The following is a 144,179-nucleotide window of genomic DNA, read 5'->3' as shown; positions in this document are numbered from 1 at the left end:
CTCCTGTGTATTCACCAGTTTCTGGGCATCTGAGATGTTTCCATTGGTGATTGTAACATTGATGTGAGCATCAAAATATGCATTGGTGTGTGTGTGAGTGTGTGTGTGTATGTGTGGTTTTATTTTGTGTGTATTTGTGTATGAGTGACTGTGTGTGTATGTGTGGTTTTGTGTGTATTTGTGACTGTGTGTGTGTATATATATATGTGTGGTTTTGTTTGTGTGTGAGTGTTTGTATGAGTGACTGTGTGTGTGTATGTGTGTGTGTATGTGTGTGTGTGTGTGTGTGTCTCGCACTGGCAGGCCGAGAGGCCAGATGAAGGCATGGGATTCCCTGGCATCAGAGTTACAGACAACTGTGAGCGCTGGAATTCAGGAGAGCACAAAGCACACTTTCCGGCTAACACTGTCTCTCTGGCCCCCGTGAATACATTTTTGTGTGAGCATATGTTTTCAATTCTTTGGGGCTTGTACCTAGGAGTGGGATTGCTCATGATTGTTTGTGTAAAGTAGTAGAAATGGAAATCCTTTAAAAATTATCTCTTAATTATTCCACACACATACACAAAATACTGTTTATTTAGTTAGCTGGTCTCCTGGATCTTTTTATCAGAAACAAGACAGGCAGAAAACTTCAACCTGAGTCCTGGACAGATGGCCTTTAATTCTGAATGAATGGTCCCAGTTGCCTGCCGCTATGAGGACACCATGCAGAAGGCGTGACTGAGCATCGTATTGCTAGTCACATTAGTGAAGTTAAGGAGGGTCCATGTCATTGAAAGGGTGTAGATGCCATCAGGAGGTTGTCAGGGTGCATCTTTACCCAAGGGAGAGCAGCTTCCCCCGGTGGCGATGGGATCTGAGCGAAGTCCCAAAGGCTGGACAGCTTTTCATCAGGTGTGGCAGGACATGATCAATTCGTGCTCAGCCAAGTTCAGAGGGTGTGAACAAAGCCGGGGACTTGGGGACAGTGGGAAATCAAAGGCCTTTTGAATCACATAGCAAGAAGTTTGAACTTTGAACCAGAGATAGTGGGGAGCCATTTAAGCCATTTGAATAGGAGAGACCAATGCGATGTGAGCCTTTGAAGAAGCACTCCCCAGCTGGCTTGTGGACTGACTTCAAGGAAGAAAGGTTGGGGATGAGAATTTGGACTTGGGTTCTGGAACGGGGACAGCCTCACTGGAAAAGAAGAAAAGTAGCCTGGGAGAGAGTGAGAATAAGGGAGTCCAGAGAGTCGCTCAGCACACACTCCTGTGTGGAAGGAGGGGCGGGCAGCCTCCTCACAGACAACACGGGGGGCGGGGGGGGGGGCGGGAGGAAGCAACCAGAGCCTGAGAGAAGGACCTGCCCAGAGGGTTCCAGAAGATGAACCTGAGGAGACTCCTCCTAGTAGGGGAGGGAGTAACTGTCAGAGATGCATTAGCCTGAGGTTGGCCAAGCAGAAGGGTGGACAGACAGTGGTGGAAGACAACGAGAGGGTTGGACCAATCGATGAGCAGGTCACAGGGTAAGGAATTCACAGGCCATTTGTGGTCCTGGCTGAGAGGTGGCTAACCTGAAGAAAGGAGATGAGGTTGGGGAAGGAATGAACTGGGGAGCTGAGGGAGCTCATGGCCTGTGGTCTCTAGAGGTGTGAACTACATTAGGAGTAGTGAGGATGAGCAAAACATCCTGGGGCACTTGAGGCCTGTGGAGAGACTGAACTGACCCCATCCTCTGAAGTGGTGCCCTCGTAGGTAGGAAGGACACAGAAGCCTCCATCCCTTATTCTTTCAAATGTGTTTTCTTCCCCAAAGCACAGCCATGTGGTACTGCTGTACACACAGTCAGTTAGGCGATCACACACAGCGTTTCTTGTCACTGTCCAGGTTTTGAATGCTTGTAGTAGTGGGAAGTCAATCGTAGTTACCCTCTTTAAAAATGTAGTTCCTAAATGCTCAGCTTCACATGTTCATACCCACGTTTTGCTTCCCCTAAAGGTGTCCTGGAACGATAATGCTTCCTGTCCTCTGTAGGCTGTGTGAGTGGAATGAAAGAGAGGTGCTCTTTACGTCTGAGTGAAGGATCCTGGGTGACTGGCACCCCACAGGCGTGCGTGGAGGAAAACAGGCATCAACAGAATGACTTTTATTTTGGGGACAGGGACTTGACAGTGATAACACTCGAATCCAGAGACATGGTGACCAGATATCACTTGGAACTGTAAAGTCTCTGTGTTTCAGATGTTATAAAAGCAGTTCCTTATCAGCCTTGTCTTGGGGGTTCCCGCCAAGAAACCTTGGTGAATGAGCAGACATGGAAGCCGAACCTCCCTTTCCTCTTTCCAGCAAAATGGTGGCAGTCTCTGACCCAAAGGAGTTCTCATACACTGTTTTTTAAAGTCAGGGTCTCACTGTGTAGTTAGCCCTGGCTAACACAGAACTGGTAATGTGGACCAGGCTGCTCTTGAACTCAGAAATCCATCTGTCTCTGCCTCCCCTGGACTGCTGATGGCCAGGCTTTGTAAGCAATACATCCTGTATGCGTTGGTCACTAGGGTATGTTTGTAAGTAATTACAAGGTACAGATTACATCCTATCCCAGAGGTACTTTGGTACTTTTCGTATAACACTTAGAGTCTCTAAAGTAGGAACTAGGGTGGCCGGTGTCCTGTAGCATTTTTACCTTAGTATATATCAACAGACACTCCTCTTTTTGTCCTAAAGCATACATCTTCCATCTCATGCCCAAGCCTGCAGTGTTGTGCAGAAAATCAAATTTGTTTTTTTAAGTCTTTTTTTAAAATTATTTATTTGTTTTACGTAAGACACTGTACACTGTCTTCAGACACCCCAAGAGCTTGATTTCCAGAAAGATGGGCTCTTTGTCTTTCCTTCAAGACAGGCTAGGAGAGCAGCAGCATTATACTGAGTCCTGAGAGGGACCCACTCGCTTCCTGGCTGTCCGGTCCCCTGGTGTGTCCTCCACCCACCAGAAACCAAAGCCAGGTCTGACGGTTCCGTCAAGCTTCTAGGATTCGAAGGGGTGTGTCCCTATCTCCACAGACACATGGCTTTTTTCTCGGCCCTCATCTGGCCCAGACAAGCTCCCACCACATTTCTTCCCAAAGCCGATCGCCACCCTTCCTTCCTCATACCCCTTGCCTAGTCTATTTTTACTTGAGTTTTACATTCAGAGCTCTTTGCTGTATGTAACCTCTCTACGAGGTTGACTAGGAAAGGAGCACTGTCCAAAGGAGCCAGTTCCTAATTAGCGACTCTCTCTTTCCTATATGGCTATACTTCAGCATATAATATACTGAAAAATATATAATAGAATATGTACACATGTATATAATTTATGCACATAATCATATATAATTCTATATTTGCATATGCATATTATATATGCACATATATGTATAACTATATATATATATATATGTGTGTGTGTGTGTATGTGTGTGTTGCCTGCATATGTGTTTATACCCTCGCGATGTGCCTAGTGTCAAGAGGAGGTCAGAAAGGGTCTCAGATCCCTCCTAACTGGAGTTCTGGATGGTTGTGATGTACTCTGTGGGTGCTGGCACCCGAACCTAGGTCCTCATAGCCACAGGGCCGTCCCTCCCACCCAATAGTCCTCAACCCGCGCGTCACCACGTCAGATGTTTGCACAGTCCACAACAGTAGCAGTTAGTCACGAAGTAGCAATGAAATAACTTTCTGGTTGGGGTCACCACAGCATGAGGGACTGTACTGAAGGTCGCAGCGTCAGGAAGGGTGAGAACCCTGCCCTCCAGCCCCTTGTTCTCCTCTTACAGAAGCTGCTGGTCCCTAAGAGGCAGGGGAGGGTGGCTGTCAGGTTAGAATGCGGGACTCGGGTCACTTCTGTGCTCTCCCACAAGAGTATGACTGTCATCATATGACGAATCGGGACTGTCATCGCTGCACAGGAATCTGCTGGGTCACATTTGCCTTATGCCCATTTCCACCCCATGCCAGACAACCAAGAGCTTTGCATTTTCGGGTTGTAGTAAGTCAAGTGGAGATTTTGGGCAGGACACAGGGCAGTGAGTGCAGGGAACGTCGGGAGAGGATGAGGGACGTCACTACATGATAAAGATGAACTGGGGCCAGGTCATGTGTTTGGTTCGATTTTCAAATCAAACTAATTGCACAGGGGCTTCACGAGGTGACGCCCTCATACATTAATCTGTCATGTACACATGGCCTCCTGCATGTACCAAATAGCCAATATTGTAATGGTGATTCTTTTCAAACATCTAAGTATTTATTTACGGGGGACTGAAAGGGTGCAAGTGTTCTGGAGGTCAGAGGTCAGCTCTGGGGATTCAGTTCCTGTGAGCTCCAGGGACTTGACTCCATTCCTCTGGCTTGGCAGTGGGCATCTTTACCCTGTCAGCCATCTAGCCAGCCCCTCAGCCAGTGCTGGAATAGGACCCTGCGCATCCTCAGAAGACCACAGCCAGTACTCTGAGCTGCCGAGCCGCCTCTCCGGCTACTCTTCTTAGCACTTTGATGGCTTCTCTTGACACAAAATCTACTGTTTAAACATATTTTTAAGATCCTGAACATTCAAAAATATGCACACTTTTAATGCCATCAAGTGGTTTTATGCATGTGATCCCAGTACTTAGAAGCTAGAGGCAAGAAGGTCACAGATGGGTTCAAGGCCAGCCTGGTCTACATGATGAGTTCCAGACCGGCCAGGGCTACATGGCGAACCTGGCCCCCACTCCCCCATAAACAGCAGAATAGATGTGCAGTGATGTAACCAGTCCTCCTGAAGTCACCCCTCCCACTCTGGCAAAGTGTATGACAAGTCTGACCATGTTACTTCCTCTAGGCATGCTCCATGGTAGATGCTCCACCCTCGACCTGCTCCAAGGGCCCGTCTCATTTACTCTAGAGCGGTGGTTCTCACCTTTGGGTCTCGACCCCTTTGAAGATTTGCATATCAGAGATCTATATTCCGATCCATAACAGTAGCAAGATTACAGTTAGGAAGTAGCAACAAAAAACAGTCTTGTGGCTGAGGTCAGCAGGAGGGACTGTATCTGAGGGCCACAGCGTTAGGAAGGTGAGGGCCACTCTAGGTTCTACTGCTGCCCCGTCAGGCCATGCTGCATCCTTTACTTCTCCCTAAGGCTGGGGTACATTCCTGTGTGTGTGTGTGTGTGTGTGTGTGTGTGTGTGTGTGTGTGTGTGTGTGTGTGTTTACTTCAGTGTGTTTACCCACTAGCCTGTTGGAGGGTTAGGCCTTTTTACACCTTAGATGTAGTGACAAGTGTTGCCATGGTCATGGGAGCACCAGTGTTCTCTGGTGTGGTAGTGATGATGGTGATGACGGTGGTGATGATGGTGGTGATGATGATGGTGGATGTGGTGGTGATGACGATGATGGTGGTGGTGATGATGATGATGGTAATGGTAGTGGTGATGATGTGATGGTGGTGATGGTGATGATGATTAAGAGGAAGAGGTTGTCACCAACCATCCTGGACATTGTGGTGTCACATTAGCAGCCATTGATCCTGCTTAAATCCACGTTACCAGGCATTTACCCTTTATCCACAGATCTGTCTGCCTTTGTGGACAGCAATTTCAAGGGCAGTCTGATTTTTTTGAGTCTTCTTTTCATTGTTGTTTGGTTGGCCTCATCCTTCTGGCTGAAGTCCGACCCTGTGTTTCAGCCCCTCTGGATCCCTTGCTGGTGCCATCGACAGACGGTGGTCCTCTGGTCCTCTCGGCAGTCCATCCTCACCAGGCAGAAGGTGGAAAATGCTGATTCTGAGCACAAAGAGCATCTCGTCTCCACCTCTTATAATGCTTCTGAGAACAGGACACACCTGCAGAAGGGACAAGGTGGACCTCTGAGCCTCTAGGAGATGCCAGGCCTCTGTCTTGCTGAGTAGATACGCAGAGGTCACCAGTGTGAGGTGGTTCTGTGTGACTCGTTTGGAGGATAGGAGTCAATAGTGACCAGCATCCCAAGGGTCGATGGAAAGATACAGGCGGTGATGTGATATGGGACAGGAGTGAGTCAGCTGACCCAGGTTCCATTGTTGCCACTTTCTCCATGGGGACATGAGTCACCTGCCATTGTCTTTCTGCCTCTCTCGACCTTGACCTAGACAGCAAACTTTGTTCTCTGTTGCTGGTTGGTGGTTCAGGGATGTGGGTCTCTCTCATCCCCAGACCGGCACATAACAGAATCCTAGATGCTCCTCACTGTGTCTCTCTGATCCTGAGGTCCCCAGCCAGCCTATTTCTGCCATTGAGATCCCTCCAATAATTATCTGCAGATTTCCTTCTGAGTGGCGAGTTGGGTATACAGGTTAGAACCTACATGGCCTGTTTTAACGCACCCCTCCCCACATTAACACATTTATCTCTTGTGAGTGTATCCCACGGTGCAAATGTGGATGTCGGGACAACCTGTGGGAGTCGGTTTGCTTGTCATGTGGGTCCCAGGAATCAAACCCAAGTCATCATATTCTATTCGGTGGCAAGTGCCTTTTCCCACAGAGCCACCTCCTGGGCCCACCATGTGACTGACACTTTTAAAAAGAGCAACCGTGGTTAGCATTAAACAGTGCTGAGGGTGGGTCAGTCATCAGGAATGTCTGCTAAACTAGGGAACTTTCTTAACATAAACAAGTGCAGAAGGAAACTTAAACTGTGTGGTTTGGTTTTTGGTTTTGTTTAAAAAACAAACAAACAAACAGAAAACAACAGCAGTAGAGAAAATGGTGAGCGTTGTTATAGGAATGATTTAATCCCAGCTCAGCATGTCTACCCCCACCGTTCACCATTTAGTTCCTGGATGAAAGGCACACACAACCTTCTGTTTGTAATACACCTCGCTGCTTACCCTCTATGCTATTAAATCTATATCCTGCCGATAACCCCGAGTTATGACTTTCTATGTTTCATCCGGGCTGCTCTTAACTACAATTGGGCAGCCCTTGGGGCCACGCTCTCATGAACTCACCTAGCCCTCCTTCTCTCCTTCGTGGGTCTCCTCTAACCCCAAATTTAGGAAACCTCAACCTCACCTATGTCTCTTCTGCCCAGCTTATTGGCTGTTGGCATCTTTATCAACCAGAAGTAACTTGGGGCAGGGTCTACTTAGCATCTACCTGCAGACTCTGTCTCGGGGGCAACGCATCTTGAGGACCCAGTGTTAGCATTAGAATCCAAGCAGCATCAGGCCAACCCCTGCAGGCCTCTGAACCCCTTTCCCTTTCTTTATCTGCTAGCAGGCAGTTGCAGGTGCTGGGTGAACGCTCTGCCTGAGCTATGTCTCAAGTCCTTTTTGACTTCTTACAATTTGAGACCAGTTCAGTAAGTAACTCAGAGCAGCCTCAAACCAGCCTCAAACGAGTGACTCCTTCACCTTGGTATCTCTCTTAGCTGGGATTACAGGCCTGCCCCAGCAGGCCTCAGTTCTGTTCAAGTTGAGCAGGAGTGAGCTGGCTAGACTGAGGGGCTCTCGTGGAAGCCCTTCCGGACAGGCAACCCCCACAAGGATCTTTTTTATAGAGACAGTGGTGGGGGCTTTGGTTGAATTAATCATTGTGTGATATAATCTGAAGTCCGTTAGGCAAGTTCATTAGTTTTCCAAAGGCAGAGTGAAAGACTTTTTGTTTAGGATGGGGTCTCCTGTGTAGCTCTACTTGGCCTGGAGCTTGCTATGTGGACCAGGCTCACATCCACAGAGATCTGTTTGCCTGTCTCCCTCCCTCCTGCAGGAATCAAAGAAGTGTGCTGCAACCCACACATGGTTGGATTTTTTATTTTATTTTATTTTATTTTATTTTATTTTAGTCTTCTTTTGTGATTTATGGATTTGCTCAAATGAGAGTCTTGAGCAGTTTCAAATAGTTAAGTAAATACAGGAACTGCCTTAAACTTGTCCCCTGCTCAGACCCTCCCACCTGTCCACACTGTTGTGTAAGGTTCTGGTTTTGGAATATTATATCATCCAGCAGCCAAAGATAGCTGCTAGCTGAGCCATGGCAGCCAGCGAGGCAGTTCCTCTCTGTGTCCCGAGGAAGGAGAAAAAGAGTCTTCCAGGATGAGTGTGTGAGCAGAGATGGTGGAGGCATGGGGACACAGAAGGCTGCTCCTGGGTGTCAGTGGGCAGCAGGCACAGTGAAGCAAGGCTGTGGTTTTAAAGGAGTAAACAGCCAGCATGGGGGCTGGAGAGACTGCTCAGCAGTTGGCAGTGCTGGCTGCTCTTGCAGAGGACCCTGGTGCAATTCCCAGCGCACACATGGCGGCTCACAACGGTCTGTGTCTCCAGTCGGGAACTGGCGCCCTCTTTTGGCCTCCACGGCCATGTACACACGGTGCACAGCCAGTCATGCAGGCAAAAATCTGATTCACATAAAAGGATACTTTTAATTAAAGAGTACAAACACAGGCTCCTCTATTTTTTCAATATGGCAGCCAGACTTACTTTCACCGGTTCAGATCATACTGGTATTATATTTTATAGTGATTTGTTTTACTTTATTTTCTTATTCTAAGGCTCAAACCCAGGTCTTATACTTACTAAGCAAGTGCTTCATCCCTGAGCCGAGCCCCCCACCAGCCCCCACCCTTGAACAGGGTGTGCTGGATTCTGCCTTTAGCCTCAACATTCTGGAAGTGGAGATAGGTGGAGTCGGAGTCTGAGACCAGCTGGGGTTACAGTGTGACACCTTGTCTCAAAAAGTGAGGGTGCTTATAGAGTACTCTAAAGTCAGGTCGCAGCATCCCCATTTTATAGGAAACGGGAAGCTAACATCATAGGGCGAAGCCCGTGTTATAGGCAGAGTAGAGCTGCCCGGCCCTCAGGTTCACTGGCTCTCTGCTTTAACGCTGCCTGCCACGCTCCATTTCACGGGGAAGGGAAGGCAGCTCCAGCTTACCTGTCTGCTCTGTAGTTACTACTAAAAAGACCCAGCCCCTGTAACGCACTCTGGGTCAGACTCTTCCCTGCTCTAATACAGAGGGAGGGCTAGACTTCTGTGACTGTACTCACTCAGGGGCAGGGCGGGCCACCGGCTCCATCTTGTTCTTTCCCAAGGAAATGTCTCCCATTTCACAAGGTTTGTGTGATACTTAGGAAGATGAACGATGCTGTCAATCAAGGGTGTTGCCTTCTGACTTCCCCACCCCCTTGTGCACCCCCACTCCTCTTTCTTCTCCCTTCCCTCCCTCTCTCCCTCCTTCTCTTTATCCCACACCCTTCTTTCTACTGACCTCTTATTTTACTTGGAGTGTTGGATCTAGGCCTCTATTTCCTTCACCCCCCCACCCCCACCATAAATCAACTGTCTGAAGTTGAACGAGCAACTGCCAGATGGCACACTTCCTCTTTGTGATGATTTCCGTTCTGCCCTGCTATCAGCTGGGCGCAGATAGAGCAGATGCCCACAGCACATCTTAACCATCAGCCTGCAGCCTGGCTCTGACAGTACAGCTCAGGTCCGCAAGAAAGCACAAAGCTGCTCTGCCAAGTGTTATTTCTTTAACTAACACCTAAGACACAGAGCTACTTGGAAATCAGGTGATGTGTAAGAAGGCATGTCAGAGGCGTCCTTTGGAAGTGGACCTTTCTCTACCATGAGTGAATACGATTCTGTGGAATGTCTGAAAATGCATCAAATGTTCTTTGTAGAAAAAGAGAGACAGATAATGCCTGCCCAGGCCTCACTAGCACGGTAAACAAGATTCTCTGGAGTCTTGAACACAGTCCTTTCCCCTGCTTCTCACCAGTGACTTGAACTCTTAATGAGTGAAGTTTTGATTTTATGCTGTCTCTCCTGCAGACGCCCCTGCACAGAAATAAACTGTAGGGAGGGAAGGGGGTGGGGACTGGAAATGAAAAGCAGGTTTTCCTTTAGGACCTCTGGCAGTGTTGTATAGGAAGTTCCTACTCTGAAATATTGATACATCTGTGTCAAAAGATGTAAGAAATCACCAAACACCTGTCCATATTGTCGACCCAGAATTGTAACCTAGTGGCAGTCACTGATAACACAATGTCTTGTGCCTTTATTTAGGAGAGTTAATAGGTAAATAACCTAAATTGCTATGCCTTGTGTTTCAAATCAGAGGCATGGACAGGAAAGGCTGAGTGAGTGTTTATGCAAATCTCCACGGTGTTCCCCTCTCCCTGGCCCCAGCATCACCTGGGGTGGGGAAACTCAGCAGGACTCATAAAGGAGAGACTACAGAAAGTTAATGCTTGTTAACTAACTCTGAGCCCCTTGGTCTTTGCTGTCCTGGAGTAGTAGCTAATGGAAGGTTACTTTCCATGTTAACTAGAGAGAGAAAGTGACCCTGCTAGGGCAGGCTGAAGTCCCAGTGAGCATCAGATCAACACCTCCGTCCCCTCCCCCACCCTAAGTGCAGCATACAGAAAGTGACCTGTGGTATGGGATCTACTCCTGATCAGTTCATGATCGTTCTGGGGAAAGTTTAGCATCAGCTCTAATCGCTGGTTTGAGGGCTTACCTGGCATGCACATGGTCCTGGGTCCCATTCCCTAGCCCATACCCTCTATCTCCCACAAAAGCATGGGTTAATTTCCTCAGTTCTTCATTTCTTAATTATACCCTGAAGTAGTTGATTTTAATGTTTTGCTGCATCTTACGTTTAGGTGATGTGATTGCCTGCACGTATGTATGTGTACCATGTGCACACATGTATACCATGTGACATATGTATCTAGGATGCATGACTAGTGCCCTGGAAGGCCAGAAGAGGTTGTCCAATCCCCTGGAGCTGAAGTTAAACGTGGTTGTGAGCCCCCTGATGTGGGTGCTGCAAACCAAATACGAGCTCTCAGTGAGAGCAAGGTGCTGGTTAGTTTTTTGGTTTTGGTTTTATTTTACTCAACTTGACATAAGCTGGGTCATCTGGAAAGAAGGACTCTCAGTGAGGACACCCCTATCAAACTGGCTGCAGACAAGTCTACAGGGACATTTCTTTGATTAATGATTGATGTATGAGAGCCCAGCCCACTATGAGTGAACTTGGGTTCTATAAAAAAGCAGACTGAGCAAGCCAATGGGAGCAAGCCAGTAAGCAGCACCCCTCCATGGCCTCTGCATCAGCTCCTGACTCCAGGTTCCTGCATTAAGTTCCTGCCCTGACTTCTCTTCATGACAGAAGCCGTGATAGTAAAGAACGCCCTTCCTCTCCATGTTCCTTTTGCTTGTGGTATTTATCACCACAGTAAAAGCCCTAACTGAGATCAGCAGTACTGCTCCTAGCTCCAGGAACCCCCCCTTTTTTGTGTTGCAGATATTCGAGGATTGACCTGAATTCCCTCACAATGCAGGTCTTTAGACCCAGAATCTTGGTCTTTTCCACTTTAGTTCCTGAGGCAAAAACCCAAATTCCAGTCAGCAGAGCACCATCCCAGTGGAGGTGGCCACCATAGCTCCTTCAGGAAACATCACATATGGCTTAAAGCAAGTTGCAAGCCCCAGACACAGGCATGCCTTTGCCAGACCGTCAGTGTGCTTCTGAGCCATGAACTCTGTCACCAGGCCTTCCATGAGTGTCACACCACCCTCAAGTACTCGTCTCACATCCTTAAATGATTGACTTAAATCCTCTTCACCCAAATACCATCCTCTGTCTCCCTGTATCCCAGGATGGCTCTCCCTTGATATGCAGGCAAGGCCTTAGCATGGCCTTGGTGGACTTTCTGCTGCTCAGGATGAAGCCTGGCACCTCATAGATATTTGCAAAAGAAATGGTAACATTAGGGGGAAGGAAGTTAGTCACGTTCCCATTTCTTTCAGACTTAAAAAACCAGTATAAATGTTGTGGGCTATCATACTCGAAGGTCACCTGGTTGACACCACGCCGAGTGGCAGGTTCTAAGTATTTCTATTTTAAATTTAGAATGGGGAGAAGAGGTGCTTTAGCAAGAAACTAACGTTTGAGAACAAAACCACCGCTGTTCATCAGTGAGCACTTCTGGGGTATCTGAGGGTGTTTTAAATCTGTGTTCTTGTTGTTTGTTCTCTTTGAGATAGGGCCTTGCTAAGTAGCCCAGGCTGACCTCGAACTTATAATACTCCTTCCTAAGCCTCCTAAGTGGGTGTCATGTAGAACTATTTTAATCATTATTATCATGAGGGACGTATTACCACAGCACACACGCCGAGGTCAGAGGACCACTTTGAGGAATTAGTTCCTTCCTTCTGCCATGTTAAGGAATTTTTGCCTCTCTGTACTCCAAGCTAAGTTCACAAACCTCTGGGCAGTTCTCCTGCCTCCACTCCTGTCTCATCATAGTAAAATTAGCATCACAGGTGTGCACCAACACTCTTAAATCTGGGGGGGGGGGGGTTTAGGCTGAACTTCAAGTCACCAGGCTTGTGCACCAAGCATTTTAGCTATTGAGCCATCTTGTTGGCCCTAACAACTGTTTCTTGTGTTTGTTCATTTGCTTGCTTGTGTATATTTAATTTAATGCGTTTGGGTATTTTACCTGTACGTATATCTGTGCATGCATTACTCAGGGAATCCAGAAGAGGGCGTCAGTCAGATCCCTTAGAACTGGGGTTACAGACTGTTATGAGCTGCTGTGTGAGTGCTGGGAACTGGACCCATGTCCTCTGGCTGCTCTCCAGCAGCTCTCCAGCCCTCCTGTGCGCTAGGTTTTGATAGTAAACTACTCTAGTTGTAGGGCTTTAAGCTCTAGAAAAGAGGGAGGCCCTGCGCTATCCCTCGAAGTAACTGACTGTGGGTGGGGGGCGGCCTCTGAGCACGAAGTCTGGGTATTTTTGGAACTCTGTCCTTGCATTGAGTCAGTATTATGGTAAGGACCTTCTTCAGCCTATGCACTAAGTGTGGAGGAATGCATGCACACAGCCAAGTAGTACATGGGAGTTTCTCTGCACACAGACCCTTTCTGAAAGTGAGCAGAAAGCTCCCATTGAATTAGGAAAATCACAGCCTGCGCTGGGGTCAGTTTTGTGTGTCATTCCTTCATTCTGAATGGGACAAGAATGAAGCCATCCAAAACAAAGAGACGTGTGAGCTGCTGAAGAGGAGGAGGGGCCAGTGGTTTGCGGACTCAGTGACTCAGTGACATGCAGTGTGGACACCAGGTTCCAGTGAGCCAGGGCTTGTTTGTAAGCGTCACGTGTTTAGGATTTTTATAGATGTCCCTCCCCTCCCACGAAAGGAATTCCAGTTTTGAGACCCAGTCTCCGAGGACATGATACTGAATGAACTTAACTCTCTGGCATGGATGGAGTTCAGATTTTTTGGCAAACAATCAAAACAGCCTACACAGAGCATTTCCATAAATGTTTGAAGGAACGCTTTGCCTCTGTGTTACTTCCCAACATGCATACGTGTCCCTCCCAGGCGACCCGTGCTTGCATATGCTCAACAAGTGGTTCAAACTCCAGCCTTCAGCTTCCGTGTCATGGTCAGAAAGTGGAGTCACAGACCTTCTCCGTAACTGGTTCAGAGCCTCCTCAGACCCACAGCCCGCCCTTCCGTCTCTTTGATGGTAGTGTCGGGTCTTGGGGCCCCGTGGGAATTAATTGGCCCATGTGCATAAAAGCTCAACGATGAACTGTAATGGGGTGACAGAGGGGGGTCAGCAAAGGCGTTCGTGATTAAAGCCAGACACAGGACCACTGGACTGATTTGCTTGCTCAGTTGCCTTTAGTCACTGTGATCCCAAATTAGCCCAAAAGCATCTCCTATGTAAGAAATACCAATCCATTTTATGATTTGACTTTTCGTGCTGGGGATCGAACCAACTGCATGTTAGACAAGTACTCTACCACTGAGCCATAGCCTAGGCCCTTCCAGAAGAAATCTGCCTGAGTAATCACACAGCTATTGATTTAGACTGAGTTTTGATGGTTTTAGCCAAAAGGTCACTGATCAATATAATTTGTGAGTCTAAAAGCCAAGTTATGGTTGAGAAATATATATATATATATATATATATACACACACACATATATATATATATTAAGATTTATTTCTAATTTTTATCTATGCATGTAAACGTGCCTGCAAATGTATACAGCTGACATCAGAGGCCAGAAGACAGTGTTGGGTCCATCAGAGCTGAAGTGATAGATGGTGTGTCCCATCTCATGTAGGAGCTGGGAACTGAATGCAGGCTGTGGTTGCTTATGCCTTTAATCCCAGCACTAGCGAATCTCTGCAGATGAAAGGCCAGCCTGGTCTACATAGTACACTTCAGGACAATCAGACCTACATAGTGAAAGCCTTTCACGGAGGGAGGGGCGGGGATGAAGAGGAAGTGGGCAAGTGGAAATGAGGAGGCCAAATGGAAAGAAATGTCTGCGTGTTGTTATGGGATGAGAATATGATGCATTTGCCTCCAGGATAAACCGAGAGACCACCGGACTGTCAGCGGCATTTGGAATAGTGTTGATCACAAGTAAAACCAGTACACTGCTTGCCATGCCGGTAAAACCTAAGGATGAAGGAGGGTTTTAATCTTTTTCTGGTATAGTAGAGCTCTATCCCTGAACACTGAGGCGGATGGCACAGAAAGGTTGTTGTTAGTGTGAGGTAACTAACAGAAACATGGCTTTGGTTCTGAGTTTGGGGTACCCCCAGCCACAGGTCCTGCATCTGTGGGTGCAGGCTGCACAGGGTACAGCCATCTTGCTCACACACAGCAGGTGCCGTTCTGTCACTCGGCTTTGCACCTCACAATAAAGGCTCACTGCGTTGCCCAGGCTGGCCTTGAGCTTGTGACCTCACCGCCACCACTGTCACCAGCCTCCAGCGTCCTGATTGTCATACCCTGCTCTATTTCATAACTGACCAAAAATGCCCGCAAGTGAGGCCTGCCTTTATGCCCACAGCCACACCACTCGTGGGTCTTCATTTCCTGACCTCGTGCTATGGCTGAAAGCCTCGTGGCCTTTTCCAGCTCTCTGGGTTCTGCTCTGCGTCCATCCTTCCTTTGCCCTCTTGGACAGCTTTCTGTACTTTGAGGCTCAAATACTTCAGCTTTGGATGCTGCTTAGCCTTGTAGTAATCAGGCAAACACTGACCACTTGTGCTCTTCTTTAAATTCTTCCTGCCAAACTGACATTAACTTTTTGATACTATTTTACCAAAATTCTTCATTTCTCTGTATCAACTACAGGAAAGCTACAGTTTCCTCCCAGAACTCTGATGCCAAGGGGCTATGTCCTGCCTCCAGTCTGCACCACTCCCCAGCTCTTACTTCCAGGTGGCAGCTACTTCCCTGTTTGTGCTAAATAGCATATTGATACTATGATCTAAATCTTTCAATCAGATTTCAAATCAGATGACAAAAGAATATAGCCTTTCTATATACACTCATATACGCACACACTCACATATACACTCACTCACACTCATGTACACAAACTCACACACGTACACACACACATTCATATACACACACAGGAACATGCGTTTACACACATATTCATACACATACACTCACAGACACTCACATACACACACACTCATGCACATGCATGCACTCTGTCTGTCTGTCTCTGTCTCTCTCTCTTTCCTCTTCCCTTCCTGGTTGCACCATCATTTCTGGTTATGGGCTCCTGTGATGATGGTCTGGGTGGGTCACAGCTGTGGCTTTCCATACATTGATTACATTTGCTTTATCCAAGTGACATTTCATGTCCCCCAGAATAAGTAACTGCTTCATTTCTTCTTTTAACTGCTATAATCCATCCTCATATTCTCTCCCAGAACCATGGGCGCAGACCTGTGGTCTAGCCTTCCACCTCATGTCTGCAGTACCTACCAGCCACAGTGAGGTTCCACTTCACATGCCAGCCCACATGGCCTGTCAGCCTCCAGCAGGAGCAGGCCTTCCACGTGCCGAATGCTCCATACACAGCTTCAGAACCCAACAGACTTACGATCAGTACATGTATCGCTCTCTTTTGAAATGGGTTCTCTCTGTCTTACTAAAGCTCATAGCAGCCTCACACCATCCTCCTGCCTCAGCCTCCCGAGGAGCTGGGACCACACACACACAGAAGGGTCTAGATAACAGTCTGTTTTGGCCACACTGCTGTCCTGTGAGCCTCTTTTGTAGCTGTCCTTCTGATTATTTTGTTCCTGACACCACGCTAGAAGTTTACATAGTATACAACAAGATTAGTGAGTGTATGGCTTTCTAGATTCTATATCTCACTGTGAAACTCGCTGTGTAGACCAGGTTGGCCTCAGAAAACCCACACTGAGGCTTCTGCCTCCAGAGTTCTGGGACTAAAGGTTTGCTCCACCATGTCTACCCTTTTCTTCCCTTATAAACCTTCCCATTTTTCTGAATGTGCACACAAGAGTGTGCACACAGGTGTGTGCACACAGGAGTGTGCACAGCCTCCTGTTGGGTATGTAGCTGATAGGTGTCTGTTTTCCTTTTGTGTCATGTGGGTTCCAAGCAGCATGGAACTCAGGTTGTTTGGTGAGTGGCAAGTGCTTTTACCTGTGGGCCATCTCACTGGGCCTACAATTTCTGTCAAAACCAGAGAGCATAAATTCTTGCATTTTTCCTGAATATCCCTTACTGTGTGCAACCCTGACGTTTGTTCTTCCAGCCTGAGTTGGAAAACTGTAGTCCACAAGCCAGATCTGTCTGCCCTGCCGCTCACTTTTATGCAACCTAAAGCTAAACTTAATTTTTATATTTTGACTGCGGGGGTAAGTCAGAATAATCATACTTTTTTTTCTCTTGAGACTCGAGTCTCACTATGTAATCCTGCATGGTTCGAAACTCACTCTATAGACCAGGCTGGCTTTGAAGTCACAGAGATCCATCTGCCTCCACCTCTAAGTGCTGGGATCAAAGGCATGTACCACCACATTCTTTATATAATCTTTTTCTTTGTAATTTTTTAAATCAGAAGTTGATTATAAACCACAGTGGATACCTGATGAGAGGTCTCTCTGTTAGCACCTCAGTCGGGTGAATGGAGTGACAATGGGAACTGGGGTCTTAGTCAAACCACAGGAGCACGAGAGAGGTGCTTTCCTGGGACTTAGAGTGTCATTTCAAATTATCTTGTTGGCTATAATTTTAATTATGGGTTAAAATCCCTCATTTTCTCTTTAACATTATTGTTTTTTAATTAAAACAATACAGTAATGCACAATATAGGAAGCAGACAGCCGCAGTCAAATAAAAGCCACCAGTCTGGCTGGGCATAGTGGACAGACCTTTAGTCCTTCAACCTGCGGGATATCTGAGTTCAAGACTAGCCTGGTCTACATAGATAATTCCCAGCTAACTAGGACCCCATCTCAAGAAAAAAAGAAAGCAAAAGAAGTTACTAATCCAAAGGTTCCCCCACACGTAATTCTGTTATCATCATTCCCGCTCTGTGGAGTTTGTACAGGCTTTTCTAGTTTCTTCTTATACTACGTCCAACGTTCATGTCATTATTGGTTGGTTTGTTGGTGACCCAAGCTGGCTTAACCACCTGATCCTGTCTGTCTTTGAAACTGATTGACTCGGATGAGTTTAGGTGTAAGCTGAAGTTTGGCTGTAGGTCAGACGATCACACGACTGTCCTCCTCTATGGAGGGCCATCTCCCGTGTCTTTCGTGTTTAGCATTACAACACAACCTCAGTCCACACACCAGCACCTGAGCCATGCTACATGCATGCCCTCAATGTCACCAGCTCCTGCCGGCAGCCTATACTCACAGAGTGCTGTCGGGAAGTCCTTGAACCTATTTCTGAGGAAAATTCCAGCCTCAGTAATGTCTGGCAATCCCTGAGATGGAAAGCCGAGCTAGGATTTTCAGCTCCAGAATGAACGATTGGATAACGTGGGTTTTACACTCCTCCTGCCTTAACCACCTCCTCCAAACACGGTCAGGTTGGCCAGCATTGCCTGATGTCCTGTGGTCTTACTGCAGGTGATATGTGTGGAGAAGAAGAACTGTACCTCTCTCTATCTGTGTATCTATTATCTATCTATCTATCTATCTATCTATCTATCTATCTATCTATATCATCTATCTATCTGTGTATCTATTGTCTATCTATCTATCTATCTGTGTATGTATCATGTATCTATCTATCTACTATCTATCATCTATTATCTATCTATCTACCTATCATCTATCTATCCATCTACCTATCTATCTATCTATCTATCTATCTATCTATCTATCTATCTATCTACCATCTATCTATCTATCTATTGACAGGGTCTCATTATGCAGTCTTGGCTGGTCTGACATTCACTCTGTAGACCAGGCTGGCTTTGAACTCAGCAATCAATCCACACCTGCCTCCAGACCACTGGGATTAAAAAGGCATTGGGTTAGCACAGTAGCTTGGATTAGCATGGTAGGTTGGGCCATGCTTTTGTGGTTGTTGTTTTGTTTTGTTTTTGTGGTTTTGGGTTTTTGTTTGGTTCTTTTCAAGACAGGGTTCCTCTGTGTAGCCCTGGCTGTCCTGGAACTCACTCTGTAGACCAGGCTGGCCTCAAACTCAGAGATCCGCCTGCCTCTGCCTCCTGAATGCTGGGATTAAAGGTGTGTGCCACCGCTGCTCTGCAGAACCACACTTTTAAAATTGAAAATGTAACACTAATGTCACTGAAATCCCAGATAATATGGTAGTTCTGTGCCAATTATGTTTGTCTCACATTGTTTCTGTGTGTGTGTGTGTGTGTGTGTGTGTGTGTGTGTATGTGTGTGTGTGTTTTGAGTTGTTTCTTCATTGGCTGTGTTCTAACTGCAGTTAGATGTCTACACAGTACTTTGCAAAGATTGGGTTTTTTTTGGGGTTTTTTTTTTTTTTTTTTGGTTTGTTTGTTTTGTTTTCAGTGCTGGGGACCAAATCCAGGTTCTCATGTAGCTAGGCATCCTCATTTACTATCTGTTACTGTGATCAGCACCATGGCCAAAAGCAGTCCAGGGGAGTAAAGCACTGCCTTCCTCCCAGGTCACGCCTGTCTATTGTCCAAGCAAGGCAAGGAGGGATCTCAAGGCAGGGAGCTGGGAAGGGCTGCCTGCTGGCTTATTCAGGTAGCTTTCTGTTCTAGCTCAGGCCCATCATGCAGGGGTTGCTCTGCCTATAAAGGCCTGTGTCTTCCTACATCAATTAGCAAACAATAACATGCCATGCAGACATGCCCCTAGACCAATCTGATGGAGGCAGTTCTATACTATACAGACATGCCCATAGACCAGTCTGATGGAGGCAGTTCTATACTATACAGACATGCCCATAGACCAGTCTGATGGAGGCAGTTCTATACTATACAGACATGCTCATAGACCAGTCTGATGGAGGCTGTTCTGTACCATACAGACATGCCCATAGACCAGTCTGATGGAGGCAGTTCTGTACCTAAGGTTTCCTCATTCCAGGTGACTCTAGGTTTATGTCAAGTTGACAGCAGAAGCTAACTATGACAGGAGGCAAGGGCTGTACCAGTGGCCTGCAGGCTTAAAGGATTTCTTTAAATGAAAAAAAGGGTGGGGGGACTGAATTTGCATTTGAGTTGATAAGCCCTGTGGGCAATAACCTAGATTTCATATATATGACTTGGACTTGTGAATGAAACATGTTCAGAGTGACAGATACAAAATGTGTGTGTGTGTGTGTGTGTGTGTGTGTGTGTGTGTGTAGATGCTAGAAATTCAAATGTTACAGCTGGGAGATTTGCACATTTTAGCCTTGGAAGAGCCTAGAACTTCCTTCTGGTCGTGGTTCTGGGTCCACCCCTGGCTGATTCATATGAAGAGAAGACATGGCAGTAGGAAGGTTTGGACAGATGCTCTGTGAAAGGGAGGGCAGCCGTGGTAAATACCCCAGGGGCTGAGTCACCGAGACAGAGCCTCCTTCCTCCACAGTGTGGTCTGTCCACTTTCATCTAGAGTTTTGGTTTGCGTTTCCCTAACTCCCAGCCCGGGATGACTGGGCTGCAGAGTCTCCCTGTCCTGTAAACTCAGCTGTGGGAGGCTTTCCTTCAGCCCAGCAAACAGTCGCTGTGGACCCAAGTCTGGAAGTGAAACCCCATGGGGCAGCCTCCCTCCCCTTTGCATCTGCCATGGTGCCTCACCCTCCCTGCTAACTCACAGTCAGGAAGGAGGCTGCAGGCTGTAAGAACACCAGCTAGTGTGCCAAGGGCCCAGGTCAGATTCCCACACCTCCTCCGCGCTTCACCACCAGCCGGAAATCCAGCCATGGAAGATCTCTTCTGGTCTCTGTGGGCACCAGACATGCACACAGGACACAGCCAGGGAAAACACCCATACACATAAAATAACTAAGTCTAAAAATAAGTTTAAAATAAGTGCGAGTTGTACTTGGTAGCTTATTTGGTTTTGCTATGTACGTATGTATGTATGTATGTATGTATGTATATATGTATGTATATGTATTTAGTGTAAGGTGGGTGAGTGCCATGGCACAGCTGTGGCCATCAGAGGACACCTTGCAGGAAGCAGTTTTCTCCTTCCAGCATGTCTTGAGGATCAAACCCAGGTATCGGGTTTGCTAACAAGTGCCTTTACTGTCTCTCTAGCCCTGTATGTGAGTTTCAAAGCCCTACTCTCTCTCCTGACTGACAGAGTCTCCTACAGCCTTGCCAGCCTTGAACTCACGACGTCCCCAAGGATAACCTTGATCTCTACACCTCCCAGCTGCTGGGATTACAGGTGCGTGCAGACACTTCCCGTTTGTGTGGTGCTGATGAGCAAACCCTTTCGTGCGTGTTAGAGCAATCATTCTCCTGACTTAGCAACATCACCAACCACTGCAGAGTGGGTCACTTTTATAAGCTCTCATTTTCTTTGCTCTCTTCCTGTTTTCAGCATCCTTCTCCCTCTTTAGGGACAGCCTCCCTCCCTCCCCACCTGAAGCATCCGGGTTCAATTTCCCCGCCAATTTAATACAGGGCTAGCGGGGTGGAGCCTCAGAAGGTCACACCTCGGGCTTGTTGTGTGAGGTGGTGATACTATGGCCCCTGTGGAGACAGGTGTTACTCCACAGCCCAAAATAATGTCGACAGTGCAAGCTTGTGACACAAGCCGTGAGAGACAAGGGAAAAAAACAAAAAACCTCTCAGGAGTGAGACTCTCCTGCCTGCTGGCTCAGTGGTGTCTGGGACAATTAGCCTCTGAAGCTTCTGTTTCATTTCTGCATTTGCAAGTCACACCCAAATGAGAAACTGAATAATTGGATTAGAAAACGTGTAGGTTACAGCACCTGTTGAGTTGGGTTCCTTGACTATCACTGTTAATTGTCGACTTAACAGAACCCCGAGACAGGTCTCTGGACATATATGAGGGTTATCTTGATGGAGTTCACCTCAGTTGGGAAGACATGTGAATTGTGAGTGTGAGACGCATGCACTGTGGGCAGAAGAACATGCACTGTGTGTGGGAGACACGGGCACTGTGTATCACTGTCCTCTGTCTGCAGACGTCTATGGCCAACTGCCTCAAGCTCCCACTGCCTCGACCTCCCCACAAGACCAACTGTAAACTGGAACTACGAGCCAACACAAATCCTTTCTGCACGAAGCAGCTTCTGCCAAAGTATTCATTATTATAGCAACAGAGAAAAAAAGAAAGAAAACTAAGACCGTTATCAAACCATAAACCGTAGTGTTTTTCTCAAGAGTCAAGGCCTCAACCCTCTGAGGCTGGCTTTGAACTCCTGATCCTTCTGCTTCTGCCTCCCAAGTGCTGGAACTCCAGGCGTGAAGCACTGTGCCTAGCTAACCATAAAGTTTTGAGAGGCCGTTCCCTCTACCATCTGTTCCGCCAACCCAAAAACAATGCCTTACTTTGTTGGAGCTTCGTGAGGCAAGGCTGGTAGTAGATTACAGAAACAATTTATGTGACCTTTGCACTCCAAAATCATGGCACAGCTGTGTCGTTTCTTCCAGCCCCTTTTCCTTCTTTCTCTGCCTCCTGTTTTGAAGTATTGGACCCTGAATAGGGAGCCCATCTGTACAGAGCACATACCATCCTGAGCTACCGCCCACAGTGCTGAGTCTAGAAAGCCATGTTGTTACGGAATTGTAACATTGTTATAGAAACTGCAGGTCCTCACAGGCTTCTCTGGAGAGTGTTGCTGGTGAGAGTGGCTCTAGAGCTTCTGGCCTGCTAGGCTGTACCCTGAGCTGCATCCCCAGACCACTTCCACCGGCTTCCATCCTCTAGGTGAGTTAAAGTACCACATTTTTTAAAAGGTATTTTAAATATATATATTTTAGTAATATAAAAATAGAGGCCAGAGAGGGCGTCAGATCCCTGGAACTGGACTTACGGATGGTTGTGAGCCCACATGTGGGTGCTGGGAATCAAGGCCAGGTCCTATGGAAGCTCAACCAGTGTTCTTAACCACTGAGCCATCTCTCCAGCTCCCTTTTCTCACTTTTAAATACTTCATAATACTAGGCCTTCCTTGGGTCTCTTTTATCTCATCTGCTTTGGTTTTTCCTTAGCAATAGTTTTGATCCAAATCACCTTGACCAAGTGGTAAAATAATAACTTGTGAAAACATATGTTGATGATAAATAATTAGACTCAAGTACTAATGAAAAATATTGGCTTTGGGTTTGTCTTCTGGATGTAAATATTCCAAACTTGCCTTTGAGTCTTTTTGTCTTGGTGCTGCAGAGTATATTTTTAAGCTGTATAACTCGGTGATTTAGGATCTGTCTCAGTATTGAATTCTATGATAATTTCACCTAGGATACTGTGATCCTTTCAAACTAGAGCTTCAACTTTTTTCTTGTCTCTAGAATTGTTTTAATTTCATATTTTTAATATATTTTCACTATCTTGTTCAAGAATTCAAAAGTTTGCCTGTTGTCTCCTGTCTCTTGTTTGTGTAAAGGCTTGATAGTGTACTTAAACCACTGTGCCTTTATCAGGGTTACCTCCTCTTGGTTCAACTTCCCATGCAGAGTCCTTTTATCAGCAGTAGTAAATCCTTCTCTTGGAAGGCAGCTCTCTTGACTTCCAGGTCATTCCATGTTGTGGCTCCCAATCACCCATCGACTTCTAGCCTTGCTGTGAGATCTTGTCTCGTGTCCTTAATTACAATAAAAAAATCAGTTGGCGGCACCGCTGATACAGTTGTTCTCTGTCCCATGGCACCTTTGTTTCAGAGTCTTTCCTACCCACCATTTTTACCTGTTTGTGTTTTGTTGGATTTTTAAGATACCCCCTCTGCAAAGAGACACGCTGCAACCACCCATGCCCTCGTGCAGTCGGTTCTCCCCATCTCTCTCGGTCCCTGAGGGGAAGGGTTCAAAGCCACACTTAAGCTAGGAGTTAAGGCTATGGAGGGGGTTCCCCATGTGGGCAAACATGAGAAACAACTTACTTGTGAGCTCTTCTAGCCTTTACATAAGTAGAGATCTCCTATTCTGCAGTTTTATTCTATTAATATTGCAGGGAAAAAAAACCTTTTTTAGCAGAGTTTATCAGTTATAGTGTGGGGTGCCTGTGTGAGATCTGTGAGGCACGTGTATGAGAAGCTGGCTCTGAGGAGCCTTGGGGGCTACAAAGATTTATAGCCAGAGCCACCAGCTGTTCTATGGATGGCTGGGGACACAATAGAAGTGTGTCTCGTAAACTACCTTGTGCACAGGATGAGATTCCCGTGTGGCGAGGCTTCCTGTCTGTGCTCTGCCTTGTTGGAAACTTTCTTTCCTATACTTTAGGTCTTTCCTCCGCCCTCTCCTGCATTAGAGGAGGGAAGGACTGCAAGCACCCAGTCAGACTGCAAGCACCCAGACAGACACACTGCTCCTGCACATAGGAAGGCTGATGGCAAAGCCTCCGGAGACCCTATAGGAAGGAAGGCATTACAAAAAGATAATGCATGGGAGGAAAACTGTGTGCATGTAAAGGTGTGTGCATGAGTGTTTGTGTATATGTGTGTTTCATATGTGTGCCCATCTGCATATGAGTATATGTGCATGCATGTACATATGTATGTGTGTTTCATGTGTGTGCCCATGTGCATATGAGTGTGTGTGCATGTGTGTTTAAGTACTGTGTATTGCATATGTGTGTGTATGTGTACATATATGTGTGTTGTTAGTAGTTGGCCACAGGACCTTAGCATGTGCTAGACAAGCATTCTACCCCCTAACCTAAGCCTCCAGCCCCAGATAATTCTTACATTGCTTTTTACTTTATTCTGTTTTTCCTAAATTCTCATTAAAATGGGATAGTGATTGAGAATAGGTTGGACGCTGCCATTTTAGCCAGTCGGGGATACTCTCCAAGTTTCGCAGCTTTGCTAGGGCACACTTTTAAGGAAAGATCTATTTATTTTGTGTATATGAGAGTCTGCATCTGTTCCGGTGCACAGCAAGCGTGCAACGCCCCCCCCCCCCACAGAGGGCAGAAGAGGGGGATGCATCCCCTGGAACTGGAGTTACAGTAGATCAGGAGTCACTGCGTGAATGCTGAGAACCAAACCCACATTGTCCTCAGGGATAGCCTGCGTCCTTAACCACTGAGCCATCCCTCCAGCATGCTTAGACACAGATTTCTGTCAAGCCCTCTGAAGCTTCACAGCACGTGAGGAATTCGCATGCTTCTGTGTTTGGAGAGGCTCCACACTTCAGAAGGATCCGTGCACGGCTCACCGAGTGTGAACAGCACGTAAAGAACACTGTTAGAAACAAGCGCTTATAGTAGAGAAGGAAGCAGCCAGTGGGAGGAGTGGATGACAAGGAGCAGAACAGGAGACAGCTGGTGTGGACAGGTGGTGGCCGCACTGGGCCAGGAGGAAGAGGAAAGCCACCTTTGCAGTCAAGAGGGAGGGTGGCTGGAAAGAATGGTCCTAAGAAATAAATGGAGGTGTCTGGTGAGCCCATTGAGCTGTGAGTTGTATACGTGCCTGGGAGCCAGGCGCAGCCACATCTGTTCTGTGCCCTCTCCCCTGCTGCACAGTTGAGATGGTCAGCGCTCCGTTGTCAGGCCACCTGGGAAGAAAGTCTCAATGAGGGGTTGTCCGGACAGGGTTGGCCTGTGGACAGGTCTGGGGGGGTAGTTCTTAACTGAGTTAACTGAGGTGGAAAAGACCCACTCCAAATGTGGGAGACCCTGGGCTGGGAGGAGAGAGATTGTGCCTCTCTGCTCTAGACTATGACCAGCAGCTTCAAAGTCCTGCCCCCTGGGTTTCCCAGCCATGCGAGGCTCCAAATGGGAGGGGTGAGTTAGCGTACACTCTTTCTCCCCCGGTTGCTTTGGTTGGAGTATTGTACCACATTGATGGAGATGAAACGAAGAACAGTGAGATTTAAAACAGTGTCATATAGAAGGAAGGGAAGAGCTGCAAGAGTCAAACCAGAGAAACCTTTACGGACCAGGCATCCCGATGGCATGCACCGTTAGCCTTCACTGGGGTCTTCTGTCCTGCAGAGCTGTGTCTCGGCGATGCTCTGGCTGTAGGGGCTGTGATCGGAGTGGATCCTGCCTCCTATAAGGAGATCAAAGCAGTTGAAAGTGGTTAGACTCCCCAAAACACTACTGCAAACAAATGGGTCGCGCTGTCTTTAAGAACAGAGGGATAAGAACCAGAACTGCAAGGTGCAGCCAGGACAAAAGGTCTTCAAAGTTCTCATTGGAGCAGCTAAAGGGATCTCAGTTTTTGAGTGACATGCATTTCCTGGGATGAATACTTCCAAGTCATCTTGGTGACATTGCAAGTTCAAGGCCAGCAGGGAGTCCAGGAGACCCCATCAGGGGAAAAATCAATTAAAAATTAAACAAAACATTAACAGGGTCGCTCAACTAGCTAGTACCTGCTAGAGCCACCTGTATACCTAACAATTGTTCTAGAATACCCAGGCTCTCACAAGGTCAGCCCTTCTCCTAACCATCTAGCAATCTTGAGAGTTGTACATGACAAACACTGAACTATGTGTCCTGCCAGCCTTGGGTTAGAGAGATGGCTCAGCTAAGAGACTCAGGTCCCATTCCCAGCACCCACAAGGCAGCTTAGTTTCCAGGTCCTGGAGATGCAGCATCCTCGCTGCATCTTCTTGGGCACCGTATGCATGTGGCACACATGCCCACGCAGACAACATACAGACAAAGCATCAAAAGTAAATAAAATTGGGCAAGCTGCAGCACAGTGTCACATGCCTACAGTCCTTAGGAGACTGGCAGAGATTTACTTGACCCCCAGGGTTTCCAGGCTGCCCCCCCCTCAGGAAACATAGCAGACCCTGTCGCCATGATCTTACATTCTCAAGAAATGGCTCACAGGGCTAATTTATAATTTTGCCTACAAATGAGTTAGGGGAGTTTGTTTGATGGGTGTTGTGGATTTGTTTGTTTCTGAGACAGGATCTCACATAGTCTAGGCTGACACCAAATGCACTGCACAGGGAAAGATGACCTTAAATCCCGCCCATAACCCCAGAAGAGTGCTAGGGATCCTGGCACGGGCCTCCTGCCAGGTTTTATTCTTGTGAACCTGAGGATGGAGTCTAGGGGATCCTGCATACAGGGCAAGCTTTCTACCCATTAACCTGCACTCCCAGCCTTGTAGGGGTACACACTGAGACCCTGTCTCAAAACAAACAAGCAAGCAAACAAACAAACAAACAAAATCCAAAGTCATAGAAAAACCAAACCAACCATGCCCAGAAAGCACTGGGTCCCGTGCCTATCCCTAGATCCATCTCCACGATGGCAGTTAATGGGTTGCCATGACTATCAAGCCTCACCCTGCCTGGTGGGACAGGAAATGTCTGTCACTGGAATGCAGGGAGGAACTGGTGTCAGGTAAGCAGCCAGCAAGCAGGGTCTGCCAGGGCATTCCTTCTGCACTGACTTGCCCCAAGCATTCAGACCATGGCAAGCCATCTTCCTGCAAATAAAGACCATCTTCTTAGAGCACAGGCTGCAGCCTGAAGGTTACGTGCTGGGAGGGATAAGTGGAAGTCTTAGAAAAGTTTACTTTGAACAGTGTATAATGGCACATGCTTGCAATCCCAGTCCCAGGAAGTCTGAAGGGAACAGGATAGGTGTGGGCTCAAGGCTAGCCTGGGCTACATAACAGACCACCAAAAAAAAAAAAAAAAAAAAAAAAAAAAAAAAAAAAAAAAAAGTGAGGAGGGGGGATTGAAGTTGGGGGGGAGGAGGAGAAAAGGGAACAAAGAAAATAAGGAAAGAAGGAACAAGGAAATAAAATGTTCTTGTTTGGTTTTTGGTTGTTTGGTTTGGTTTTTCTATGACTTGGAATGTTTTTGATTTGTTTTTGTGTTGGTTTGTTTTGAGACAGGGTCTCACTGTGTAACCCCGGCTATCCTGGAACTCGCTATGTAGACCAGGCTGGCCTTGAACTCATAGAGATCCTCCTGCCTCTTCCCCTTGAGTGCTGGGAGTGAAGGAGAGCTCAAGCACCATCCGCCTAGATGTTGTGGCTGTTGTTTGTTTTCTAGGTATAGGCCATTTATAAGGACGTCATTGAACAGCAGACAGCAGTTTATTATCGATAATCCAGTAGCTGAGACTTGTGGGGGCGGGAGGGTGTAATTTGACACGTGACGGTCTTCTGCTTGAACTATTGCTCACGACAACCTCAAGGGTATCCCAGTAGCACTGGTGAGAAAACGGGGCGGGAGAGGTTAAAACCTTCACTGCATGCCGGAAACAGAAGCCGAAGTCAAGCCCAGGTAGGCTTGTGCCCAAGCCAGCGTCCTCCCCGGCATGCTCGGCTACCGCCAAGAGTCAGCCAGAGTCCATGCCAAAATCTTCTGGGCCACTCTGTCATTCATCCCGACCTGGGGCTCTTGACCTGATTCTTCCTCTCGCCAACACCTTCTCCGCGCCTCCTGATGCTTCCTGAGAGAGCAGCCGCAGCCGCATTGGGCGAGGCTAGCGCCACCCGATCTCCTTCCCTGAGCAGAGCACCTAGGCGTATTCGGTTCACCCAGTTAGGAGAGGACGGGGCAGAGGATGGTAACAAACACCTGTTAGAAAAATAAAGCATATGAAAATATCTTTAGAAGAATCTCATGCTCACAAATGTCCGTAACTCCACTTCTGGGGGATCCAACGCCCTCTTTTTGCCTCTGTGGCACCGGAGAGGCACATGACACATACAGATGTGTAGGCAAAAAAGGCATAGAACATTCCAAAGCTTGTTTACAAATAATGCCGTTTATTAAAAGTTAAAGGAGACAAGACAAGCATCTTTGTCTTGCTTCCAACTCTGAGAATTCTGACCACTGTTTTTCGCTTGAAAAAAAGAAAACCCACATTTATTTCTTTTCTGTGTATCCAAGGGCATGAGCTTCGAGCTCGTGGGGGTTAGGGTCAAAGGAGAACTTTGGGGAGATGGTTCTGTCATTCCACATACAGGCCCCAAGAATGCCACCCAGGTCATCAGGCTTGGAGCAAGCACCTTTAGTATGGTCCTGTCTGGTTCCTTCTAGTTTAATAACCTCAAATTTACATAAAAAGACATACTTTGTGCAATCCCCATTCATGAGCTCTCTCTTTGAGAGTTTTAGGCTTTGGGAAGGGGGTTGGCTTCTTCAGCAAAAGGCCCTTACCACTTTGACAGACTCCCGAGTAAACCTTCATTATTACATCTTCTCGGTTTACATTTCCCATGTGCTTGTTTGGTTCAAGCTGTCACTGAGTGTTTTTGCTTTGACATCTCCACCTCCTTGCAGCTTCAGTGTCATCCATGGGGACGATGACGTTGGTGGCCGCCTGTGGTGTTGTGTACTCATCTCAGATTTTTAGAGCTTCATGGTAGCTCAGGCGGGCTCCTGTACTTAACTTCACCTGATGCCTCGTGTGCCCTCTGAGCCACCGACACAAGGGACCACTGAAAGACCGAGTACAACAGCAGAATCCTGAGAGAGGGAAGCTTGAAAAATACCCTCCAGTACATTAAAGGCTGCCCGTGTGCATGTACGAGTGCAGGCATTCCTATGGCACACTATAGGCTATTCACAACGCATGTTTGCAGACAGTGCCCCTGTAGGTGGCTTTTTTTCCCCAATGCAAAAGCAAGAGGTGTATTAGTCCAGTGCACTGGGCCTTGGTATTCTTTGATGAAGTTTTCCTGGCTGACTTTCTAGATCAAGCACAAAAGCAATTCATACCCTGTTCAGAGACGCTCTGGCCCAGTAAGCAAGCCCTGCCCATACACAGGAGGCTTTAATTGTAGGTTAGGAGACAGATTGGGAAGAACTGCAGAGCCATCCACTGCCTCCCACTGCTCTGAAAAACAAGCTTGACCCTCTTCCCAAGGCATGCTGGGGCACTCCATCAGTCCCAAGGCATGCTGGGACACTCCATCAGTCCCCAAGGCAAGTTGAGACACTCCATTAGTCCCAAGGCTTGCTGGGATACTCCATCAGAACCCTTACCCCTCATCTCCTATGGAGATAACACTTAATAAGTTCAGTTTCAGTTGAACCAAATAGAACTCTGTCAATAACTGAGAAAACTTTGAGAAACCTTAGGTACCTCAGACTTAGAAAAGGTGTTTCCAAGCTGATTTTGTGCCCTCTTTGGCCGACTGCATAAAACTTTCTTGTTGCTTTTTAAAGATGGCCACTGCATTTCAGTGTCAAGATAGCGCTTATGAAGGAGGAGGGCTGTGGGACAAGCCCTGTGTTAAACTGAGAGAAGTTTATATAATGTGCTGGCCCTTTACAAGCCTTGGAAGATGATAGCATTTTGCATACTAAAAGGATCCTTTTTTTAAAAAAATGAATCATTATTGTTTTATGTGTATGGGTGTTTTGCCTGCATTTACCACATGCATATGGAAGTCGGAAGACACTAGACACCCTGGAACTGGAGTTATGGATTGTCGCACACCACCCTGTGGTGCTGGGGACCAAACCCGAACTGAGGAAGAGCAGCCAGAGCTCTGAACTGCAGCCCCAGGGTCCTACTCTCTCACTGAACCTTTTTGGTGTAGCTGTTCTTTCCCCTTAATCTTTTTTTTTAAATCTTGTGTTTATTGTTCTTTTTGCACGTCTACATATTTGCACATCTACATATGTGCTGGAGGCGTGTGCATGTGTGCTTGAGAATGTGGAGATTAGGGGGTTGACGACAGCAATTGTCACCAGTCATTCTTCCATTTTATGCCATGAGGCAGGGTCTCTCAATCAAATTCAGAGCTCACTGATGTGGTCCGTTTCCTTAGCCAGCGTGCTCCGGGGATCGTCTGTCTCTGCCTTCCTAGGCTGGAATTACAGATAAACAGACATAGCCATGCAGCATTTCTAGGAGTTCTGGGGACCCGAACTCCAGTTCTCACACTGCTATAGCGAGCACTTTGACCACCACATAGCCCTAGGATGGGCCAACCTTTTTCCCTCCACCCACCTGCCGCTCTTGTCTGTCTCTGTCTGCCTCTTCCACTTTCTTTCCCTCTCCACTTTGAGACAGTTTCTCACTGTGCAGTTGTGGCTGACCTGGAACTCACAGGAATCCCTCTGCCTCAGTCTCCAAAATGCTGTCATTAGAAGGGTGCCCGATCCTCGGCTCGCTTCCGAGGCTCCGGTCACTGTCACTGGTTGCTTCACAGAAGGGTTAGCTCTAGGAGAGAGAGCCTCAGGCAGGGCTTGCACAAACCTGACTGTTGACGACCAGGGCACGCTGTGGTCAGCTACCACTCCCAGGCTGTCAGTTTGGGTAGCACCCATAGTGCTACACTCGGCAGGCTGCTGTGATAACACAGCAAGTGCCTGTGCCTGTCAACACAGCAACAAACAGTTGTCTCCTCCACCAGCATCCCCACGGACACGCACTGCACTGTGGGTAATGCAGCAGCATCACTAGGCTATAGGAAGCTGTTAGCACAGTTATATCTGTGTGCGTGTGCATGTGTGTGTGTGTTTGTAGAGACATGTCTGTGCGTGTACATGGTGAAGCCAGGGGTCGATTTTAGGTGCCCTGATCTCTCTCCCTGGCTTTTTGAGACAGGGTCTCTCATTTATCGTGGAGCTCACCTATTAGGCGTGGCTGGCTGGCCAGCAGGGGCTGGGGATCAAACAGCCGCCTCCCCAGCCCATTACCATTAGAATCTCAGGGAACTGCCGCTCGATTGACCAAGTCACAGCTTATGTAACGTCTGACCATGGGGTATACATTTATATGGGTAAAATGAGGTCTCCCCACCTCTGTTATCCATACCTTGGCTTAGGCCTCCAGCATGTCCTAGCAGCCCCCTAGTGGGCTCTGGGCTCCCATCTGCTGTCAACACAGAGTGGCCCTAGAAGGAAGTATGACAGAGGTCTCCAGGCTCTGTGGTGGCCTCCTTCCCACAGTGGAGTCCTGGCAGGAGGATCCCACAGGGCCTCTGCGCTCTGCTCCTTGATCCCCTCTTTCTAACCCTGTCTTGCCTACTTCTGCTCAGCAACCTGTGCAGGGCCTTTGCACTGGCTGTTCCCCCAGCTTCCAACAGGAGAAAAGGCCTCCCCCACACACGGGCTCCTGCTTCCAAATTTGAGAAGGGTCAGATTTCAGTTCCTGCGGAGCTGCAGCCCACAGCCCTGATGAGGTACAGCCCATTCCACCCCAGGGTTTCTCATCTCATCTTACACACTTCTGTTTCTCTTCTTCGTTACCCTCTCTAATCCTTTATGTGTTCGTTTGCCTGTGTGCATATGTGGGCACATGCATGTGGAGTTCAGAAGGCGACTTGCTGGAATTGGTTCTCTTCTGCCACTGAGTCCTGGGGACTGAACTGAGGCCCTCGGGCTTGGCCACATCACATACCCCTCGTTGTTCTTTTAATATACTCATTCTTTGTCATACTTGCTATTAATTGTCCATTTATTTCTCTCCACTAGAATTTAAGCTTTTTCCAGGACAGAGAGCTTTGATGTGCTTCTCTGAGTGTTCAGAACAGTGCCCATCGGAGTCACACATAAACAGTTGGAAGGGAATTATGGGTAAATGGAAACTGCAGGTCAGGTTATCCTGTCTAGCCTGCCTTCTTGTTTTGTCTCTCTGTGTAACTCTGGCTGTCTGGAGCCCTCTGTAGATCAGGCTGGACTCTGGAGCCCTCTGTAGACCAGGCTGGACTCTGGAGCCCTCTGTAGACCAGGCTGGACTCTGGAGCCCTCTGTAGACCAGGCTGGACTCTGGAGCACTCTGTAGACCAGGCTGGACTCTGGAGCACTCTGTAAACCAGGCTGGACTCTGGAGCCCTCTGTAGACCAGGCTGGACTCTGGAGCCCTCTGTAGACCAGGCTGGACTCTGGAGCACTCTGTAGACCAGGCTGAACTCTGGAGCACTCTGTAGACCAGGCTGGACTCTGGAGCCCTCTGTAGACCAGGCTGGACTCTGGAGCCCTCTGTAGACCAGGCTGGACTCTGGAGCCCTCTGTAGACCAGGCTGGACTCTGGAGCCCTCTGTAGACCAGGCTGAACTCTGGAGCATTCTGTAGACCAGGCTGGACTCTGGAGCACTCTGTGGACCAGGCTGGACTCACAAAGATCCACCTGCCTCTGACTCCCAAGTACTGCTCATTAAAGGCGTGCTCCGCTGCACTGCTCTTCAAACTTAGATTGCTTTAAAAAAAAAATTACACCCTTTGCTTTAAGAGCAGCAGAGGAAAAGGATCCCCCCCCTTTTTTTTATTTTTTTGCTGTTGTTGGCGTTGGTGGCACTGGGACCAGATCCAGAGCCTTGGGCAGGCAGGCCCCTGGACAAGTCACTGGAAAAAGTCTGTTTTCTAGCTGGGGGACCATCATGTCCACAGTAAACTACTAATGTCACACCAGGAAAGGTGAGCTAGGTTAGTTAGCGCTGATGCCCAGACTCACACTGGGAGCCGAGTGAGATAGCGAGGGCGCCGGAGTTCAGTGGGTCTCTTTATTGTATTGTTTGACAGCCTTTTACATTTACTAGCATTTCAGCCAGCAGCGCTCTCCTCCATCCTTCTCTGAGACCCTTCCCAACAAGTCCCCTTTCTCTTTCAGTGTGTGTGTCTGCATGTGAGTGTGTGTATGTGTGTATAGTGTGTATATTTGTGTATGTGTGAGAGTGTGTATATATATGTGTATGTATGAGTGAGTGTGTGTATGTGTATATAGTGTGTATATTTGTGTACATGTGAGAATGTATATATATATATATATGTGTGTGTGTGTATGTGTGTATGTGTATATAGTGTGTATATTTGTGTGGGTGTGAGAGTGTATATATGTGTGTGTGTGTGTCTGTGAGTGTGAGTATGTGTATGTGTGTCTGTGAGTGTGAGTGTGTGTATGTGTATATAGTGGGTATATTTGTGTGATTGCGAAAATGTATATATGTGTATGTGTGTGAATGTGAGTGTGTGTATGTGTGTATGTGTATGTAGTGTATATATTTGTGTGCATGTGAGAGTATATATGTGTGTGTGTGTCTGTATGTATCTGTGTGAGTGTGTGTTTGTGTGGGTTTTCCCTGGCCTGTAGCAAGGGAGGTTCATGCCTCTTGTACAATATGTACTACACATAGCAGTCACTGGATGGACCAGGCAGGTTGTGCGTGGTTGCTGTCTAGCCAGGCAAAGCCCATTCCTTATTTATACAGTGGACTTCCTGGTGTCCCAGAGAGATGGGTGAGGATAGCTATGGTGTCTGGTGGGGCCCTGGGGTCACTGAGGACAAGATTCCAGTATTATCCAGGAACTATGTCACAGACCACCTGCAAAGACCAATGACGTCATGTCCTGTGAAGATGGGAATTAGTGGGTGTGGACCCGGGGAGAGGTTCAGGCGCTGTGCCTTTCAGGATGATAGTACTGGCTGAGGTGTGTGGAGTAGGTGCCATTCATTAGCAGCTGCAGAGAACACTTCAGTCTGTGGATCCCAGCACTCAAGGGTGGAGGAAGGAGGACCAGAATTTCAAGGTCATCCTTACTACATAGTGAATTCAAGTCCCGTGTGACTACATGAGACCAAAGAAAGAAAAAAAAAAATAGTATATGGAGAGTCGACCGTGTGGTTCTGATGCTGTCGTTTGGGGTTTGGTCATGGTTTGGTTTGATTTTTCAGGGCTTAGGGTAGGGCCTGACACATGCTAGACACACACTCTATCAGTCTATCCCAGGCTAAGTTCACACCGTTAACAACTTTCAAGGAAACCAGCCCAGATAAAGAAACCGCTTTACGTAGCCCGGGAGTGAAGCAGCGGTCCCCACGGCTGGCTGGAGGGACTCGCTCATTCCCTCACGCTCATTCAGAACTGCTGACACTCAAATACACTTAAATAGCACTTGCAGACACATTTAGGTCAAGGCTTTGTAGTTAATCCTCAGGTGTACTCTAATCTTATTTGTGGGTCATTTCTCCCTCCAGTTACTGCGCAAGGACAAGTATATTATAAACATTCCCCTCTACTTCAAAGAGTATTTGTTCCTGATTCTTTGAATATCGTGATATATTTTAAGAGATTTAAAAAACTGTTTATGTGTGTCTGTGTCTGTGAGCGCAGTGCCCCTTGAGTCCAGAAGAGGGCGCCAGATCCCTGTGGTGCTGGAGTTATAGGCAATTGTGAACCACATGACATGGTTCATGGGTTGTTGGGAACTGAACTCGGGACCCATGCAAGAGCAGGAAGAGCTTTTAACCGCTGCACCGTGATATAGTTCAATAGGATCAGTGTTCTCTATTCTTCTGTGCTGGATACCGAGGCTGGTGGGGTGAACCAGCTCTTGTTCACAGTGATCTGTAATGATGCCTCTGTGTCCGGCTATGCCGGTGGTGGTCAGCTGGGTCACATGGTGGTTCCACTCTTAACATTTCCACGGTGGCTGTATCAGTGAACACTCCCCCTGCAGTGAGTTAGAGGCCCTGCTTCCCACAGCCTCACCAGCCGGCCCCTCCTGTTGTCTCCTTGCCTGATGCCTGCCACTCTGACAGGTGGGATGGATTCTTAATGTGTATTTGGCCACAGAGATAAATGAAATGATGTTATTTGCTAGAAATCAGAGCAACCAGAGATCAGGATGTTAAGGAAAGCTAAATGCAGAAAGACAAATATCTTTTGTCTATGTATCCTGGAATTGTGTATCAATGCATAAAATGCATATTTAAAATATGGACTTATATGTATATAAACATGCATCTGTTTACATGCTTATATAATATACACGTATATGCACACCATATATGTTTACATATGTACTGATGTATGCATATATCAATACAACATTCACACATAATATGTAAAAATACACCTATATATAAAAATACAGTACATATATCTACATATGTGTATATCTGTGTGTGTACACGTGTATATTTAGTGAAGGCTGCAAGTTCAAGCCCAGTGTGCTGCAGACCCTGTTCCTGCTGTGATCTTTCTTCTTGGGTCTGTCTGTGCTCGAGGGTCTGTCCTTGCTGTTTTCTCTCCTGTCTCTTGCTCCTGAGGATCCCAGTCCCACCTGGTTAGGGCTCTGTTCTTAAGACATCAGTTGGCCTCCATTCTCTCGTGAGGTGGAGGGTGAGGGCAGTCAGCATAGTCTCGTTCGCAGCAGAAGCCAGATAGACATGTCCCACATAGTCTGTACTTTTTAAAAAGATTTATTTATTTGTTATATATAAGTACACTGTCGCTGTCTTCAGACACACCAGAAGAGGGCGTCAGATCTCATTACAGATGGTTGGGAGCCACCATGTGCTTGCTGGGATTTGAACTGAGGACCTCTGAAAGAGCAGCCAGTGCTCTTAACCGCTGAGCCATCCCTCCAGCCCAGTAAGTCTGTACTTTAACCAGACCTCACTGCCTCATGCTTTATAATCCCACCCCTGGGAAGGCAGAGGCAGGAGGATCTTTAGGAGTTCAGGCCAACCGGGGCTACATGCGGAGCTCCAGCCCAATCCAAATACAGCGTGAGATGCTGTCTCAAAATGTGCGTGTGATTTGGTTTTGACTTTCTAACTGCTCATAATTCAATACTGATTTCCCAGACACAAAATGGAGGGAGAGAATTATTCCCAAGCCAACAGAAAGTGCCTGCTAATGCCTGGGACATTTTAGAAGAACCTCATGCTGGAGTATCTTGCGATGAGGGGTTTCTTTGTGAGGCTCCTACTTCTCAGCCTGTTGTTCCTGGTGGCTGCCTTCCTGACGCTCAGCACAGTGGGCACAGGTACCATACATGGGCATCTGGCTCAGACCCTCATTCTGAGCTCTCAGGTCCCAAGTACCAGCTGACTCCACTCCAGAGCACTAGGGGACACCTCAGTGTCCCCAAGCCCCACTTAGACCCCCTCCCAACCAGAAATGCTATTTATACATTGAGTCTTAAAGCACACACTTAGATGTGCTTCAGTTTGTCCAACGTGGCATCAAGCTCTCCACACTTCAGAAAAAGGAAGAGGAGCGAGTGGGGGTCTGGGACGGAGAAAAATTTCCTAAAATGGAAAAGGGACAAAGGCTTGGTTTGTGTGTGGCTGTTCTTATTTTTATTTGGGGCTTTTGTTTGTGTGTTTGTTTTTTCTGTCTCTACAATGAAGCAAGTGCGCAGTGAGCTTTTAAAAACTTAAGGAGCCAGGCATAGCAGCACACACATAGTGGCACACTCATAGTAGCACACACATAGTAGCACACTCATAGTAGCACACACATAGTAGCACACTCATAGTAGCACACACATAGTAGCACACTCATAGTAGCACACTCATAGTAGCACATACATAGTAGCACACTCATAGTAGCACACACATAGTGGCACACTCATAGTAGCACACACATAGTAGCACACTCATAGTAGCACACACAGTAGCACACTCATAGTAGCACACACAGTAGCACACTCATAGTAGCACACACAGTAGCACACTCATAGTAGCACACTCATAGTAGCATACTACCAGCCCCTGGGAGGTAGAGGTAGGTGGATTTCAGTGAGTTTAAGACCAGCCTGGTCTATGTAGTTAGTACCAGGCCAGCCAGGGCTACATAGTAAGACCCTGTGTCCCCAAACAAACAAACAAACATACATACATACATACATACATACATACATACACACACACACACACACACACACACATATATATATATATAGAGCAACATTCCCCAAATTCTAGACTTGTACATATATATGGACCTGGGGCTAGAGAGGTGTTCAACAGTTGAGACATGTTGCAGAGGACCCATGTTCGATTCCCAGGGCCCACGTGGAGCATTGCAGCATCTGTAATCTTCAGTCCTAGGGGATCCAACGCCCTCTTTCGTTCTCTTCAAGCATCTAGTACACATGTGATGCACATCCCTACCTATAGGCAAAACACTCGTGCACATAAAATAATAAATACGAATAATATCAAAGTGAATAAAAAAGAATAAAAGCCTCAGTGCTGGACACAAGGCGACATTCAGTATGCTTGCTGAGTGAATGAATGAATGAATGAATGTGTAATAAATTAAGCAAATAACCAAAACCAAGCTTTAAGAAGAAGTGGGATTCTGTAAGACTCGTTGATAACATATATAGATGACTGTTAGTCAAGTTTGAGGAACACTGTGTGTATTACTGTATTTTGTAATCATTTAAAGCATTTATATTGTGCATTTGGCTCATATCATGTATTTGATAGCTAAATAGTTGAGTGTCTTTAAGTCACACAGTTGGGTCAACATTATTAGACTAATTTGAAATTTTTAAGGCCAGACGGGCACCATCTTTGTACTGGTCTTCAGTGTTAGCAGTTTTGTGTGTGTCTGTCTGTGATCCCATGAGTGCAATGCCCAGAAGAGGCCAGAAGAGGGCATCAGATCCCAGAGAACTGGAGTTAGACGTTGTAAGCCACTTGATATGGGTACTGAAAACCAAACCCAGGTCCTTTGCAAGAACGGCATGTGTTCTTAACCTCTGACCCCTCGCCCCAGCCCTTGGGTCTTGATTTAAGACCTATGTAGAGTAGCGTTTATTTTTTGAGTTAGACTGTAGTGTTGATCTCAAGTTTCTGGTGTCCCGTCAAAATAGCAGACAGTACACAGTCTTGATATCTAAGGTACGGAATCCAGGATGAAGGGGTTGCTCAGTGGTTAGAGCACCTGCTGCTCTTCCAAAAGACCCAGGCTTCATTCCCAGCATCTTTGAATTAGCAGTTCACAACTGTCTGTGACTTCAGTTTCAGGGAATCTGACCTTCTTCTGACCTCCACAGACAGTAGCCACACACACAATACACAGACATACACACAAAACAAAAACATGTAAAGTCAAGAGCTGGAAGGAGCCTGGCTTCTCCCCTCTCTACCAGTGCAATCACTCGAAACAACCAATAGTTTTGTTTTTTTCTGCTCTTAAGATGTGAGTGCTGAGAACCAAACCCAGGCCCTCTGCGGGAGCAGTATCTGCTCTTAACCACTGAACCACCTCTCTGGTCCTGTATTCTTTCCTTAAAAGGTGTCCCCCAATTTCTCCACTGTGTGGGCTGATGTACTGGATACAGGTATATACCAAGTGTTAGGAGCTCCTCAGGAGACCATGGGACATAGGAACCCAACCCACGGGACACTAAAATGTTCTGGATTGCTCTACAAAACAGCCATTTGGATTGCATGAAAGTTTGACCTGGGAGTGTGGTTCAGGGAAAGCTCTCTGGGCTAGGAAATGAGGAATTCACTTCTCTGCAGGTTTAAGGTAACAACTAATTTCCTGACATTCAGGGGAGAGCAGGAGAGGGAGGGAGAAGAAGAGAAGGAGAAGGGAGGGGAGGGGAGGAAGGAGGGAGGGAGGAAGGTGGGTGCTTTTCCATCTCAAAGCTTCCTGACTCTTCCTTGATGCTGAAGTCCTATGGGGCTTTGGCTTTGCTGGCTCCTAGTTTATGGAGAAAGTGGTGTGGTTAAAACATGATGAAACAGTAGAGAGACCCTGTGCATCTAGTGTCCATTTCTGGGGTCACAGAGACTGTGTGTCTTGTCTCCATTTCTGGGGTCACAGAGACTGTGTGTCTTGTCTCCATTTCTGGGGTCACAAAGAATGTGTGTCTTGTCTCCATTTCTCTGCCTCTTTTCCACGAGGTCCATGGCTCCCCTCATTGCTGGAAGGCTTCCATCTCTAGAGGAACGAGAGTAAACAGTGTCATTCCAGCTGCTGTCGCTGATGGGAGCCACCCTAAGCTAGCTGGATGGTTTGGTTGATCTAAGGGCCCAAGACCTGAAAAGCAACATTCTTGGCACGATCCTCAGCCATTGCTGTCCATGTGACATTTACGGTCACAGAGGCTGAGATGGAAAGACAATTTTATGTGTGCCATTTTGAAACATGCTCAGAATAAAATCCTCCCAGGGCAAAATATCCCAAGTCGTATTTGAGAGAAGGGTGGGTCTGGATTCTTGGGCTTGGTTCTGAGCTGGAACAGGGTTTTATGGATTGTTGGCTGTTTACCGAGGCTGGAGAGCCCAGCTAGTCTAGCCCCGGATATATAGTCCAGAGAAACAAAAGCAGACGTCCACTCAGAAATGTGGGCACAGATGACTGTCATGCCATTCTTCACAGCAGCTAACAGGTGGATGTGCTCCCACATGTCGCTCAGCTGAGCTGCTGATAGACAAGCCGTGCTATGCTCTCATAACGGAGTGTTACCTGGCATCATCTCAGACATGAGATGCCGATTCATGCTACGTGCTGGCCTAAACCACATGAAAGGAACCAGCCCCAAAAGAACGCATGTAGTATGACACATGTTCTAATATGCTGTTCTCACAAACTATCAGTTACCAGGAAGTGGAAGGAGACACACGCTAATTAGTGTGTTTGCCCAGTGTGGAGGGCGAGAGGGTGAGTGAAGGCTGTGGGTCTCTCCTTGTGAGAGTGACCTGAGAGCAGTCCTGCAGTGGTCGCACATCACCTGGGAAGACACCGAAACCCACTGAGCCTCCCAGTTTATGTGAGCAGATTACATATGGCAGTTATTTTTCAATAAAGCAGTTTTTAAAAATGAGAACCTGAGGGCGCAGAGTTCAACTAAGAAGTGGACTCAAACGTGTGCCTCACTCTGAGGACATGCTGGACACTCCACACCGTGTTCATCTGTTTATTCAGAGCTGAAGCAAAGAGTGAAATTACAGGCTGGGTCTAGGGAGGTGGCTCTGTTAGTAAAGGGCTTATGTGTATCTACAGAAAAGGCCGGGTGTGGTAGTGTGTGCCTGTGACCCCACTGTACTGGGGAGGAAGACGGGGATCCATGAAGCTCACTGGCCAGCCATGTCCCATCTGTGAGCCCCAGGGTCAGTGAGAAACCCTGTCTCGACAGATAGGTAGGTAGGTAGATACATACATACATACATACACACACATACATACATACATACATACATACACATACATACATACACATACATACACACATACATACATACACACATACATACACACATACACACATACATACATATATACACACACATACATACACATACATACATACATACACACACATACATACATACATACACACACATACATACATACATACACACATACATACACACATACATACATATATACACACACATACATACATACACACACACATACATACATACATGGGTAAATACATTCATACATAAATTGAGACACCTGACAGTGAGTTCTGCCCTCTGCATGCATGTGCACACGCATGTGCACACCCATTAGTTTATTCACTAGCTCTCACACAATGTTGTTGAGAATATCTTAGTTCCTGGGGACTGTCGTCAGACTAGATTAGCAGGAGGGCAGCGTAGCCATGGAGTTACTGATGGTTTAGTGATTAAATAAAATCTGGTGCTGAACACTAATCTAAAACAAGCCACAGGAAGAATCAGAGAGACTAGCTGGGCAGTGGTGGTCCATGCCTTTAATCCCAGCGCCTCTCAGGAGGCAGAGAGGCAGGAGGATTTCTAAGTTTGAGGCCAGCCTGTTCTACCGAGTTCCAGGTCACCGAAGTCTACACAGAGAAACCCTGTCTCAAAACAAAACAAACAAACAAACAAACAAACCCAGAATCAGGGGGAATAACCAGAATCGTGAAACTGTGGTTCATGAATGGAGGCACAAGAGGAGCCTTGGGATGTCCCTGGAGAGGGGACACAGATGGAAGGAGACGTCGCTTCCAGTTGTTCATTTTCATTCTTGCAAGGCCCTGGGCCAGCCACGGTGGGTCCCAACTTTACTCTCAGCACTCGGATGCAAAGACAGGAAGATCTCTGCTAGAGTTGAAGGCTAGCCTGATCTACATGGGGGGTTCCAGGCCAGCTAGGGCAGTGAGAACCCTCCCCCACCCATGTCAACAAATCAAAAACGTACCCTAAGGCTGGGGAGACAGCTCAGTGGGTTTGTTTGTTTGTTTGTTTTGTTAGTCGTGTATTGCTTTAATAATGTAAAACCAATAGTCAGCATGGAAATGTGGGAGCCTGGAAGGGGGGGTCACTGAGGTCACTGAGGTCACCGTGTGCCATCTGGTTAGTGTCACATGTGGTGCGCAGGGTTTCTTGTTCTTCTCTTCTACAGTTTACTTGTGGTCATGGGTTTTTCTTTCTTTCTTTGAGATTTATTTTTATTTTATGTGTTTGCATGTCTGTGGACTGTGTGTGTGCAGCACACAGAGAGACCAGAAGAGGGGGTCGGATGCCCCCTGGAGCTGGAGTAAGACAGTTTTGAGCCACCATGTGGGTGCTGGGAACCATCCTGAGCCCGCTGGAAGGGCCTGCCACTTGCAACTGCTGAGCCATGTCTTGTAGCAGCTCGTGGGTAGCTTCAGTTCCGTGGAATGCCCGCAGATCCTTGGCCTCCTCCATGTCGGTTTCAAGTCTACCAACATGTCCTGCTCACAGGAATCCCAGAAGCCTCTGATGCATATTGGATCGTTTACATTTATCATCGGCGCATGACAATAAGTGCTTTATATTATTTCTGTGAATATTTAAGACGACTACAGCATTAGTTGTTGCTTTGGCTTTAGCAGGAGATGAAAGTCTCGATAGGTTGCACAGACAGGCCTCAACCTCCTCGCTCCAGCCATTCCCAGCCCCGCCCCCAGTCACTTGGGCCACAACTGTTGGCTACCACATTCTTGTCCGTTTTCACCCTTTCTGCTCTCCTGTAGTTATAAATCGTACCCTTCTGTCCACAGGCGCCTCCTAGTGTAGAAGACCAGGCTTGTGAAGAGAGACAGCTGCTACAATGCCTCTGAGCTGTACCGTGGGGTGTGTGCCATACATCAGAAGGTACTGTGCGAGGCTCCCTGATGCAGCTTTCTCCTGTAATACAGGAATAGGTTGTGCTTTCTGGGCTTTCTATGGTGAGATTTTACTACCTTTGCAAGAATGTAACAGGTATATAAACGCATAAATAAGAGAGTGATGCATAGTGTGGCTGGAGAGATGGCTGGGAGGTTAAGAACATGCACGATTCCTGCAGAAGACCTGAGTTCTGTTCCCAGCACCCACATAGGACAGCTCCCAACCACCTGTAACTCCAGCTCCAGGAGGCTTGGTGCCCTCTTCTGGCCTCCACTGGAACTGCACCCACACAAACCCATACACAGCACATACACAATTTACAAAATGAAATAAATGTTTTTAAAATATTATATAAAGTGTGATTTTACTTTTAGACCTGAGGAGATGGCTCAGTTGGCATACCGTTTGCATTACAAACATGAAGTCCTCACTGTGATTACCCCAGAACCCACATAAAAAGCCAGTCGTGGTGGCATGTGATCCAGCACTGTGGAGGCAGACAGGAGGCTCCCTGGGCTCACTAGGTGGCCTCGCTGAACTGATGAGCTCTAGATTCAGGATGAGACCATGTCTCACAAGTAAGATGGAGAAGCAGTTGAGGAAAAGACCTTTGCTTCACCTCCCGCTTCTACGTGTGCATATGTGGCTGAGCACATGCCTACCCACATGAACATACATACACATACATACACACATACACACACACATACACACACACACACACACACAAAATTTCTTTAGATTCTCCATATCCCCTGTCAGAGATCACCATAGAGAATCACTTGGTGACAAGAAATAGCTTGTTGATGTCCCTTTTCCAGGAAAACACACATGTATAGACACACACACATACATACACACACATGTATAGACACACACACATACATACACACAAACATGTATAGACACACACATACATACACACACATATGTATAGACACACACACATATATACACACACATATGTATAGACACACACACATACATACACACGCATTTATATATACAGAGAGACCGCACCATTTTTTAAAAAAGATTTATTTATTACATATAAGTACACTTTAACTTTCTTCAGACACACCAGAAGAGGGCATCAGATCCCATAACAGACGGTTGTGAGCCACCATGTGGTTGCTGGGATTTGAACTCAGGACCTCTGGAAGAGCCAGTGCTCCTAACCACTGAGCCATCTCTCCAGCCTCCCAGCCCCAGCACCATTTTTACTGTAGTTAGATTTTAGGATATGAATTTTGTAGCTGGTTTCCATATTAAAGTTCTACGTCTGTAATAAAATATCTAAAATAGTAAACTCATATGGAGAAAAGGCCTGCTTGGGGGTCTCAATCCAAGACCCATTGGCTCTTTTGATGAGGCAGAAGTGTGTGTGACCAAGCCAAACTGTTCCCTTCGTCCCCAAAGAGCAAGATAAAAATTGAGAGAGAGAGCTGAAGCTGCGCAATACCCTTTGGAACATGAACCCTTGACCCAGAGGCCTCCTGCGGGGGCTCTGCCTCTCCCAGGCTCCACTGTTTCCGGTCGCAGCAGCCCATGAGTCTTTGCCACGGGGCAGATATATAAAGAGAAAGACATTAAACATTACCTGACATCCTGGTTCCTACTTCAGATACAACACAAGCAGCAAAGAAAGCCCTGCCTGACAGTTGAGGAGTCATTACTTCCGGCTCCATTACACAGTCTGTGTGTGCTCCACCTGTGTGTGCTCCACCTGTGTGCTCCACCTGTGTGCTTCACCTGTGTGCTCCACCTGTGTGTGCTCCGCCTGTGTGTGCTCCGCCTGTGTGTGCTCTGCCTGCTGGTTCCACACATTTTTGCTAAAACCAAGAGAGACTGAGGTGCAATGTGTGAGGCAGAGACAGGCCAACTCCTAAAGGTGGGTCGGTAAATAACAGAGACCTGTGCTCAAATGAGGTAGAAGGCAAGGAACTGTACCCAAGGTGGTCCTCTGACTTCTTCGGTGCTCTGTGGTTGTGCACGAACACATGCACACACCAGTGCATACTCATTATTCACACACATACACACACACACACACACACACACACACACACACACATGGGGGCAGATCTGGCACTCTCTTTTGGTCTCTGCGGGCACTAGACATATAGTATACAGATGTACATGCAGGAAAAGCACCCATACACACAAAATAAAAATAAATTTAATTTTTTTAAAGAAAGGCTTTGTAGAGGACTTTGCCAGAAGCCCATATTTTATAGTAAAATAAATATTTTTTTTATTATTCAGCCAGTGTGGTAAATGAAGTAAGGTGTCTTGTCTTTTTAATTTCTAATTCTCTGGTTATTTGTGAAGTTTATAACCATGGTGTCTCTCTTCTAAATTCCTTGTTTATCTCCTCTGAGTTTGTAGGTTGTCCTAGCATGTGCCTGTCTGTGTTGCCCCTCTCTGACACCCAGAATAACTTTGGTTCATCTACACATGTATGAAACTGTCATCCAGATGATGATAGCTCCTCTCCTGCCCAGAGCTCCTTGTGCCCCTTCAACTCTTCCTTCCTGGCCCTTGTCACACACCCTGGCTCCATCGGTACATGTATGTGCGTAGGTTTTTGCACATGTGTGCAGTCCCCTCAAAGTCCAGAAGAGGGCGTCAGATCCTCTGAAACTGGAGTTATCTGACGCGGTGCTGAAAACCGAACTCTGGTCTTCTGCAAGAGCAGCAAGCAGTCTGAATCAGTCATCTTTCCAGCCATAGTTAATACTTTTCTGGGATATTATATAAATGAAATCATAATTCTTTCCTTCCCTTTGCTCCGCATCCTTATTCTAAGATTCATCCATGTCGTAAAGTATGTGCACAGTGTGTTTTATTACTGTGTTGCGTTCCTTTGCCTCCACACAGCACAGTCCGTCCATGCAGCCGTCGGTGACGGACATGTAGATTGCTATAGAAACAAGGCTGCTGAGAGCACAGGGTACAGGGCTCTGCGTGGATGAAAGCTTCTGATTCTCCTGAGTAGTGGTCTGTAGCAGAATGTCCATACCCTATGGGAGGTTTGTGTTTATGCTTTTAAGAAACTACCAAAATAAGCATTTTTCTAAAGTATATACCATTTTATTACACACACACACACACATGCACACACACACACATACACTTTATCTAGGATGCAGCTGCCTCCGTTGCTCCATCCTCATCATGCCTGATCTGATGAGGTTTTCCACGTTAGCCATTTCAGTGACTGTGAGGCAGCATGATTAGGTTTGTGTGTCTCTGAGGAGTTACTGCTGAGCATCTCTCATTGACCGCTTAGACATCTTTGTTGGTTAAGAGGTTCACTCAATTCTTTCATCCATTTTTTTTTAAATGAATTGCAGGGGCCAGAGAGATGCTTCAGAAGTCAAGAGCACTGGCTGCTCTCGCAGAAGCCCTGGGTTCTGTTCCCAGCAGCCACACGCTGGCTCACAACCACCTGTATCTCTGGCTCCCTCAATCCCATGCCCTCTCCCGGCCTCTTCAGGCATCAGGCGTGAACATGGCATATAAAAAACAAAGTAAAAAATAAAATTAAACTGCTAGTGGGTTTTGAGAGGTCTTTATAACTTTGTTTCACAAGTGAGATCTGTTTTGGCGCAGGTTTTTATGTGGCCTTGCCTGTCCCTTCCTGCTGTAACGAGTCTTTAGAACAGCAGACGTGTCTAACGAAGATGCTACTTTCTGTGGACCGAGCCTTTGTTTCTTACCTGAGGGCAGTGCAGCCTTCACTTCTGTTCTGAATGACAACCCTGTTACTCTTTGCTGGGGCAGTCACATAGACTGGATTTGTTTCTTCCTCCGATATGGGCTGGAGTTGCTGGTGAAGCCCAGCTGTTTATTTGTGAGGAAAATCTTATATTTTTAAATTTTGTTTTGATATTTATTTATTCTATGTGCGTTTCTGCACCGGCACGTGTGGAGGTCAGAGGGCACCGGCATGCCTCCGAGCATGTGTGGAGGTCAGGTTTAGGGACAAGCACTTTTATACACTGAGCCATCATACCAGCCCAATTCTCAGCCACTTCTCTGTTATGCTGGGATCAGTTTTCCTGACCGGGCAATGATGATTCGTGTCTTCTGCAGTAGCTGACCATTTCCTCCAGGTCCTTTCCTTGTACCGAGTTGTTCCTAGTCAGCCCGGTGCCTGCAGATCTGTGGGATTGTCTCCTCTCCCATTCCTGATCACTCATTTGTTTCTTCTGCCTTTTTATTTTCTAATTAGAAAATCAGTTTGATGTGAGATTAATAAATTCCGTTCTTTTTCTAAAGAAAACCTTCACTTTGGTTGGTTTTTTTTTCATTTTTCTATCCTTTTTATTTCAGTGATGTTTCTTTTTGAATCTTCATTATTTCCTCTGCTCACTTACAAAAAAAAAAAAAAAAAAAAAAAGTGAGTTTTTAAAGAAATGAGCACACAGTGCAAGTTGAGGTCACTGGCTTAAACTCTGTCCATATTTCCCCTGCCTTGTATTCTCTGTAAGGTCAGCAGCATGGCACAGGTTTGGATACATTGCACCTGCCTTTCCTCTCCCCTTTGCATTGATGGCTTTTCATCACTGTAGCCCAGGCTAGTGTCAAACTCACAATGGTACCTGCCCTGCCCCAGTTTCAGAAGCTCAGGCTCTCCCCCAGCCCCTCCCCGCCCTGCCCCACCCACCCCGCCCAAGTGCACTATAATTTTCAATCCACCCAAAGTGGGTTTTTACATCTCTCTTCATTTGCTCTTCAACCCAGCGATTATTTTTTTCAAGATTTTTTTTAATGTGTATGGGTGTTTTGCCTGCACGTATACCCGGGTGCTGTGTGTGCCTGGTACCCACAGAGGTCGGGGAGGGCATCAGGTCCCCGGGAACTGGAGTTAGAAATGGGTGTAAGTTGTCATGTGGGTGCTGGAAACTGAACAGAGGTCCTCTGGAAGAGCAGTCAGTGCTCTGAATCGCCGGGTCATCTCTCCAGCCCCATAACTGTCTTTTAAAAATTACTTGAATAGAATATATTTATTCTTTGACAGTTTCAAACAGGTTAACAAGGCATCTCAACCTATGCACTCCCGATAAGTTAGCATTTAACTACATAGTTTAAGGCCCTGTGCAGCGGGACATAAACACTTGGTATCATCACGTTCTCTAATGGATCCTTACCATAGCATTAGCAACATCATCAGGGCCCTTCACTGGCCATAGTAACCTGCTTTGAAATCTGCTCATGGTAACAGTGATTCCCTTCATTCTAGAACAGGCTTATGTCCTTCTGTGTCCCTTGACTTTCAGCAGATCTGTCTTCCTATTTGAAGCACATATGTATGTGCATGTGTGTTTGGCATGTGTATGATGTGGCATACCCTCTCAGCCCAGTGTGGCATCTTTGTAACCATACACTCCAGTTTCTCTTCCTCCAGACTGACCAGTCACCCCACACTGTGTTTCGAGGGTGATCGACTGTCCATTAAACACATCTACACAGCGGGAACCTCAGGCGTCTCCCCACCCAGCTCCCACTTTCGTTCCCTTCAATCCTTTGCACAGGCCCACACCTCTCTAGTGTGGCTCCCCTCCCATCTGAAGGACTCCCTTCCACATCCCCACAGGGTGAGCAGGGAGGCCACACATTCCTTCAGCGTTGAGTTTGTCCTGATGCCTTTGCTCTTCAAAGGTATTTTCATTGGTTATAGAATTTTGAGTTTGGCCTTTTTTTTTATTTCTTTCTTTTGGCATTTTTAAGAAAGGTGTTCTATCATCTTCTCGATTATAATATTTATGGCCAGGAGTCTGCTGAGTCTGCTGTCTCCCTTCTCCTGCATGCCTCCATTATCCCTGGACCGTCTGTTGTTGTGATAAAATACCCTGACAAAAGGCAGCTCCAGGGAGACTAACACATTCTGGCTCAAGGCTGCAGTGTATAGTGGGCAGTGCAGAACCAGGGATGGGTGATCACTCATGCTTAGCTCACTTCCAGCCCAGGATCGAAGCCCAGGGCATGGTTCTGCCCACAGTGGGCAGGTCCTCACACCTCGATTAGTCTAATCAAGATAATCCCTATAGGGATGCCTCAAGGCCCCATCTTCCAGACAACTCTGGAACCTATCACACTGACAATTGAGATTAGCAATCACTCTTACTTTTATGAACTTATAATAATTTGTTTTTAATATTTATTTTTACATGTATGGGGAGGGTTGCCTGCAAGTATGTCTGTCTATATATTATATGAGTGCCTGGTGCCCAAGTTTTCCATGGAGGCCAAAAGAGGTTGTTGGATTCCCTAGAATTGGAGTTACTCATGGTTGTGAGCTGCCCAGTGAATGCTAGGAGTTGAACCCTGGGCCTCTGGAAGTACTACCAGTGCTCTTAACCCATGTCATTTCTCCAGCCTCTCACCACACGTTTCAGACACTCTTTTGGTAATATGCTTGCTGTAATCTCCTTCATGTGTCTTGTTCCTAACTTTTCATAGTCACCTACAGATCCCAGAGTTTCTAATTCTGAGCAGATTTGCAAATGTTCCCCACATTATGTCTTCAAAGAAATATTTATTTATTTTATTTTATTTTCCTATTACTCTAAATTTTATGTGTATGAGTTGTTTTGCCTACCTGCATGTCTATGTATGCACTGTGTGTGTGCCTGGTGCCTACAGAATTGTCCAGTAGAGGGCGTCAGACCCCCTGGAACTGGAGTTAGAGACAGTTGTGAACAGGCACGTAGATGCTGGGGATCAAACCCAGACCCTCTGAAGGGCACCCGGTGCTCTTAACCACTGAGCACTTCTCTGGATCTTAGCGCACCCTTCCTCTCCTTTACAAACGCCTGCTAGCCATGTCTGGGATGCTTGAAGGTGTCCCCGGCTGAGTGATTCTCAGCTGTGTCTGCTTCCTTCCTCCTTTCCATTCATCTCTCTTCTATTTTTTTTGTTTGAGTTTTATATATTCATTTAAAAACACTAATTTTTCCCCACATCCCATCTCATACGTGTTTTTATCCCAGACACTGTGTTGCTCTTTCCCAATGCATGCTGAGTTTGAGTCTCTCACAGCCTGTCCATCTCCGCTTTACCTGCTCCTTACTCTGACTTTAAACGCACAGGCTCCAGTCACGTGTTTACTGTCCTTGTACTGTCCCAAGTTTAAGACCAGTTTGGGCTACAGAGTAAGTCAATTTGGGTGGCGCTGTCCTGGGCTGACATGGCTTCCTCACTGCCATGACACAGTACAGACTCTAGGGGGCGCTGCTGTGGACCATCACACCCTCTGGGCTGCTCCTTTCCATTCCAGCTGTACCCCACAAACTTACCACGGTTCTCTCTCCCTACCACAGGGTCCACCAGCCTCTACCTGCACCACCCCGAATTAATCTTTGAGGGGACCCTGGGGCTCCTGGGGCTTACCTCTGCTTCTTGTGTGCTAGGGATCTTTGCCCTTTGCCTGCCAGCCACTGTCTTCAGTGCCATCCTACGGGTGTGTCGTCTGATGCTTTGATTGTTTCAGATGACAGAAAATAAATAGATCAAGTGCCCGTTTCTCCATCTTGGCTAGAGCCAGAAATCTCCTAGTTCTATTTTTGAACTTATTAATTATGGGTAGTCAAGCTTATTGATTTAGCGTACGGTGTCTGCTCTGCTGTGGTGCTTAGTAATTAAATGTTCACTCGTCATTTATTCTGGGAGGTTTTTTTTTTTTTTTTTTTTAGGATCTTTCTGTCTCTCTTTTTTAACATTTAAACATCTATTTCCTTTTTTACAAAAAAAAACATTTAAACATCTATTTCTTTAAATAATCATTTTGGTCTATAATATGACAGACTAATCTCTGTTTTCTCAAAAATGATTGTTAGTAACTTAGCTTAATCCTAACTGAAGCCAAAGTATTCAGAAATTCAAAATGCACTTTGGCAATTGAACCTCAGTTACTAGATCCTCATTTTTCAGAAGGGGAATCTCCTAAACTTCCTGTCATCTGTGGTCTCCGGCAGAGCCTCCCTGGTGTTCTCAGAACAGGGAAGGAGACCCACAGCGAGCTGCCCTCTGTGCCCCAGCTTCCTTACTGACGGGTGTCTCCATTTAAGACACTTTCCCAACAGTATCCACCTATCAGCTTTACATTTGATTGTCAGTGTCAGAAGATCAGCGGGACGGTTGCCCAGGACAGCAGGTGCGGTGTGGGCAAGGCAGACCCCTCTTCCCTCGCAGAGCCTTTGGTGGCATAAAGGCCAGATTTCTTAATGTTGGTAAAGGCTCTCTGTGGTTTTCCTTGGCTTACAACCAGCTTTGTCATCTGTACTCCCGCCTCTCCCACACATCCACATTAAACGAACTACCCTATTCCTCCTAAGAAGGCTCAGCTTTTGATTTATACTTTAAAAACAAAAAAAAAAAAAAAAAAACAAAAAAGGCCAGATCAGTCTTCTTTATCCTTGTGTTGAGAGACATTTCCCTTTCGTTTGTAACTACAGTCTGAACCCTTGTCTTCTGGTGCCTGTTGCTCCATTTGACAGGAAGTCCTTATAAAGATAGAGGAAGACACAGGATCTGACCCTCACACCAAGCCCAACACAATGCTGTGACAGTCCCAAGCATACAGTCCGGACTTACTAAGTGAAGGAATGAAGCTAGCCAGTGGCCGATGACTAGGTTGGTCACCCCATATGCTAACATCTCAAGGAAATTGGATGTGTGAAGCCACAAGCACCGCCACCCAACACCGTCACATCACATCTACCAAATTTGTCACCTTTGTTTCTGTAGCTGGTGACCTTTTAACATCCTAGAATATCACATTTTGAAGGAAAACTTATTTATTGACTAATTGCTAAATGCGTGACCTGGTTAGCCAGGGGGTCAAGGAAGAAACACAGTCTATACCATAATTAGTTCAAACAGAAATAAGAGCTTGTGGTGTGCACAGAGGCTATTTAGAATTTTTTTTAAAAAGAGGAAAAACAACATCCCAATATTTTTCAGAAATTAAGGGAAAGAATAGAATCAACACGGAGTGAATTCATGGATCAACTGCTAGATCAATGCACAGCCGAGTCAAAGGGCATCCTGCTGACTCATGGGAGCTTGGAGATGTTCAGAGTGGGTGTGGCACGGTCTCTGGTTAATTGTCATGAGCTCCTGGATGCAAGAAAACATCACATGCCAGCCAATCAGAGCACAGGCCTTTCTCACAACCGACACAGGCATACACACCCTCAGTCAATGTCGGAGTGTTTTCAGCATCCAGATGTGGCCGCTGCCTTCTTGACTTGTCCCTGACCACATCCTCCTGGGAATCCTGCATACATGAAATCATCCCTAGTGCTGGCTTTGTGCACTTAACGTAATGCTTTCTAGATCCACTCACACTGGAGCGTAGATCCTCACAAGATCCACTCACACTGGAGTGTAGACAATTACTTTATTCCTTTTATTTTTTTCTTTATGAGACAGTTTTGTGAAGCCCCCACTGCCCGAAAACTCACTGTATAACCAAGGGTGACTGAACCCGCCATGCACCAGCTTCCACGCAGCACATGCTGAGACTACAGCACACACCACCACGCCCGGCCCCCTTTCCCCTCTATGGCTATTGTATTCCGTGGGTAGACCACATTTTCTTTACTCACTAGTTCCCGGGCATGGATTATATCTGCTGTCTGGCAATTGGGGATGATGTTTACAGAAACCTGTGTGAGTTTTAGTGCGGATGTCTTTTCCTTTCTCTTGGGTATGTACTTGACAGTATTATTCTTTTCTTTTAGTTGTGTGTGTGTGTGTGTGTGTGTGTGTGTGTGTGTGTCTTGAAAAAGCCAGATTTAGGATCCCCTGGAGCTGGAGTGGTTGTGAGCCCTGTGACAGGGGTGCTGGGAAGAGAACTCGGGCCCTTTGGAAGAACATGTGTTCTTAACCACTGAACCCTCCCTCCAGTGCCATGGTGTGAATTCCTGAGGCGATGCTGACTTCAGGTTCTGGGGTTTGGTGGGTGTTTTTTGTTGATGGCCGTAGGTTGGCTTGTCTGTCTGTTTGTTAATGGAGTCTCGTTCCCAAGCCGTCTATGCCATTCCACATTTCACAGGTTCAGTGAGCCCTCTCTCTCCTTTCCCCACCTTCCAGTGCGGGTCTGTCTTCATACCTAGTGAACATGGAGTGGTTTTGATTTTTGTTTCTGATGATGAAGAAGTCAAACTTCAAAACATATTTTACAGTCATTTCTATGTCTTCATAAAGATAATAATTCTTCAACATTTCTTTCATAAAGAAAGGTTTAAGTCCTGTGCCAATTCTAAAATTTGGGGTTCATGTCCTTTTACTGTGTTGAGTTGTAAGATAAGAATTTTCGGGCTGGAGAGATGGCTCAGTGGTTAGGAGCACCGACTGCTCTTCCAGAGGTCCTGAGTTCAATTCCCAGCAACCACATGGTGGCTCACAACCATCTGTAATGGGATCTGACGCCCTCTTCTGGTGTGTCTGAAGACAGTGACAGTGTACTCACATACATGAATAAATAAGTAAATTTAAAAAAGAATTTTCTTTAATCTACTACATTTTATCTGTTTGGTTCATGTGGGTTTATGTGTGCCAGTGTACCTGTGGGGGTCAGAGGGCTTGCAGGTTGGTTATCTCCTGACTTTGTGGGTTCTGTTGATGGAAACTCGGGTCATCAGCCTCAGTAGCAAGCCTCTTTTACCGTCAAGTCATCTTGTTGACCCAGATAAATACTTTTGAATAATTGTTTTGAGTTTGTGTTATCGTCAGAACCATGTGTTAGAAAGAACTGAACGGCACATCTCGTTTTTCTACAGGGACTGAAGGTTTCTAAGAATAAAAACTGTAGTCAATGAGACAGACAGAAGGACCGGGCCATCGAAAAGCAGCGTGCTTGCCACACTGGTCACCATGCGTAAAGGGGTACTGAGGGACCCGGAGATTGCCGATCTGTTCTTCAAGGATGACCCTGAAGAGCTTTTCATTGATTTGCATGAAATTGGACATGGGAGCTTCGGAGCCGTGTACTTTGTAAGTAATCAGTCGCCCGCCTAGAGTCGGTTCAGAAGGCGTGAGTTCCGCAGTCTGCTGGAGAACGTGCTTGTATTCCGTAGAGAGGTGAGGTCATCGCACAAGTCAGTTCCGGAACGCTAGGCTCTGTTCCTGGGTGGTAAGGCAGAGCGATACGTCCATCTCATCCATCGCCGTGTTCCTAGGAACTAACACACTGATGGCCAATGGTGGGAATGAAATAGTGTAGGAGAATGGATGGGTGGGTGGATGACACACAGACACACATACATACACACATATACACATACACACACATACACTCACATACACACATACACACATATACATAGACACACACACATACACACACATATACACATACACACAGACACATACACATACACCCACACACATATACACACACATACACACACAGTCATACACACACACACACACACCTTTAGTGCATGCAGCCTCTCTTCTGTTCTTCGTCTAAGCTAGAATCTTGCTGTAGCCACCATTGAGGTGCATCCAAGCTCTGTCCTGTCCTTTCAGTCTCTCTGTCACCTGTCACAGGACCATATGCAAGCTTTCTGCTGGAATGTTTGCCACTGCCCTCCTCTGCTGGCCCTGTTTACCTTTGGGACTAATTCCTTCCAGAAAGACTTCCCCTCCTAAGTCATATACCCCCGTGGGCCTGGTAGGAGGAGGCCCCAGCACCCTTGCTTTAGAGTGCCTGGCACAGCTGCACTTTCACACCCATCTGTGCCTCTGGTGTTCTGGCTTTGGTTGGTTGGTTGGTTGGTTGGTTGGTTGGTTGGTTGGTTTTTTGCAGTGCTGAGTGTGGAACAGGGCCTGTGCCCTCTAGGCAAGGGGCTGCCAAATACCCATCCTATTTGACAAGAGATATACTGGGCATATTTTCCCAAAATTCTATTCCTACCATTTAGCACGGTAACTGACAAAGTGTGAAGCCTGCGTCCTGGACCTCGTAAGATGGCCCAGTGGGCAAAGGCAACTGCCACCAAACCTGACAACCTAAGTTCAAACAACCAGAACCCACAGAGTAGGAGGATCTAACCAGCTAGTGCAAGTGGTCCTCTGACTGCCACACTCACACAAAGGCACCACACCATAAATACATAAGTATAAAGAAAGTATTTGCTAGTTAGCTAGTTAGAATGATAGAGACATGGCTCTTGGCATGGCTGATTAGTATTTTTCATAAATCAGAGTTTTGTGATTTATTATTGATTCATAAATTAAAACTCTAGCCAGGGAGGCTGGAGAGATGGCTCAGCGGTTAGGAGCACTGACTGCTCTCACAGAGGTCCTGAGTTCAAATCCCAGCAAACACATGGTGGCTCACAACCATCTGTAATGGGATCTGATGCCCTCCTCTGGTGTGTCTGAAGACAGCTACAGTGTACTCATATATAATAAATAAATAAATCTTTAAAAAAAAAAAAACAAAAACAAAAAACCCTATAGCCAGTCTTAAAGACCAGAGTCTGTTCTACAGACATACCGCCCTGAGCAGGCCTCATCTCCTCTGATCTGAGACGGTAAGCAGAGTCAGGCCTGATTAGTACTTAGGTGGGAGACCACGATCTGCAACCAAGGGTTCCATTGCAGCTCCTTTTGACTCTGGAGTCTGTGACTTTACATAGAGAGATGCCAGGAAAGGGTGTGGCTCATAAGCCGTCATTGCCCTGGTGGAACCAATCAGCTGAGAGTGTGTGTTCCTTCAGAACCTAAGAAGTATTAGCTGGATCCACACCGCCATGGTTTGCCGTCACACACGTAGGTGGCAGCACCAGTGAACAGGATTCTGGGAAGTTGTATGTTGAACGGGAGAAACAGGTGGAGCTGGTTTGTTTCCGGCCACTGTGAAGTCTGCACTTTTCTGATGCTCCCTCGCAGATCCGCACAGGCCACCTTGTCAGCGTCTCCACAGAATTGCTTTTGGCTTTCATCAGCAAAATAAAAAGTTGCCTCTAGTTTCACACTTTTCTTGGGGGCTGGAGAAGCGACTCGGGTTAAGAGCACTGGCTGTTCTTGCAGAGGACCTGGGCTCACTTCCCAGCACTCACATCAGGTCGCTCAAAGCCGCTGTAACTCCAGCCCCAAGGTATCCAGTGACCTCTTCTGGTCTCCACAGGCACTGCATTCATGCGTGCAAACTCACACCCAGACACATTATATACTTAGATAAGAATAAAATCTTAAAAACAAACTCAAAAGTAAGCAAATAGTATCTTTTTAAGCGAGCAGAGATCTGAAGAAACGGCTTAAGGTACAATAACGATCAGACGCCGCGCTCTCAGAAAGTGCATCTGCCGTCTGTGATCCTGTCCAGAGCCCCCAAGACCATTCGTTCTATTGGAAATACAGAGCGTAGTTCAGAATTCCCAGGACAGCCATAATTATGCAGAACACAGCAGGGGCACTGTGAGACGGGATCATGCAGAGCTTCCTCTTCTGTTGCACAGTGCTTAACACTATTATTATTATTATTATTATCATTATCGTTATTGTTATTATTAGAGTGGGATGTGCCACACAACCTCACACACATGTGACCCCAGTATCAGGCACAGAGGCAGGAGGATGACTGGGGCTCACGGGCCACCAGCCTTGCTCCAGGTCCGGTGAGTGACTCTGTCTCAAGGGGATAAGGAGAGAGATGGAAAGCAGGTCTCTACACACACCAGCACAGCCACAGTGGACACACTTTCACATACGCAGCACCTGCACACGCCCATAGGAAAATCAACATGGACGTTGCTTCCAAGTTTCCAGTCCTGACACCAGCCGATAGGTTACGAGTGCAGAGCGAGGTCCAGTTAGCGATGGCGCTGCAGACGTCAGGGAGCAGCACCCGACAGCCCGACCATAAATGTCCTTCACGAGCGATTACATACGGCACTATCTAATGCCACGTGGCCGTCTCTCCTCTCTCCTGCTCCCCGACCTTGCGATAATGTGATAATGGAACCCAGGCCTCACAAACTCAGGGCTAGGCAAGTGCTCTCCCCCAAGCTGGATCTCTAGCCGGCTTCCTTTCTAGAAAGAATTTGATGTCTGCGAAGGACTTGATTTCTGTTTTTGTTTCCTTGTTTCAGGTTAGAATGTTGCTCAGTGACGCAGCAGGCACTGTGCATGGTTGGTTTTTCTGTTGGTGGTTCTGGGCTGGAACCCAGGGCCTCAGTTCTGCTAAGCAAGCACTCTGTCAGCGACTGACTTCCAGCCCAATGGAAGTCTCTCTGCACCTTCTAAATCAGTAATTACTGTCTGTATGGCTTTCCGAAGGCCTTCAGAAAACAGTCAACCAGTAATTACTTTTTTATATAATAGATCCTGTCACCATAGTGAGCATGGAAATGATTTTAACGTGCATCCATTTTAGCATCAGGAATCCGGGTTTGATCCTGTATCCTGGCTACTTAGTGGATAGTACAGGAAAACACACAGGGGCCATTTATCTGTGGATTGCCTGGTTCTTTTTTTTTTTTTTTTTTTTTTAAGATTTGTTGGTTTTGTTGTTGTGTAGTGTGTCATGTGTGCAATGCCCACAGAGGCCAAAAGAGGGTGCCAGATCCCCTGGGACTGGAGTTGTGGCTGCTTAGGAACCTGCATGTGGGTGCTAGGAGCCAACCCCAGGTCTCCGTAAGAGCAGCCAGAGCTCTCTCTTAAGCACTGGGCCTCTCTCCACCTCATGTCTGGTTGTTTAATGTCATGGTTGATCTGTGCTTACCCGGTTCTCTGTTGGGAATCCAGCAAGGTGAAGCTAAAATTTAGTAAGTTTTCATTTAACTGTGTGTTTTCTGGAAGTCTGGCCCCTTTTTATACCATAACTCTCACATGCCATACAGCAAGGAATAAAGAGAAGCCACTCCCATGAAGGCAGGCTGAAGGGGGGTGTCTTCCAGCTTCGAGCTGCCAGGACAAACACCTCAAGGCTCCAGTCCAGAGTGTAAGTTAAGGCAACTGGATATCCTAACTTCTCCGTCTTCCTCTCTTTATCACAGGCAACAAATGCTCACACCAACGAGGTGGTTGCTATTAAGAAAATGTCCTACAGTGGGAAGCAGACCCATGAGGTGAGTTAACGCCTGAGCAGAAAAGTGTCAAGTGAGGATGCGGTTAGCCAGCCCTCAGTTCTGGGTTCCTGTGCAGAGGAGGGCAGCTAGTTCCCATGGTCGCCAACGTGCTAGATACTCTCTTAGAAATGATGGTGTGAAGGCACACAGAACAAAGCTTTCCAAAGATGTAACCCATACAAGTTACCTAAGCATTTAGCACAATTTATTTTCTTTTAAACTCAAGGACAATTTTATTAGAGTTTAAAAGAAACCCATCCTAAGACAGGCATTCTGTGAACCTCAGTGAGAGGGGGATCGTGGAGAGGAGAAGGGAAAACATGTCCTTTAAGCTAGGGTGGAGGTCAGGCAAGTGGCAGACAGAGAGGAAAAGTAGAGGAACAAGGAAAACAAACAGAAAAGTAGCAGGACGGGTGGCAATGATGGCAGAGCATGCTTTTAATCCCAGCAGAGGCAGGTGGGTCTCTGAGTTCAAGGCCAGCCTGGTCTACAGAATAAGTTTAGGATAGACAGGGCTACGCAGAGAAATCCTGTCTCAAACAAAACAAAACAAAACCAGCAACAAGAATAAGAGAGAGAGGGAAGGAGGAAGGGGGACAGGGGGGAGACACAGAAAGAAGAAAAGAGAAATTATGCTTTTCTGAGTTACTCTGTGAAACGGGCCAGGTGAGGAAGCTGCTTAGCTGGAGCCACATTCTGTCACTTGTGGGACCTCAGGTGAAGGTTTCTGATCTCACAAATAGCTTCGCAGTGTAGAACATGGATGTGAGTAGTGGCTTTGTTTTGATACATTTGATTAGAGATTTGGACTTGAAACAGTTGCACAGCTAACGGGCTGGTTCGTTTATTAAACATTTAGCTTTGGTCCATCAGACACAGAAAAGGGTATGTATGTGTCCACCTATCTAATCTATGTATCTGTACATATGTGTACACACTTGATAAATACCGTTTTCAACTTGAAAACTAAGCATGCTTCTCTCGTTCCCGTAGAAATGGCAAGATATTCTTAAGGAAGTTAAATTTCTACAGCAGCTGAAGCATCCGAACACCATCGAGTACAAAGGCTGTTATTTAAAGGAGCACACGGCCTGGGTGAGTCACACGCCATCCTCTCTTCTCTGGTAATTTTTTTAAAACTTACTTATTTGAACCATAAAACTAGGAGCCCGTCTCCGTCCTCTTTGACCTTTGTAAAGATTGCTTAGCACTTGTCTCCGCTTGCCGGTGTGTCATATGGTATGGATTCCATAGGGTCCGTGCCAGCCCAGCCTGTTAGAGGCACCATTCTGAGAACAGAGCAAGGAGCTGGCACAGAGTCAGTGTCGACACGTAACGCCAGCATTTAAACCCTCAGTCTCCTAGAAGTTTTAAACACTGTTATACTTAGTATGTGTATGTTTGCTGTGGCACACATGGAAGTCAGAGGACTTGTGGAAGTTGTCTCCTTCCTTCCACAGAATGTGTCCCCGGGACTGGATTCAAGTTACGAACAGCAAAGGCCTTTGCCCACCAGCCCACCTCCCAGAATGTCTTTCTAAGACTTACTTATTTTTGTTTTATATGTTTGGGTGCTTTGCCTGCATGCATGCATGCCGCACATGCACAGTGCCCACAGAGGTCAGAAGAGGGCTTCGGATCCCCTGGAACTGGAGTTATAGATGGTCGTGAGCTGCCCTGCGGGTGCTGGGAACAGAACCCGGGTCCTCTGCAAGAGCAGACAGTGCCCTTCACTGCTGAGTTGTCTCTCCGGCCCTCACTCTGGACCCTTTTATCTTTCCTGCTTCCACCCCCATTCCATTTGACTGAAACCGGCAGGTTCCCTGACACTGTCACTGTACAACTTTTACAAAAGGACACCACCACCATGCACCTGGAGTGGGGAGCTCTCCCACACTTTTTAGTATTTTATTTAGGTGACATCACTGTTTGACGCGGGCACGTCACACACCATTTAGAATATGAAGGTGTGAAACTTCATAGTTAATCACATGGAACATTTTAGCTTAAAGTCTAATATACCTATCCGTGCTTGGCTGCTTGTGATACCAAGGCCTTTCAGGATCCCATGGCCAACAGAAAATGGACATTCTGTTCCTAGACACTTCTGCTCAAGCAGTTTATTTTGGGGTGTGTATGTGTGTGTGCACGTGCATGTGTGCATTTCCTTATATGAGTATGTGTGTATATGAATTTCTGTGTGGCATGTGCATGTGTCTGTGTACATTTTTTGTGTGTGCACATTTCTGTGTGTACACATGAATTTCTCTGTGTGTGCATTTCTGTGTGTGTGTTTGTATGTGTGCATTTCTATGTGTGTACGTGTGCACATGCATTTCTCAGTGTGTATATGTGTGAATGCCACAAGCTGGAAGTCAGGTGTCTTCCCCAGTTGTTTACCTGATTTGTTGAGCCAGTGTCTCTTACTAAGCCTGGAACTTGCTGATTTGATTGGACTGGCTAGCCAGTGAGCCCCAAGGAACTCCCCTCATGTATGTCCCCTGCACTGGGATCATGGGCGCACACCCGTATGCCCCACCTTTACCTAGAAACTGAGCTCCAATGCTCATGCTTGCAGGGTAAGAGCTTTACCCACCAAACCATCCCTCCAGCCTCCTATAGTTTTTCAGCTGCCTAGAGCCACTGCTTCTTGTCTGAACAGATGTCAATCAAACAAACATCTTACCTGGAAATCAGTTCCTCTGGGCAACCTCAGCATCCTTGGAGGAGTCTGGGAAGACCTAAGTTAGACAGGATAAACACTGCACATTCCAAGTAACCAGAGTCTTGGCCAAGCCTTGGGGGCTCTTCCTCCAGGCCTGTTTGCTCTTCAGTTACGTGGAGGTCTAGCCAGCTTGGTTACCTGGTTTCCATCCACAACTAGTTTGACTACTAGTAGAAAGTTCTCCTGCGCACTGAGCAGCGAGAGGCAGGGAGACAAATAGCGTAAGAGTGACCTGGCCATGTAGAAGAAGGAAAGGGAACTGAGAGCTACTCAGACCGTAGCAGGGCTCCGAGGGGGGAAACTGGGGAAAGCAGCCTCAGCGATGCCGAGGGGTTTTAACACGTGCTTTTGAAAGAATAGGAACACAGCACAACTCACTACTGTCCAGCATTCAAGTTGTGTTAATTGTGTTAGAACATGGTAGCTCACTACACAACCAATGCACACAGTGGGAAGCGCCTTCCGAGCCTGGAGTTTGATCCTTCTCTGGACTGGCATGTGCACTATAATCTTCCCTGGAAATGGCAGGCTGTGCTTATTCAAGCTCTAGACAGTGTGGACACAGAACTGCTGACTGGGGCTTTCACTTTTCGGAGGTGGGGAGAGAATTCGAGACCGGTCTCAGCCCTGGCTGTCCTGAGCCAGGCTGGCCGCAAACTCACAGATACACCCGTATATGCCTCCCAAGTGCCAGGGTTAAAGGCGTGTGCCACTACAGTCTGGCAGCTGGGGGTTTCCTGTTTACATTTGGTGCTACAGATTGAACCCCAGATAAATCAAGTGCAAAATCTTGAGTTCTGGTTTGTGTATTCCTTGGCATGTTCTAGGTCACAAACATTATCTTGTGGCAGACAATGAGTAATAAAATCTATACACTTAAAACCTATTAGGAAGGAAGGCAGCGTGGGAAGAAGGCACCAGGCCAGAACCGGCAGTCTCATTGACAATCTACAGGGACTATGTGTCTCATGGGCTGAGGCCAAGTCCACGGCAAAGGTGGCAAGAACTGAAATGGGGAAGATTATGAAAATCCATTTGTTTGGTGGCCTGACAAGGCATGTTTAGGGCAGGCCAAATATCTTCCTTTCTGATGCTCTTAGTGCCTCGGTTGGTTGGTTAGTCAGTTAGCCAACTGGGTACTTGGGTAGGTATATGGTTGGTTGGTTTTGTGGTTGGTTGATTGGTTAATTAGTTGGGTATTTTGTTGGTTTGGTTGGTCGGTCGGTTGTGTGGTTAACTTGAGGAACTTCTTATTAACTTTTCTTGTTCTGACCTTTCAATCTGTTGCAGTTGGTGATGGAATACTGCTTAGGTTCAGCCTCTGACTTGTTAGAAGGTAAGCATGACATCACTGCTTCTTCCGTTTTTCCCTCCAGCGTGTTCTCTGTGGGCTGGAGAGACGGCTCCGCAGCAAGAACACTCTCCTCTTTCAAGGTCCCGACTGTGGCTCCCAGGCAGATCCCTGCAACTCCAGCTTTGGAGACCAGGCATCCCCTTCTGGCCTCCACAGGGACCTGCACTCATGTGCACATACATACACATGCACACGCATGCCCACACATGCACACACAGGCCCCTGGTTGAAAAGCAGTTTGAGGGTCACTGGGTGCACTGTATAGACAACCTCCTCGGTATAGCTGACATGTCTGGGTGATTTCAGCAGTGCACACGTATGTGAGAGGGGAGGTGCTGTCAACTCATGTTAATATCTGCCCATGGGTCACAACAGACATAAGCACCCTTACCTGGGCTTCTGTGTGTGACCAGCAGAGGTGTTTAAAATCCTATTTAAAACTGTCTGAAGCCACCCATGACCCCTTCATAGCAACTGCTTCATAGCCTCTTAGGTCAAGGGTAATTATGACGACTTGGGGCAGAGGCAAGAAACATGGCGTGGGTGCTGTGGGGAGGGACTGATAAACCTGGGCCAGCCGGGTTAGAACCCACATCGCTTCGACTCGCCATTGACCAGTAAATGAATGCCGCAGGCCTGTGGGCTTTGTTTTGCCAGCTGCATCTCTGTGCCCTTGTTTTCATCATCTACTGATACGCTGTGCGTGGTACAGCGTCCGTGCCCTCGGGTGAATCAGCCCTCCAGTTGTCCTGTGCTAACATGTATGTAACTCTGTGGTGTGGAAGGCTGGTCATCCATCGTGACCCTCTCTCCTTCTCCCTCAGTTCATAAGAAACCACTTCAGGAAGTGGAGATTGCTGCTATCACCCATGGTGCCTTGCAGGGGCTGGCCTACCTCCACTATCACTCCCTGATCCACAGGCAAGTCCAGACCCCAGATCCCTAGCCCAGGGACGAGGAGAATCAGCATGGGTTCCAGTGTTGGAGCAGGGGCTGGGGGGTTGGGGGTGTAAGGGATCACAGGAGGCAGAGGGAAACCTCCCAGCCTTTCCCATAGCTCTGTGAAGACAGCATCCTATTATGTTTCAGGGGGCTGTTGATTTGTCATTTGTGGGTGGTGTTTAGTTTTAGATTTTTTTTCTCTCCTTCTTTTGAGACAGGGTCTTACAATGTAGCTCAGGCTAGCCCTGAACTCACACTGTAGCCCAGGTGGATCTTGAACTCCATTTGTCCTGCCTCAGCCTTCAGAGGGCTGGCGTTTTTGGCATGTACCACCATGCTTTGTTTCATGTGTAGGTAGCTGGCCTCCTGACAGCGCAAGGAAATCAGAAGAACAGAGCCAGTTGACTTCCATGCACAGAACCGCAGTGTGCTGAGCTACTGCCTTTTCTGTCTCAGGGAACAGGCGCCTCACATCCCAGAGCCTTCTCACTTCCCATCCAAGTCTCTGCCAGTCCCCACTTAGAAAGGTTCTCAGCATCTATGTGGTGGCTTACAGCTGCATGTAACACCAGTTCCAGGAGGTCTGACGCCCTATTCTGACCTCTTTGGAGACTGTATGCACTCAGTACATATATGTGCTCATACACAAATAAATATTTGGTTTTTTTTTTAAATACTAGACTGGAGTGTATGTGGCTCAGTAGCAGATCATTTGCATGGTACACACAGACTACCACATATCCTCAGCTCTATAAAAAATGTCAAATAGACAAGGCACCAATCACAACTGGTAAATATTGGTTAAACCCATTTGCCATTTTACCAATGGACTTAGGGAACTGTTTAGTTACGTCTCCTTGGAAGCAAGGCATCGTTGCTGCATTCGGACCTGCGGGGTCTTTGCTGGGTCTCATCCAGAGCCATAGTTTAGTTCTGTGTCTGTATTCCTTCCTATAATCCAGCACATGGTTTATGAAAGAAATTGGAAAGACAAAAAGGGTTTTTTTCTCCCTTTTTACATTTTGTTAAATTCAAAACTGAAAGCCAGGTATGGTGGCTCATGTCTTTAATCCCGGCACTCTGGAGACAGAGGCAGGAGAAACTCTGGGTTTAAGGCCAGAATTCTACAGAATGCTCTCTAAGACAGCTGGGACAACGCAGAGAGAACCTGTCTCCAAAAGCATTCTCTCTCTTTAAAGAGCATCATAGGCAGGCACAGCAGCATGTGCATCCGTGTGCTCGCGGCACTTGGGAGGTAAAGGCAGAGGAATAGAAACTCAAGGCCAACCTGTGCTGCACAGAGTTCAAGACCAGCCTGGACTATATAGGCCCAGTCTTCAAACAAAACCTGAACGCTGTCCATCCCATCTTCTCACTGCCTTGAGGGACGTTTCATCTCTGAGAGAATATACAGTATGTTGGCTTTCAGTCCTTCTGCCTGGTGTCACCTCAAGGTGGAAGCTGTCATCTCGGGGGAAGGCTCAGAAACGCTTAAGCCCACCGCTTTCTCTCCATTTTTTCAGCCATGTCTTCCCACGGCCCATCATCAACTTACAGCTCATGGTTCCATACCTCAGTAGACTTCATCCCCATCTTAAGCACAAGTATCTGCACCATCTTTCATTCTGAGTTTTCAAACAGCTTTTCTCCTAACACCTCACTGCGTCAAACATCCAACATTTCTAGTGGCAAACCAGCCGCGACCCGCCCCAGCAGCGCTGACTGTAAACTCCTAACCCTTAACCCTGTCTGTTTTGATCTTTCAGGGTCTTCTCTCCTCTGTACAGTGTTATTCCTTAAGTAACACCTTTTCTGTAACCCGTACCCTCCCATGCCTTAGAGTGGCAGTTACAGTTAAAGGCAGAACGGGGCACGGGCGAGACAGGACAGGTATGTGCCCAGCTGAGGCTGAGAGACCCTGGTCAGGGCAGCAGCATCAGGCATGTCAGATTTGGAGGTGGGGAAGAAAGGACAGTTACAAATGGCGCCAGATCTCCCAGCACGAGGACTGGCGGCAGCGGCCGGATAAAGCATTGAAGAACACGCTTTGCAAGGGTTGCGGTCTCCTAGCACTCCTTGGCTGGCATGGCTGCCTCTTTCCCTCCCTCGCTCTACCCCTCCCTCTGAAGACAGCTCCTCCTGGAAGTTCTTCCAGTGACCATCCAGGAATGCAGTGCAGGCTTCCTTACAACATGCAGTCACCGCTGAGAAAAGTATGCTTGTGTGTTCCTTTTGTTTGATAAACCTTTTTATCTTGCTAATTGCATGTTCTGGCTTCTTTACATAGTAAGGATTAAGATGTTAACTCTCAAATCCTCTTCTTTTTCTCCTGTAGGGACATTAAAGCAGGAAATATCCTCCTAACAGAGCCAGGCCAGGTGAAGCTGGCCGACTTTGGATCGGCTTCCATGGCTTCCCCTGCCAACTCCTTCGTGGGGACTCCTTATTGGTATGTACACGTAGAAGATTCAATATAGGCTTCAAATACACAAAGGTGAGCAGGAGGGACACTTGGTGTCCCTGTTCTTGTTTTTGCAGTGGTAGAGATTGAACCTCGGGCCTGGAGGATGCTGGGAAGTGCTCAAGCCCTGAGCTATCTCCCCACCTTCTTCATTTGGAAACAGTCTCACAAATTTGTCCAAGTTGGCCTCAGATAGAGTCATTCTCTACCCCAGGCTGACCTTGAATGTGCAATCCTCCTGCCTCAGGTCACCATGGAACTGAGCCCCCCAAGCCTGTATGGCACCTGGCCCCCCGGCCTGGTTTCATCTCAACGGTATGTTTCCAGTCAGGCATCGTGGTGCACCTTAAACCTCAGCAGAGGCAGATGGGCCTCTGAGCTTGACGCCAGTGTTGCATAGAACAACTCTGTTTCAAAGACAACAACAACAGCAGCAGCAAAACAAAAAACTGTTTGCAAAATGCGCACCAATCAGATTTCATTTGAGAAGGTTAGAAATCTCACTAGCCAAGAAGCATGACCTTAAATGGTTCAAACAAGGCAGCTAGCTGGCTTTGGATCTACTTTGCATGTTATCAGCTTGCTGGGCTAGCTCCATCTAAGGTTTCACTTGAGGTCTCTTTCAAACTGCTCCCAGGAGGCAGTGTGTTCAGATGAGGACAAGGGATCTTCTTTACAGCTCTCTGGCTGGCCACCAAGACAAATGAAAAAAATCCAATCTCCTGACTCAGTCGAGTTCTTTGATATTTCATCTGCTCTGACGACATTCTAACCCCAAGGTGGCCCCTACATTTTGTTCCAGATTTCCTTTCTGAACGTTCACAGATAGACCATCATGTTACCGCAGCTTTGAAAGAGACATTCTAGAAAACCCTACTAAAAACAGCCAAATTTTGACTTTTCTCCTCGTCTTAAGATTGTATTTACCAGGCTGGAGAGGTGGCTCAGTGGTTAAGAGCACTGACTACTCTTCCAGAGGTCCTGAGTTCAATTCCCAGCAACTACATGGTGGCTCACAACCATCTGTAATGAGATCCAATGCCTTCTTCTGGTGTGTCTGAAGACAGCTGCAGTGTACTCATATACATGAAATAAATAAATCTTAAAAAAAAAAAAAAAAAGGATTGTATTTACCAAGCCATTTCCAAACACGGCAGGGCATAGCACTGTCCAACCAAAGAGAAGGCAGAAGGCCCCACCCTTCTCAGGGTCGAGTACGCTACCCACCTTTACCAGAACCCAAATTGTTCTGTAAGTTGCAGTGTCTTTGGGACAGCAGACCATGTTCCTTTATGCTGTCCCTCCAGATATTTTTTGTGTCTTTTAGAGTGAGTTGTTTGTCTGCCCTCGTGACATTCTAACACTTAACAGATCTCCATGAGGTCCCTGTGACAAGTTTTTAGATGAGGAGACAGATAGACCGTAGTCGAGTGATGATCCGAGAGCAAATCGAGAGTGAAGAACGGAGCCGGGATGTATTTAAATCATCTGTGTTCCCTAGAAATCACCAAGGATGGTTGTGTGCTCAACAGCGTTCTTCAGGGTAGTTTGTGTAAGGAAATACCTGTCAGGGAAAATGTTTGAACATTTTGAATTAGTTTCTAACTGGTATACAAAACAGTACAAAACAGGTGTCATGATGTTTTCTCCCATCAAAGCCGTGTGTGCCCTTTGCTCAAATTCATCCCCATGTCCTCCTCCATCTTGCTACCCTGCTGGCTTCCTACCTCCAAACTCCCTCTGCTTGCATCTCTTTCTCCTCCCTCCCTCCCTCTCTCTGTGCCTCCCTCACTTCCTCCCTCCTTCCCTCTACCCCTCTGTCATCCCTCCCTCCTCCCCTCTGTTCTCCCTCCCTCTCCCCCTCTGTCCTCCTTCCCTCTCCCCTTCTGTCCTCCTTCCTCCTCTCTCTCTCCTTTCCTCTCCCCCTCCCTCCTTCCCTCTCTCTCCCCCTCTATCCTCCCTCCCTCCTTCCCTCTGTCCTCCCTCCCTCTCCCCCTCCGTCCTCCCTCCTCCTTCCCTCCTTCCCTCTCCCCCTCTGTCCTCCCTGCCTCTCCCCCTCTATCCTCCCTCCCTCTCCCCCTCCATCCTCCCTCCCTCCTTCCCTCTCTCTCCCCCTCTGTCCTCCCTCCTTCTTCCCCTCTGTCCTCCCTCCCTCCTTCCTCCCTCCTTCCCTCTCCCCCTCCATCCTCCCTCTCTCTCCCCCTCCGTCCTCCCTCCCTCTCCCCCTCTGTCCTCCCTCCCTCTCCCCCTCTGTCCTCCTTCCCTCTCTCTCTTTGTCCTCCCTCCCTCCTGCCTCCCTCCCTCTCCCCCTCCATCCTCCCTCCCTCTCCCCCTCTGTCCTCCCTACCTCCTATATTTATCTTTCTGAGTCCGGCTTGTTTCACAAACTATGATGACCTCCGATTCTCTCCATTCCTCACGTCTCAGTTCCTTTTCAATCGTTGTGATAAAATACCATGGCCATGTCAGTTTGTCTTCAAAAAGCTAGGGTTGGGGCTGGAGAATGATTTCTATGGTTCAGAGCACTGTCTGCACTTCTAGAGGATCCAGGTTCAATTCCCAACACCCATGTGGCAGCTTGTAACCATTTATCACTCGAGTTCCAACTAATCTGACACTGTCACACAGACATACATGCAGGTAAACCATCAGTGCACATAAAATACAAATAAATTATTTTTAAGTGTTTAATTTGGGGCTTAAATTTTCAGAGGATTGGTCTATGACTCTCAAGGCAGGGAACATGGCAGGGGGCAGGCAGGTTTGGTCACAGGAACAGTTGAGCACCCATATCTTAAGGCTTATGTGACAGAGAAAGAAACACTAGGAATGGTGGGAGTCTTTTGAAACCTCAATGCATGCCCCTAGTGGCATATTGCCTAGAATAAAGTCATGCCTTCTAGTCCTTCCCAAACTCCTCTTCCAATAGCTGGAGAGCACATATTCAAATCCATTTGCCTACAGGGACCATTCGCCTTGAAACCACCATGTCGCTGATGCCTCCATTGTGTACAGGAACTACATTTGCCTTATCCCCACATCTGTTGATCTTGTAGGCTGCCTTCATTATTCGGCTTCTATGAATAACACCACAACAAACATTGAGGACCTTAAATGGGGCCGAGAAAGGGCTCAGCAGTTAAAGTTCCTTGCTAGTCTTGCAGAGGGCTGAGGTTTAGTTCCCAGAAAATGAAGAGGGGAAAGAACTTTTAAAGACCTTTAAAAATACTTTGAATACCTTTAAGTCTGCTGTACTGAGGAATTTCATAAAATGGCATTTCTGTTTGTACTCACAACCTGAGCTCTGCACGTTGCATTTGGCAGGATGGCCCCAGAGGTGATCTTAGCCATGGATGAAGGGCAGTACGACGGGAAAGTTGACATCTGGTCACTCGGCATCACCTGCATAGAGCTGGGTGAGTAAGGAGCGGCTTTCGCTGGATCTCTGCAGACTGGTCCTCATCATGTGCATCAGCTACCTCGGCCCACCCTACTCAGTGATTGACAGCTAGCTGTAGGTTGACCGGGCAACATGAATCTGTTGGAGACACTTCCCACACTCTGGTATGCCACAGAAAAGTGTTCCTCCTCCGCTGCGTTTCCATGCTGTTCACTTAGCTAAGGGAGTTTGAGCAGATGTGCAGTTAGGAGACGCTGAGAGACAAGCCGGTAAGTGCTAATATTTAAGAGACATTCTTGACTCTGAGGCATTGCATGCCCTGTCTCTACAGTAACCCCATTGCTTCACTTGATATCCATCCGTGCTGGGGAAATATGAGGAGACTTCCCAAGTATATAACATGAACATTTTATTTTTTACCTAATGGTAGAGCCTTGAAGAGAACTTTATAGTAAAAGATACACCGGCCTGACAGCTGTCCCCATGGACTGTCTCTCCTCTGTGCTTGAAACCTTTGTCCACGTGGCTCCTGCTAGGAACAGCTCACACACCGCCTCCCAGTTTCTAGCAGTTTCTTCTTGGTGTACGGAAACTGTTGGTGGCAGCATGGTGACTGACACTCAGGGGTGATCCCAGATACTAGGGAAACCATCCGGCCAGGACTGTGTCAGAGACTCTGGAAAGAGGGTGTGGGGCAGGGGAGGGAGAGAAGAAATCTTTTCAGGACCCTAAAGGACCATCCCAGAGGCAGCTACAGACATGGTTCAGCAAACACTCCCAGAGGACTAGAATCAAAGTGCGTTATGAGACCATGATGGAGTAAACCCATTTCAAATGCCTAAGAAATCACTCCAAATCATCACTTAAAAAAAAAAAAAAAAAAAAAAAAAAAAAGAAGTTTTCTCTATTTTTTTTTTGGAGACAATATCGTGCTATGGGTCCCTGGCTATGCTGGAACTCATTGTTTATAACAGATACACCTGCCTCCTGGCTAAGTAAGACCTTGTCTCAAACAAAGGGATGAATGAATGAATGAATGAATGAATGAATGAATGAATGAACAGAACATCCATTCTACTACTCCACTACTCCACAATAATGTCTTCTTTCATTTTTCTTTCTTTCCTTTAACTTTTCTTTCTTCCTTCCTTTCTTTCGTTCCTCCTTCCTTCCTTAGTCTTCAGGACAGGGCTTCTCTGTGTAGCCTGGCTGTCCTAGAATTCACTCTGTAGACCAGGCAACCTGGCCTTGAGCTCACAGAGATCCACCTTCCTGTGCCTCCTCGGCGTTGGGATTCACTTCATGCGCCACCACACCCAACCTTTATTTTCTTTTAAAGAGATTTGTTTATTTTATGTACATAAATGGTTTCCCAAGAATTGTTTTTACTACACCGTGCAGATGCCATGCGCAAAAAAAGGGCATCAGGTCCCCCGAAGCTGGAGTTAATGGGTGGCTGGGAGCCATCATGTAGGGGCTGAAAACTGAACCTGGGTCCTCTGCAAGAGCAGCCATTCCTCTCCAGCCCCTCCATTCCATAAAATATATTTTTGTTCTGTTTTCTTTGCTTTCTGATTTTCTTTAATGAATATGTATTTTTAATTAAAACACACACACAGATATTCACACCTTGTCACTGGAAAGCAGCCCAACACCAATCTTTGCAGCACCTATGAAAAATAAGGACATTTTCTCCCATTACTTTGAGGCGGGTTCCATTGGGAGCCTTCTGGTGGACGAGTGACCACCAGCCAGACAGTGGTCCTTGGAGCTGACCTAAGCGTACAGTGAGCTGATGGTGACTTGTGATTGGTCCTGATCTTACTACCTGAGCTCTGTCAAGCCTTACCGTGTTTCCCTCCTCCTCCAGCGGAGCGGAAGCCCCCCCTCTTCAACATGAACGCCATGAGCGCCCTCTACCACATCGCCCAGAATGACTCCCCCACGCTACAGTCCAGAGAATGGTAAGACATGGCCAACAGACTCAGGGTGGGTGTCCGACATCTCAAAGGTCTGCCCTAAAACTCCATCACTTTCTTCCGTCATGGCAGTACTAATAATAAGTGCCCCACAAGCAGTGTGCCTTTTGTGTACACACGCGCACATGTGCATACACATATACACAGTTTAACTAAAGCCTCACTGGGAGCATGCACCCTGTTATGTCCCTCCCACACCTCACCCTCCGTTCCTGGTCATATTATCTCTAGGGTTTTGGTGGTGGTGGTGGTGGTCTGCTATTATTTGGGGGGGTGAGTTTATTTGTTTGTTTGTTTGTTTGTTTGTTTAAACAGGGTCTCACTAGGTAGCTCTGGCCGTCCTGGAACTCACTATGCAGACCAGGCTGTTCTTGAACTCACAGAGACCCACCTGCCTCTGCCTCCTGAGCCATGGGAGGCATCACACATGCCTGGCTTTATTTCTGGTTCCCAGCAGCTGTGAGGTGCCCTGGCTGATGTCATTGTTTGTCACTGTGTCCTTCAGAATGGGCTGGGACAGAACATTTACTCTCTATTCAAAAGACGTGTTGTGCTTGGTCGAAAACCATGGCATGTTTGTAGCGATTTGGGCCATGAGAGTTACAGACAGTGGGCTGTCTAATGAGAGCGGACAGAAGCGAATTTCCCAAGAGAGGAAGTAGTTTCAGTCAGAACGTGTATTTCCAGGTTCTCTGCCTTGTGTGCTTTTATTTCACGCCCTGTTCCATACAGGCCGTGGGTATTGGTAGAGACAACCAAGTGTTAATGAAGACTGCAGACAGGCCATTAGGGAAGTTATCATCTCTGAGGGAAGAAGGAACCCCTGCCTGGGGAGATGGTCCAGTGGGTGGCATGCTTGCTGAGCATGCACAGGGCTGGGAGTTCAGTCCCCAGAACCAACGCAAACCCGGTAATCCCAGTGTGGGGAGACAAGGGATCTCTAGAGCCCACTGGCCAGCCAGTCCAGCCAAATTGAGAGACCCTGCCTCATGCCTGTAATCCCAGCCCTCAGGAGGCAGATCTCACTAGGGATGTGGATCTCTATGGGTTCGAGGCCAGCCTGGTCCACAAATTGAGTCCAGGACTGCCAGGGATGTTATACAGAGAAACCCTGTCTCAAAACAAAACAAAAAGGTGGAGGGTGATTGTGAGAGACACTTGATGTTGATCTCTAGCCTCTATCCCACAGGCACACTCATGTGAGCACATGCACATACACACAGCATACACGGCCACATGGCATACACACCCACATGCACACATGCACATACACATGCACACACACATCCACATGTACACATGCACATACACATGTGCGCACACATGTGCATGCACACATACATATATACAAACATGTACATACACAAAACCTCTCACATTGCAAGCTTTCTCTCCCATGCACCTTGCTTTTGTACCCTACAGGTCACACAGCCCCTCACTGCTCTCCTTGCTGTGTTTGCTCTCACAGGACAGACCCCTTCAGGAGATTCGTTGATTACTGCTTGCACAAAATACCTCAGGAAAGACCAGCCGCGGTGGAGCTGTTGCAGGTAATTTTTTTTTCCAGTTTCCCTCTGAGGAGGGGTCTTGAGGTCTGACCATGGGGACAGACAGTTACTTCATAGCTGAGCCCGGTGACACACTGGCTCATGCCAAGATGGAAGGTTGTCAGGACCCACGTCCAACCTCTTCTCCCCTGTCCCACCCATGGGTAGGTTTTTCCTCCCCACCATCCTGTTCCAATCTCTCCTCCCTGCCCCACTTGCCATCCCAGGGATTTTCTGCCTGAACTTGAGTGAGCCCCCAGGATAACTGGCCAATGGCACTGATGCCGACTCTGCAAATCTGTTAGGCTGGTGTCAGATCCAAGCAGAGAAGAATAGGGTGACACTCTAAAACATACACATGAGCTAACAAAGTGTCACATCTCTATACGTAAGGGTATGGCGGCTTGCCGGTGGTCTCACTGTGTGCCCAGGCTGATCTTGAACAGATGATCATCCTGCCTCCACTCTCCCAGTGCTGGTGTTAGAGGAGTGTACCAGCCTCACACCTAGCTCTGCATCAGTGGTTCAAGGTCAGCCTTGGCTACATGAGAACCCACCTGAAGCAACAGCAGAAGGTTTCAATTCTGTATTGTCTTTTAATGGATACACATTGGTCTGACTTGAGCCCCACAGTGCTGAGCCTCTCTCTTCCCTCTTGGCTGTGTGTTGATGTTGAGCGATGACCCTGTGGTGTATCAACAATTCTAGTGGTGGATGGGAATCCTCCATGGTGGAGACACTGCCGGCTCTCTGTCCTCTACTGTGTGTGAATATGTATTCAGTCTGGGTGTTCATTTCATTCTCAGAATGGATCCTTTCACGAGCAGTTTTGTTGGTTGGTTTGTTTATAAGAAAGACTCAGAAGGACCGTATTCCTCACAAGGCCTAACACAGTGGCAGCTGTGGGTCTGAGAGACGGCTCAGCAGCTCAGAGCACCAGCTTTTCTTGCACAGGACCTGATTCCATTCTCAACACCCACTGGACATCTCACAACTGTCTAACTCCAGTTCCAGGGGATCCGGTGCCCTCTTCTGGCCTCTGCAGGCGTTGCACACACATGTGGTACACAGACTTACATACATGCAGGCAAACACCTACACACAAGAAACAAGTTGTAACTGTTTATACATATAAAACAAAGACACAGCTCAGCAGGCTGCAGAGAGTCCTCCGTAGGTTCCTCCGCTGCTCTGAAAGTGACCCTCAGCAGCCCTTACCGTTTATCTGTACTCGGGAGGGAAAGTCTAGTGAATCTGGCCAGTTTCAGGATTTCCTGAAACCTTTGAGTTGTTTGCTTCCTTGTAGGACTGGGCGTTTCACCTGTGCTTAGAGCATGCTGTTGTTCTACCTTTCAAACACCCCACATCTTAACAAGCTCGGAAGGCATTAATCTAGGAGGAAACCGCTACACACTGAGGCCTGAACCCAGGAACTGCTAGGGAAGTGGCCAGCCATGCACTTACTCCTTACAGCCTGCCCCGCAGCGATTGTCAGTGTCTAAGGGACAGCAGTCATGAAAGGGAACATGGGTCTCAGCTTGGAGCACATACCACCAGGTTGCTCTTCAGTTTGCAGCCCCACTGGCCAAGTGAGAGCAGTCGGAATCACGAGGCTCCAGCTGGTGAACAATGTTTCTAGTTGTGGTTTTGGTGGGTTTTGTCTTATATACATTTTTTTTTTCAGTTTTGGGTTGTCTTCATTTAGTTTGGAGACCTTGGGTAGTCCTGGAGGTCAAAGCTAGGGTCTCATCCATGTAAAGCCAGCACTGTACCCATGGATCTGTACACACACATACACACACACACACACAAAGAGAGAGAGTACCCAATCCCTCTAGCTGTAGTGTTTGAGTTTCATTCTCCATCACTTAGATGAGTCTCTTCCCTAAGCTGCCGGCCCATTTCTGTTTCCCGGCCTCTCTGTGGTCTTTGCCATTTGTCTGCTACTTGTTGCCTTTTCTCACAATCTCTAATGAAACTTGCAAACATCTTTCCTGCTTTCACTTTATCATTCTATCCTAAGTTAAAGTTTTTAATTAAAATAAAAATAATTCAGTCTCTTTCACCAGTCCCTTCCCACCCCCAAGCATCTCCCAGTTTCCTTCCCCCAAACCCCCTTCATGTCCCCAGCTGAAAGTTCAGAGCCTCTTTTTGATTATCATTACACATGTATGTAGCTGGCCTTTGCTACTTCGTGGGTTCGTTTTCCCACTGTTTATGTCCCTCCATTTCACACCCTATCCCTAGATAGGAGAGAATAGATAGAAGGATAGAGGGGGAGAAAGAGATCCCTAAATCTAATTTCTTTCTTCTAGTTTCTTCTTTGAGCACAACTATTAATAAACCACAACCAACCCCTCTGAATGGCCAACCCTACCTCCCAAGGCATTTATGCACCCTCTGAAAAGTTCCCAGAATTCCAAACTTCACACAATCGCAGAACCTATTTGCAGCTGACAAAAACCACACCCCAGATAGATCACGAGTCAAATTATAGTCAGCTCTTATAAAACAGCCCCCTAGCCCCATGCCTGGGATTGAAACAATAACACATTCTTCTAATATTTCTGTGCTTTGTAAAGAACCTAGAGTCCTCACCACATACATGTGTGAATTTCTGAGCCCATTTTTGTTAGTAGTATGTAGTTTCAAGGCTGATCCTTCTGCGTTGGACAGCTACTACTGGTTACCCCTGGGACAGGCTAACTCTCCTTCCCCTAACAGTCATCTATGGCCTGTAGTCCATTATCCAGGGGTGGAACCCCCACAAAATTTTCCCTCTTCCACGTCAGCATGTCCATTGATAGTGCTGTCATTCTGGTCTTGCTCATGTAGCCTTTCCCAGGAGAGGATGGTCCACAGCAGACAGTCTTTCTGCTTCCTCAACCATGGAGCTGCCTGAGCAGCCGATGCAGGAGCAATGGTGTTGGTGTGTGTGTGTGTGTGTTTGTGTGTGTGTGTGTGTGTGTGTGTGTGTGTGTGTGTGTGTGTTGGGTCTTGGCTGCCCATATCTATTGATCCTTGCACTGTGTCCAGTTGTAGTTTTCTATGGTGATCTCCATTTTCTGTGAAAAGAAGCTTCTTTGATGAGGGTGTTAACTGCACTTACCTGTGGAGCTCAGGATAAGATCACAGTGTAGTGAGGAACAATGCTGGATTAGCATGGTGTCAACAGGGATTGTTTGCCAGGGTTCGTGGCATCATTAGCCCCAGGAACATGGCCAGGTGTCCAGTACCAGGCATGATCTCCTTCCTGTTGACTGGGCCTTAAGTCCAGTTAAACAGCTGTTGGTTGCCAGCACGTGAGTGCCACTTACCACGCCGTAAAGGTGTGATGCCTTTGCCAAGCTGGTAATTGTCGTGATCCATAGGTGTTGTAGTTGGGGAGGACTGTTTAATTGCCTCCCTCCCTTGGCAGCTTATATGGTGATTTCTGGAACTGAGGATGCTAGACCACAGGAAGGAGTCCTTTATGTCAGCTCCAGCTTAAGTCATAAGATCCCTGTGTCCTAAGTATGAGGTTCTCCACCCTGAACCCTGGGGAGTCCACCCAGGGCTCCATATATAATCTGCATTGTTTTGGTCGTCATTTAGAATACCCTGACCAATAGTTTGAAAAAAGGTGTCTTGTGCCTGGTACTGGAACTTTCGTTAGTCCCTAAATTAACTTTAGAAATTGCTCGGCCATTCTGTCTACCAACAACAAAGAGATCATGGGCATACTTTAATTTATAATAACCTCAGACAGTGTCTCTGAATAAACCTAACCAAGGCTGCAAAGGGCTTCTCCAATGAAAACCTCAGATCAGGGCTGGAGACGGCTCTGCAGCTAAGGGTATTGGCTGCTCTTCCACAGGACCCAGGGGTTTGATTCCCTATCACCCACAACTGTCAATGGCTCATTCTCATACATATAAAATAAAGAGAAAAAAACTCCAAGTCTCTGAGTGACAGCAGAGAATGAGAAGACATTCCATGTTCATGGACGGGCAGAGTTACTGTTGAGGAAACGGCATCCTACCAAAACGATGAAATCCCCATCAAAGCACATAGCTCACAAACATTCTCCTTAAAGACAGAAAACCAGAGAACATGACTGGAGTCCTTCAGCATTCTCTGTGCAGAAGAGAGTCTTGTGTGAATTTTGAAAAAGTACAAGGTAGGATTCCCAATTCTTCTCTAGTTGTCTGTCCACTTATTCTTCAGTGACTCTTCTTTCCCTCATATTTCCTTCCTGAGATTAAAATTTCATCTCTACAGTGAATAATTTAAGTACAGAACTAAAGTGAAAATTATTAAGATGCTTTTTAAAAACTACAACATGGCATCTGAAACATCAACAAAACAGAAAGAGCAAAGGCAACTGGGAAACCGGAGCCGGAAAGCCAATTAATTACCCCATTTCTCAGAAAAAAAAAAAAAGACATGGTTTTTCTGATAAAGGTAACTCTGCTCTCTTGAGGCTTTTATGATATTTTACCTTACTCTTGGAGTGTTTTATTACATTTATATATGTCTGTGAGAGAGCGCTTGTGCATGTGTATGTACACATGAGCGGCACACGTGGTTTCCCAGCACACGTGTTACTTGCTGTCGGTTCTCCTTCCGCTATGTGAGTCCCAGGGGCCGGGCTCAGCTTGCTGTCACTCTTGCGGCAAGCCCCTTCTCCCGTCGAGCCGTCTTGCCAGCCCCCTCGAGGATTCCGTTTGTTTACTTATTTACTACATCACCTTTGTGTGCAGGTTTTATGTATTTTTTTTAATTTTTGAAATTAAAATATAATTAGATCATTTCCCCCTTTCCCTGCCCTTATTCCAACCTTCCCTTGTATCCAGCCCCCATCCCCATCCCAACCCCAACACTCGATTTTCTTCAAATCTGTGACTCTCCTTAGTTTTAAAGGGAGGCTTAGAAACAGATAACTGTCAGCGACAAGCAGAAACAACTAAAACTAAGCAGCTGTTTTACTTCACTTCTCATTCTGTTAAATTCAAGTACATCTTCACTTTTACAGGTTACACTTAAATTACTTGGAAATCACATTTTCCCCTTTAATTGGTTTTTATATTATTTAAATCTTTAAACATTCCAAAGAACAGTGAAGTTGTTTTATTGTTTGAGACAGGGTCTTGCTACATGGCCTGGCCTGGCCTGGGACTCATTCTGTAGAGCAGGCTAGCCTTAAGTTCAGAGATCTTCCTGCCTCTGCCTCCCAAGTACTGGGATTACAAGCACGAACCACCCTGGTCTACAAATTATTCTCTTACGGGGTCCGGCCCTTTTGATTGCAGAAGTGCGGAGAGCAACCAAGGGTGTGGAAGTGCAGACAGAGAATAGGAGCAAACTCTGGGCGTGGCAGCTGCAGGACCAGGGCCACCATCTTCCCGAGTGTACTGTGCACCCGATCAGAGAAGCAGGAAGGACCAGGCCTGAGAAAAAAGAAGGAACTCTGCAGTAGGTTTACCCATAGACAGAGGGGCATTTAAGAGTACTTCCAGGTTTCAGAAGATGGATGCAGGTGAGGGCCACATTATCTCAGTGTGAAGTCTGGAACGTTGAGAACAGAGGCATCATGCACAATCCAAAGTCCCAATGGCAGCAGAGGATCGAGGTGGTGTTTGGCACTCCTCATAAACCCTGCTGCTTTACCCTTTAATGGGAGGCAGCCTCGCAGTAACCATGAGCTCCGGTAGACTGAGCAGCTGCTGTATTTTCAGTCTATACTGAACGGCCAGTGAGTGAGCCCAGGATGTATTCTTCATTGTGCGTCTGAGAGAAAGAGTACACAGGTCTGTTTTCTAAAAGCTACTGAGAGAGGGGGGAGGGCAAGGCAAATGGGACAGGCATGGAATTCATCCCAGCTCAGCTTTGGAAGGAACAAATTTGTCTGCCATTACTGAAGGTCTGCTAGAGTTTCTTAAAGGGTTTTATTTTATTATACAAGTGTGGATGGGTGTCTGCATGTGTGTGTGTGTATGTGTGTGTGTGTGTGTGTGTGTGTGTGTGTGTGTGTGTGTGTGTTTTACTATATGCATGTAGTACCCACAGAGGCCAGAAGAGGGCATCAGATCCCCTGGAACTGGAGTTACAGGTGGTTGTGAGCTATCATGTGGTTGCTGGGAACTGAACCCAGGTCCTCTGCAACAGCAGCCAGTGCTTCCAACCACTAACATCTCTTCAGCCCCAAGTTCTACTGATTTTTTATTCTATTTATGATAAAGTAAATCTCGGAAGATAGTATCAATCCAGAGCAGAAGGAATACTTAGGGTTATGTAAGCATCATGGAAATCAGTGTGCAGCTTCCCAAGAGAATAAAACAAACACAGGACTGCCATCTGATCCAGCATTCCATCCTTTGGGTTCATATCTGAAAGAATTTGTTATCTAGTAAAGATGTCCGAATCCCATAGTTTACTACAGCATTACCAGTAGCAGCCAAGGTATAGAAACAACCCACATGTCCACCGATGGAGACCTCAGGTCTGAGCTGAAGACGGCAGGTGCCTTGTAAGTTCTGAAGGCAGTGAGTCTTGGCACCCTTGCTCCCAACACCGGAGTGAGAGGTGACGGCGTGCTAACTGCCCTCTCTGTAGTAATTACTTCACCATCTGTACCAAAGCGTCACATTGTGTACCATAAATATTCACAATTAAAAAGACAATTCTTATTACAAGGTCCCATGATGTAGCCCTGGCTGGCCTGGAACTCACCATGTAGATCAGGCTGGTCTGAAATCCAGAGACAGAGATCCTCTTGCCTCCGTCTCCCAAGTGCTGGGGTTAAAATTCTACACTGCCTTGCTTTGTAGCACAAAGACAGAAGGAGCAACAACTCCTGTGGAGGTGCTAGAGCAGGGGTTCTCAACCCATGGGTCCCAACCCCTCTGGGAGGTCACTTATCAGCTACCTCGCGTATCAGACATTCACACCACAGTTCATAAACATGGCAAAAGGGGTCACCGCAGCAGGAAGAACTATATTAAAGGGTCCCAGAGACCCACTGCTCTAGAGTCTGCAAAGGAACCGAAGGTTAGAAGCATTGCTGTCTCTTTGTAAGTGGGGGGCCTCCATGAGGGACACCAGCCTCACGATCATATTTACGCCTAAGGTCCCTGAACCTGCTTGCTCTTCCTGTCTGCTCTCGTTCATGCATTACACCTAAAGATAATGCCGCTCACCATCTACCCCCAACCCCCATTGTTCAGCACGACTTCATTCGGAGGGAGAGGCCGCCGAGGGTCCTCATTGACCTCATACAGAGGACAAAAGATGCTGTCCGAGAGCTGGACAACCTTCAGTACAGGAAGATGAAGAAGATCCTCTTCCAGGAGACCCGGAACGGACCCTTGAACGAGTCACAAGAAGAAGAAGAAGTAGGTTTCCCCTGGTTTCAGCTTCTGTGTGAGAAGCTTCCAGACTTGGCACTGGGAAAACCTTCTGGAGGATGAGACCGTGGGTGGCGCTCTCTCCCCTAAGAGAGGCTCGAGATAGCCAAGTCTTACCTCAGACAGAAGGTGGAAAGTGCCCCCAGTACCGGGGTAAAACCAGGGCTGTGGTGGGGGTGGCATCATGGGGCGGGTGGACACTTAGGAATAGGCATAGCACCATTTTTAATATATACTTTGAGGATTTCACTAGGCTCACAAAGCCTTTCGGTCACATTTAAGCCCTTCTCTCTCTCTAGCTCCTCCAGGGCTACCCCACCCACTCACCCCGAACTCACAGCTTCTTTTTAACCCACTGAGCCCAGTTACTGCTGCTCATGGACTCGTGAGCATGTGTCGACCTACCAGGGACCACACCCATGAAGAAAACCCAACTCCTCCCCCAGCAGCCCTCCCTGTCAGCTAGGACTGAGGCTGTGCCCCTCCCCCACTGGGGCCTGCTTCAGGAGGCTGATCCTGGCAGCAGACTGTAAGTGAGCTGGGGTGGGAGACATCCCAGGAACCAGTCCCTTTGAGTGGTAAAGGACAGCGTCCCTCAGAATGGGGGTGGGGCTTGCTGGTATGTGGCTCACACTGAAAGAGAGAGTGAGTGGTGAGCCAGGGGTTGAGGGCACTAAACAGCTGAACCTGTATGGCCTAGAAGTGTGTCAGCCTCAGCATTTTAAGGCTGAGGTGCTCCTTCCTCATGAACTTGGGGCCAGCTCGGGCCACAAAGTGAGACCCTGTCTCAAACAAGCAAAGAAGCAGGGAGAAAGAGCAAGAGTGGGTTTAAGGTTGCTCTGGTGTGGGCTCTGTGGAATCGAAGTCCCAGCATCCACTTCTCAGGACACAAGTGACAGCTTTCAAAGAAAAGATGGCTTCTTGGTCTCTCACTCCACTAAGGAATTGGATGAGGACAAGCCAGATGGCTCAGCCAGTAAAGGTAGCCTGAGCTAGACCTGCAGGGCCCACAGGGTGGAGGGAGAGAAGCAGCTTCTGCAAGTTGTCCTCTGATCCCCACGAGCCCACCGGGGCACATGTACTGTGGCATGCACATATCCATAGATATATACATACATACATGCATACATACATACATACATGCACACACATACACATATCCACATACACACAAAGACACATACAAGAAATCTTAGAAAAAGAACTAATAGTGAGGAAGAGAGAGTATAATGTTATTTTACAACTTTAATGACACAAAAGTATTTTATCAATAATAAGATTCAAAAATAGAAACTAGACTGATTTAAAAAAAACTCTTGATTGGTATAGACAGTTGGAGTCCCTTTCATTGAGAAATGGGTGCATTAAAATAGACTGTGTTGATAATGGGTGTGGAAGCACACGTCTTTAACCCCAGCACTCAGGAGGCAGAAACAGGATGCTCTCTATGCATTCAGAGCCAGCCTGGTCTACAGAGCGAGTTCTAGGACAGCCCTGACTACACACTGAGACTCTGGTCTTTAAAAAAAAGAGAGAAGGAGGGAGGGAGGGAGAGAGAGAGAAACAGTAGTGCACTGCCTACCACTCCATATCACCAAATGATTGTATTCCCAACTTAACTGAGTTCATTTGTGGATAGTAGAGTCTGAAATGGGGTTTATGTGTAACTACATTGACTCAGTGACATTATTTAATCTGGTGGGAAAAGATACTCTGGGATGAGCAGCTGATATATTCAGAGTTTCGCCCCATCCCACTCTTGCACTGTGGGCCGACAGTAACGCACAGCAGTATTGCTTACCAGATTTCTTAATGAGATCAACCGCAGACGTAAGCCTGACAGAATTACCTGCCTCTGACGGTAGTTTGTATCCCTGGCTCACATGAAGTTATTCACTGATGGAGTGATAGAAGGATGGAGGATAGAGTATTGCTTGCCCCCTCTAAAGTCCCACTGCGATCCAGGCTGAGGTGTCTCCTGCAGGTGCTGTTGAGACCACCAGTTTGGTGCATAGCAGTCTCTCTCGGGAGGACCCTGGTATTCCTAATTAGCCCTCCCAAGCCTGGACTTATGACACTTACTAAAAATGACCCACAGTGTCGTGGCTGTGTGTGACAGGGAAGCCCAGGGACAGTAACATATCCATCCAGACGGGCCCTGGGGACAGAATGGAAGTGAGTGAGATTCCTGATGTCAGTAGTGTCCCCCTAAGATTCTCCGAGAGACCTGTGAGGAGCTGCTGAGCCCCGTGCTGTGCAAGCACAGGGGCGTAGATAGGAGTCATGGTGCCTGCTTGTAATTCTAGCTCTGGGAAAGCAGAGACAGGAGGATACCTGGAGTTCACTGGCCAGCCAGCCTTGCCGATTTGGTAACTTCCAACCAGTGAGAGACACTGTCTCAAAACTCAAGGTGGCTGGCTCTTTAGGAACAATACCCAGGGTTGATCTATGTTTGCTATGTATGTACACACACACACACACACACACACACACACACTTGATCTTTTGCACACAATAGAAAAGCTATCTGTCGCTAAAGAATTGAGTGCTCAGTGGCCCCGTCAATGGGTCAGCACTTGATCTCAGGGTTTTCGTTTTGTAACCCCGGTACCTGTGCTTTACAGGACAGTGAGCAAGGAAGCAACCTAAACCGAGAGGTGGGCAGTCTGGGCAGCATCCACTCCATCCCCAGCGTGTCAGTGAGCACAGGCAGCCGAAGCAGCAGCGTGAACAGCATGCAGGAGGCCATGGACGAGAGCAGCTCTGAGCTTGTCATGATGCAGGAGGATGAAGGCACAGTCAACTCCGGCTCCTCTGTGGTACACAAGAAGGTAAGCACGGCAGGTCCCCTCACGAGCCAGGCTTGGGCGCTCAAGGCAAAGCCAGCTCAAGACACGCTGCTTTCAGGAGGCTGGGTTTCCGAGTTGCGACCAAAACATGGGGTAAAAAGAACACCAAGAGGCCTTCCTGCAATGAGTTGGCACAAGACCATGCTGGTCACATGCTTGCCAGTTGCTCTGAGGGCTAGAACCGTCCAGCAGAATGGTCATGGAATCCCAGTGAGGCACAGAGGCACTGTGTCTAGAATCCCAGCCCCTGGTAGGCTGAGGTAGGACTGCTGCAAGTTCAAGGTTGCCTTCTGTTACTTCAGGAGTAGCCTGGGCTACAGAGTGAAATTGTGTCCATATTTTTTTTAAAAAGAAAGAAAACAAACAAACAAAAAGGGCAGAGAGGTGGCTCTGAGGTTAAGAGCAATTGTTGTTCTTAACCCAGGTTCAGTTCCCAGCACCCTCATGGTGGCTCACAACCACCCATAGCTCAGTCCTGGGGCTCTGACACCCTCTTCCGGCCTCCTCAGACACTGGACGCACAGTGCACAGACAGAAATGCAGGCAAAGCACTCAGACGCATAAACTAACACACAATTCTGAAAAAAAGAAAAGGAAGCTAGATGGCAGTGGTGCACGCCTTTAGTCCCGGCACTCGGGAGGCGGAGGCAGGAGGATCTCTGAGTTCAAGACCAGACTCGTCCACAGAGTGAGTTCCAGAACAGCCATGGCCGAACAAAGAAACCCTGTCTGGAAAATCAAAAAAATAAGGAAGGAAGGAAGGAAGGAAGGAAGGAAGGAAGGAAGGAAGGAAGGAAGAAAAGAAAACTCACCACCAACCAGTGAAAAGAAAACTGAAGAGAGAAGAAGCAATCGCTAAACCGTGGGAGGACTAGTCTGCCCTCTGTAAGCAGTGGTCACAGCTCAGGCCGGCAGAGCTTCCCAGGTGTCACCAGTCAGAGGAATATTTAGAGCCAGGCCAGGACTTCTCAAGAGGCTGAGGCAGGAGGATGGCAAGTCCAAGGCTTGCCAGGGATACGCAGTAAGTTCTAGATGAGCAGCTTACCAAGACCCTGTCTGAGATCTTTTAAAAACCAGAAGCAACAGCAGCAGACGAGGCCTGGGATGGAGCTCATCCCTGTCTGCCATGACCCCAGGTCAACCCCCAGTCCCGGGGGTGGGGGCTACCATCCCAAGTGCTGTCTGGTTTACAGGTGGTTTTCATCCCTGTGCTTTCCAAAATAGATCGTTTATGATTCTTCCAAAGCTAGCTCTCTGTCAGCTAACTACAGTCTGTTTGTCTGTCTGTCTGTCTGGTGGGGAGGGTTCACGTGCCTGTGACACAGAGCACATGTGGGGGTCAGAGGAAAACATGCAGAGTTGGTTCCGTCCTTCACAATGTGGGGCCCAGGGATGCCCCAAGGTCATCAGGCTCGGCAGCAAGCAAGCTTCCTTCCCTGCTAAGCCAGCTCGCCAGTGACTTAGGCTTTTGAATGAAAGGTGCTGATCAAGGGTGCTTGTCCAATTTGTTCTCTGTCGCTGTGATAGAAACACTGACCAACAGCAACCTGGGGGAGGAAAGGGTCCACTTCTTTTTCCAGCTCTCTGCAGCTCAGGAAGTGAAGGAAGGCACCTGCAGGCAGGAGCTGATGCAGGGACCACAGACACTGCTCACCGGTCTCCTTGTGGCTTGCTCAGCTGCTTCCTTAGAGCACCCAGGTCCACCTGGCCTGGACCTGTGCGGCCCACAGTGAGCTGGACCCTAGCACACAAACATGCCGCAAACGTGCCCACAGGCCAGTCTGCTGGAGGCAGTTTGTCAATTGAACTTTCTTCTTCCCAGAAGACCCTAGTTTGTGTCATGGTGACATAAACCTAATCGGCAGGATGCTCATATTATACAAGCCTTTCTATGATAAATTAAAACTCTTTATGAATATGAGTTAGTGCATACATCAAAGCCATTGCTTTGGCCTACAGGAAACAGTCTACAGTATAAAATTATAAAGATCCTTGTCATTTAAAAAAAAAAGTATATTTATTTAGTGTGTATGAGTGTTTGTCTGCATATATATTGTGTGTGTACAATGCCCACAGAAGCCAGAAGATGGCGCCTGATCCTCATTGAAATGGAATTGCAGATGATTATGGGTGCTGGGAACTGAACCAGGGTCCTCTGCAAAGCAGCAAGCACTCCTAGTCTCTGGGCCATCTCTGCAGTGCCTCACCCCCTCCTCTTGGCATTTTTATTTCTTTCTTTTTAAGTATCTAAGCAATTTGTGTGTAGTATTCTTACCAGAGAATAATGGAAGGTTTATCACCAAGATGAAATTTTACAGGTCAATGGCCTTGTGGCTTCATAGCTTTGCATGGGAGGTGGGAGTGAATCCAAGACCAACAAGTGCAAAGGCCCTGGGGCAGGAGGAATATTGCACAGCAAGGAAGAGAGCAAAGGTCAAAGAGGTTGGAGCCTGAACATGGATACATATCAAACTTCCGGGGATCAGGAAGTTTAAGAAAATGGGTGATATGAAACAGATATTAAAAGCCACTTGGCTCAGTGCCAGGGGCCCTCTGGACTACTGGCAAATGCCCATCTTCTTAAAGTGTAGAGAAGAAAGTTTGGGGTCAAGAAGATGGTTTAGTGGATAAAGGACTTTGTTGCCAAACCTGTCTACCTGAGTTCAGTCCCCAAGATATGAGGGACCCAAGTATCCTCTGTTGTCTTCTGACCTACACACTGTGGCACAAGTGTGCACATGAGGGAGGGAGGGGAAAAATAAAACAAAAGACTTTGTATCCCCGGGTGCAGACAGGTTGGGCTGTCTCTTTCCTGTTACCTGTTGAGGCCCCATGACCGTGGAGAACAGAGGAAAACATTAGAAAAGAGCAAATCTTCTGGGCTGCTGGAGAGACAGCTCAGGATTCCCATTCTGTATATGTTTATTATCATTATTTATGTGTATGTGTGTGAGGTGGGTGGGTGTAATGTGTGTTCAAGAATTCTCAGAGGCTGGAGGAGCCATCAAGGCCCCTGGAGCCAGAGTTCCAGGCAGCCGTGAGCTGGACCAAACCCAGGTCTTCTGCAAAAACAATAGGTGCTCTTTGTTTTTTTTAATGTATTTACTTTTGCTTTTTGTGTATCGGTGTTTTCCTGTGTGTGTGTGTGTGTGTGTGTGTGTGTGTGTGTGTGTGTGAGTGTGTGTGTGTGTGTGTATCAGCATCAGATCTTGGAGTTGCAGACAGTTGTGAGCTGGGATTTGAACCCAAGTCCTCTGGAAGAGCAACCAGTGCCCTTAACCACTGAGCCATCTCTCCAGCCCACCATAAGTGCTCTTAACCACTCTCCAGCATGTGGGTTTTTGGTTGTCATGTTTGATGTTCCCCTGGGATGATGGTCTACGAGATGGAGAATGACAGGTAGCTCAGAAGAAGTTGACCTGAGGCACAGGCCCTCTGGACACCATAGCCAACTCCACAGGTGACTGTGTCTCCTCAGACTTGTGCAAGCTGGGCAGAAACAGTGCATGTAGAGGCTTCTTCCCACCCGAGTCATTGAATGCAGGCAGCAGGGAATGGTGTGCAGCAGCCGCTCACAGTGAGCTCAGTTCCCATGTGAAACCACAGACAAAGGAGTGGGCGGTGTGGCTCTGCACGGCAGTCCCGTGGTTGCCTGGGTTCTGTCCCCTGTCTCGTTATCCTATGGTTTCCTTTTGACTGTTTGTCACTATATATGTACAACTATATCATGGACCAGGCTTGGCAGCAGAGAGAGGCTCATCATCCCACTGCCATCCCAGCATCCCAGGGTCACAGGATCAAGTCCTGCCTGGCTGCACAGAGACCCCTGCCTCAAAAAGTAAACAAGGGCCCCAAGAGTGCTCAGTGACTAGGAGCACTGGCTGCACTTGCAGAGGACTCGGTTCTACTCCCAGCATCCACTTGACAACTCACAACCATCTGTGACAACAGGCCCAGGCAATCTGGCCACCTCTTCTGACCTTTAAGGGCATCTTCCCATCCAGGGTATGCACAAGCTCATGCAAACCAAACATACGACAGAATGTAAATAGAGTAAGACAGAGCGTAGGATGCAGCTTAGTAGTAGATGCATGTCTTGCATGTGTGAGGTCCTGGGTTCAATCCCCAGCATCCGATTGTTAGATGATCTTTGATATTACCTTGAAGGCTTGAAAGACCACTGAGTGGAGTTTGCCTACTGACACCAAAGAAAGCAATAGCATGCTTGATGCCAAAATCTAAGCAGAGCAGACCCTGGTAAACCAGCAGAGTCCACGGAACTCCAGTCATAGGCGGAAACAGATTCCCACCCTACAGCACACCTGATCATGGCCAGCAGGCCAAATGCGACCTGCCTACCGTCGTGGAAGATGACCATGTCATCAAACTTGTGTCTTTAAAATACCTAAGTGTATGTCAGTTACAGTTTTGTTCTTTATGCGTGCACATGCATTTGCACATGTGCAAGTGATCCTCAGACTTACCACGGGCTGCTAAAACTTTGAACTCCAACACTCTTAACTGTTCATAATTTGATCGATCAAAAAGCTAGAAATTTAAAAAGTGTCAGATCAAGTAATTTATCATTTCCTTAGTATACTCTACCCTGAGACTTTCTTAATTATTTTTTATCATGCAAAGCTACAGATTTCACTACATTTTCACCCACGTGTCACTATTTTACTCTGTCCTTCTGTGTCCCATGTAGAACCTGAACTTAAATTTGTGTATATGTGTGTGGTATGTGCAGGTCACGGGTGTGAACTCACTTCTAGGACATTTAGTGGTGTGTTTGTGTGTGTGTGTGTGTGTGTGTGTGTGTGCACTGCACACCAAAGCACATGGCAAGACCAAAGCTTCCTGTCTGTTCTCTCCTTCCACCACATGGGTCCCAGGGATAGAACTTGGGTCATCAGGCTTAGCAGCAAGCCCCTTTTCCTGCTGACCAATCTCTTCAGCCCTATTGCCTTCTCTGAAAATCAAAGAACAGCCTTGCCCAATTTTGTGGCAGGAAGAGACATCCCTGCGGGGCTAGGGTATCCTAGGTGCGTTTTGATCCCGTGGCCTGTGTACTTCTGAGGTACAGAGGGCTGGGTCTCTGCAGCTTCCACTCACGCTCAGCAGAGAGCAAACAGATGGTGCAGTGAGGTACAGGGACCTACCGTAGCCTGGGGTGGCAGTAGCAACGCCCACTGTAGGAGCCCTTTAGTAAGGATGCAGTGGAGCCGAGGGTTGTGTGCTCGGCTTTGATCCCAGCGCTGGGAAGGCTGACTAACGGCTGAGTTTGAAGCCAACCTGGTTTACACGTCAAGTTCCAGGCCAACCAGAGCTGCATACGGAGACCCTGAAGTGAGCGAAGCAAAGGAGGGGCCGCAAGCTCACTGGCCATGTGTCCACAGGGAGGCAGTGAGCTTGTGTGCACTGGGCTCCAGCCAGAGAGAAGTGTGTTTGGGTCACTCCCGTGGGGTATGCACGAGTGCCACAAACATGAATTCTTTAATAACGCAAGACAACAGTGTCATTTCTTCATCCTCTCCTCAGACCTCTCCTGCTGAGAGGATTGAGCCATCACCTCCCAAGCGCCTACTAAGTGCCACACCTCAGGCCAGGGAGACAGGGTTTTTTTTTTCCTTTTCCTTTTTTTAAAATAAAGATTTATTTATTTAATGTTTATGAGCATCCTGTCACTGACACACCAGAAGAGGGCATCAGATCCAACTACAGACGGTTGTGAAGCCACCATGTGGTTGCTGGGACTTGAACTCATGACCTCTGGAAGAGCAGACAGTGCTCTAACCACTGAGCCATCTCTCCAATCCCGAGACAGGTTTTTCAAATCCTAAAATCTCAGGCTGAAAAGGAGGAGAGAGGATAAATGTGAACCCAGCCCCCATGGCAGTCCAGAGGGAGAGAGACCAAGGTTGTGGCCAAGATCTTGTAAGTTCTGGACACATGACCACTCGTCATTTCTCTCTTGGGCAGAGCTGCAGTCTAAATAAAACTAGTCTCCTGGGCGTGTGGATGTTGTTCAGGTGAAGGGGTATTTGCCTAGCATGCTCAAGGCCCCGGGTTCCACCCTCAGCACACACCCAGCGTGGTGGCAGAGTCAGGAGGGTTGCAGGGGTTTTTGGAGCCCATCAAAGCTCCAAGTTCAGTGAGAGACCCTGCCTGGAAAAACAGTGTTGGAAACAATGGAGACAGCACTGTCAGCCTCCATGTATGCTGCCTTGTGCGCTTGCTCATGCACACACATGCACACATGCACACACATGTGCACGCACATACAAAAACTATGACCCAGGCCAGGACCTAAGTCCTGCCTTTCATGTGTTCTATTTCACTGTGCTGTATACAGATGCCATCCCTTCTTATCAGGGCATGGCATCACCTGCCTGGAATCTCAGCATTCTGCAGGCTGAGGCAGGAGGACCGTAGATTCAAGCCAGCCTAGGCTGGGTGGCAAGACCCTTGCTTCCAAACATATTAGTTTAAATAAACAATACAACTTAAGGAAAAACAAACTTGTTGCATATGTTATCAGAGGGACTGAGGAGGCAGTAGCTGGATTCTACCCACAATCCATCAGCAGCTTTTTTTTTTTTAAATCTGAGGAAATATTTCTGTTGTATTGTACAATGAGCACACATTGCAGGTTTGCCAGATTAAAATACATGAGTTTAAGATTGGTCCCTAATCCCACTAGAATTTCAAGGGACCATTTCCGTGTTGCTAAGACTTGATTCCAACTCACTGTACATGCATGGGACACAGCATTCACGTGGAGGTCAGAGGACAACCCACAAGAGTTGGTTCTCTCCTTCCACCAAGTGGGTCCTGGAGACCAAACGCAAGTTCTGAGACTGGGTAAGACACACCCACTAAGCCTACCTCACCAGCACTGGGGGTAGGTGATATTTTAACGTTAACTAACCACCATATACATATACTGGTTCTTGCTGGAATGCAGTGTGACGTTGGCTTTTTATGTGAGCCCCAGCTCCTCCTGGATTGATAACAGGCCCTCTACCTGTGTTACTGACCCCTCCCTGGCTACTTTTAAATCATGCTCAGCTCAGACATCATACAGTACCCACCGGGTTACAGTGGGGGAACTCTCAGGGCCTGTGACAAGGAGGGACAGCGACCAGTGCTGGTGAGGGGGCTGCTTGGTTTATATTTTACCTAATTTACCCATTTGGAGACAAGGTCTCTGGCTGTTGTAGCCTGGCTGACCTGGAACTTACAGAGTTCCACCTATTTCTGCCGAAAGCCTGGGATTAAAGGCGAGGCCACCGTATCTGGTTTACTTGGATTTTGGGCAACCATTCGCTTTAACACTACCTGGTCTACCCAGGCCCGGGAAGTAAATCTGTAAACATCCAATCTCACTGCACAAAAACAAGCTTTACTTCCCCAACCAACCAAATGGGCAATTTAAAAATAAGGGGAGTGTGGCTGGAGGTCTGAAGCATGATGCCACAGCCCTCTTTCCCTGCTGCCCTGGAAACGGGTGTGCCCTCAATTAGACTGGCATATGGCCCCACCTTAGCGCCTTCCCCCTCTTTCTCCTCCCCACCCCTCCCTCGTACTAGAGTAGTGATTGGTGTGAAACTGTCTAGCAAATGTAAGGCTTTTCTCAAGAAAAGAAAACCAGTGGGGCCTTCGATGGCTCAGTGCATAAGAGTGTTCACTGCCAAGCCTGGTGACCAGAGCTCACATTGTGGGAGGAGACAACTGTCTCCTGAAGACATACTCTGACCTCACACATGGGCATGTGCACACACTTGTTGTACATGCAAACATGCAAGCGCACACACACTCCTGCACAAACACACACACACTTGTGACCTCGCACAAGTGTCACAGCATGTACACATACATACACAGATACATTAATAAATAAATAAATAAACAAAGGTAATTTGAAAAAAAGAACAAAAAGGGTAAAAGAAAGGCTTACGTTATTGATTTTATCTGTTGTATTAAAAGTTGGGGCCTGTCTTTGAACTAAGTGCTAACGTAGTGTCTTCGCTTTTCCCCCAGTCAGGTCTCACATTCAGTGTTCATACCATTGGTTGTTTTGTTGCTTTTTCCTCTTCTTTCTTTCTTTTTGTTCCAAGATAGGGTTCCTTTGTATAATCTTGGCTGTCCTAGAACTCACTCTGTAGCCCAGACTGGCTTCAAACTCAGAGATCTACCTGCCTCTGCCTCCCGAGTGCTGGGATTAAAGGTGTGCGCCATCACTGCCAGGTTTGTGTTTAGCATTCTTAACGCATACCATAGTGAGTTATTTAATGTGTAGCCAAAATGAAGGCGATGTCAGATTTTAGCTCTCTGAATGTATTTCAATTTTCTTACATTTAAACACATAGGAAACATCAGTGACTTTTAATTTGATAATCAGGGTCCTAAACCTAAAATGTTCATAGCTTTTCTTGTTCGGTTTGAATCTTGGTTCTTGAGGCAGAGGCTTTACTGTGGAGCCTAGGCTGGCTCCACAGTACCCTGCTGCCTGAGCCTCCCAAGAGCTGGGATTGTAGGTGTAAATCACCGTGCTCAAGGTTCCAGCTGCTATCACGTGTAGCATGTGGGAATGGCATTCATTTTGCTTTGTGGTGTGACCACTGTAGCTTCTGATACCACTGGCTGCCTTGGCAAATGAAATCACCACCACTTAAAACGTTACTGCTGACACCACCTGTCCCAGGTCCCCTCTCAGTGAGCCTCCTTAAGTCTCACCAAACCTGTGTCTCTTACGGTGCTGGCCTTCAAAAGTCTCATGTCCTTCTGAATCTGTCCTGTAGGTGAGTTCAATTTTAGGCAAGGCAATAGTAGTTAATTAGTAAATACCTGAGGGTATGAGGAAGGCCCACTGCAGGGTTCCAGTCATGTGCCAACACAAGATCAGACTTCCTGAGAAGTGATACAAAATACTTTCAAATGATCCTGCAAGCATTCTTCAAAACACATACACTAATTTTCTTTTTAATTATGGGGAGAGGGAGAGACAGGCTCTCACTATAAGACCCACGGTGACCTCAGACTTGCTCCTTGGTGCCTCGGAGCACACGAGTGTGTTTAGACAAAGGTTATGGAGCACTCAGACTCCAGTTTTAGAATTGCATTGGTTTTCACTTCCTTGCTACCGTGCGTGTGTACGTGACAGACGGCCACACACGTGCCCTGGCACACGTGGAGGCCGAAGGACAACTGGGAGGGCTGGTTCTCTCCTCCCACCTTTCCTTGGAGTCAGTGGATCCAGAGGGTTGACTCAGGTCATCGAGCTTGCTTGGCGAACGCTTTACCAGGTAACCTATCTTTCCGGCCCAGGAAATGTGAGTTCACCCCTAGCAAGGTCTGGTCCAAGCCTGTGTGGTGACAGCAGTGTTCCCTATGTATGTCACCCGGAGTGACTCAGGAATCAGATGTTACATTTTACTTCATTTTAATTCATTTAAATTAAAATAGCCACCTTTGGCTACTCTCCAGCTCTGCCACCCAGCCAGCACAGCTGTAAGCCATCCCCCTGCACCTGATGGTTTATTACAGAGCTCTCAGGCCTGCAAGATGGCTCCTGGGTAGAGGGGCCTACCACGGAGCCAGAGTTAGATCCCAGAAACCCACTTGGTGCACGGAAAGCACTAACTCCCAAAGTTGTCTCCTGACCTCCACACATGTGCTCTGGCACATGTGCACGCACACACATGTGATTTTAAAATGTAAAGATCTTTTTTATTCTTCACACTTCAGTATAGAAATGGAAAGGCTAGGCACAGGTATGAGGGGCGCACCTCCCCACATATCAAAACACGGAAGATTTACAGAAGGAAACGGCACAGGGAGGATACGATCTTAGACAGCGGCTTCCACATCAAAACCTGGTTTTAACGTTTCATTTTCCTCAAAATAATCTACACGTTTTGATTTTTTTTAATTTATAGGTAAATGATATAATTTTGTATTTTTCAAATCTCTTCAGTCCTTCTTTTATAATGAAAGGGCAATTATATGGTGTTTTTTTTTTTTTTTTTTTTTTTTTTTTTTTTAATTTCAGGTACTCCTGGAGAAAAACGCAAACAAATGGTTTCTCCTAAAACCCTGGGGGATAAAAAATTGATTTCTCCTTCCCCATCTGAGCATGTGCTATTTAAAATCCCCCACCACTGAACATGGTTTTGAGCTACAAATTGCCAGAGTATCGTTGGGGGTGGGGTGGGGGGCGTTGTTTTAATTTTCTGAAGGGTTAGTACTCCTGACTCCCTGACCATCTCATTTTGTACAGAGGGGGCACGGTCCTCTGAAAACATCTGCCCTTTAAAAGGCATCTCAGTTACATTTAAGGAACATGCACTATCATCCATCCAGGCCATGTTATTTTTTTTCCCACGGGGCGTTAGAATGATATTAATCATCTTTGGCCAACAAGAAAGCACAGGACTCGATTAAATCAGTCAAGGACATTAAATCCCAGCCTCACTCAGTCTGCTGGCATGCTGATGCTGAGTTGAGGAACCATTTGCGAAAGTATCATTTGGTTTGGAATTGTACGCCTGTCTCTTTAAATCTAAAAAAAAAAAAAAAAAAAAAAAAAAAAATCCTTTCAGAAGCTGTAGAGAGAAGGTGCTAGAACTGTGTACGATCATGACTGGAAAGCAGGATCCCTCAGTGACTGCCGAATCTTCCCAGCACAAGACAGAGAGGCTGCTCGCCACAAGCTTCCCCTGATCCCCCCCACCCCCCCAAGAAGAAGGATGACCCCACCGACCAGCTCACAAATCCAATTCAATTGACAACGCAGCTCTTTCAGGGGAATGAGGCGGAGGCTCGCTTTTATGTTAAAAGCCACCAGCATCCTCCCCGCCAGACATGGACATGACATTTTTAAAGGAATTATCTGGTCACCGCGTTTTAAGCAGACGGCTCTGAGGCATCCGTCCGCGCCAGTCTCTCTCCTCTTCCTCTTTGCTTTTGCATATATGTAATTCCGGAGGTAAAGGGGGGAAAGCCTGCCGGGGAGTCAGAAGGCAACCTACTAGCGATCAGCTGACACTCCTAACTGAAGGCTGCAATGTGTCGCTTCTTCGTTTTGTACCGTGGGAGCTGCGGGGACTAGCAGAGAGCTGAACTATGCATTTCAAACAGCGGTGCTTGTTCAGAAAGAGGGGTGAGAGAGAGGCAGCCGGCGAGGAAAGAGCGCAGCTGGACTTTCTCCTTCTCTTCATCCATTTCTGCAGGATCATGTATTCGTAAGGGATGAGGCGGGCCACGGCGATCCCAGGCCTGAGCCGCGGCCTACCCAGTCAGTTCAGAGCCAGGCCCTCCACTATCGGAACCGAGAGCGCTTTGCCACGATCAAATCCGCGTCTTTGGTAAGCTGATACTCCCCAACCCACCTTCCCTGCCTTCCCCTCCTCCCTGTCTGGCAGCCTCTGGCCCTCCCTGAGCCTCCCTCAGCTTCATGGATGGGAGGAAAAGGAGCCAGGGATGTTGTCTCCCTCCAAATAATTTTATTCATTTCAGGAAAAAAAAATCTGTTGGCATAGCAACCTGATCTCAGATATTTAGCATTGTCTATGGCACAGGAAAAAAAAACCTTTGTGTGTCTGTGTGTGTGTAATTTTATGTGTATGTGTGATTGTGTGTTGTATATGCTGTCTATGCAAAAGGCTTTGAGATGAGTTGCTGGCATGACCAGTTGTTTTTTTTTTTAAGTGATCTGTGTTTTCATCGAAATAAATAATGCTAAAAATATTTTCAAGGTATGGATGTGTATGTGTATGTGTGTGTGTAGGGCACTATGCTTTTTTTTTATATAGGTGCATATGTGTCTCTATAATGTACACACACACATCAAAAGGTAAAACATGATCTAAAAAAAAAATTTATATGGTTGCCGGCTACCATCTGTAATTGTAGAAAAATCAGACACTTGCTTCCCAGGGATAGTCCACCGTTTCGTTCTGGTTCATTCATTTATTTATTGCAACAGTGGTGGTGCCCAGTTTCCCCCATTTAACCCCTGAAGAATTTCCTTATGGCCATAAAGGCTTTGTAGAAGAGGCCGGCAGCGGCCGTGGGAGCCTAGGGGCTGTCGGATTCCTCAGCATTTTTACTACTGCAAATGTGACTGCCGGGTGCCCTTGTAGTAGCAAAAGGGGTGTGCTCAGGAAGACTTAGTTTTCACGCCTCCTCCCCTTGGCCCCCCATGCGTGCGCGTGCGCGCTCACACACACACACACACACACACACACACTCTCTCTCTCTCTCTCTCTCTCTCTCTCTCTCTCTCTCCCTCTCTCTCTCTCTCTCCATTTCATCCTAAGCATTTGGAACTCTCTTTTAGCTTTTCCACCCAAATCTCACTTCTCAGGCAGAAAATGATTGAAATATTAGTTGTTTTGCCCAAATGAATGTTAGAGGTCACATGAGCGGGAAGAGTTACTGTACATTGCTTGGCCGTTACATCTAGAACCCATGATGACATCATCTGAGGCCGACCCAGAAATAATCGTTTTTTCTTGTCCTATTTTTCAAACCTGATTTCTACTTTTATTCCCCCACCCCCACCCCGCCAAAGCCTTTTCTTTTTCAAAGGCTTCAGTGAAATTCGGAAGGAATTATAATCTCTGACAGAGCAAATAGAGGGAAAATGGAGATGAAAGCAGCAATCTATTGCTCATGTCTATTCCATGTGGAAAAATCTCACAGTTTAATGCACTCCGTTCCTAAAGAACCCTGCTCCTGAGTTCTTTTATGTTGAAGTTTCTTGTAGCCTCTTTAATGGGCGATTTTTCATCTGAAAGGAATACCCCACCGTGAGATGGGAGATCTCAAAATGTCCACTCCGTAGCTGCTGATGCTCGGTAAGCATCTCAAAACCATGCCTGTGAATCCGACAGAACATGGTGGGGCTGTCAGCAGTTGCCTCTGTGCCATGGTGTCTGACGATAAAACTGACTACTCACCACAGGCTCCTGTGGGGCTTGTCCCTTTAACCCCCACCTGCTCTGGAGGGCTGAGAGGAGAAGCCACGGGAGCCTTAGCAGCTGGAGCAGGCGCTGCAGGAGGCAGACCTGAGCCCCAGCAGTCCCCCCATTGTGGGACAGGTTTTCTGCCTTCCCTCAGGCCACACCCTCCTCCTTCCCACATCATATATTCATGACTCTCTCCTCCCTCCCTTCATTACTACGGCCATGCCAGAATAGTCTCCTGCCAGCCTCGGAAAACTCCCACCAGGGCTGCTCAGCGTGGGCTTCAGCCATCACAGCCTTCCTCTCAGTGGCTAATAGAAGCCGCTCCCCTGCCAGGCCACTTTAGGCTGTGGGCAGAGCCTTCTGAAGCTCCTCAGAGTCCTACAGGCTTCTGAGTGACCCCGCCCCAACCCCATGCAGGGAACCGTGAGCTCCCTCCCTCTGGTGTACTTTTCGATTTTCAAAAAGGTCTCTGCTCCAACACTGACTTAGAAACCTAGCAGCCTGGGTTTGGGTGGGGCGGCAGCAGCTAGCACTGTGGGCACAGAAATCAGTTGCACTGTGGTGCAGCCTCTCCTGATGGGATGCCTTGGGAGTGCTCCTGAGTATCTGGTCATTTTTGAGGGAGAAAAATTAATGAATGTAGGGAAGAATGGGCTATGGTGTTGGATGGCTGTACCTGTGTCCCCTTCAGGCCGATCTAACTATTGGCATGGCTGTTATCAAGTATTTCAATTGCCTTCCCCCCACATGGCCGCAAACACCAAACACTGGACCCAAGACCATGCATGACACTAGAGTACTGGAAAGGAGTGTGTTAATTTTAGAAAATGGGTCCCACCTCAATCGAAAAGGACTAAGGTGGCATAAACAGCATTAAATTAAGTCCAGGGCCTTGGGACACTGGGGAACCAATCATCAGCAATGGAGACACTGGCCAAACTAATGATTGATGGCAATATGGCTTGATTGGTTGATGTGTCAACCATTGGGTTGCTGGTTGGCTTTACCCTTTTTCTGTGGCTTTCCTTCTGGTAGAGCTGCTGACAAGCCACAGAGAGATCTGAAGGTGATCAGCAAAGAAAAAGAAACACACAAACTCACTTTTCCCTTACGAACCCAATGAATTACGGGGACGTTTTCCAACTTGACTTGCTAACTAGCGCCAGCAGTTGGCTCCTCTTGGATGTATCTTATGAGCCCACCTTTTCCACACAAGCCTAACGGAGGCCATAGTAGGACACTGCCTACTCTCAATATAGTTCTTTATGTTGTGTCTCTGAATGAGGTGTATGAAAGCCATGAGCTATGGGCCCTTGCAACAAGGGGGGGGGAGGGTCATGGTTCTCTGGGGCACCTTAAAGCAGAGAATTCTGGATTCCACACCCTGCTGCCCCATTGCATGTGGAACAAAGAAACTGCAGGTCTTGAGGGAGCTTTGGAATATAGCTTTTCCATTAGACCCTTCCATGAGCATCCTTGATTAGCTTCGTGTAGACCTAGGAGAAGGAAGCGAACATCATGCCTTTCTCTTACGTTCCATGAAGAAGTGTGGCTCAGGCTGGTCTGTTGCCTAGAGGAAAGCAGTTTCTATTATTCTAGGATTGTCTCCCTGAGTCCTTCCGACCCATGTTTGTACTTTGCTTCTGGCCCACGAGAACAATTCTGGCTGTTTGCAATGTTTGATGTCACTTCTTACATGTGATGCTCTAGGCCTCTGGCAGTTCCCACAGTGACATAAAGAGTGTGAGGTCTACCAGATGGCTCATGCTCTGCCTCCTAAAGGCTTCACAAATGGTTGTGACAGGCCACACCTTAGGGAGAGAGCCGGAGAAGAAAACTTAGGTTGGGGTCATCCAATAAAAACACAGAAGAGAAACTGGTGTTCTGTCCCTTCAGTGTAGATTCTCTTATTTGGCCTTAGCAGATTGAGGAGGAAAACTCATGGGGTAGGGGGTGTTTGGAAACTTTGAAGCACTGTCTGACTGTTGGGCTCACCATGTGACATCTGAGTAAGTTTGATCCATAGGCTGAAAAAGATTGCTGCCCCGTGTCACCTCTCAGGAACCCAGTGCTAGCCCGCTGAGTGTCTCCTCCAGGGCAGTGTACCAGAGGGTGCCTTATCTATCAATACACGGTGACTCCTGGGGCCTGGGAGTGACTCAGTCAGTTAGGTTTAGCTTCCCAGCACCCATGTGAATAGCCAGGTATGACCCTGTGTATCTGAAGCCCCAGTTCTTGGGGAGGGGGTGGAGTCAGGAGTAGAAACGGGCAGATCCTTGGCCAGCTCACTGACCAGCCAACCTAAATAAATCAATGAGTTCATCTTCCCAAAATAAGGTGAAGGACATTAAGAATGACACCTAACATTGACCTCTGATCTCCACACCTATGTGGGACACACATGAAGCATTGCTGATATAAGTTCCTTTCTCCTGAGCTGTCAATCAATATGCCCAACCCACATGACCACTCACTCAGTAAATGCATATCAGATGGGGGAGTGAATGAATGAGGTCTCTGTAGCCACTGCCACATGGGATTTGGATTGGGAAGAGTGCATTTTTGCTACATGTGGTAGCACGTGCTTGTGATGCCCCACATAGGAAGCAGGGTGAGGAAGGGCTCCAGTTCAAGGCCAGCCTGGGCTACATAATGAAATACTAGCGCCCTTTTTAAAAACTGAGAAAAGTGTACGTCAGTTATTCTGATTGGGGCGGGTAAGTGGAGGTGATATGGGAGGGGAGAGTTAAGGCAGAAATCACCTAGATTCGCTCATGACTGTTAGTGGGGAACATAAGCCACATTGTCCTCAGATGCTCTGAAGGTGCAGCCAACATAAGGTTCACCATGTCCACTCTGAGTACTTGAGCGCTGAGGTGACCACTTCCACCAAAGGCTCTGCTTTGCTGCCTAGGAAGAATCAATCCTGTTTGTGAGCTGGGCCCACTCAAGTTCGGGAGGTTGCCTCTCGGCTTCCACATGGTGGACACATGCGTTCTGGACCGTAGGTTAACTGGTTCAGTTCAGAACCGGGTCTTCCCAGGATTAAACAGGGTAGTGTTGGGCAACTGCGAACCTCCTTTAAAAGGTGCTTCAGGCCCCCTGGGTAGGGCCCATTCCCTGAGGCCTTTTTACTATACTGTATACATTTCAGGCATGTGAGATAGGCAGTAATTCTGACTCAGAAATCGTGTGTGTTTGGGAGCATATCTCTGTGACAGAGCACATGCTAGAGGTCAGGACACAGCAGGAAATATGCATACTTAATCCTTTTTAGCGTATGGGGCGTGGTGCTGAATATAGAAGCCAGGGCCTCATTTATATTAAAGATACACGTTCTATCGTATGCCATGTTAAAGCATACAAGCTGGCAATTTAACAATACAATTTTATTGTTAAATGTGCTCTCTCACCAGACTTGGTGGGGCACGCCTTTCATCCCAGCATCCAGAGGCAGGAGGATCTCTGTGAGTTCCAGGCCATCTTGGTGTATACAGTGAGTTCTTAGCCATCCAGGGCTCTATAGTGAGACTCTGTATAAAAATAAAAATGAATTGAAGCCCATCCTCTCCTGTCCACTGTTGAGACCCAGAGCTGCAGCAGGGGCGGGGAAGACATTCCTCCGGGGCTAGCAGGAGAAGGTAGGAGACCAACTAACTGGTCATTCCTGATCCTGGTCCCAAAGGTCCCTCAGCCCCTGACACAGTCCAGCCCACTGAGGAAAACTGGGCTCATCCCTCTTTTCCTGGGGGTAGTGGGGCGGCATCAAAAGACTTCAAGAGGTCAGCTCTTTGCCCAAGGTTCGAGGTATAGTTGGGACAGAAAGAGGTTTTTATCCACTGCCAGATCATGTTTGGTCCCGTTTAGATGTCCTTCTCCCTTGTAGAACTGTAGATGTGCTGACGTTCCTATACACTTCATGTCTGACTGTCGGTCAGACTCACTGCTGCTCTCTCCACCGCTGACTTGGGGGAAGAGGTAATTCTTTATCACAGGAATGATCACTGTTTCTCTGCCTTGATAATGGATTCCCTATGGCAGTTCAAGAGCGGCAGGTCCTTGGTTCTGATCCCAGGATGTATTAGAATTAAGTAGCGTGTAATATGCATGTTCTTAACCCCAGCACTATGGAGGCAGAAGCAGCCTGATCTCTCTGGGTCTAGGCCAGCCTGGTCTACATACTTAGTTCTGGGGCAGCCAGGGTTCAGGGAGAGAACCCATCTCAAAACAAAGCTACAGTGAAAGTGGACCAGAGTGGTAGAGCCAGAAGTGCACTAACCCCCGTCAGCCCAGTACCTAAGGGGCTGGGGCAGGTGAGTCTCAGACCATCATAGACAGCGCCATGGAGGGCCTGTCTCAAGGCTGAAGAGGCTGCTCAGCTAGCAATGTGTCTGCTTTACAAGCATGGGAGCCTGAGTTCAGATCCCCAGAAACCATTGTAAAAAGCCAGGTCCAGTGGTACAGGGTGGGGGTGGGAGCTCGGGGGTAGCAGCAGGCAGGCTCAGGAAGCTCCTTGGCCAGCCAATCTAGCATTGGTTCACTGAGAGAGTCTGTCTCAAAAAAAAAAAAAAGAAAAAGAAAAAGAAAAAGAAAGAAAGAAAGAGAAAGAAAGAAAGAAAAGAAGAAAAAGAAAAAGGTAGAGAGCGATCCAGGAGAGAAACCGAGTGGCAGGTGCACACACCCACTCACAAGTACATCCACCACACACATGGACACAAATTTAAGGAATAAATTATAAAATATATAAGATGATTACCTGTTTGGAATCCTGTTGGCCAGACAGCATATTCTTCAGACAAATGACTTGAAAATAAAACAAGAATTCATAGCATAACTAACAAATGTTTGATATAGTTCATGTTAAATTTCGCAAGTGAGCCCGCTACTCAGACTTTCATTTAAGTTTGTCTGTCTTCTTTGAGCTCAGAAGGATAAAACTTAGTATCTCTTGGTGGCTCACAGTTGCCATAGGGCAGTTAGAGGCCACCTGGAAGACAACCCGAAACTCAGAGAGTTTGGTGGTAGCAAATGGATGGTTAGTTCAGAGTCTGACTATTCTAACCATGGGGAGCATTAGAAAGTAAAGCTGCCCTCCTGGGAGCCGGATACAAGGAAAGCTTGCTGGGCTCTGTCATTTGCCTTTGTCACACATTTGAGTCAGGCAGTGGAATCACCTGTCTGCAGGGACCCACGGCCAGGTAATACAGGATCTGTCCGGCCCTCCTCCTGGTCCATCTTTGGGCTTCCTGCCACATGGTAGTCACCTAAGAGCATCGTATCGGCTGTAGGCCCGTGTGTATGCAGGGTTTAGATACATCATGATGATATTAGATAGAGCAAGCCCTGCCTCCCCTCTGGGAATCTCATTAAAGAGGGAATTCCAGAGGGCTGAGGGATGACTCAGGGGGTAGAGAGCCTGCTGCTCAGCTCAGATCCCAGCACCCATGGAAGGCTAGGCACTGTAGTCTGTGCCTGTGATCTCAGCACACTGTGGGGGTGGAGACAGGAAGATCCCCAGAGCTCACTGGCAAGCCAGCCGGGTCAGTACCCGGAGCTCCAGGCTGAGTGTGTGAGTAAGGTGGACAGCAATTGAGGAAGACACTCACTGGCATCCTCTGGCCTCCACACCCACACACACACACGTACGCACACACCTAGAGAGAGAGAGAGAGAGAGAGAGAGAGAGAGATAGAGATACTGAAGTAAAAAGTTCATATCCGGATAAAACATATCTACCAGTATGTTAGATGGCCACTGCACTGTCATATTTGTGGTGAAGAAAATCAAATTCAAAAATGGTCTCTGTTAGCCAGAATTGGGTTTTTCCCCCCTTCAGTTGTCTTTGTGTGTGGTATGAGCATTTGGGATTGAAACTTACACACATCGCTCAAACTTTCTTGTTTCCCTAGTGAGACAAGCTTGTAATCCCAGAACTTGGGACACGGAGGCAGGAGGCTTGCCATGAAGGTCAAAAAAAAAAAAAGGGTGTCTGAGGATTTATCTCAGTGGCAGAATACTTGTCTAGTATTTCACCTCAACCCTGAGCTGGGGAGCTTTCTGGTACTGTAGGGGGAGGGGAGCAAACAGCATCTATGTAGAGGCAGGCATGTCTAAGCATAGCTATCCACCCTAGGATGTGGGAAGCCAGAACACAAGGATGGAGGGTTCTAGACCAGCCTGCAAAGCAGGCAGACTGGCACTGCAAGCCCTTAGTCTCCCTTTGGTACCCAGAATATAAAAAAATCACTAAGGACTGTCGTGACAAACCACATCACTCATTTCTTTCAGAGTACTAGAGGGCTTTGAGGTGATGCTGTCCTTTGTCAGGGGGTCTTAAAATATCTTCTGCTCCGGCCTGGAGAGGACACACGTGAAACCTTGTATTCACTCAGCTAGGAAGGATTCATGTCCAGTCTCCGGACGGCCCCTCCCACTACAGCAGCGGTTCCCAGCGGCCCTAAGGCTGCAATCCTAGAACACAACTCCTCAAGCTGTGGTGCCCCCCAACCGTGGAATCAGTCTGCTTCTACGTCATAACTAGTTTTGCTACTGTTATGAATGTAAATACTGACATGCAGGATGTCTGATGCGCCTCGCCTGTGGGGTTCGTGACCCACAGGTTGAGAATCACTGCTCTGTCCTAAGGCCCCAGTGAAGAGTGCAAGGACGCCCTTCTGACAAGAGCAGACACACAACTGGTGCCAGGTTGACCACACATAGTGGAAACACTGAAACAGCACTCATAGCGCTGTAGGGTTTTCCAAGAAATCTTGTTTTGGGGGTGAAGTGGGGCAGGCTCACTGTTCAGGTGATTGACCACATCATACAGCAGAAAGCAGAGCTAACATCCCAACACATCCAAGGGCCGTTCTAGAACGGGGGGTTAAGGAGAAGGAAGCAATTGGAGGCTCCACTGGGGAAATGAAGGGTGAAGAGCTAGCGGAGGAGGCTGGAAAATCCCAGCAGCATCAAAAGAGGAGACAGGCCGGCAGGCCACAGGCTCCCTGGGGCAGGGCTTACTGGACAGTGAATTGAAAGCAAACTAAGAAGTGTCTCTGTGAGACTCAGAAGTGCCTCGTGCTTTTTAGGAAAAAAAAAATTATTGTAACTTGTGAGCGGCTCTACTAGGAATGTACTAGGAATGGGGCAAAGAGAGACACATGCTTAAAAACTTTGTGTGTGCCTCTCTCTCCCTCCCTCCCTCCCTCCCTCCCTCCCTCCCTCCCTCCCTGTTAGGATGATTCTTTTAAAATGCATTGCTTCTCAGTTGGAAGGGTTCCCAGCACCCTGGGGCAATCACAAAGTCTGAAGATGAAGATGTGTGTGATGTGTGTATTATGAACGGCTGTTAACAATGTATGAAGGACCCACCTTGTGAGTGTGTAAAAGAGCTGAGAAGATGAGATGTTTTCGAGGATGACAGTGCCCGGCATGGACCCCTGCTCCAGGTCAGCATCTGGAGGCTTGAAAGCCACAGGCTGGCGAGGAGGATGCCGGTGTCACAGGGTGCCCTCTGCTTTGCCGTGTGGGAAACCTCTGGTCCACACGGTGACCCGGAGTTCTGTCCCCCCACCCCCACCCCCACCCCGCCTCAGGTTACACGGCAGATCCATGAGCATGAGCAGGAGAGCGAGTTGCGGGAACAGATGTCAGGTTATAAGCGGATGCGGCGCCAGCACCAGAAGCAGCTGATCGCCCTGGAGAACAAGCTGAAGGCTGAGATGGATGAGCACCGCCTCAAGCTCCAGAAGGAGGTGGAGACGCATGCCAACAACTCCTCCATCGAGCTGGAGAAGCTGGCCAAGAAGCAAGTGGCTACCATAGAAAAGGAGGTCAGTAAATGGGGGTGGGAGCCTGTCTCCTGGCAGGGTCGGCAGGGAGGAGAAGCACTGTTGATGGGCTGGGGTCCTGTCTGACCGTGGAAGGCAAGATAGCAGGGGTTTCTGCTGAGAGAATGGCCACCTCCGAAGTGGCCCGGGAACCATGCACAGCTCTGGTCTGTCCTGTGCTGTCACACCATAGTTCTCCTCAGACACCCCCTTTAGTGAAGCCCACCCTGCCTGTGGCTGCCACAAAGGCACAAAGATGCAACTGGTTGTGATTTGGGCTTTCTGAAGAAGAATCTCTCTTTCTATTCCATGTCCTTAACTAATTTAATTATTTTAATTCATTTTTTAAGAAGTCCTGGATGGAGCCAGGGCCTCCTGCATACTCACCTGAGCTTCACTCTCGGGCTCTATAAGCTCATTTGGAGAACATTCTCCCTAGTGTGTTGGAATGCACTTGTAATCTCAGGGATTTAGGTGCTGGTGCAGGGGGATTCCAAGTTCAAGGTCTTCATAGCTTATATCACGGTACCCTGACACGTAAAGGAAACCAAAAGATAAAATGATAAGACAAAGAATCACGGAGCTGTCTTTATTACTGTGAAATGTTTCCTACTCGAAGGGAATGATGGGCCAGGCATAGTAGTGCATACCTATAATCCTACCACTGAATAGGTGTAGCCAGGGCAGACACCAGGGCTCACTGGCTGGCTAGCTTAGCCTCATTGGTGGCGAACCTCAGGCCAATGGGAGACCTTGTCTCAAAAAAGAAAGTTATGGGTGAGGAGGGGTCAGAGAGAGGGATGGCTCAATAAATAAGATCACTTACTGTTCCCTGAGTTTGGGTCCCAGTGCCTTACATGGGCATGCCTGTATGCACCCCTCTAGCTCCAGTGCTGTGGAGATGGAGACAGGAAGATCACTGGAGCTTGCTGGGCACTAGCCTAGTTCCAGAATCAGCCAGACACCATGTCTCAGACCAGTAAGGTAGAGAGTGGCAAAGGCCAGTGTCCTCCTCTGACCTCTGCGGTATCCACACACAGTCACAGCATCTGCCCACACCATGCATATCCACCACATTCACACACACATGGATGGGTGGATAGATGGATGGGTGGATGGATGGATGGATGGATGGGTAGATGGATGGATGGATGGGTGGGTGGGTGGATGGGTGGGTGGATGGATGGATGGATGGACAGATGGATGGATGGATAGATAGATATGTAGATTGATAGATAGATATGTAGATAGATAGATGGATAGATATGAACATACATACATACACACAGTCAGACAGACAGACAGATAGCAAGGTGAGTGGCCCTCGAGGAACAGCACCTGAGATTAGTTTTCTGGTGTCCACTGCACCTGCACACATATGTAAATACACATACACACAGATAGAGAGACAGAGACATGCATATGTGTGATCCGCCTTCACATTTACCTTATCATTGGGAATGTGTTTTAAGACACAGAAGAACCACAGAAAACAGATCTTTAGATTGTCTTTCACATGGGGTGACATTATTTGATATTCCTGGACAGCTGAGTCCTGTGCGAAGCTCAGGCTGACCTTGGCCCCCTCTGTCGTCTGATCAGGCAAAGGTAGCCGCAGCGGATGAGAAGAAGTTCCAGCAGCAGATCCTGGCCCAGCAGAAGAAGGACTTGACAACTTTCTTAGAAAGTCAGAAGAAGCAGTACAAGATTTGTAAGGAAAAAATAAAAGAGGTAAGGATGCCCAGACCCGTGTCACCTGCTGCATCTGAACTGGCTCGGAGTTTGCAATGCCGAGTCCTGCACTGGGGTCTGCTGTTGGAGCGGGCGGTTCTGACCTCTCGTTCGAGTTGTCGGAAAGCGTTTTAAAGCGGAGGGTGACACCCTGCGTCCTGCATCCTCACCGGGCCTGGAGTGGAAATGCAGCTTTGCCGTGGAGTTCCATGATGCCGCTGCTGCCAAGCCAGGGGCTGCAGTTCCAGCCAAAGAATAGTTTACCATTTTGAAACCTGTGCACCACCTCATCCTCTTAAAGTGTATTGTGTTCTTACTGTTCTCAGAGAAGGTTGACGTTCTAATGAGCCCACATGGCCGACCGCCAGCTTCCCCTTCCAGTCTCTCACCTCTGAGCCTTCCCTACTCCAGTCTACTCATAGCCGCTGCATCTGCAATGCCGCCGCCCTTCCCCACCCTTCTGCTGCTCCCCGAGGCCTTTGCACATGACTTTTCTTTACCCCATCTGAAGTTCTGCATGCTTCCTTCCTCACCCCTGTGAGAGTCAGGATTGATTATTGAAAAATTTTAAAGATTTATTTATTATAGATAAGTACACTGTAGCTGTCTTCAGACACACCAGAAGAGGGCGTCAGGTCCCATTACAGATGGTTGTGAGCCACCATGTGGTTGCTGGGATTTGAACTCAAGACCTCTGGAAGAGCAATCAGTGCTCTTAACCTGAGTCATCTCTCCAGCCCGATTATTGAAATTTTACCTTAACTCTTACTTCCCCAGAGAAGCCTTTTCTGACCGCCCTGGCCAAGACGCACATCTTCCATTTCATGAAACTACAGTTTTTAACAATTTTTTAAGGCTGTTACTTACCTGCTTAAGAACCACAAAAGCAGAGAGCATTGCTGGCGTTGCCCGTGACTGTGATTGGTGTGGTCTATTTGCTACGTGAATAGATGATTCCAGAATATCTGGCTGGAGAGCGCAGACAGACTGACAGAGAACCCAGAGGAAGCACAGTTTCATCTGCGAGCTTACTTTTGTTCATTCTCACCTTCCCAGGATCGGCGGGACTCTCCTGGACTCCGGTACTCTTCCCTCTCATACGGATTAGGGCTCTGTAGCTGCAGGCTTTCTAGGCGTAGTAAGGTTTAATAGAGCTCAGTCTTGGGCATAGCCCTAGCGAAGTCATCCTCTGGAGGTCACGAGCTGATTGTGAATGACACAGACCCTAGGGAGGAACCTGGGGGTAGGCTGGTTGAGCATCCAAGGGGATCTCTGCCCTGCTTAGGTAAGAACTGCAGAGGTAGCAGCTCATCCACACTGGCAGAAGGCCAAGGGTCTCTGGCTCTCTAAGTTTTGGGAACTAGAAAGTCAAGAGAAACAGCCCAGTACAGAAAAAGTTTCCCTGTTCTTGGGTTTTTGTTTGTGTTTTTCCTTGTGACTGACAGGATATTGCTGCATCTTGGAGGTCATGTTGATTTCCTTTAACTCCAGATCCCATCTCCTTTATAAACTCCCAAGTGCTATTTCCTGCTCCAGAGCCCGTCCTTTAGAAGCATGGCTGCCATCTTGAGCAATTAAAATACTGAGATATTGAGGGTGGTCAGATACCTTTAGAAGTTTCTCCACAAAACACCCATCCCAGAGACCTGTCCCACTCCGAGCCCCATCCCACTAGTTAGCTTTGGGTCATCATGTTCAGAAAACACAGACTGTTGGACCTTCTTGTGGAGAAAAGCAGGCACAAAGCCCACCTGAGGTGGCCTTAGCCACGTGCTGAGGAGAATGTGTTCAGTGTATCGTCAGAAACCTCCAGAATTTCACCTGGGGGCCAATCACAGGTATTCGAAGGACACTCGTAATCAAGGCTTGATTTTGGAGTGGCTCCTTATGGTCATATCTGAACCTAGACACACAGATCCAAGGCTGAACCTGGGGTGACGTCCTGGCATAAGGAGACACATCACCCAACCTCTGGTTTACATGCACCTAGTGGCTAAAGGCAAAACTGATCTAAATAGTGGTGGTTTGTGGCAAACATTAGGAAAAGCAGGTGGCTGCAGGTGTGTGAGCTTAGCCAAACACAAGCCGAGCTGGTTGGTATGGACAAAGGTGTACTCTCTCAGACGTGTTCTCTCCTCACACGAGCATCCCAACTCTCCCAGCTCTCCTCCCTCTTCACAGAGCCCAGGTGCTCCGGGAAGCCAGGGTGGAGAGTTCCTGTGTGTGATTCCCTCACTCTCCCATCCCAAATGAAGCACCATCCCCCCCACCTTCTCCTAGAATTCAAATCAGCGACCCCTGCAGGGCCTCTCCCCAAGTTTGAAGCCATCCTCTTCTCTGACCTCATCCCTCCCTGGTATAAGCCATTGTGTTCCTTACCTTGAGCTTCCCAGGAGACTCCCAGCTGCCTCCACAGACAGGGTCCTGCCCTGCCCTGCTCTGCACACTGTAGCCAGCATCCAGTGTGCCATTAGGACACTCCCACACACAGAATACCCATCCCTAGACTGGTCATTGGCAGTCTAGGGGTGTAGCTCATGGTTAGAGTGTTTGGTGAATAGCAGTCCTCACCCAGTCTGAAAGGCTCCCATGTCCACCGGCCTGTGGCCTGTCAGATCTCACAGGCTGTCGCCTCTTGACCACATTATTTCTACCCCATGCTAAGATCTCACAGGCTGCTCTCTCCATCCGGCGTATCAGAATATCCCTCCTTGTCGATCCTTCCCTTGAAGGTTGTCAGCATTTCAGTTCACGTCCATGGATCTTAAGTCCGTTTTTGATTCTGGATTGCCCAGCCCTTGAGTGTCAAGGCTCCACGATCGTTTGCTCACCTGCCTCCTACTAGTCCCACCGTCAGGGCTTAGAGTCATTGGTAGATCACAGAACAGTGATTTCTGGGAGTGAGAAGCCAGAGTGAGGCAAACTCAAGTATCCCTGTCACTCAAATCAGTGGGGGGTAAACGAATGGCTGTGCAACCAAAAGCCTTTCCGTGCCCAGATCTGCACTCGTGGGCGCCGGGCCTGTCCCGTTCCTCAGTGCGGAGCAGTGTAATGGACCTGGATGTACTGTGTTGTCGTTGTTTTAAGGAAATGAACGAGGACCATAGCACACCCAAGAAGGAGAAGCAGGAGCGGATATCGAAGCATAAGGAAAACCTGCAGCACACGCAGGCCGAGGAGGAAGCCCACCTGCTCACTCAACAGAGGCTGTATTACGACAGGAACTGCCGCTTCTTCAAGCGGAAAATAATGATCAAGCGCCACGAGGTGGAGCAGCAGAACATACGGGAGGTACCTGTCACACCAAGGTCTTCCAAGGGGCGGGGCGGGGGCGGGGTCTGTCTCCAAGGGGTGGGGCAGGGGTCTGTCTTCGCCATCCCTGTGTCCTTAGCCACTAGCACAGCGCCAGAATCATGTGTAAAACGTGTCAGAGAAGGAAGTTAACTCCAATAAGAGTGCCATTTGCAGCCTGAGGCTCAGCCTCAAATAGATGGGAAGCTGTATTGAAACAGAGGTGCACGCGTGTGCCACCACGAAAGGTAGCGCGTGGCTAGAGCAGAGAAGACAACTTCCGCTTCCGGCCTGCTTGCTCCGTGACTCCACAGGAAACACTTAGATGGCGGTGTGTTGCTCCGCGAGCCATCAGGGTTGCTCAGGCTCTGTCCGTGGCAGACACCAGGGCCACCGAGCAGCACCTGACAGACGGAACCGACTAATGTCAGTCTCCTGCCTGAGTGGCAGTGACAGGCATACAACTAATGTAAGCGCGGAGCTGAGAAGGGGCTTGGAGGAGAAACCAAGGACAACCAGAGAGCTGGGTGTGGGGAAAGCAGCCTGAGAAGATGGGAGCTGAGTTTACAGTGAGACCCTCAGACTGGACCCCGGAGGCTGTACGAGCCATCTAAGGCTTCTGGGCAGGGAGTGACCTAGCAAATGCTAACTCTGCTCTGAGGAGCTAAAGCATCAGTGTGAGACCAGGCTACCCCAGTGAGAGGCAAAGAACAGGGAGGGAAACAGGCAGTCTTCCTTGGTGAGTTCTGGCCCAGAGGAGTTAGAGCACCAAAAAGGGAAGTTATGTGGAAGGGGCATTCCTAAAGTCAGCTACTGCTAATTCCTGCCAGTCCCCATGGGGATTCCAAACAGGAGTCAGAGTGATTTTTGATCACGAGACTGATCAAGATCTAGAGGCTTGACCCGAACTATACAACAAGCCCACATCTCCAGAATAAAGATGCTGGAGCTAGGAGGGTCGCTCAGTCAGCGGAATGCTTGTCACACAGATCCCAGAACTGAAGTAAAACTCCAGAGCTGCCAGTGTGATCTGTTATCCCTGCAGTGGGGAGGTGGAGGCAGGAGAATGCTTGGAGCTCCCTTCAGTCTAGGCTAACCAGGGAGCTCCAGGTTCAGAGAGACCCTGTCTGAAAATAGAAAGTGGACAGAGATTGAGGAAGTTGACGTGTATGGTCAACGTCCGGCTTCTGCACACATGTGCATGTGTGGGTGCGTGCACACACACCTCACACACCGACTGTGATATCCATATCATCATCATCATCAGTTGTAGTAATAACTGCTAGTCTGCCAGTTTGGGAATGAGAAGGGAATGATGCCCTCGCACACAGAGATGGAGGATACAGAAGGTGTGTCAGTCTGTCAGAAAGGCTTTAATAACCTGAAAAGACATGCCACTGAGGCATTGGTTAAAAAAAAAAAAAAAAAAAAAAAAAAAAACGATGGATCTTAAAACCCAGTGTTTACATGCAAGAGGGAAGCACCCACCTCAGGCACCACTAACAGAAGAGCAACCGGGGCAAGTGTCTCAAAACAAAACAACAAACAACAACAGCAAAAAAACCTGTGTGGTTTGGTTTTGTTTTCTGAGACAAGTTCTCCCATGGGCCAGCTGACCTGAACTGTCAATCTCCTGCCTCAGCCTCCTGTGTGTTGACATCACATCTATGCTCTTGGTGGAGTTCGAATTAGAAGAAAGAGCAAAGCAAACTGAACATTGCTGACCACCGACCATTCTAGACCAGCCAGGCCCTCTCTGTGTTTGTGTTTTTTTAAGATCCGGGAAGGACAAACTGGTAACTGGTAGACATTTCTGGCCAGGACAATGATGCAACAATCAGTAGACCAGAGAGATAGAGGGAGAGATAAAGGTGCCTGGCTTGGAGTGATACAGGGTTGATTAGAATGTGGGTCTTTAGTGAGGTCCCAACTTACCCCAGGGGATGAAAATGGCTCCTAGGAAGGGAGGAGGTGTTCAGATCCTGTGATAGTGCAGGGCCCTCTGCTGCACCTCCGGTGACAGACAGACAGACAGACACACAGTAGAGCTGTTGTATTGATGTGTCAGAGACACAAGGAAGTAGAGGAGAGAAGAGCTAGTAAGGTTCGTTCTGGGAGGGACAACAAATGTGTGGAGAAACCATGTAGAGAGAAGAGACCAAGCAAGGGAAACGCTTAGTGAGAGAGCCCCCGCCAGGCAGAAAAGGAGCTGCCTCCCCCTCCTGCCTACCCCAGTGCATGTGGAGCCCTAGTGCACTGGCAGGCAGGGTCACCAGTGCCATCAACTCCGGGTCGGCTCATTTTGCTGATTTTACACAAGCCACAGACATTCATGGCTCTAACCTATAATGCGTCATCAGTGTCTAGAACATTCTAAAACAGACTGGAAAAATAGAATACAGGACCACACACTTCACACGGACATCTTTTCACCAAAGTGTTGCAAACCTGAAAACCAGAGTTTCAGCTTCCATTCTACTTCACAGAAGTTGTGTGTGATCTGAGACCTTCAGTTCCCCAGCGCCTCACAGTTACCTAAGAAAGTCTGTACAGGGGACCCTCGGGTTGGCAGAGGCAAGCAGATCTCTGTGAGTTCAAGCCCAGCCTAATCTACATAGAGAGTTCCAGGACTGTCTCATAAATAACTAAATAATGTTTTCTGTGAGGTTGGCACCTTACAGGGATACCGTTAGAACTAGGTGAGCTATATAAAATGATGACTCTTTTCCTTGAGAAGTGGGAATCGCAGGGCAGACCTGAAGTCCCCACCATCCAGAAGGGTAAGGCTGAAGCAGGCAGATCACTAGAGTGCGGGAGTTAGAAACCAGCCCGGGCAGCACAACAAGACTCCCAAATAGAGCAACAGTGCATTGCATGTCCGTGTGCTGGTGAGAGGGTTCCCTGTGGCCTGAGCTGCTGCAAGCAGCTGGCCACCGTAGACCTCAGCTCAGACACAGGCATCATCATAAAGGGAGCAGCCTAGAACTCGCAACCCAAAACTGTGTCCTGGTGTCATATACACTTTCTAAATCATGTGTAAAAACCAAGTCTAAGATATTCCTTGTCATCTCTCTGCTTCTGAGTATTGAAGAACAGTAGCATACTGTTATGTTCAGAAGCAATTCTGGGGGAGGGTCTGTCATTTTGTCCTTATGAGCATTGCTTGTGCTGGGTGGCAGGACCTTGCCTTTATGCCTAAAGAAACTTTTTTTTAAAAAAGATTTATTTATTTAGTTATTATATATGAGCACACTGTAGCTGTCTTTCAGACACACCAGAAGAGGGCATTAGATCTCATTACAGATGGTTGTGAGCCACCATGTGGTTCCTGGGAATTGAACTCAGGACCTCTGGAAGAGCAGCCAGTGCTCTTAACCACTGAGCCATCTCTGCAGCCCCATGTCCAAAGAATCTTAAGTGTGTATTAGGGGCCTTGCTTGCCAAAGCCATGAGCATCAAGTCACCAGAAGAACCAAACTGCTTCTCACCAGAGCAGTACTCAGATAACCAAGCGTTAGTACCAGTCAGCAGCCACTGGGAAGCTCAGTGTAAATAACTCAAAACCCGGAGCATCCCAATGCAGGTTTCCCTCAGTGCCCAGAACGTACAACACAGGTGCTCTTGGCACCCAGAGCATCCTCTGCAGGTGTTCCTCAGCACCTAGACCCACTCCTTCCAAGAAAAGAAGCCAGTGATCACACTGGAAGTACTTGCTTGCTGTCTTTGATATTTTTAGCCTCTGAGCTCAAGTTGGGCTCTTGGAGTTAGTCAGCTCTGGGGCTCATGACACGGTGACCATGGAAGAGGGACCTGCAGAGAGCTTTGCTCTGCACACTCTAAGGTCTTTGTTGATTGATCACCTCCTCCGTGAGAGAGGCCACTTTCCTGTGGTGTCACCCAGAAGCCACTCACTGAGCTTTGAAAAAAGACATTTAGTTGGGGCTGGAGAGATGGCTTGATATCTAAGAGCACTGACTGCTCTTCCAAAGGACCTGGGTTCAAATCCCAGCAACCACATGGTGGCTCACAACCATCTGTAATGGGATCCAGTACTCTTCTGGTGTGTCTGAGGACAGCTACAGTGTACTCATATCCATAAAATAACAAAACCTTTTTTTTTAAAAAAAGGAAAAACGAAAACATTTGGTAGCCCTTGTAAAGAGCAAACGTACAACAATGGAGAAAAAGGCTGGGGAGCTGGAGAAAGAGACCCTGGCAGAACTCTTCAGGAACCGAAACTATTAAACTATGCTTACTCTGAAGCTCCTCCTGCATTTTCCAGCTCCATCCCTTGTGCCTCTGCCAGTACCACACACACACACACACACACACACACACACACACACACACACACACACGACACATGCACAATGATGCTTGCTGAGTGAATAAATGAACGCTCCATGACAGTGCCAGAAGCTATGGGTGAAGGACCAGTACACATAAGATGCCTAAAACTGCCTATTATATTTGTTTATATATGGACCACTGAGCCACGTCTCCAGCCCCAGCTTCTCTTTCAAAGCTCAGTCAGTGGTCCCTGAGTCAGTAGCCCTTCCCACAGAGCAGGTGATCAAACAAATAACTTCTAACCACCTATTATGATGTTCCTGTGAATGCAAACACCTCATATCTCCTCCTCCCCTCACGGATGCCGAGAGAGGCGGGGCATCTGGGTGTTCTCCTGCCAAGTCCAGCTTCAAGCTTTTCCTACCCTGACTGTCTCTGCAGCACACACCCTACCCAGCCCTGCTTTCTCTCTTTCACATCTACGCAGAACCCGTTTCCCTGTGTTGGGTAAGACTGTCTTGCTCCCATGTAAGCTGGAATGTATTTGGGCTGTCGTAGTCCAAACCAGGAGTGCTACTGTAGAAATACAGAATAGGGCCAGCAACAATCCAAATCAGCCGACAGCACTCAGGAGGCAGAAGCAGGCAGATTTCTGTGAGTTTGAGGCCAGCCTGGTCTAGGATGCAAGTTCCAGGCCAGCCTAGGCTGCCTAGTGAGACTCTGTCTCAGGAAGAAAAAAAAAACCTCAATAGTAGTTAATTCAGCTGGACATAGAGATTGGCTGAAAAGCAGCCAAGACTTGGATACAAAATACTTGCTGAATCCCTCTCTCCTCTCTTCTTCTCTCTCCCTCCCTCCCTCCCTCTCTCCCTCCTTCCCTATGCCCTTCTTCCCCCTTCTCTCTCTTCTCTCTCTTTCCTATCTCTCCCTCTTTCTCCTTTCTCCCTTTCTCCTCTCTTCTTTCTCCCTTCCTCTCCTTCCTTCCCCCCTCCCCTTCTCTCTTCCCTCTCCTCTCTCCCTCTGAAATCTAGCTTTTTCTAAGCCTCTTCCCTCATAGCAGCAGGTGACCACCCCATAGTTCCTGTGTGAACTGTCACTCCGGCCACCACAGAGACAACTGGCCCTGAGTCTCAGCTTCAAATCCCAAGGAGAGAAACTAGATCAATTGGCCCAGCTTAGGCCATCTGCCCACCTTGAATGCACTCAGCTGTGAGCCCAGCGCCTTTTAACAACCTTGCACGGCCCTTAGAGTGTCCCCACGTCCAGGGTAGCAGCCACAGTTTAGCAAACATTGGCATGAATCAGGGGCTCATAGATTAGCTCTTAGCAACTAGTGCATTTAGGAAATATCCTCAGGGGGCTGGGGGTATATTTCAGGGGACCAACAAGGCCAGGGCCCAGGGTTCAATCCCCAGTTTGAAGAGGTGAAAATAGTCTCAGGTCAGTGGGTAAAAATGTTTTATGCAACCTTTTGTTTTCCTGGATTCCCTATTGTCCAAGAAAGGAAATGGGGAACGGGGGTGGGCATGGATAGGGCATGAACAGAAGTATTGAGAGGTCGGAGGACGCCACTGAGTGGTAGAGCACGTGCCTGGCATGCGCTAGGCCCAGGGTTCAATCCCCATTGCCACAGGGGAAAAAAAGAAAACAGAAAGCTGAAGGCAGTGCAGACCTTCTAGGTCTTTAGTCTAGCTCCCCACACCGGTCACATGGCAGAGTCACCTGGAGAAGGTTTCCAGATTGAAATTAGGGATTCCATACAATTATCAGAATTTGAGAGTATGTGCTCTTCCCCGATTTTAACGGGTGGCCGGCTCAGGCACCCCTAGCTTAACCATACCCACAGCTCCTCTACAGGCAGGAAAACCTGGGTTTGGTGACTCCTGTTTCCCAGATATCACAGTTGTGAGTGCTGGAAAGTTTCCACGTGAGTGGTAATCTCATCTCAGGCAGAGGAGCTCCTGGGACTTGCCCTCCGATCTCATTAAGTCATGCTGCAAACACCAAGAGGTGATGGGCGGGGCAGAGTTAAGACCCATCCTCCCTGCGCTATGCGTCCCTCCCTTTGCCCTCCGCTCATCTCTCCACATCCCTCGTCTGCTCCTGGATGCAGGAACTAAATAAAAAGAGGACGCAGAAGGAAATGGAGCACGCCATGCTGATCCGGCATGATGAATCCACCCGAGAGCTCGAGTACAGACAGCTGCACACGCTGCAGAAGCTCCGCATGGATCTGATCCGGTTACAGCACCAGACGGAGCTGGAGAACCAGCTGGAGTACAATAAGAGGCGGGAGCGGGAGCTGCACCGGAAGCACGTCATGGAGCTTCGGCAACAGCCGAAAAACTTAAAGGTGAGAAGTCAGTGCCTCACCAAGCACCCCACACGCACGAAGCGGGCGTCCTCACACGGGTAGGAGGGGCCAAGTGTCCCCACACTCAACATTGTGTCCTGCCGCACTGTATCAGACTCTCCAGGTGTGGAGTCCAGGACTCCTGCCAGCTCTGAACCCCGCTAAGCTGCAGGGTTCTCAGCCCACCTGAGCCACCGGTCACCCACCCTCCTTGAAGGCAGCAAGGTGGGGATAGAGATGCTCATCTTCCAGGGAACCTGGGTTTGATTCCCAGCACCCACACGGCAGCTCACAACCATCTGTAACTCCAGTCCCAGGCAATCCGATGCCCGCTCCTGGCCTCCAAGGGCACCAGGCACACATGTGGTATGTAGGCATGCATGCAGGCAGAACACCCATGTATATAAAACAGAAACTAAAAGAACAGAAATAAGCAAGGAGAGCTCAGGAGATGCTTGAACAACTGACCGTCAGAAAACACAGATTGCGATTTGTAGCTGTAGCAAAATTGTAGATCGCAATGAAAATAATTTCCCGGTTGGGTGTCACCACAACATGAGGAGCTGTATTAAAGGGTTGCAGCGTTAGGGAGAGTGAGAACCTTTGTTCAAGAACTTAAGTTTTAAAACAAAACAAAAAACAGTTGGGCTGGGTCTCATAGCATGCACATATAGACAGGTGTGCTCGAGGCCAGCCTGGTCTACATAGTGAGTTTCATGCCAGCCAGAGGGGTACAGTGAGACCCTGTGTCACACACACACACACACACACACACACACACACACACACACACACGCACACACACACACACACACACGTGACATCTCTACCATGGCCACCTCTGTGTGCATATACACGGCATTCCTGAGAAAGTAAACAAAGAACTGTCCATGGTCCTAGCCCCAGTAAGTGAGAAAACTTACAGAAACAGCCACTTTCAGGATGCCACCCCACCCACAGCACCACCTTCAGTTAGTAGGGTCCGGGTGTAGCTCACTCATGACATCTGTCCCGGGCCTGGGCATCCGGACTGGCTCTCCTGGCTGCACTGGGGGAAATGGGGTTGGAGGTGGGGGGAACCTTTGACCCTTGCAGCCTCCAGGTAAATCTTGTGCTGGGTGGCAAGTTCTGTGTCCTCGGCCACTAAGGTGTGTCAGGAAGACAGGTCAATGTCAGTGTGGGCACAGATGTGGGCCACAGTCAGTCACACTGCCCATGTCTCTACCAGGCAAACCCTGGGCACATACATAATCTCTGCTGCTAGAAGCCCTGAGTGTTCAGCAAGCGACAGGTGACAGCCGAGTGGCCTGTGCCCTCCGTGTATCCCTCCTACCTGCCAGAGTGCAAACATGATGTCACTTCCTCTTTCAGTGTCTGAGGGAAGGAGCTGGAAGTGAGGCACTGCCCCACGCTCCCCTCTGTCTGTGTCGTGCCTTAGGGAGACACTGTGAGCCAGGGCAGTGGGGGAGGGGATATGCGTACAGCGGTGTGCACACGTGCCCAGAGAAAAGGAAACGATGGCAAACAGTAGGCGTCACTAAAGCCTGGGGGGAGCAGGGAAGTCATTGTCCTCCTGCTAACAAGCTTCACGGTACTCCACGGTCTGCCTACAAGGCGTCACTCCACGTTAGAATCCATTTTCTTCCTAAAGCTGTTTGTCAGTTCGAAACCACACCGTCCATTTTCACACAAAGAGTTACCCCCAGCCTGCACCATTCCTGTCCCTTCTGGGATGACGGCTGTCACATGCGAGTCCTGTGCTTGACTGTGTCGTAGAACTGGAAGACTTCGTGCGCACTGACTCACTCCTCTCCTTCTCTCTGTCACCCCCCCCCCCTTTTTTTAAATTCTGCCAGGCCATGGAAATGCAAATTAAAAAACAGTTTCAGGACACTTGCAAAGTACAGACCAAACAGTACAAAGCACTCAAAAATCACCAGTTGGAAGTCACTCCAAAGAATGAGCACAAAGCAATCTTAAAGACACTGAAGGACGAGCAGACGAGGAAGCTGGCCATCTTGGCCGAGCAGTATGAACAGAGTATAAACGAAATGATGGCGTCTCAAGCGGTAAGTGGGCGGGTTTGCTGCCGGCTGCGCAAGCGTGGGGAGTTCAAGAGAACCCAAGATCCAGCCTTCACTCCCACGCACCTTCTGGGATATATTGGTTTGGGATGTATTGTTGGCTTCTTTTCCTGCCCGAGGAACAGAGGAAGGTGACAACGCGGAGTTCAGCCAAGCCCATGTGGATACTCGCTGGAACACATCTCGTAACTTGGAGCTGAAGGAGCCGTGCCAGTCCAGCGGGGGGGGGGGGGGGGGGGGAGGCAAGCAGGGAGGGGGAGATGGGATGGATATCTCATGTATGTGCCCACGACTATTCATCAGAGGTTTACTGACCACCACCCAACCAATGTCAGGCACGGCCTGCTGCCTCCGAGCTCATGGCCAAGTGAGGCCACAGAGAGAGAGACAGGCAGGCAGGCAGGAAGGCAGACAGACAGACATATTTGCTCAATAACTCTGGCCAAGCCTCCACATGCAGCACTGCGCTGGACCCAGAGGCAGCAGAGCTAGATGGGGTCTCTGATGCTGTGTCAGGGAACCTGGGAAGTCATATCATTGAGGGGTAGTAGCTGAGGACACTAAGTACTTAGTTCTTGGGGTACTCGGGGCCTTGGAAGGACAAGGGGGGGACAGAGAAGCTGGCCTGGGGACATCTAGTGACTTAAAAGGAAGCCTTCAAGGTCCAGATGAGGAGAGAGTATATCCCAGGGCTCAGAGCGGGGGGGGGGGGGCTCAGCCCAAAATCCAAAGAGGAGGATTGGACTGGGAGCCATGGTGCCCACCCATGATCCCAGCACTCCATAGACTGAGGCAAGGGAATTACAACAGCATGGGTTCCTAGTGAGACCCAGTCTGGCAAAACAAAGCCTGGGGCAGAGTTCATCGGTAGGCCACTCGAAGGAGGACCCCAAAACTGTACAGGTGGAGGCATGGGAGGAGAGGAAGAAAGGGAGGAGAGGGTAGAAGAAAAGAGGAAGGGAAGGAGGAGAGGGGAGCAGAAGGGAAGGAGGGGAGGAAAGGGAAGAAGAAAGGGGGACTGGAAGCCCTATGCACCCCTCCTGTCTGATTCCCAGGCTAGCTCCTCCTGGTTCTCCACTGTATTTTAGGCGTCCTAGGATACCAAGGATGTTGGTAGGTTAGGAAAGGGGTCTGCCAAGTGATTGAATGATGTCATTACACAGCTATGGGCCAATGGTCTACTAAACAGAAGCATTGGTCCCACCTGAGATTATAGTGTACAAAAATGCAGAGGCCCTAAACAGTCTGAGAACAAATGACCGCAGCCGGAAATAACGTGGGGATGGGGGCCAGAGCCCCCAGCAGGAGGTGAGTTGGCATTCCATAATGAGAAGGCTCAGTCGTGTGGTGTGCAGTTGCCGTGAGTCCTGCGTTCCAACACATCACAAGAGGGAGGTGGGAATGCCGTGGTGAGAGTGGGCAGGATTTGAGGGCCACTTAGTCGGGGCAGCAGAGAGAACTGAGCGGTTGACAGGAGGCCAGGAGGGTTGAAGAAAGAAGGGTGAGTTCAGACACCCGGCACAATCATTGAATAGCATGGCATCTGAGCCCCTTAGGTGTCTGTGTGGAGAGGTGCAGATACTGAAATCTGCATGTCAGTAGGGACACCAGGACTAAAGACAAAAGGTCCTGTCTTGTTGGGGCAGCTGTAAAGTAAGAGGGAGTGAAGTCTACCAGGGACAGGAGGTGGGGTTTGAGAAGAGTGCTGGGGACAGGCTCTAGGAGCCATCCATGTTTGAAGGCTAAGTGGATGAAGATCAAAGAGGATAAGAGCCCGGAGATCAGGAGGGAAGCAGAGAGAGCAAGTCGCAGATGCCCGGGCAACGGCTCCCATGGGAGGGTTCAAATGTGCAGGAACTACGAGAGCAGCAAACCTCGGTGACCTCCTCGCTTTGGACAGTGGCTTCAGCCAGTACGTTGCTAGGACTAGATGCTCTTCCACTTCAAAGGGCTGGGGCTCTAGCCAAGTGTGTAGTGTGCTTGCCTAGCATTCATGAGGCATGGGTTGGACCCTCTACATAAACCAGCATGGTGGCACCCACCTGTGAACCCAGAGCCTGGGGATCAGAAGTTTAAGGTCATTCTCAACCACATAGTAAGTTCAAGGCTAGCCTGGGCTACAGGAGACCCTGTCTCAAAGGTAGAGTGCTCATGAAACAAGAAGAAACTGCACGTGGGACTCTGTTTCCCATCCTCATCAGCAGAGGCAGACAGATGGACACTTAGCAACTGGACAGACATGTAGTAAGCAGAGGGGGCAGTTAAAAGAGGCTTTTGCCAACAGGAAGAGGCTTAGACATGCTCCTGAGCTGAGGATGGCTGCTGCACTCATTTTTGCCTTATGTATGAGTGTCTGCAGTGTGCCTCAGGTATGCTGGGATACCATGATAAATCAGATATACCTTCCCTCCCTGACCTGGTCCTCTTGGGATAATGGACGCAACATCAAGGGGGCTGCCGCACATGGGATGGAGCAGACAGGAGGCAGCTGTGGATCTAGAAGGGCTAGCCTGGTCTGGAGGGACAGGAGCAGCCTCTCCACCGCAGCAGGAGTGGGGAACAATTGCCCATCTGAAGAACTGTAGGCATCTGTTCTGTCCGGAATGTGGAGAGCTAGGGAGGATCTTGCCCGGGAATAAGACAGGAGGGCGACACAGGAGCCAGGTCACAGTCAGCTCTATAGGCTTTAGCCTCAGCATAGTACACTGTCACTAAGGCACAGGGGACCTAGCATCATGTTGCTATTTGGGGACCATCCCTTCAAGACATGAGGAGAATGGGAGATCACAGTACTGGTGCTGGGCTGAAGGGAGGCGTGGCCATGTTTGAGAGACAGACAATGGTCCGGGGAGCCTGCTGGGTGACAGGGCCAAGGTGATGAGGAAGGATCCACGTCTCTGAGTTGAGCTTAATGGCAGATGCCAGGGCCATGATGGTGTATTTAAAAGGCAGTGGAAGCAGGAAGGGCGAGTTTGTAGTGGTCATGTTGAGCTCCTGGTCTGGGAGACAGTTCATGGTGAAGCTGTCTCACAGGGCCTCCTTGGAAAAGAAGAAGGGTGGGGAGAGAAACATGGGGGTGGGGGGGAGTAAGCAGTGTCTTGAAGTCAAGGCTATGGGCAAGGAATTGCAAGAGAAGAGGTGATTAGTGGTGACAAGCCACACTGGGAGGTGAGGTCTCACCAGCTCATCTCACCAAGCCGGTCAGAGACCTGAGTGTGGTAACATAAGTAGAGGACGAGTCAGATCAGAGTTAGGGAGAGGCATACTCAAGGCGATGGGGATGGTACCCAGTCAGATTCCTGTCTTAGTTTTTGGTTTGTTTTGAGACGCAGTCTCTTGAAGCCCAGACTTGCCTAGAAGTCACTATGTGGACAAAAATAACTTTGAACTTGTGATCCTCCTGCCTCCATACCTCCCAAGAACTGGGATACAGGTGTTCATTACCGCACCCTGTTTAGATGGGACCAGGGCTTCATGCTTGTCCCACAAGCACTGTACCAACCCAGCCACACCCCAGCCTGGCTCCTGTCCCTTTGGTTGGCTCTGCAGCAAGGGTCCAGTGATCCTGTTATATAAGATGGCAGACGCAGGGTAAGGAGTGTGAGCCAAGAGGAGAGCAGTGTCCTGTCTTTTGGGACAGGTGAGTCTGAGTATGGCTGTCCCAGATGTCCATCACTGGCCTCAGGCCATGAGTCAAGTGTAACCCTTTCAGTACCTGCTGTGAGTCCCTCGGTTTACCTGAACAAACTGTAGGCTCACTGAAGGCAGGCCATTTAGATGAGCTACTGCTCAAGACAAGAGTTGGCACTTAAGAGTTTTTCTGTAAGGGGACAGATTATAAATGTAAGAAGCCGTGTGACCTACAGGGTGTCTGTCATACTAGCCAGCTCACCTCTGCAGAAGCAGTCAGAAATGATGGGGGAGGGGAGCAGACACATGGGCCACATTTGGCCTAGGGGCTGCAGTACTCCACCAGTTTCTGGTGTTCCAGGGAGGGACCACATCACTGCTGAGTAGCAGAGGCAGTATTTGAACTTAGGTTGGGAGCTGAGTTACACTGCACACTCCCCCTTGCAGCCTTTTCTTCTGTTTAAATCACTGCAGGACACAAGTGTAATATTCACCCACATTATTACAAACCTTAGAGTGCATTTGTATGTGTCACTGTGTGTGAGAAAAAATTCCAAAATCCGGAACTCCCGTGGTTTCTAGCACCTGGATTTGTGTGGTCAGAGCTGGCACAGAGAGAAGCTTGAGGATAGCTGGACACTGGAAACAAAAGAAGCTGCAGGCTGGGACAGCAGAGGGCTTGTCTAGCATGCAGGAAGTCCTCCGTTTTGTTACCAACATTGCTAGAACCCCAGCATGGCGGTGCACACCTATACTTCCAACGTAGACATGCACACCTGTAATCCCTGCATGGCGGTGCACACCTGTCCTTGGGAGGTAGACACAGAAGAATCAGTAATTCAGAGTGATCTTTGGCTACACTGCAGGTTCAGCTCCAGGGTGGCCTGCATGTGACTCTGTCTCAGAGGAAGCTGGATATGTGTCAAGGGTCTAAACTGCCTGCCTGTTAGAGGTCTAAACTCTCAGGTGCTCGCTCAGGGCTCATGGCAGCCAATGCCTCAGAGTAGAGAAGGGCTGGGCGTCATTTTGCTTTCCTGGTAAGCAGCGTCTCAGGTCAGGAGGAAAGACATAGCAGACCTCACTGGGAGCTACAGAACATTTCAAGGTCACCTGTGACCTGTTCCAGCTGCAGGCTGTGGACATAGCCACCCTGCCTGTGTCCCCTGGAGGAAAACAGGAAGAGAATGACCTGTTCTCTCTAGTGGATCCTAACAGAATACGTCCTATGCAGGGACTCAGGGGACATGCCTTTCCCCTAACTCCATGGTGTGTTTCCCACAGGACTAAAGATGACACTACAAGCAGCTTTAACATCCCAAAGTCACTTGTACGGAGGACACATAGTCAGTTATTGAAGGCCTATGTCAGCTGAAGCTGAGACTGGAGAAGGGCCCGGATAGGAAGGTGCAGATAAGGGGGCAGCCACGCTATCTGACTCAGGGCCCCTGACCTCAGCGATCCCAGCCAAACACAAGCCTAGGACAGAGGAGCTAACCTGTGCTCTGGTAACGGTCTGACATGGGAGCATGTTTGGTCTTCATATTCTGACAGGTGGCCTCGGCCCATGTCCACATAAGATCTGGGCATCTTGGTACCGAATGTAAAGCTCAGGTGCAGTGCCCAAGAAGCAAAAGGAACTGGGCCAGGCTGCACCCATGACCTAGATCTCATCGCTTAAAAGCAAAATACACCCCCTGAGGTTATCAGCTGCTCTCAAGGGGTGACATTTTGAACCCCTGGGGTTCTGGATTGGCAGCTAGGGAGATGCGTGGCCATGACCAGCATGAGCTTTTTTGTCATAACAGCTACACTGGCCTGGTTGTCACACTGTGTGATTGTTGGAGTTACTTCTGTAGCAGTAAGCATGTCTATGTTGTCATGGTTTTTTGGACAGTCTTGTCAAAACCGAAACGATGTAACATCTGCTGTTTGTTAGACACTGTGTTATAGGTGGAGTCTTGAACCTAGGATACTATAGGGACTGTTTCATTTAAAACTCACACCAGTCTTAATGGGAATTCTTGGGGAAAGGAGGGAAGGAAGGAAGGAGACCAAAGGAGGCTGAATAATAAAGCAAACTGCCAACCCTGGAGTAGCAGAGCCTAGCTTCAGGCTCACCAGGTCACCTCCAGAGTGCACAGGCTTAGCTACTAAGGTGGGCAGTCTTCCCAGGATCCCTGGCCCGGGCACTGAAGGAAATGTGTTCTTAGAATCCTGTGCCGACCAGGCCAATTCCCACTGGCTCTAATCCAAATAATTGCAATGTCTGTCTTCCTTCTGTCCCACCCAAGTCCCAGCAAGGAGGCTGTTCCCAGTTGCCCCCAGAGCAGTGCATGTGGACGGCCTTATACACCGCGTGTGTCTTCTGTACCCACAGTTACGGCTAGACGAGGCGCAAGAGGCAGAATGCCAGGCCTTGAGACTACAGCTCCAGCAGGAGATGGAGCTGCTCAACGCCTACCAGAGCAAAATCAAGATGCAAACGGAGGCCCAGCACGAGCGCGAGCTACAGAAGCTAGAGCAGAGGGTGTCCCTGCGCAGGGCGCATCTTGAGCAGAAGGTAGGAAGTTTCCTAGGAGCCACGCAGTAGGGCCAGGATGTGGGAGGGGAAGGTTTGGAATGGAGCCCTCTCTAGTGACCAGGGGTCAGACCTTCAACTTGCCCCCCGGTACCCAAAGGAAGCAGGTATTGTCCCCAGACCTGGGACACACAGGATGGATGTTATTCAAGCATCTGAGGTTCTGCTTAGGAAGCCTGCCATCTTATCCAGCTGAATAACGTCACTTACAAAAGAACTATGGGATGCCAGCATGGCTGCCCAGAGGCCATCTGAGGCAGAGATGTAGGATGCTTGCTGTGCAAATAGGAAGACCTAAGTGATATCCCCAAACACCCACATTAAAAAAAAAAAATTGTAAAAGCCAGGTGTAGTGGTGCACACTCAGGATCCCAGCACAGGGAGGCAGAGATAGATGGCTCCTTGGGGCTCACTGGCCAGCCAGCATAGCCTCCTTGGCCTATGAAAAGTCCTGGTGCATCAAACGAGGTAGATGGAGCCCGAGGAGTGACAGATAGCAGACATGCATGTTTGTATACACACGAAGCATCTCCAGCTGGGCCGGGGAAATGGCCCAGCCTCATTTCAGACCTCTAGTCCCCATAGGAGCAGAACTGGACATGATTTGGACAGCTCACCTCATAACCCTAACCACAGGGAGGTGGAGACAGGAGGATCCCAGGGACTCTGGATAGCCAGTCTAACTGAAGCCCAAGATCCAAGTTCACTAACGCCCTCTCTCAGAACACAGGGTGAAGACAGACTGAGGACAGCAGTGTGGCCCTCAGGGCTCCATGCACAAGCAAACAAGTGCATGTACACGCTTGCACACACACACACACACACACACACACACGCAGCATCTCACACTGGTGATCTCTCTCTGCTTAACCTGTTAGCCTCACTTCCCCTAACCCCCAGCCACACAGCAGCCCGATCTCCACCCCACCCACCTCCCCACCCCTCTCTCTACACACACCCCCGCCCCACCCCGCCCTCCACAGCAAAGTCACAGTCACAAGGCTTCGTTGTCTTCCAGCTCCCTGGGCCGCTTCTTATTCTTCTCCTAGTGAGGGAGGACCCTGACTTAGATCATCTCAGGCTCAGATAGCAGGGCTGCCACTGCCAAGACCCACACCCACACCCCTCTTCCACTTCTAGCAAATCTGAGACACAGTGGTTCAAATCCAAGACACTATTACTGGGCTTCCTCTCTTGGGTCTAGGCTATTTCCTACTCCTGTGCGGTGTGTGGGGAGGGGGGTCCCTCATTGCTGTGGGGCAGGCGTTGGCACTGAGACCTACTTGTATGCCTGGGCAGATTGAAGAGGAGCTGGCTGCCCTGCAGAAGGAACGCAGTGAGAGGATCAAGATTCTCCTGGAAAGACAAGAGCGAGAGACCGAGACTTTTGACATGGAGAGCCTCAGAATGGGGTTTGGGAATTTGGTGACATTAGATTTTCCTAAGGAGGACTATAGATGAGATTAAATTTTTTTGCCATTTACAAAAAAAAAAAAATGAAAAAAAGAAAACAAAAAAATTCAGACCCTGCGAAACTACATTCCCCATCTTAACGGGCGCTGCTCTCACCTCCCTCTCTCCCTCCCCCTTCCTTCCCTTTTCTCTTCCCCTCCCCCCCTTTTCCCTCCCCCTCCCTCCCTTCCCTCTCTCTCCCTCCACCTCCCTCTTTTCCTCCCCCCATCCTTCTCTCTCTCCCTTCCTGACACCGTGTTGCACTAGTGCCTGTTGATTCTTACTCCATCAGGGGCCCTTTCCTCCCCCCGTGTCAACTTTCAGTGCTGGCCGAGACCCGGCCGCCCCTGCCGTCCACCACCTGCATCGCGGTGCCTGCCGATGCGGTTCCGGATGTTCTGCTGAAAACCTCGGAGGTGGTTTTAGGGTCTGTCAACCAACAAACAGCGATGGAACACAGATGGATGTTGCTTTGAGCAATCCCTTGTTGTCACCAACCAGTGAAAGTAAAGCAAAAAAAAAAAAAAAAAAAAAAAAAATGAAAACAAGCAAATACCTAAAGAAACCTAAGTAATAACACATGCCAAGGGGGAGAGACAGTCCGCAGCCTTACACCTTAACCAGCTGCTGCATAACTTTATTTTATTTTATTTTTTTGGTATTTATTCATCAGGAATTAAAAAAAAACAAAGTTTTATTAAAGATTGAAAATTTGATACATTTTACAGGAACTAATTGTGATGTACATATGAAGTGGTAACATATTATTACTATTTTGGGGCCGGGGTGGGTGGGTGGGGTGAAGAGATCTTGTGGTTTTTAAGAACCTGCCGGCAAGAGTTTGCCTTGCCGTCGGCCTGGTCTACTGTATCCCAGCATCCTCTGCTGTTGCAGGTGGTGCGAATACACTTAAGGAGCTCACAGAATCCCAGTAGCACAAAATTGGGCTTTGGCAAATCATGTATTTTGTGTATAGAGGGAATCTAAGGAGAGGAATTGCTTATTTTCATATTGTATTTTAACTGTTTCTCTGATCAAAATTTTTTTACTTCCTCCTCCTGTTCCTCCCCGCCCCCACGCCCACCTCCCACTTCAGTCTCTGGAGTTCAGTGTCTTCTCTGTCCAATCATCTCTGTTTATTTCTCCTTCCCCCTACCCACACCCCCTATCTGTGGTCATAAATACTGCATTATTCATCCTTTCAAACTGTGTATTTTCTTACAATAAAAAATGATGAAGAGAAAAAGGCTCCACTCCTTTTGCATGCACTTAAAACAAAACAAAACAAAACAAAACTTAAAAAAGAAAACATTTTTCAGGTTCCAAGGAAGAGCATGATTAACTGTCAGGGCTTTTAATTATATTTGTAAATAAAAGTGTTCGTCACATCGCCTGGCTGTGTTCTTGTAGCAGGATTTCCCTTCCAGGTGCCTCTGGGGATGACGCTGAGGGCTGGGCCCTCCTGGAAATGTGCTCCAGGGTCTCGCTGCTGCTCCTCCCAGAGTATGCTGAGGTAAAGCCGAATCTGCAGTTTCTTCTCGACTGAGATGGAGGAGCGCTGTCTGACATGCTCAGAGAGGCCAGCCCAGCCTGGGTGCCCCTAGCTGTAGAAGCAGACGCCACACACACTGTGCAGAGCCAGCTTTGATCTCAGGCAGGAGGACTGAACCCCATGAAGCACATGGAGGAAGCATGAGACCACTCCCCCTGGAGACTGTCCCACTGTAGCCCCTCCATCCCCTCCTGGTTCCTTTCACTGATAACTATACAGTAATTACAGTTCCGGGATATAGTTTTGAGGTCAGGACAATCTCACACCTATAACCTTTGCTCTCTGCAAGCCAGGCATATTGAAAATTGGATCTTGCTTTCTTGTCAGTATTGTCTTTTTTCTTTTCTCTCTTTCTTTTATCTTCTGGGTTCTGTTGTGTTTTTCCCCTAGAACTCACAATGTAGACCAGGCTAGCCTCCAACTTAGAGATCCGACTGCCTCTCCCCTACCCGCACCTCCCCAGAGGGCTGGGATTTAAAGGCATATGCGTTACCCAGCCCTGGTTTGTGTTATCCTACTGACGAGAGCTGGGCTGCTTAGACCAGCTTAGCCAGGCTGAGATCACATACAGTTCTCTGTCCTGCAGTGCTGGAGCTCAGCCTCCTGTGCTAAGTAAGCATTCTGCCAGAGTCAGCCGTGGCCCCCATCACCGCTCTCTGAATGTGGACCTGAAACCGTGATCCAGAATAGCTCCTCTCTGCCCCCCTCAAGTCCCTTCAACCAGTATCTCATCAGGAATGTTCTTGTGCCAATCCCAGGACCTTCCACTCTCGGGAAGGTGGTAAACAGAAGCAATCCTGACATCTACACTTCCTTCTTCTGTCTCATATCCCATTCAATCATTTATTTATTTATTTTGTTTGTTTGTTTTATTTTGTTCTTGGTTTTTTGAGATGGGGTTTCTCTGTGTAACCTTGTCTTTCCCAAGTTTGCTCTGTAGACCAGGCTGGCCTCAAACTCAGAGATTCATCTGCCTCTGCCTCACAAATGCTGGGATTACAGGTGTCACTGCCACGGGCTTTTTTTTTTTTTTTTTAAACAAATTGTTAACAGGATTTTTGTCTGCTTGTATGCCTACAGACCAGAAGAGAGCTGCTATGTGGGTGCTGGGAATTGAACTCAGGACCTCTGGAAGAACAGCCAGTGCTCTTAACCACTGAGCCATCTCTCCACTCCACCCCATTCATTCCATTTATTTTGTGTATATATGCAGGCTTACATCCACCGTGTGTCACAGATGGGGATCAGAGGACAACTCTGGAGACTCCGTTCTTCCCCTCCACCATGCGGGTCCCTGACCACTACTCAGGTAGAAGGTCAGATCTGGTGGCAGCCACTTTACTTGCTCAGCCATCCTGCCCCACCCCATCCCCACCAGCCGCACGTTTGGATGAGGAAGCCGAGTGGGCCTTAGTTCCTGTTTTACCCAGATTAACACTTAGAACAAAATCTAACGTCTTGCAATTAGTGAGAGAGAAACCACACGAAAAACAAAAAGTACATGATTTTAACTGTCACATTGCTTGGAGTTTGATAAAACTTCAGCTCCTCCAGAAAACTAACTTGTCACAGTATTTCTTGCATGTACAGCAGGTGCGTTGCTGAAGCACTATTGTTGACAGCAAAGAAATGGAACAAGAGACACCAGTGGTGTGAACGTCTGTAAAAGGAAATACTGGTTCCAGATGTGAGCGACAGCCCCTCAACTGAAGACCTATCACATAAAGCAGTGTTTGCCAGTTGAGAGCCTAGGGTCAGTAAGACAGCCCAGTGGATGAAGGTGTTGCAGACAAACCTGACAATCTGAGTTTGATCCCCGGGACCCACAGGTGGAAGCAAAGAATCATCTACCACAAATTGTACTCTTTCACGTGCTGTAATAAACACATGTATTCATGTGCACACGTGTGTACATCTGCACTAGTTACATAGGTAACAGAGATGCTTTTTTTTTTTAACTTTAAAGAACAGGCGGAGAAGAAGGCTCGGTGGTTAAGAGCATGCACTGCTCTGCAGACCTGAGTTCAGCTCCCTACACCCCACCACCTGCAACTCCAGCTTGACAATCTCACACCCTTTCACCCCCTTCAGGATTCCATAGGTACCTGTTTAGGCATACACACACACATACAGACACACACACATACCACATACAGACACACTCAGTTTTTTGGTTTTTCAAGACAGGATGTCTAACGTAACAAACCCTGGCTGTCCTGGACTCCTTCGGCAGACCAGGCTGGCCTCAAACTCAGATCTACTAGCCTTTGCTTCCTAAATGCTGGGATTAAAGGTGTGTGTCACCTCACCCAGCTAACTTTTGTTAACTGCCTAACTGTGTTATCCAGTGTTCATACCAAGACTTAACTCTTAAGGATGTAAAGATAATGTATATTTTGTTTCTTCTGGAAGAAAACCCACACCAGGAACTGCCATCAAGGAAATGTTGAAACGGAAGGTACTTTGTCATTTCTTGTGTCCTCTGCTCTGCCAGGCAGTATGAGACACTGCCCAGGCCACCTAGTGATGCTCTCCCTAACGTGATGGGCTCAAGTAGGAGCGGAGACAGAGCTTCCTCTTGCTGATCGGGTCTGCCACAAGAGCACAGAAGCAACAGACACTCTCCTCCTTTGGCAGGAAAGACCTGGAGCAAACCAGTTTCTCTTTAAAATGACTCTCTCGTGCTTATCCACGCTCCAAGTACTGAGGATTACAACTGATTAAAACTCGTCAGTTTTCTCCTTCCTCCATCTGGGTCCTGGGCTTTGAATGCAGGACCTGGGAGTTGATGATGTCGTTTTTCCTGATGTCCCCCAAGCTCACGCAATACTTCGATTCAGCTCTTCAAATGCTGGGATCACAGGCCTAACCCACCATTTCCAGGTGAGCCTGCAGCCTGGGAGCACCTGGTTGTTGTTGTTTGATTTAGTATCTCCCTAAGTAATCCAGGCTGGCCTAAAACTCAGAGGTCCACCTGCCTCTGCCTCCCAAGTGCTGGACCAAAGGCCTATGCCACCACACCTGACCTCAGAGGGCTTTCACTCTGTCCAGAACCCAAACACAGTAAGGGAAATACTCGGATGTCTGAATGCAATGACTTTTATTTGTATTTGATGAGGATTAACACACCCAGCAATTCTGGTGACTTTTGCTTACCCCACTGAGAAGCGAGGGGCTTAACAGGGTCTCGCTCCACAGCCACACCTCCACACAGCAGCACTGTTCTTGTTGGAGGGACATTGATACCTATTCAGCCACCTGACCTGGAGAGTCAGGACTCAGCTGAGATGGGAGTCTTGGGTTGTCTCAGTCAGGGGACAGGGTCCTAAAAGCCTACCTCAAAAGATGTCCCTGGGCCTGTTCTGGACAAAGTCTCCACTTCCAGGCAACACTAGCCCTGCTCTCCTCTGGGGACCTGATCCCGGCAGTGTTCTCTCAGTGTTGCTCTTAAATCAACGATAGAACGACTCCATCAGAACACCAGACACCTCCCCAGATGGAGCCTAAACTCAGTCAAACAGAAACGGGGATGTGACCTTCCAGACTCATGATGGCAGCAGCGGGAAGACACCCTCACCCTCTATCCTAGCACAGCTGAGAACGCCCTATGGGAGGGTAGGAAGGAAGGATGGGAGACAACGGCACACTTTACACAACTTGACAATACTGTGGGGGTCGCTGGGTCTGCTGGCATACTCTGCAGCACCCCTACTTCCCAGACAGCTGCTCATACAGCTTGGGTACATAGTCATCCCACTCTGCCTGGTAACATGTGCCTGCCACGGGGGCTCCCAGGCCATACTTCTTGCGGAAGGCCTCCACCTTGAACTGGCCACGGTTGTCTCCAGACCTGTTGCTGAGGATGGGCTCGTCACAGGTCAGCTGCTGTTTCTGCTCGTACACCAGCCAGACGTAGCGGTGGAGACCTGTAGGAGAGGTGAGAACCAGCCAGACAGTAAGTGTTGGGGTGGGGTGCACCCCAGTTGGGAATGCTCTTGCCTAACATTCACAAATCCTCAGCCTGGTTTTCCACACAGAACATACACCAGAGTGTAGTGGTGCACACCTATAATCCCAGAACTCGGATCAGGAGTTCTGGATCACTCTCAACTACCCTACAAGTTCAAGGACAGGCTGGGCTACATGAAGTATGTAATGCTATTTACATGTATGAGGACACAGTAAAACAGAAATGGCCACCATCAAAGTGCTCAACAAGGAAACTGCCAGTGAGCTACAAGGCACACAGACTCATAGAAACCTTACATGAGCTGGTCAGAGTATAAAATGTCCATTCTGTAGGACTCCAGAGCACTTCCTAGACCTGGGACACCTACAAAAAGAGCATCTATGAAAGGACATCTCTGGAAACCCCTGCCTGGGAATGCAGAAGGCACACAGTGGCTCTATTCATGACACCCACATCCTGACCACAGCCCAAGTGTCCTGTGAGAGGAAGACGGACTATGAAGTACAACATGACAGGGAATACTAATTAATGAAAGGAAATGAACTCATAACCCACACCAGAATCAGGGTAACTCACACCCCGCCCACTCTGCCTACAGGAACATGGGGCCTTGTCCAAAGCAACCCATGGAGACCTGTATCAGAAAATGCTGAGCTCCAGGAGACAGGAACAAAACCTACTCTAAGATCTTAAGGGTGACAGGAAGAGCCTTGGTCCACCTGGGGTGACCAGATGTGTGTACCTCAAATCCTCTGCCTGAAACCTTCCAACACACCAGTTTATCATGCAAGCTAAACTTTCCGCACACCCAAAAGCGACTAGGGTTTTATTCTTCAAAGCAGAGCACAGCTCCTACTCAGGAGAGTTGCTCTACTCCCCAGTGTCTTCCACCTATAATTAAATCGCCCGCTTTTGTAGGTGCCCTGGAGAACCTTAAAGAGTCCCCAGGAAACTTGTCTCTTATGAATACTGAGAAGCCTTTAAAGCACCTGGAAGCTTCTGGGCCTACGGATACAAGATGAGCCATGAGCAATGGTCCTCGTCCTTTTTGGACACTCATTATTCCAGCAAGTTCTCAGCAGACAATGCACAGAAGCTGGCATTCTGCCAAGCACATCCCACCATTGAGGTGGCTTTGTTCCAGTGAAAAGGAACACCGTGTAACAAACAACCAGCAGTAACTGTGTCTCCCACCAGCTTCAGGGGCGCTTATAAGACTTGAGGAGCATTGTGGGACTGACTCTCACATTCCATGTCAACACAAAACACACAGAGAGAATGTGTGTGTGTGTGTGTGTGTGTTCAATGTGGCTCACTACTGTCTTCTACATCTTCTCACAGTACCCAGCTGTTGTTTTTATAGAATGTTAGGAAAAAGATGAAGAGAGAAGAGGATATATGTTCCATGGAGGTGCACAGCCCCTTTTATAGTGTCAGGCAACTGTGGGGCGGGGTTTATAGAATCTCAACACCAGCCACGTTTTGGGGAGAAAGGGAGAGTTATAAAGAGATATAAAAGTCAATCTTTGGCATTAGTATGAAAAGTGTTTGCTTCCTGTTTATAGGATCAGAAACTTTCAGGATCACAAGGGGGCTCAACTTCGTTGGACCCACAGTGCTCCCCAAAACCCACTCCAAGCTTCCTACAGCCCTCCTTGCCCTCTCTGCCAGCCCAGCGACAGAGAGCTTGCCTAGTGTGAGGCCTTGGCTTTGATGTTTCAGATCCACCAGAAATTATACATAGACACACCTCTCTATGAGTCCAAGAAGTGGTTCTACAGAGGGCCACCCATCAGAACCAAAGTTTTGGCCCCCACAATCCTACAGGCTGACTGTACGAAAGCAAGCAGGCCCCCCACCCACTCCACCCCACCCCTGCTTCCCCAAAGATGGCCTTTCCTCACCTGTGCCTCTGGGAGGCCCAGAGCCCACGTAATCCGAGAGGACAGTGCCACTGCTAATGTCATTGCCCTTCATGTTGACCACCAGGAAATGGTGCCACTCCCTGGAGAGGCAGAGAACAGGAGATCATGAGCACCAGCCAGTGGGGGCACACCAAGCATTCCCCATGCTGGGCTGCACCAGGCAGACGATATACTAGAAGTCAGAAGCGCGAGGGCTGCACACCGAGAGAACCTGTTCCTGGTGCTGAGGATGTGGCTCGGGTTGTCTCAGCCTGTCTTGCATGAAGCCCCAGGCTTTCTCCCCACCACTAAAAACCAAGCTGTTACCCCAGGAGGGCTATGTGTCCCTGTCTAGCAGGGACTTCCACCAGACTAAGTCATATCTGGATGATAACCTCTCCCCACCTTTTCCCCAACTGGCCTGAATTTGGGGTCCTTCCTGCTGGGAGCATCCGGGTCTGTGAGGACCAGAGTGTAGAGTTTCCCTGGGTCAAGGCCATCCCATGAGATGCTGCTGGGCCTACTCTTAACCTGCAGGAAGGAACCAGTTTGGGGTTAAAACATGAAGGTCATTATTTTCTTTTATTAATTTATTTTACTACTGAGACAAAAAAAAAAAAAAAAAAATAGTTTGTAGTAGTTTCACCAAATGCAGATTTGTGGAAATTCCTGAGTATGGGCTCCACTAAAAGCCCAAAGCTTGGGGTTGGAGAGACGGCTCAGCCCCAAGAACTCTTGCAAACGGGGTGTGTGTGTGTGTGTGTGTGTGTAGGGGGTGGAAGACCTGCAACTCCAACTCCAGGGGATCTGATGCCTCTTCTGACCTCCACAGTTCCCTGCTCGTTCTCACACATAATTAAGCAGGCAGATCTCTGAGTTCAAGGCCAGTCAGGGCTTCATGTAACACACACCACAACCTCAACACTTCCCACGTTGTTAACAGAGTCCAACAGTGGCAACGGATCCTCCTCCACAACCTCCTAGGGTCCTGGGCTACTTGATGCCTTTAAATATGGTGGCCAACAGGGGGCCACTTGGGGTCAGCTGAGGTGCAATCTGCCTTCAGAAAAACCGAGAGCGCTCAAGGACGTGTACAAAGTTTGAGACAATGGAAACTAGCCAGGACTCCGGATGGAAACTCCCAGGTCACCATTCCGAAACCCTGCGCTCTAAATACCTAAAGAGAGCGGTTAGACCCAGTTTCTCGGAGCTGGGAACCGCTTCTGAGCTTCAGCATCCCAACGCCACCGCCATCCCCACCCCCACGAGCAACACAGGTAATGGGAAGGCGCTGGCCCTGGAGCCTTTTTAAGTGCAGGCTGCTGCTCCCTGGGGGGTGACTGCAAGCTCGGGACATTAGAAGGTTACGTAAGAGGCCTCCGATTGTCTGGTGGCGCTCCCATCCAGTAGCTAGGGCTGAGCTCGAGACCCTGGGCTCGAGGCCTACTCCGCCCCTCTGTCCCCCAACCCCAAGGCCCCCAGTCTCTCCGCCGGCGGGCCCACACAGTACCTGGGTGGGCGTCAGCACTTTCCCCAGCTCGTTCACCGTCACCTCGCCGTACTCGACCTTCAGGGCGTGCTGGGGCTGTTCGTCTACCTCCTGAAGGCTCAGCGGCCCGGTCCACTGGCTGATGTCGACGGCCATGGCGACGAGGAGACGGAAGAAGACACACGCGCGCCGAGTCCCGTGTGCTGTTAAAGCAAGGCGCTTGCGCAGTTGGCCGCCGCCGTCCCACCAACCGCAGATCAGGTTACGCCCCTTAGTTCTCTGATTGGCTGAGCCTGAGCCGGGCGGTCCGAGCGCCAGGGTCACCGCGAAGCTTCCCGCGTGGTGCCTGCAGGCCTGTGTGCAAGGCTACGGTGCAGATTAATGTGGCTGCTTCTCCTTTGCATTTGAAGGACACTTTGCTCCGTTTCGCAATTCCCTGTGATAAGGTCATGCTTTGGCCCTTGCATCCCTTCAAACGAGCCTGGTTTTTTCCTTGCGTTATCTTTTGTTGTTTGAAAAGTTCTTTAAATGCCTATGAAATTCAACCTCTCGGGAATCAGTGAGTGTGATGGGTTTAACTGTGGAGTGCGGGCGACTCCAAAGCAGCAGTTGTGCAAGTTTCTGCACAGATGACGGCCTCCCGTCGCTCCCTAAACGCCCACACTGGAACCTCTCTTCAGTTAACCTTCCAGCTGGTGTGTCTGTAAATTTGAGCAGAATTGCATACACATGGCTGGGAGGAATGGCTGGTTCTAGGTTGAGGCCTCACTGACAACCCCGCTTTCTATGAGTGAATGTCAACATACTACAAGCCCCATCCATCTTCATAGAAGCTTGCAAGTAGCAACCGCTAAGATTCTGAAGGTGGCGGCTGCTTTTCTCAGGCCCGGAACAAGGTCTTTTACCGGCAGCGTGACTTTATGAAACAAAGTGGAATTCAGGTTGCCAGTCAATAGCCTCAGAATGTGGGTATTTCCTGGGTGGCTCCCAGGTCATCCCAGGGGCTCCTGAAAGAGAAATGGAATGTGTGATTGACAGGACCAGACTGAGGGAAGGTAAGCAGAGCTGGACCAGCCATCGCCAGCTTTGCAGTTGGATGCCAGCAGCCTCCGAAGACCGGAAGTCAGAAATGGATGGACCTAAGTTTTTATTTACAGTGTGCTGCTAATAGAATACAGAGGCCCTGTACCCTTATTTGCCTGTCGGTTGGTTTGGGGTTTTGTTGTTGTGTTCGACACAGGGATGTTCTGTAGACATGCCTGTCCTGGAATCTGCTCTGTTGAGCTCTGCCTGCTGCGTTCTGAATGCTGGGGTTAAAGACCTGGGCCACCAAGGCCTGGCTTTCACCGATTTTTTTCATTTATTTATTAATTAGATGTGTGTATGGGGGTGAGATACTGGACTTGCTTGCCACAGGTCCAAGTATAGAGGTCAGAGGAAACTTGTGAGAGCCCATGTTTCCTTCTATTATACCAATGGTGCCAGGGAACTCAGGTATAACTGTCTCTTTTGTAAACTTGAGAAGATTCTTGTAAGCTCCAGGACACCCACTCAAATCTACCTCTCATGGGTCAAATGGACTCCATCCAGAAAAGTACCCCTGTCAATCGATAGCCTAAATTTCCCATATTACATATTCTAGAGGGTGGGATTTCCCTCCCCCGCCCCCCTGCAGTTCCCTGGTTTGGGGATTCCCCTCCCCCAATCACCAAGACCACGGAGGTTTCAAACTTCTGAACCTACATAATTTTGTTTTCTGCCTCTAATATGTATATTGGTTTCAGACCTCGTGCCTTCTTCTCTCTTCTCTCTTTTTCTGCTTGTCTCTGTGCCCCTCCCTTCTCTGCCTCTACCCTCTCCTCCAGTTCCCAAACAAACTCTCCTGGATGCTATTTCTCAGAGGGAACTCTTCTGGCACAGGCACAGGCCGGCCCAGACGCTCCCTTTGATGACACCACCACTACCCTTTCATAAAACACAACAATGGTGACCCAGAGAAGACCCCCTTATAAAGACCCTGTTAACAGTGGGAGGATCTCTGACCTCCCAAGGCTCTGCCCCTCCCGGAACGCCTAAGATTTAAAAATAACTAAACTTTTTTTTTTTAAAAAAAGAAACTGTCCACGTGGGAAAAAATGTATTTTTTTTTCTCTTATGCTATGAGAAATGCAATGTACAAGAGGAAGGGTCTATTTTGGCTCAGTTTGAAGGTACAGACCACCAGAGAAGGCATGGTAACGAGGCACCCACTCACACCATACCTGTTGTCAGGAAGTAGTACTAAATGCCAGTGGGCACACAGCTCACTGTCTCCTTTTTCTATGTAGTCCAGGACCCCAACCACTGGGATGGTGCTGTCCACAATTAATGGGTCTTCCCGCCTCAATTTACCCAGTCTAAAAGCTCCTTCATAAACTTACCTAGATGTTTGACCCCTGCCCCCCCCGCCAGGCTCATTCTGAATCCTGTCACCTTAACAATGTTACCCACAACACCTCCTTTGAGTAATCTGTTTTGAACACTGTGGTGGTTTGAATTTGCTTTGCTCATTGGAAGTGACACTATTAGGAGGTGTGGCCTCAGTGGGTGTGGCCTTGGAGTGGGTGTGGTCTTGTTGAAGGAAGTGCTTCACAGGGGAAGGGGGGGTGGTTAAGGTTCTTTGCTTAAGCTCCACCCAGAGCGGAAGAGACCTTCCTCCTGGCTGTCTGTGGAAGACAGTCTCTCCTGCTTGTCTTCACATCAGGATGCAGTGCCCTCAGGTCCTACAACACCACATCACCCTGCAGACTCCCATGCTTCCTGCCATGATGATAAAGGACTGACCCTCTGAAACTGTAAGCCAGCCCCAATTAAGTTATTTCCATCATAAAAGCTGCCTTGGTCGTGGTGTCTCTTCATAGCGATAAAACGAAAACTAAGACACTCTCTAATATGTAATTTGCTATAGGTCAGATAAGAGTTCCCCAGAGACCCATATGTTAAAGGTTGAGTGGTTCTGGGACGTAGGGCCTCCTGAGCAGTCTTAGGCAATGGGGGAGAGTGTCCTTCTGACCATGAGGGGGCTGGTTTTATTCCACCATGTGTTGATTCAACTGTCTCACCAAGAGCCCAAGAGCAATGGGGCTGGCTGGTGACAGGCAGGGACCAACAGAACTGTGAACAATGGGGACTTCTCTCTTTGATTTCTCAGGTATTTGTTACAGGGTTGGGAATCTGACTAAAACAAAAATACTTCTCAAAACTGCTTATTAGCTGGGCATGGTGACACAGGCCTTTAATTCCCTTTTAATTGGGAGGCAAAGACAAGCCAGTCTCTCTCTTTCTGACTTTTGAGGCCAGCCCGGTCAAGTTCCAGGCTAGCCAGAGTTGCATAGTGAGAAACAAAACAAAAAACAAACAAAAAAAAAAAAGTGCATTGAAACTGGCCAGACAGATGGTTCTGTGGTTAAGAACGCATGCTGCTCTTTCAGAGGACCTGGGTTTGATTCCCAGCATGCATGACAGACAGCTCACAACTGCCTATATCCAGCTCCAAAGGATCCGATGCCCTCTACTGGCTTGTGTGAGTACTGTACACATGTGGGCATATGAACACACATAAGAACAATGTGCTTTCAGCCAATTGTGAAAGACTATACCAGCAACACTAGTTCTTAGTAAGCTCCAATCGGAGAAGCTTGATTCTAAGTCTAGCCTGGGTTATATACACTGTTTTAAAAATGTAACACTACCACTGTTTTTTAGTTTTTCATTTATTTTCCGTGTGTGTGTGTGTGTGTGTGTGTGTGTGTGTGTGTGTGGAAATCAAGTGCACACATGTGTTCCTAAGAAAGCTAGAATAGGGCATGAGATTCCCTAAGCTGGAGTTCCAGCCAGTTGTGAACCTTCCGAAGTGGATGCTAGGAAGTGAAAGAGCAGTGTTTGCTGTAATAGAGCGGCCATCTTTCTGGTCCCTAAAATGTGTATTTTAAAGCAATTGTCTGGATGTGAATGATTTATGAATGTAAAGGTTTCTCCTTTCCTTGATCCTTCAATAGCTCAGGAAGCTGCTGAAGCTGTAAACCCAGCGGAGAAGAGACTTTGTGTTGCCCTCTGTGGGCAGAGAGCTGTCTCCAGCATCTGGGACAGAGAGAGAGCATCAAGGAAGTGACATTTCCTTGCTTGAGCTAAGGAGCTGGGAATCCCTGTCTGTGTGCATGTGTGCACACAGGAGCCTGTAAAGGCTGCAAGAGGGAGTCAGATCTCCTGGAACCTGTTTGTGGGAACCCTCATCTTTCTCCAGAACCAGAGACATGCCCTAAACATCCAGGTAAGGATGCAGTATGTGTGGGGGTGGGGGAGGGCTCTAGGGAGCTTCTTGCACAAGCATAGACTCTCAGTGCTTGCTGATTGTTTATGATACTATTCAGGGTGGTGTCAGTTGGCTGTGTGTTACTATAACAAATACCCATGACAATCAAATTATCGAGAAGAAAGGGTTCTCTGGGCTCTGTCTGTGATCAGGTCTTCCTACTGCTTTGGGATCTACAGTGACACAACCCAGTGTAGCAGGTAGTGTATATCAGGGCAGATGAATGGGGGGGACGTGGTTGATATGGGGGTGGGGACAGGAACAAGATAAGACAATGCTTGTGATTGGGCAGTGAAAAAAATAGGCGGAGATAGAGATTTTGATAGGCTGGACATATTGGGGGGAGGGGGAGAAGCCAAGATGGAGGAAGAAGATAATCCACCTCTGTGTGGCTTTCAATAGCTATGAATATCTTATAAAGGATAGATAATTACAGGACAATTTGTCTTATCTAGGTGGGCAGTTTATATCCAATATCCATTGGCTCTGAGTTTACTGTGTGGACATTTTGTGGAGTGGGAATTTATTGATATAAACCTGATTGATGAATCACAAGCCTCTAGAGTTTTTTATTTTACCGGGTTGCTGGGAAAGTGAACAGAATCCGCATCAGGGAGCCGCGGCCGCTGCTGGGACCAGAGAGTAGCCGTAGCCGGGGGCAGACTGGGATGGAGATTGGGAACTTAGTGAGTCAGGTGGAAATGTTTTACTGATTGAGATGAAAATACCCCTCGGATGCCACGTGGCCCTACGAGGCCGGTGCCAGCAATAGTTACGGCTACAGGGAGAAGACTGGAGTTATACAATCCCCTTCAAGGAGCTGTTACTAAGAAATGTGGACTTCAGCCCCAACCTCTAGCATACTGGCCCCTGGGAGCACTTTAAGGTAAAAATGATGGGGCATGGGTAGTGGGTGAGGGTAGAGAGTCAGTCAGTGTGAGAGTCGCTCAGTGTTTGGCTTACCTGTTGCTCTTGCAGAGAACCTGGCTTTGGCTCTGAACCCCAGTGGCAGCTCACAACTGCCCGTTACTCCCGTTCCAGGGGACCTGCCTCCCTCCTATGGCCTTTACCAGCTCCTGCATGTACAATATGCATATAAACCCAAACAGGCGTGTGGACAAATGGGTGCACACACACAGTCAATGTTAGAAATACAAATGATAGGCTTTGGATGTGGCTGGAACATACAACTTAGACAGCAGAAGCCAGGTATGGTGGAGCACATCAGAGATCCCAGCACTCTGGAGGTAAAGGCAGGTCAGAAGTTCAGGGGCATCTTGGAAGCACAGAGAGCTCCAAACTGCTATGGGCTACTTGAGACTGAACTCTAAGGGAGAGGGCCGGGCATTAAAACTATAGCTTGTGTTAAAACAAGTCAGGGAAACAGAAAGAGAAAAAAATTGATTTATTTATTTATGTATATGAGGACACTGTCGTTTCAGACACATCAGAAAAGGGCATCGGATCCCATTACAGATGGCTGTGAGCCACCATGTGGTTGCTGGGGACTTGAACTCAGGACCTTTGGAAGAGCAGTCAGGGCTCTTAACCGCTGAGTCATGTATCCAGTGCAAGATTATTTATTTTTATTTATTTGTTGACCCGCATCCAAGGCCCGTGTGCTTTTTAAGGGTGGTCCTTTATCAGTCTGTGGGTCCAGCCTGTGGCTCCAGAAGGTTCTGGCTGTTGGTAGACTCCAGCAAACCCGAGGATTGTTTGGATCGGTGGGTGGGGTATGACGTTCACTGATCTGGTTGGTCAGGCTCGGCTTCTTTCAGGAGTAAGGCTTTGGTGCATAAAGGGCCTCAAGGGAGGCTTAGAGGAAATCAAAGCTCTGTCCCCTCCCCCTTTTCCTCCTCCCCCCGCGGTGGTCGGCAAAAGGCAACTGTGGAAGCTGCCACTGTGAGTCACAGAGGGTCTGAGGGTGACGACCTCCGCACACAGGAGCTGATGGTCCGCACACAGGACCCAGACCCGGCTGCGGTTTGGAAACTGCCTTCTGGTTGGTCTCCTGGATCATTCCTACTTCTCGGGATTACTCTGTGTTCACGCGCGTGCGTGTGCGCGCGTACCCTTAATAATCTCAAAGCTGCTGAAAACACACCCCAGACTCTCTATGGCTTCTTTCAAAAATTCCTTTGAAAGAGTCAGGAAATGTTTATATTTCTTTTTCAAACAGGATCTCATGTAGCCCAGGCTAGCGTTCAACTGGCCTAGAACTCTTGAGCCTTCCTTGTATTTAGTTGGCTGTTCAGAGACCCAACAGGTCAGGTCTGTACTTCGTTCAGTGCCCAGCCTGTTAACAACCCTTTAGAGCGGCAGATCTCAACTTGTGTATTTGCTATAACAGCAGCAATGTCACAATTAAAATTAAGAGGTGGCCACAAAAATAAGTTCACAGTTGGGTGTCACCACAACATAAGGAACTGTATTTAAGGGTCGCAGCATTAGGGAGGGTGATAGTCACTGCCTTAGACAATTTCTTGAAAGGCTCTGGGTCAACAGTGGACCCAGCTGAGTCATGGCCAAACTGCTGAGTCAGATACCAGGGGGTGACAAATCTGTGTTGTCTTAAGGCTCAAAGTTTAGGATGATCATCTCACAGCAAGGGGACCCCTGCAGCTTTCAGCCTGGTTCTATTCCAGGCCATGAATTCCACAGAGGGGGGCGTCTATCCCAATACCCCATCTCTTGTGGACTGCATTGTGTAGCCAACCCCAGTTGCCCGCTTGCCTCTCTTTAAAAAAAATTTTTTTAAGACAAGGTCTAACCATGTAGCCTTGGCTAACCTCTAGGTCTCTGTGTAGACCAGGCTGGCTTTGAACTCGCAAAGCTTTATGTGCTTCTGTCTCTGGATGAAAGGTGTGTACCACCACCATTTCTTGCTTCTTTGGGTTTTTGAAGTTCCACGTATTTATTATTTATTTATGGGGAGGGGCATGTGAACAGGTGGGAGCAGAGGACAACCTGTGCCGTGTGGGGCATGGATCAAACAAAGGTTATCAGATTTGGCAGCCTTTACCCATTGAGCCATCTTGCTGGCCCCTGATTTGGATTGATTTGGATTTTTTTTTTGTTGTTGTTGTTGTTTGTTTGTTTCAAAGTCCCACTGTCTAGCCCAGGCTGACCTAGTACTCAGAATCCTCTCCTTCATCAGCCTCCTGAATGCTGATGGGGAGATTTGGGGCCGGACTGAGGTGAAAACACTGTCTGTGTCTAGGTGTTTGTCTTCCCTTACATCGTGGGGTATGAACCATGTCTCCCACCATTGCAGACATCTTCTCCTCAACTGAAGGGACAAAAGTTCATGCTGTCTTGGCGAACACCTGGCACAGATGCGTGACTAATAAAAACTGCACGTGATACCGGCCACTTAATTAAAGCAGTCTCCATTCGCGGCGTTTATTAAAACCTTTTGAATTTACCAGAACGTTCTGTGTCCTCCAGAAATGAAGCATCTGGAATTTATCTGAACACAGCAACCTTGAATTTACTGTAGCCTCCCAGACTGGTTTTAGAGGGTTGAAGTGGGAGGGGGGGGGACTGTCATTGATATCCGTCCAGAAGTTCAAGGTACTTAAATAGAGACACTGAGGAACACATGGAGCCTGGCCCAATCCTCAGAGCAGTGACAAAGTCCTCAGCGGCTGCTGACTCAGATGACTTCATTCACGGTCATTAGTGACTTTAGTACCCAAAGGACCTTACCCTTCCTAACGCTGCGACCCTTTAGTACAGTTCTTCATGCTGTAGTGTCCCCCAACCATAACATTATTGTTGTTGCTACTTCATAACTAATTTCGATACTCTTCTGAATCGTAACATAGATATGGGACATGCAGGGTATCTGGTATGCGACCCCTGAGGGGTTGTGAAGCTTGGATTTCTTGTTTTAGACAAGAATTTGGTGATGTGGATGGGGTGCTTCATGTTTCTCAGTTGGGAGGAAGATGAAGATTTTTCACTTGCTCCTCTTCGGAGGGCCTGGGGAGACAACTCAGAATTACCACTGCACCCTGCTTTTCTAGTGAACCCAGCACCCACACCAGGTGGCTAATCACCACCTGTAACTCCAGCTCCAAACAGCCTGGCACCCTGCTCTGTTCTGGACTTCCGGGCATCTACACACACACACACACACACACACACACACACACACACACACACACCACACCACACACACCACAAAGTAAAATCTTTAATTCTCTTGAGAGTCAATTAGGAATGTGTGCTATATTCAGAAGGTCTCATGGGGAACAACAGGTACATATTTTCATGTAAAAATTTGGGGTCTAATGCCAGCGTTAATGGCAAATGAAGTGTGGTTTCACTTCATGGAGTCACCATAGTTGCACAGGTCTTTAAACCCAGCAGGTGGATCTCTGTGAGTTCGAGGCCAGCCAGGGCTATGGACAGAGACCCTGTCTCAAACAAGCAAACAAATAGTTCCAGCCTAGTATCTCACAGTGGGGAAGCTCAGTGGTACAGGACTTACCCAGCATCTGTACCAGCCTGGGTTCTATCTCTGGCACTGCCCTTAATTAGATCATTTAAAATTCTAGTGGTCTCACATATCCTGGGTTGGCCTTGAACTTGGTATGTAGCCGAGATGAACCCAACCTTCACATCCTCCCACCCCCACTACAAGGTACAGGGGCAGCGCACGGGAGGTGCCCCATTATCCTTGGTTTATGCAGTGCTGGGGATAGAAACCAGGATGTCTGTTGCCCAAGCTAAGCGTTTTCTCTGCTGAGCTACACCCCTGGCCAGATGTGGGCTTTTAAGTCTCTTCTCCGCAACCTGTAGCACTTCCTCGGACATGGGGATTTGGGGGAAGGCTGGGTTTGCACACAGCTGCTGGAGCAAAATCTTTGGGGGGGGGGTGGGATCTAGGGAGGCGTCCTGCATGTTTGCTTGGGTCTGGTACCATCTCTTCTGAGAACCTGCCCATGCCACATTGTGAATAGACATTTGGCCTTTGTCCTATTTCCTGGCACAAAATTCCTGAGATCAGAGTAACAAGTGAGTTGTTGTTGTTTTGTTTTTTGGGGTTTTTTTGTTGTTGTTGTTTATTTGGTTGGTTTTGTTTTTTGTTTTTTGTTTTAAAGATTTATTTATTTATTTAATGTATGTGAGTACACTGTAGCTGTCCTCAGACACACCAGAAGAGGGCATCAGATCCCATTACAGATGGTTGTGAGCCACCATGTGGTTGCTGGGATTTGAACTCAGAACCTCTGGAAGAGCAGCCAGTGCTCTTAACCTATGAGCCATCTCTCCAGCCCATTTTGTTTTTTCAATTGTGTTAGCTGGCTGGATTTAGGATGGAAGGTGGTCCCCAAAGCAACGTTAGAGGGTGGGGCCTTTCACCCTCAGCTCCCTGTGGAGGGGAGAGGTAGAACGTAATCAGATGTGTGCACCTGGAAGCTTCTAGAAATAAAAAACAGTAGGGCAGAGTTCAGAAGGGCTGTGATAAGCCGACCTTGGGCAACACTTAGGGAGGGCACTGGTTCCCACATGCCTTGCCGAGTGACTGTTTCTAAGGGTCATTGTTCACTCTGTGACATTCTTTAGAGTAGCTGTTGTGCAGCTCCGCACTGTGGAGAATGACCTGAGACTGAAGAGGGTCTGTGGGAAGGTCAGAAGTGCTGAGGTGCTAAAGTCAGAGGCCAGGGAATCTCCACCTTCGGGTACAATCTGAACCCCTCAACCCTGAGGGAAAGGCAGATGACTGTCACAGGAGTGGCCACTTGACCATGTGAGGAAAACCGCTTCACCGTCAGCTCCACTCTGGAAAAGGATGCAGCCTTCACAGAGCACCAGCTGGCCTCACTCGAGGTAGCATGAAGAAGCCCCCAAATGTGTTAAGTGCAAAAAGCAATCGAGAGAAGAACAGTAATGAATATGGCAGTAGGGGGACCCCCAAGAAGGCTTGGAGATGAAAAAGCTGCAGCCTGGTTCAGTCTCCACACCCTACCTGGAGGAAGAGCCAGCCTGGTCTACAGAGCAAATTCTGGGACAGCCAAGGCTACACAGGGAAAAGAGTGAAAGGAAGTATTTTAAGGAAGATTCCCCAAATCAGGGTTTGGGGGTCTATTCCCCGTGGTGGACACTGCGCAAAAGTGACTGTCTCCAGTATGTCAGGACGGCCTTCCATGGATTATTCAGAGGAATTATTGCTTTGTGTCCCCAGCTCTGACCTTGGGATAGCTGGGGACCATGGGATAGCTAGGGACCGTGAATCAGCTACATTTTAGACTATCTTGAGTCTTGGCTTTTCCCATGAGCTGCGTCCTTGAAAGAGACACTAAGTAAGTCTTGGCCTGCCCTGGCTTCTCTGGACCACAGAGCAGTGGCTATTGGCTAAACCCGAATCTCTAACTTTTTTTTTTTTTTTTTTTTGAGTTGCCCCCCCCCCCCACCTTGCTTCTTGGCTGCATTATTATCAGATGGCCTTGGTGGAGGGAATCCGAAGTCTGCTCAGAGCTGAACGCGCCACCTGGTGACCAATTTTATAAGTTCATCTCTAGGTCCAGCAAGTGTGTGTGTGTTGGGGTGTTTCTTTTATCTCTCTCCCCTTGTCTGATGGCTAGTCTTGGTTGTCAACTTCACCCAACTCAAACCTGAGAAGGAATTTCAACTGAGGAATTGCTTCCACCCTATGGGCACCTGGGCATATTTGTGATGCATTTTTTTGGTTTTTTTGTTTGTTTTTGATGAACTGATGTTGG

At 48.1% G+C, this 144,179-nt stretch overlaps 2 protein-coding genes across 3 annotated transcripts; one reads left to right on the top strand and one right to left on the bottom strand.

Moving 5' to 3' along the window:
• Positions 1-53,048: 53,048 nt before the first annotated feature.
• TAOK3 (TAO kinase 3) lies at positions 53,049-124,949 on the top strand. 2 transcript variants are annotated; one of them, XM_080941355.1, is made up of 19 exons: positions 53,049-53,243; positions 57,257-57,328; positions 58,322-58,423; positions 61,344-61,389; positions 62,232-62,328; positions 64,685-64,798; positions 68,135-68,226; positions 70,081-70,174; positions 71,658-71,739; positions 78,942-79,109; positions 81,746-81,952; positions 93,205-93,339; positions 102,540-102,776; positions 104,376-104,504; positions 107,592-107,795; positions 114,199-114,438; positions 116,295-116,507; positions 122,530-122,712; positions 124,030-124,949. In XM_080941355.1, exons 1-19 carry the CDS (start codon positions 53,124-53,126, stop codon positions 124,189-124,191), a joined length of 2,697 nt encoding a protein of 898 aa, XP_080797481.1. In that variant the 5' UTR covers positions 53,049-53,123; the 3' UTR covers positions 124,192-124,949. The 2 variants fall into 2 exon arrangements, with proteins under 2 accessions (XP_080797481.1, XP_080797480.1); XM_080941354.1 differs by lacking the exons at positions 53,049-53,243; positions 57,257-57,328; positions 58,322-58,423; positions 61,344-61,389; positions 62,232-62,328 and adding an exon at positions 64,113-64,239.
• Positions 124,950-128,824: 3,875 nt separating this feature from the next.
• Positions 128,825-133,326, bottom strand: PEBP1 (phosphatidylethanolamine binding protein 1). Its single transcript, XM_080940422.1, has 4 exons — positions 133,119-133,326; positions 132,026-132,139; positions 131,609-131,705; positions 128,825-129,660 (listed from the first exon to the last, which is right to left on the bottom strand). Exons 1-4 carry the CDS (start codon positions 133,251-133,253, stop codon positions 129,443-129,445), a joined length of 564 nt encoding a protein of 187 aa, XP_080796548.1. The 5' UTR covers positions 133,254-133,326; the 3' UTR covers positions 128,825-129,442.
• Positions 133,327-144,179: the final 10,853 nt, after the last annotated feature.

The sequence above is a fragment of the Micromys minutus genome (assembly GCF_963924665.1).
Source record: "Micromys minutus genome assembly, chromosome: 29".
NCBI classification, from domain to species: Eukaryota; Metazoa; Chordata; class Mammalia; order Rodentia; family Muridae; genus Micromys; species Micromys minutus.
Note: the sequence above shows the minus strand (reverse complement) of the source record. Positions and strands in the feature narration are given on the sequence as shown.

Coding starts and splice junctions, on each gene's coding strand:
- TAOK3 (XM_080941355.1), top strand. CDS start 53,124: ATGCGTAAAGGGGTACTGAGGGACCCGGAGATTGCCGATCTGTTCTTC. Junction 93,340..102,539: donor CGATCAAATCCGCGTCTTTG/GTAAGCTGATAC, acceptor ACCCCGCCTCAG/GTTACACGGCAGATCCATGA. Junction 116,508..122,529: donor AAATGATGGCGTCTCAAGCG/GTAAGTGGGCGG, acceptor CTGTACCCACAG/TTACGGCTAGACGAGGCGCA.
- PEBP1 (XM_080940422.1), bottom strand. CDS start 133,253: ATGGCCGTCGACATCAGCCAGTGGACCGGGCCGCTGAGCCTTCAGGAG. Junction 132,140..133,118: donor AAGTGCTGACGCCCACCCAG/GTACTGTGTGGG, acceptor TCCTTCCTGCAG/GTTAAGAGTAGGCCCAGCAG. Junction 131,706..132,025: donor AGGACCCCAAATTCAGGCCA/GTTGGGGAAAAG, acceptor CTCTCCAGGGAG/TGGCACCATTTCCTGGTGGT.